The sequence below is a fragment of the Brachionichthys hirsutus genome, chromosome 6 (assembly GCF_040956055.1).
Source record: "Brachionichthys hirsutus isolate HB-005 chromosome 6, CSIRO-AGI_Bhir_v1, whole genome shotgun sequence".
NCBI lineage: Eukaryota > Metazoa > Chordata > Actinopteri > Lophiiformes > Brachionichthyidae > Brachionichthys > Brachionichthys hirsutus.
The window spans coordinates 3,155,131-3,278,483 of record NC_090902.1 but is presented as its reverse complement, the minus strand read 5'-3'; the positions used below and the strand labels follow the sequence as shown (position 1 = coordinate 3,278,483).

The window sequence follows — 123,353 nt, the reverse complement described above, 5'->3', positions numbered from 1 at the left end:
TTTACAGAATCTCGTCATTTGAAAATTGAACGTGGGTGCGTTTCATTCATACAGTTGCAGAAAAGGAGCTTTATTTTCCATTCATTTGTGCCGACTGATAAAATGCAGTCTTCCAAATGTAAGCATCATGTGGTGGTAGCGTGAAAATCTGGTGAAGAAAATACTCACTTGCTGAGGTTTCCAGATGAATGAAGGTTGCTGCAGCTGAGTAGAGCAACGGAGGGTTGGTGGTGAGAGAAGGGGAGGAGAGGAGAGCAATAGATGGTGGTTGGGAGTAATGAGTCCAAGGCTCTATGTCGTCTTCCAGCTATTTATGTCTTTCAGGAGGTCACCCCTCACTTTCCTCCCCTCCTTTTCTCTTTTTTGCCTTTCCCCCTTTCCTCTCTTATTCCACTCCCCTCTACATTTGTTTTGCATTTCTTTCAATATGCTGTACTGGCTTTACAGTGACATTCATGTCCCCTCCTTGGCCTTTGACGTTGGCTTTCGTTTCTCCACTATCCGCCTACATTTCCCCATTCTTTTTTTTTTAAGCTTATTAACTGGTAATGTGTTGAGCAGTTCTAGATGTACAGCCAGCAGTCCTGGTTAACTCACTGGCTAGAGTGTCATAGCACAGCATGATACCTTAGGGCTCTGCAAATGAGACCAATGAGGCTAATAAGGAATTTCTACAATTCTTCAAATGCCTTGGTCAGGTTTTTCAATCACAACTGATTTGTTAGATCCAATCCCATTACTGTTGAATTTATTTTTCATAAGTGGCACGGTGGCGTAGTGGTTAGCGCTGTCGCCTGACAGCAAGAAGGCACCGAGTTCTAATCCTATCTGCGTGGAGTTTGTTGGTTCTCCCCGTGTCTGTGTGGGTTTTCTCAAAAACGTGCAATTTCGGGTGAATTGGTCACTCAAAATTGTCTGTAGTTTGTGCGTGAGTGGTTGTCTGTCTTTGTGTGGCCCTGGGATGCGCTGGCGACGCGTCCGAGGTGTACCCCTCCTCTCGCCCAAAGCAAGCCGGGATAGGCCGGGATACTATTACTATTAGTACTAATGAACTTTTTTGTACAAGTAATTTCGTTTTGTGGATGTAAACTAAATACATTTTTAGATTTCTTTACTTTTCATATAAAAATAACATAAAAATAATAATAATTGTTTTCTGTAACCATTTTTGAGTTAACCAATACTTTAATTATGATTTCTCATTTACTCGGATTTGAACAGACATGTTTTGTAGCTCCGCCTTGTGATTGAGGATTTAGAACCACCAAAAAAACAAAACTTCTCTAAATATTTACATATAGATATTAAATCCTCGCTTGTATAACTGATGTGCTGTGATGGGAAAATTAATTTTCAGCACATAGTAAAGAATTATCCTCTTTTAATTTGTGATTTGTAGCACTACACAAGTAATTACAAGGAATACTGCAAACAAACTATTGCCACATGCTTGCCTGCTGTTTACTCGATGTTTTCTATCTATCTGTAGCGTGAACAGATGCTGCAGTGTCCCTCACTGTTTTACAGTGTGTTATGACTAACACACCTACAGCCAGCAATGATAGCTGCCTTCTATTGGCTCCTGTGTTGAGTGTCTTTAGTTCAACAGGTCATAGAGGGTATGCGTGTGTTTGTGGACTTCAAAATTGTGTTGACTTACTGAACCCGGAGGTGGCGGACAGCCCTCCAGCTACTTACGTGCAAACACAGAAATGTGCAAGAATGCTGAATCAGCCCAATTATAATGTTTCCCATATGGTCACGTAAAGTTTCTAAAACAAACTAACACATCTAAACACGCACACACACACACAGAACCACAAAAATTGCCCTCACTCTACCTCTCATTTTTCAGGATTTATGGCTTGGAATTTCGGTCTGTTTTCAGTCAGTGGCATCTGAAATAAGGAAAGTTAACTCATCACCATCGTAACTCTTGCAGACAACGCTGTAGTGTTTTCAGTTTTATCAAGGTGGAGAAGTGACGGGTGTTATGTTGGAAATTCCAAACAGATTGACAATATATTTGTGCAGGTGCGTGCAGTGCACCCAACCCAGGGGGCCACCATATGGCAACCTGATGGACTGTAATACCTCCAAACTACATAACCAAACTTTAAAAAAAATAAAATATTAACAGTGATAAGTGGTTCTGTATTTCAATACTTTGAACTTTCATTGTTTTGATATTTTGGTTGTATCCAAGGTAAAATGATCTTTAAGGTGAGCCTTGAAGATGGTCGATACAGAATTACACATTGTGACACACAAACCGAAACGGGCACTTTCACTCAGGTCTCCCTCACACATGCTCTTAACATTCAACCTTTTACACAATGTTCTCTCCGTTGACCTCCGCGCACCCGGCCATTGGGGGCTTGCTGGAGCAACAATCACCCCTGATTTCCGGGAATAATTTGCTCCGCTCTGTGGGAGTAATCTGTGTGCTTCTGCATTCATTTACACATCTCTGGATAAATTCTGTGTCTCCATTCCAACGGAAGCTCCAGGCTGCTGCCCAATGCTATTCTACTTTCACTGTAAATATATTGCTTCCATAATAAGGTTTAATATTGTGTTCTTAAACATTGGCTGCCTGTGATAACATTATCTGAGTCCTGCTGAAGGGTGCTGGCCTTTTAACAGACTTTGCTCAATGTTTGTGCCATCAATCTTCAAAACCCTCCACAGCCAGACAAGACTATATTAGATATCAAGACCTAATTTATGTCCAATAATTATGTATGAAAATCTGTGGTTCAGTGTATTAGGTGACCGCAGAGTAAAAAAACATGACTTCAGCAAAATCACAACTGCTGACTTTGCTTGTTCTCACTTCCTGTCTATGTCTGTCATTGTGATTTTCTGGGCACTTCACACCTGGTATTCATTGCTCAGGATTAGTATGGCTTTTAAAAAGCTGCGTAAAGCAGAGTTGCTCATGTGGCATTAAAGGCATCAGTGATTGAGCCAATACTGTTTGCCAGATTTCATGTGCCTGATTTCACCTTGGCACAGTGGCAAAATAGGCCGCTGGAGCAGAAAGGGTAATAGTTAGCCAATGTTTTCTTATGTTCTTTAAAGTTATTGGCGGATCATGTTAATCTTCTTCGAGAACTGGAGCTGGGACAAGCCCAATGCCAGTTCCCATGATGCTTTGTGCTGTGTAATTATAGCGCATAATTACCCTCGCCGAAGCAGAAGCGAGGGTATTGCAATTGGGTGTGTTTGTCTGTTTGTCCGAGCGCATAAGTCAAAAACTAGTAACCCAATCAACTTGAAAGTTTTACACAAGCAAGGTTATGTCCGTGGCTCGGTCCTACCCGAGAATGGAGTTGATCCGGATCTGGATCCAGATTCTAGAATTATTTTTACATCTGGAATTGTGCCTGTGCTGTAAACTGCCACTTTAAGAGGGAGGGACACGAATGGCATGATGGGAAAAAGAGTCCAGAAGGAGTCTTGTAGTACGTTCCGGAGCAGCAAGCTAGAGCAGGTTTGGCCCCTCTGAACCGGAAGCCCTGCTTACTGTCTCACAAGATCCAATAGTCTTTTGGAGGCGAGGGTCTGCAATCTCTGATTGCCGTTTTCTAGTTAAGACTGCAATCTGCATTTTCTTAGATATATTGTGATTTGTATTTCAGTAATGAAATTCAGGCGAGTCCATATTAAAAAAAAACAACAACAACCTCAAGTCCAATTCATAACCACAAGAAGAAATAAAACACAAAGGTCTGCTCCAGCTTTTCCCAGTGATCCGAATGAAAAAGACTCTGCCATACCATCAATTCCGAAGACACTCAATCTGAGAAATAACCACCAGATGATTCCACCGCCCGACACAGAAATAGTTATGTTTTACCATGAGCTGGCCACAGTGACGCTATTCAACATTGTTTCACACACATCCGACATCAAATGGTGTCTTTTCCCATTCAGGTTTATTTTTAGCATTTCATTTTTATTTTATTGCCATGATTTAAAAATTAGAACTTTTGATGCCTGGGATGAAACTCACAAACTATTTTCTTTTTTTCTTCACCAAACAGTCCACAAGAACAGCAAATAAAAGGGATGCTTTAAACATGTTTCTGTAACCTCCCGTCTTCGATGAAATTCAGCCTACTAATCTACATTAGTAGCATTGGACACAGTTCTTCACTGTTGTCTGACTTCCTTAGGATTGTGTGTTTTTACTGTAAAACCTGTTTTCTTTTGGGGTTTTTGACATACAAACCTTAGTTGAGGCCTTAAATAGGTCACCGTATGTGTTTTAATGTTTTCCTTAAAATCTCTCAGCTGGATTTAATGAGGCTTGGTCACAAGTTAAGAGACAACATTTACCTAAAGTCTGAGAATTCAAGTGACTTGATCTATAGTACAGGAGATTATTTTATTTAAACAGCTGGCTTTCTGTGAGGGAGATTGTATTTCTTTGTGGGAGATTTCTGAGTATCCCCAGCATCTGCAGCACAATTTAATCTGCCTTTGATCCTTTTCTTCGTAGTGAAAATCAAGCGTTTCAACGACTAGAAAACAGATATTTGCTCTGACAGTCTCTGGCGAAGACACTTGAGTCAGCATTTCTTGTCTGTATCTGTCCTCATTGACTTGGTATGAGGATGATGCGATTAGTGAAGAGCTCTACACGAGAACATTATCTTCATACCAAACCAATTAGAGGCAGAGCAGGGCAGACCATGGCAACTCCATAGTAGAATCCATAAAATAGCTTGACTGCTCACTGTGTCCTCTACTTTGTCTTTTGCTCTTTGTCTTTATGACTACCTTTCAATTCTTGACCTCTACGTCTTTCAGTCTGTCTAGTCCGGCACAGCCAAGTCCTAACCTCCTTCACAGCACCTCATTCATGTGTTTTCTCCCCCCTGCATCTCTCTCTCTCTCTCTCTGTGGCCGACTGAAGTGAGAGGCCATCATGTTTTTCCCATCATGCTCTTCTCCCACCCTGCAGTGAAGGTCTGAACCCCCGGCCGGAGGTATAAAGGACATGATTTACAGGACCTCTTTGCAACCCCCCCCAAAAAATAGAAAAAGAAAAACATTTCAATGAGAGATCAGTTTCCATCATAGTAGTTTTGCACTCTTCAAATCTTGACTTTTGATTATGGCATTTTGGCCACAAAATATCGTGGTCCAATTTAGCCAAAAGGTTTTTCCAACAGAAAAAATCTCTGACTTGTGTTCTGGATGAAGCAAAAGTAAGTTGATCCAGTCTAAGGAACGGTGACGAATTAAGGCCAAAGGTTGAACGGGACTTACAAATCTTACAAACACAGTTATTATCTCATTTCGGTTTGATTCTTAAACGTTGCACGAGACATTTGTCTTCATGGAGAGAAGGACCCCGTTGCACTCTTCACCCATTTCCTGTTTAGGAGATTCCGTATCTCTGTGACTGGAATTACAACGGAACTACTGTAATTTGGTTTCTAGACACCTGCAGCGACACAGCCCACCTCGAAGCTACCAATAGAATACTCTCAAGGTAATCTCAAGTACACCATACTGCAGCAAGCTCGAGGAGAAGAACCACACTGCAGTCACGCCCATGCCAGTTTACGCACGCCACCTCCCGCAGGTGCTTTCATTCCGACGCCAGAACGCTTAACAACACCCCACTGCTGTGCCGAGGACACCCAGCGCAACACCCCTCTCACTCATGGTGCCAACAGCACAACCATGTGAACCCCCATGGTGCATTGCGCCTCATATTCAAATTAGCGACCGGCCCTCACGATTGCTACATAGCCCCCACTCTTCTGCCGAACGCCAGAGTTCGCCTGGGCCTGGGGGGTGTAGTCGTGTACCACAAGCACAAGGTATGGAGGTTGGAGTGGCAGTCCCCTCATTGAGCCAGTCCGCTGTCGTTTCCCGCCCGTCCCTCGCTGAGGGACTTGGGCATGGCAAGGCGAACATGCTGGCGTAGTCTTTCCCTAACGGGCCGCAAAAGCGTTGTTTTTGACAAATGTGGCCAAAATAATGACATCACTCTTCATATTTACATACAAGTGTTATTTGTATTATATATCACTGTGGAGGACTGTTGCTGGTGGGATTTCCCTCTGGGATTAATAAAGTATTGTGATTCTGATATTTTACTGGGCTCTGTTCTCTTCAGTTACCAGACAGCTACAGCGCCCCCTGGAGGCTCGTGTTTTCTACACGGCTGCATGGGGAGAGCTTCACCAGGATGGTGGCCGGCCTGATGAAGCGGGGGCCCCACCCTGCTGCTCATCAAATGCACAAAGGGACATGTTTTGGGGGGCTTTCCCTCCCACACCTGGGACGTCAAACCTCAGTTCCACGGTGAGTGCTTGGACGAGTTTTGTCTAATCCAAGACCACCTCCATGTTGTATGACGTGTAGACATTTGAGCTAATGTGCTATTTGATGAAGGCTGCAGCAATTCTGCATTAATTCTAACATTTACTTACTTGAGTCAGTCAAGTGCAGCATACCTGTCAACCTCCAAGGCTCCATGGCCTTACAAACCGTTGAATCGTTGAATTTTTCCTTACAAAATAATCTTACACCATATATTTTTTTTCAAATGCGTTTATTTATGTACATAGTTGGACATTACTCATCTACATGGGTTACATCTCCCTACACTTGGTTGCACAGAATGTTGTCAAAGTGATTACAAAAAACTAAAATTGTTTTGAATAAATCAAAATGTGGGCTCTTACCACTGTTCTAGATGGTATCGCTCACCTTTGCATACTTCTGCTAGAGCCTCTTCTATCCTCTCAAATCTGGGGTTTGGCTCTACTTGCAGAACTGAAACCTGGGAAGGAAGTGAGTAATTGTTCCTGAACCCGATGAAATCCACACAATAGTCCAACAAGGAAATTCCGGCGGAGCAGAGACTGAGAGGGCTGAATGATGATGGGAATCAGTCTTAGGTGCGTCTAGGGCGGCCACAGCCAATCCGTAAGACGCAGGTCCTGAAGCAAAAGCCAGACAGGTGTGAGTTAAAAGGGACGAGGTACAACATGACCCTCACAGATGGGTCAAAACAGTCAGGGATAACTTTGGAACCCTGACTTCCGCTGTCTTCGGCTTCAGTATCTCAATAACCATCAAAAACCAACTCCTGACACGATCGATGGATTCAGCAAATAGAAATTGTAGGGAATTTCATTGCCAGATGGAATTCCACAACGTGATTACATGCCGACATCACACGAGGAAGACACTACATTTATATTGGTATTGCTATGACTGATTTCCATGAACGTCTCATTAGTGACGTCAGACAACACAGATTAACAGGGGTTTTTAAGATTGGCCGGGGCAAAGGGGATGGACTGAAATGATGACAAAGCACGAAGTCTTCGTTCCAGCGTGGGGCAGGCCCGAGAACCATGTTCGAATCTAAGCGCTGATATCCGAACCAACATACGGATCTGCTGTTTATATAAATATCTACATCTTAACCAACATTCTCCTCATAACAGAAATATTACCATTAAATGGACCCAAACATAATACACAATCACCAACCCGAGAGCACATGGCACAAACAAAGTCGGATTCTCAACGACCCTCTCTCTGACCGTGTTCTTACATCTTTTAAATATTTTTCCCATCCTAGAACGAAATGATTCCTCATCAAGCTTTTCAGTCAAGCACTCTGTGTCACAATTGTTTTCATTTCTAAAATAGTCAAAACATTTTGCCATCTGCTATCATACAGTTGTCAAACTGTAAAATTATAGTTTATGAATATATATATATATATATAGGATTTTCAGACATCAAAGCAATTGAAGATCAAGATGTGTAGTTTTTGCCACTGGAGAAAGAGAACTCATTTTTTAGGTGATGCCAGCATTTGTTTTTGTGTGTGGTGTGTGTGTGTGTGTGTGTGTGCGTGTTGGACAATGGACGGAAGACGTCCAGCAGTTTATAGAGTTGTGACACGAGGCCAGGTGAACTGAATCACCTTGCTACTCATCTTCATCAGTTCCTTGGCTCCCTCTGTTCAGGAATGCATTGTGCCTCTCTGATGAGCTGCTAATGCTGCTTTCCAGAAACCCTTGCAGCCACACACACCAGATGCATAAAGACAAATGTAACCCACATAAAAGATATGGTTTCCAAAACAATATACATAATTTAGAGATGTAGTTGCACCTCCTTGCCAGAAGGAGGCGCACGCGTCCCTCCGTGTTGCACTCAGAAAGTGCCGTTGCAGGCTCGCGCTCACTCAAATACTCACTCATTCTGCTAAGACAGCGAAAGAGAACCTTGGTAGGAAGCAAGACTTATAAATTAATAATTCATCATCACATTAATTGCTGTTATTAATAAGTACTTGCTTGTTAGGACCGAATGCCATTGAACTGAACAGAGGAGCCGCTATCATCCAGCGGGCCCTCTCAACTTGAGCTCCGGTAAGCAAGCAACAAAGGCTAAAATGCTGGCGCTAGTTGCTAACAAGGCCATGAACCGTTAAGTTGTTTTTGGGCAAATAACACCTAGTTCTGATGATTACTTTCTAAAATAAACCAATCGGAGATATGATACCATATATCTAGCAGTAAAATGGTATGTTATATCATTTAAATTGTAAAGAATGATTGGGAAAAAAAGACGCTAATAGCGCTAGCACAAAGCTAACAGCCAAGTTCAGTATCAAATTCAATGCGAATGCTAACAGCAGCTATCGACCGTTAGGCTAGCTATCATCTAGCTACTGCAGTGAAGCAGTGATGACGTAGTGCAGCATTAAAGCTGCGTCACACGTAATTCTGTTGACTGTTAAGTCATTTTATTGCGTAAATATGCCCTCATGCTGATGGCTATGACTTGGATTCAGTTCATTTAATTCTGAATGTTAAAATATGAAAGTTCCTGTTGAAGTACAATGATTATATGATACTCTCTGATTTAATTGCACTTTTATAATTATTTGAAATATGTCTGTTCAATTCATGATTGAATATGTGTGTGGATTTGAAATTGATTTCATATGGAAAATATAATTTCATTTATTGAAGTGATTTGAGATCACATGATAAGAAGGAAACAAGATAGTGATCTACATTCTGCACTATGCGTGTAGATTGGTTTTTCTTTTAGCGGATTAAGACCGAATACGGATTCTGAACCCTGGAGGGTTCAGTGGCGAGCCAGTTTCAAAGAGACTGTGGACGGGCCAGACGCACGGCGTGGCCAGCCGTGGGTTCTGTCCTCAGAGACGTCAGACCACCGATTCACTTGAATCACACATTCAGATAAGACACACGACCCACATGAACTCGCTCTCCTTTCCTCAAAGGAGAAACGGAAGAACTCGACTCTCGTGCTTGCAATTCAAAGAAAGACCATTTGATTGTACTTTTATTTATTTTATTTTATTATAAGAGGGATTTATTTTTGTACCTTTTTATTTCTATTATTTTGTATATTGTAAATATGTTGCCAGTTATTGTTATGAGGCAATAAATGTGTCACTGTTCAACGTGTAAACGTCTTCTCTTTTAAGTGGGTCAACACAACAAAGTAAGAATTGTCCAACTACCGAACCTAATGTGAGTGTTGGGTCATTAGCATCAATATTATATTTGAGTGAGTCTAAGGGCGCTACACAAAGAAAGCAGCACCTGCTGTTATGAAAACGGGCTGACCGCGTGAATTCAGGTGAAACTTGCGATCTGTCTTTCAGCTCATCCGATAAATCTCCCTTGGCTGTCGAGCACTTCAGATTGGAGTAGGATATTTGAGCATTGTGACTTTTCAAACAGCTACATGGATTCCGTCAATATGACGGTCACCAAAACTTCCACGGAGATTTTGTTTGGAACACTCAGCGTTGGGGTTGGATTACTGGATATCTGTCCTACCACCGATGTGTGGTAGGACAGTATGTTATCAATATGTCTACTATTGACCCCAAGCATGAGTTCACCTCTCAAAATGTACCTTTATATTGTGATGGCATCATCTCATTTTTAAATCAATGGTTTCTTCTTCTTCTTCTTCTGGCTCGTCCTGTCAGGGGTCGCCACAGCAAATCGACCTTCTCGTCGATTGCACGCTTAGTTCGGGCAAAGTTTTACGCTGGGTGCTGTTCCTGCTGCAACCCTCTGCATTTATCCGGGCTTGGGACCACCCGTGTTCCAATGTGAGATCCCAGGTTGTAGACTCACCAGATAGCACCGAATTACTCAAATAAAATACAAATCCGAATCACCTGGAACAAATGAAATGGGTATTTGTATAGCAGAGGACATTATTGTAATGTGTGATTAAGAACACTGTTTACAATGCCATTAGACACAGACTCCGGCCAACGTATGAGTTAGCTTTCAAACACTTTTAGCAAGTTTCCCTTCTCAGTTCTGGAATGCCATTAACAAATTGGGTCAATTTACTTTCCCGTTTTTAGTGGGTGCAGCTTTGCCAGAGTTTGTTCTGCCCAGTTTCTTTCGTAACCGTTTTATGTGTTATTGAGGAATATTATGTGTCAGCCAAAGGTATTAGCCTTCATTCTTGCTGACATTTCATAAAAGTGCGAAGGGAACGTGAAGTAACAGCTGAGCTGAACCCCTCGTGTTTTATCCTTCAGCATTCCTGATAGGAACACTGAATGGGCAGACCTCTGAAATTTAAGTTATTTTTTAGTGATGCACAAGTTTAAGAGATAAAGGTTGTTTGCTAAATCCAAATAACAGCAGTTTTCTTGTTTTAATATCATTTTGGCAAAAAAAAAAACCCTTTCTTTCTACTCATGCTTATCTATGGGCGCATTCTATAAAAAATAATTGTCAAACAGTCCCTTACCTTATACCACTATCAGAGATTATTTCAGATACACCGTAGATAGAGACCATGTTGTATTGTATGATAATGATCTCAAAATTCGGATGACATAATTTCATTCAAACAAAAGTCCAGGATACCTCCTTTATTTGCCGATCTGTTCTTTCCCTCCTTCATTATTACAGTGAGACGAGTTATACATTTTTAATGAGCTCACTTAACTCCATAATCCGTTTCCGGTGGTAGAGCCAGACTTTCTGACTTGCTGAAACCACCACAACTATTTAATGAGGCATGATGAGGCGTAAGGTCAGCGGAGCACCGCATGTTTGGCGTTACGGTCGACAACCCGAGTCCAAATAAAGTCTCTTGCAAATGCAAATCTTTTTGCTGGACCTTTGCGCTGCATCCCCAAATCCCAGGGAGTTTTGTCAAGCTGACTCCCAGCTGTTATCGACATTTTACAATGCCTTTTCAAGATATTGCTTGGCTTTAATATAACAAATACCGGTGACATTAAACAATACAACAGGCGGGTCAGAAGAGCATGCTTTTTAAATTTTTTGCTCTCGACCAACAGAATTATGGTGACCTGCAAAAGCAGCCACCGGAGCTGGCACCTTTCACACAGCAGCCAACATTTACAAGCGCGTGTCTGGTGTTTATTAACCGCCAGACATTTTCCTTGGCAGGGTGGAAAGGCCCTGTGAGACAGTGTGGACTCAGTGAATCCTGAACCCTGCATTTGGTGGAGAACTCAACTGAGCAGGGTGCCTGACGTTCAACCACAGTTCTGTGCATAATAAATGTTTGTTGGGTTTTATTTGGACCGTGCCCAGGTGAGGGGAGAAGAACCCCCAAAGAAGTGGGAGGGAATGTGAGGCGAGGAGGGCGGAGGGAGAGGAAAGAGAGATGCATGAGGAAGTGGGAAAATCCACCCATGTCTTTCATGCCCGTCCGTTGTCCACTCGTTTCGTCCATTAGCGTCTAGGCCCACCTCGAGCAAACACACGGTTGTCTTTGCCACTTCTTTCAACACTATGCAATTCTGACAACGCAGAGTTAAACTGTCGCACGTGACCGAAGTGTGTGGTTGAAGCTGCTTTTCACTTATTATATCCCAATATTACATTTTGTGTAATATTGATTCTGGGATCAGAGCAACAGAATAAATCAAGTGTAATTTCCCTTTAAGAAGGGAAATTGAAGTGACAAATATGACACAAATGAGTTATGCTGAAGGGAAACAAGACATTTCTTTTTACCATTCAGTACTTATTCCGCCCTTGGGCAACCTTTACGTTGTGGAACAGGCGTCTCTTGTGCTCTTTGCATTTTCAAGAGCCGGTTCATTTAAACATAGTTTCTTTTTTTTCTCCCCCAACTACATCTGGTTCTCATCCTGCTTCCTAAGGTTTAGATTAATCCATCTTGAGTTTCCAGTTTCCAGAGCGCCTGTCCCCCCGGCTGCAACCTTGATTGGATGAAACAGAGTGGGAGAGAGGAAAGCGGAAGGAGAAAATGAGGCGTGTAGGGAGTGAGAGACAGGTGTGAATGTACCCTTTGCTTTTCACTTTATCTATCACATTAGAGGCTGTTCTTCCCTTTTGGTCCTGATAAAATGAAACAAAAAACACAGACATGAAAACACAATGACAAATGATGTAGCCGAGGTCTGTACGTTTGGCAGAAGACATCTAGTTAGTTCAGATAGCAATGCGCTGCACATCACAAGCTGAGATACACTTGAAACCAAATTGTCTTGTGCACGGTACAAACTGCGATCAAAGGTTTTCTAAATGGAGTGAAGCCTGTGAGGTACTTCAAGCTGCGTGACGTACAAACATCCTCTCCATTTGGTTAAGGTGGAACAATTTCCAATATGCCCCTGCTGCGCCAGACTTGCGTTGATGTGACACAGGTGCACAGTCTTCTCTGAAGCGGGAGATTCACTGCAAGCCTTCCTTCAGTCAGGCGGTTGCAGCTGTACTAGCGACACCTGTTGGAATCGGCAGGGAAGCCTTTATCTAAAGCCGGTGCATTCAAACCTCAGGATTTATGCACATTTACACAGAAAACGACAAAGTCAATATCGGTGAGCATGCTAAATGCACGGTTATCAGTTAACCTGCTGGTTATCTTCATTGGTCGATTGAGTTTCATACAGTATCTGGAAATAGTTTCAAAGAACTTGTGGTTGGGAAACATCGAAGACCTTTTCCAAGAAACATCTTTTTTTTTAGATTGTCCTCGTGGGAATGACGGGGAGTCTTCACATTTTGTCCCGTTTGAAGGAAACAGTTTGTGTACTATTAAAGCAGTTTGCAATAATATAAATAGTATTACCAAGTTTAAAGACAAAAACACAATCACTTTTACACAGTTTATTGTGTCAGCGAGACGGCGTCCTCCGTGGAGCGGTTCCCCCTGTAGGCGAACTGCAGGCTGTCCAAACCAGCAGGGACGGTAATTAAATTTAAAAAGAGGAATATAGTCTTACCAATAAAAATAAATATTTAATAGTTACACAATATCTACTCACCATAAATTGTGGTCCCGATAATTACTTGTCCTTCATGCTCATGTTTTTTTGTTTCATAAATTCCATATTCTTGTTTTTTAATCCAGGGTTTTTGGACTCTGTGCCGAAGAAGTTTTGAACTTGTGGTTGGGAAACATCTTTTTTTTAGATTGTCCTCGTGGGAATAACGGGAGTCTTCACATTTTGTCCCGTTTGAAGGAAACGGTTTGTGTACTATTAAAGCAGTTTGCAATAATACAAATAGTATCAGCAAGTTTAAAGACAAAAACACAAGCATCACTTTTACACAGTTTATTTCTTTTTAAAATAATTCATACAAATGCATACAGTCACAAACATATCTTTGCCAGGTTGTCAGTTTTGACCAAAAATAATGATATTTACTGTAGAATATAGAATATGTATACTGTATATTGCTACGCCTACTACCTTACCACGAAGGAGACCAAGGTAGGCAACAGTGGACTGTCTGTTACTACCAGGGATGGAATTTCAAGGAGCAGCTCAACACTTCAAGGCTCATTGCTGCTGTTTTCTTGTGGCGCCCATCAGCTTGCTTGAGGAATGCGTTCATATTAGAACATCGGGAAGTGTTAATAGCGGAGATTTCCGGGCTCAAGTCACAAGATGAGAGAAATATCACCTCAGTACCCTCTATTCTAGACACATGGCCAGTCAAATGCTCACTGATAGCCAGAGAAATATCCATCCCTGATTGCTACCCTCACCGTGACGAAGACCAGGTAGGCAACAGCGAACTCATTACTCAGCTACCGTTAGAAGGGGATCCGAAAAGCACCGCCACTTAGCTGGCCTGCAACCGACACGACACCAGCAAGAAATATTCCAGATTGAAAAGGTTCTCCCGGATTATAAATTACCAGTGTACCACTTTCAGTTTAACAACTTGGCTTTGAAGTCCAATTTGAAGCGTTTCTAGTTTTGTGATCATGCTTATTTGTATATTTGGATGAGTCTTTACAATGATGCCGCGTGGAGAGTACGAGTAACCGCCCCCTCCTCCCAATGCTGTCTTTTTTTTAGACACAGATACAACCAAGTCACATTGACACAGGCAGGCAGAACACCATATGTACACGTAGACACAAAGGCCTCAGAGGCTGGCTAAACGGTACACTTACAGAGGACCCGTCATGAAAGGTCAACAGACTGGAGAAACGGAAATATTCTCACCTGAAACATCAAATAAAAAACATTGTTAACTGCTCTCCTAATCAGGTCGTACTTCTTTTAGCAAGTCGCTCAAACTCTGCAAGCCGTTTACATAAATACGAACTTTCTGAGTGGGCTTAACTTGTTTGTTGGAGGATTGTTGTGCTTTACCTGTAAACCTCTGACCTGTTGATACTTGACCTATACAATTAATACTTAGTGGAAGTACTGGATCACGAGACATGAAGAGAAAGGATCTGAAACTGCAAGCTGCTGCTGCTCACGTATCCAACATGCGCCGCCTGCTCCGTCCATTCAAGGCGTGACAAGAGACAGCCGTCCCAGCTAAGCATACCATCGCAGCCTCCTCCCGCAATTTGGGTCAAACATTTACAGAATTCCCAAGGGCAACATCACATGCCCCTTAAACGTAACAAAAGCAAACATTAGATTCACTTTAGCTCACGTTAAAGTTCTGTTTCTAATGCATCGGCACACAAACAAAAGGCAAGCAGGTTGAAAAACAAAAGCACTAAGTGGCATTAAAGAAAACCAACAAACCGGAAAATTAATATACCAACTGCGGAAACAGAATTTCCTGAGATGGTGTGCAAAATGCTGCCTCTTTTCTATTTTTATTTTATTTATTTTTAGGGGCGGGTAGGGCTTGTTAATTTAGGGACACAACTAAAAATGATAAACGGATATTGTATTCTCAAACCAGCTTGGCTACATAGCGATCACACAACCCTTAATGTCTTAAGACTGGAATACAAACATCAGTATGTTCTTGCTGCAAGTTTTAAAAACTGTACACCGACGGGTTACATTCATTTCATAACCTACTACTTTTGCTTGAACACCAAACTAAGGAAAGGACACAAACAGACATTAAATAGGCCCCTCTAACTTCGGACACACTACAGTCTAAGACAGCAGAAAGTGATTTGGCTTTTTTCTTTCTTCCCAAATCAACATGTAGTTGTTTTTTTTAACTTCTGACAGAGAGAAACTTTAAAACTGGACTACACTGATGTTCTTTGTGGATCTTTACAGTCCTTCTCAAGATTCAGTTTGAGCACAAAGGTCTGGTTCTTTGATTAGAGCTCTTGCCAGCTATACCCTCTTCATCATCTTCCCCTTCCTCGTTGGAGTGTGAGCCGGCTTATGGGAATTGCCAGAGACCGTATTGTTACCGGGACCTCAAGCTCCCAGACTGACGACAATCTGTCACATCTGAATTTGTCTCTGTAATCCCATTTGCCATGTTTATGTATGAGTGTGAGTGTGTGTGTGTGTGTGTGTGTACTGGTCTGTGTGAATGTCTGAGGCTACAGTTGGTCGTTCAGATGCTGCTCTCTGTCGCCCTCTGGTGGTTTGACTGTATTTTGTCCAGGAGACGGGGCATGGGGAGGGTGTGTGATGGCGGGGGGGAGGGTGTGTGTGATGGGCACAGCGCTGGGCACGATTCCTTCAACGGGTGGTGGAAGACCGCCAACAGGCAAACTCACGACACCTGGGGGATACCTGAAAGGAAAGGGGGGGGGGGTTAATAAACCATTAATGAAACAGCAGCGAGAATCTCATGATCACAATCATTATAACATTACCATAACGACAGCATATAAGTTTGAAGGAGCAGATTGTTTTAATTATATAAATCAAAGCAGCAGAGCGGAAGAAATGTAAATTCTTCTTCACCAGACTGATTTAAAATTCAACGCCCCGTCTCGATCACGGTATTTTCTCATATTTGAGGCAACTCTTTTTTAAGGCACGAATAACAGAGCTGGAAAAACGCATTTTGACGACATTAGGCCAAATCTGTCGCCATCGTTTGATATTTTCAGGTGAAGCAACACAGACGTCACGACAGGTTTAATTCTGAGAGCAGGTATTATTATTACCTATATATATTACCTATATGCCCCATTGAGCTCAGGGTGAACGGTAGTGGGGTCAACTCCTGCCCAGTGGTTGTTCTGGGTGAGGAATTCCTTATTCACGCAGTTCTTGAGACTATCTGGGATACGACCTGGAAAAAAAGCAGGAACGTTTATTTATTTAAATGAGCAGTCTTCCGTTCTTCTTCCAGTCACTCCGGGGATCTTGTTAGTGTCACTGCACTGCCTGTCAAAGCAGCAGAGAGTTTTTTCTCTCTTCTTGTTGCCCTACAATCCACTTTCGACCGCGATGTCAAAGACAGGAAAGATTAAACGGCACAAAAATAAAATCACAGGAGGGGGAATGAGCGATAAGATCAGAGGGAGGAAGTGGTTCGAGAAATACGCAGACAAGCAAAGGAAGAATGAATTCAATTGAAACGCCCGAGAGTATTTCAAAGCGTCTCCACGCTACAACGCGCTACCTGTGATGGCCCTTCGGATCTCCCTCGCCGCCTCCTCTCTCATCTCCAGCGACGCCTGTTCGCTGTACCAGGCAGCATGGGGGGTGCAGATCAGATTGGGGGCATCCTTCAGCGGGCCTTGGCTGAAACTGAGAGAGAAATCAGTTACAGCTAATCACTTAGCCTGGTTGTTGACAAGCTCGCTAAGAAAAGAGTGAACATTTCCAGATTGGAACGTCACGTCTCCGGATTGCTCCACGTCTGTGACAGAGACCCAGAGACGTTCAGTGTTAAATTATTCGAAACATATTTTCCCGCTCATCTTTTCTGCTTATTCTAGAATCATTCTTGTGTTTGAGTGTCGTCACTATTCAGGATTATCCATCCCAGCAGGTTCTACCTGAAAGGCTCCGTCTCGTGAACATCCAGGGCGGCTCCACGTATCCTCCCCTCCTTCAGGGCTTGAGCCAGGGCCTTCTCATCCACCAACCCCCCCCTGGCTGTGTTCACCAGGAACGCTCCCTGGCGCATCTTCAAACACACACGGTTTACTTTAATGAGGTTACGGAGGCGGCGGGTTTCCCTGGGTACCCGCTCCCTTGAATATTAATGTAGTTGTCATTGGCGCGTGTGTGTGTGTGTGTGTGTGTGTGTGTGCACGTGCCCGCCCTACCTGTTTGACGGTGAAGTCATTGATCAGGTGGTGGTTGTGTTCGTTGAGGCTGCAGTGCAGAGAAACACAGTCGGAGTGGAAGAGCAGGTCCTGGGAGGAAGTAGAGGAAACGATACCGAAGATAAATCAAACCCACCCAGATTACCTTTCAGATCAGGCCATAATTATAGATATAAATCTCTATAACAAACACTTGTTAAAGTATATATAGATTATTTATTACCGACATTATCTCAGATGTTGTTAATAAGAGCGCATTTCTCTGTTGTCACATAAAGAAGGAGCAGCAGGCAGATATTTGCCGGTGGAGAGAGCATCGCAGGAATGTTGTTCCTAAAAAGATTTCGTCCAAGACTGTCACTTCCACGCCGGCGCTGCGATCTTATTGGCTCAAATCCTGAACGGGAGTATAGTGGAAATGGTTCTTTGCTGACAGTCATGGGAGATGTGCTTTACTGATCCGTTACTCGCAGAGCAATTTAACTCTTTCAATGCCATTGACGTCCGTCTAGACCCAAACATTCACTGCCAACCCTGACGTTGAATTCTGCCTCTCTTCAACGGCAAATAACTCCAGAACGGAAAATGGTCGGAACACACTTTGTTTTACCAGATGAAAGAAGAGACTTTAGTCTTTCATTTGCTAGGTTCCGGGTTTGCGTAGTCGTAGTGAAAAATATTCTGTGGGGCTTGAAATAAAAGGGCAAAACGAGTGAAAACTGTGACACTCGGCATTTAGCTGGCACTGAACAAGCTAAAGTCCACAACATCCTTAAATATATGAGTGGAAGGAGACCCCGGACCCCTATCCCTGGTGGAAAAGCTGCGTAGTACTGAAGGGCTTATTAGTATCACAGAGTGTGTGTGTGTGTGCGCTACCTGTAGCGTGGTGACCCGTTGTAGACCCAGAGATCTCTCGACCCCGTCGGCCAAATAAGGGTCGTAGAAGATCACGTTGAAGCCGAAGACCTTGGCTCGCAGGGCGACGGCCTGACCCACGCGACCTAGACACACACGGGAGCAAACGCACTGCATAGGCAGGAACGCACACTCACTGCCTGCAGCCGTTCCTCTTCCTCCAGAGGCATCGGCACGTCGGTCGCCACTCACCTAGCCCTATAAGGCCCAGCGTCTCCCCCCTGATCCTTGCCGCCCCGGACGCCACCTCTCGGATCTGCTCCACGCTCTGAACCCGCGTCCCCTCCCGCAGAGCCTGGCGTGAACAACAACTACTGATTGGTCGTTTGTTTTGCTACATATGTGCAACCGAAGAGCAGTTGGGAACACAGCCGGAAGAGTGGAAACTAAAATCTTAGAGAGTTGCCCGTGCAGCTCTGATCAGCAGGCTAGTTAAAGAACGAGTTCATTCTTTAGATTATGTGCAGACTAGTTAAAGAACGAGTTCATTCTTTAGATTATGTGCAGACTAGTTAAAGAACGAGTTCATTCTATAGATTATGTGCAGACTAGTTAAAGAACGAGTTCATTCTATAGATTATGTGCAGACTAGTTAAAGACCGAGTTCATTCTATAGATTATGTGCAGACTAGTTAAAGAACGAGTTCATTCTATAGATTATGTGCAGACTAGTTAAAGACCGAGTTCATTCTATAGATTATGTGCAGACTAGTTAAAGAACGAGTTCATTCTATAGGTTATACGCAGACTAGTTAAAGAACGAGTTCATCTTCGCCCGTTAATCGACCTGGTGCAGCCACGTCGTGCGCCGGTACAAGGTGAGGATGTGACAGAGCGTGGAGTCGGCCGTCTCTTCCACCGAAGCCGCCGGCATGTTACATACAGCGATCCCTGTGGGGCCAGAGCAGATCAGGATTAGCATTGGGTGTGGGGGGGTTTGGGGGGGGGGGGGGGCAGACTCGAGGCATCCCTTCAGAAGTTTTCTATGCAAAAACACAACTGGCAACTTTGAAATGGCAAAACATCGTGGTGGGAGCAGATAAGGAGAAATCTTTTTTAATGCAAACGTTAGCGACGTCATGGTGTTTTGAGTTATTCACACATCAAACTAGTCAAGTTGGATTTTGAATGCAGGACTTTTACGCCGTATTGATCAGAGTATTTATTCCACCACCGCTCTGAAGTAATGAGGAAATGCAGCAGGACAGACGAGTGAGACACAAAGGCGGCTACAATATCTACGCCGCGCCTCCTCACCCAGCTCCCCGGCAGATTTGATGTCGATGTTGTCGTAGCCGCTGCCGATGCGGACGATGATGCGCAGGGCTTTGAACTTCTCCAGATCCTCTCTCATCAGAGTGATGGTGTGATACATCAGAGCTCCGACCGCTTCATTCAGCACCTGGACAGAAGCAGATAGAACATCTCAGCCTGTACAGCCTTACTTCATCTCTGCGATAAGACAGGCAATCGCACATGAAGACGAGATGTCTCTCGAGTGTGGAGCACCAATGTGTGTGTGTGTGTGCGTGTGTGTGTGTACGAGCACTAGTCAAGCACGGCATCGCAGACATCTGAAAGAGTCCCGTTTGTCTTTTTTTCTTTTTAAATATACCTCCCTGCACAGATTAACTTCTCTTCCTGATCATTGCCATGGAAACAAAGCTTTTAACGCCACGGGAACCAAGATAAGGCGTCTCTCCATTTAACAAAACTGCCTAACGCCAGTAGGAATCTAATGGGATCTGAAATGGGGCTCCTGTTGAAAAATGAATTTGAATTTCTGACTCGGTGTGAACACCAGTCGAGTTCACCTTCTACTTGGTTCTCCATTGATCCTGCATCTATTTCTGCCGTCGCCAGCCCTGCTCTGCTCTTCACGATGGAAATGACACGCGGCTCAATTCCAATGAAGCAGCCCTCTTAATGAATACAATGAAGTGGCTGCTTCCCAGAGAGCCAGAGAGAAAGGCTGAGGGAGAGCGGGCCAGATGGTTCTCCCACGCTGTGTGTGTTCTCGTACAGAGTGGCTGGCAGACACCCAAAACAAGACCCAACCCCGCCAGACATGCACATTTACAATCCGTGGCGGCGGCGGCGAGGTCGGAGCCTGACCCACATTTGATCTCTTTTTCCTGAAATGGCGTAATCGTTGAATTTCCTTAGAACTCTGCTCGTTCTATTTTGTTCTTTTGGATCTTTTGGAGGGAACTCGGAGCTTTATTGACGCGTTTGAACAACCGGAGGAGATAAAAACACTCTCGGGGTTGTGGCGTGATCCGCGTTACCTTCTCGTGGATCTCCTGTGTGGACTGAGCGTCGCAGAAAGCCACGGTCGCTACGTCTTTCAGGATGGGCATCTCGACGGTGCAGTCGCGCCCGTCCAACAGCGCCACCAGGGGGCGGGGGTGCATAGGCCCATTCATAATGGGTGGCCTGATGCCTGCATGCACAGAGGCAAAGAAGAACGAATTTTAAATGAGCAGAATCAAAGCGGGAATAAATAAGACATAGTAACTTCAGAATTTGTTCCTCGATATCTCGGTTGATTATTGATTTCTATCTCGCCACCAAATTTAATCCGGATCAGATTTTAAATGTTAACATTGAAAACCCCATGTTAAAAATACACATCAAGTTTGATTCACTTTTACTTTTCAGGGTTGGCGTATAAAGATACCAAGAACAATTCAGAACCCTTTGATGATGATCCAGATCACCGTGTGGAACTCCTACACAGCTGCACCCCCCCCCCCCCCGCCCCCCCCTCGGAGAAATTAGAACTCTCTGCTTTATTTTATTACTTCCACGGGTATGCATTCGTTTGCACCGTAATTTCCTCCACACTTCTTCATTTGTTGTCAGTTATGAAATCTAGACGTGAAGTTGCTTAATCTGCCCCCCCCCCAACTGTGACAATAAGTGTGGAGAAAAGGAAATAATTTCCCAAAGCAGCTTGCTGTGGCTATAGCGCGAGCTCCTGTTGTGAGAGGTCATGTTTCACAGCTGCACCCCCCCCCAAAAGATTTTAGTTTTTCCTATCGGCAAATGTATTTAAAATTCAGTTATAGCTAGCACTTGGAAAAAGGCTGCAAGGGGAGACGGACGAGGTACCGCAGGTTGGCCGAATGTTCTAAATGTAATTTAAGGAGTATTCTATTTTTTGCATTGAATTATTGTATTGCGGTATGTTGTATCATTTAGAAGTTACTTACAATGCGCATCGCAATACAGACAAATGAAGACATTTCCTGGTTTAAAACTATATATAATATAAATATAGAATACTATGATGTATTTATGATCATCCTTTCAACAATACCTGGACATTAAATGCATTCCTTGCAGCAGTGAGAAGCTGAAGAGAAGCAAAGACAACTTCACACAATCAGTTCCTCAATTTCTGCATCCTCAAATTACAGCATGAAACCTGAACCGACGACGCAGAGACCAATAAGACGAAATCAAAATCCAGCTCCCAGTGCGTCGTGTGAGCCGGGCTAAAACATTAGCCATCCCATAATAGGCTTTGCCTGGAGGCCATTGCGCATGAACATCAATACAGAAGCAATGGTGCGCAGCCGAGAAATTAGAATTCAACGACGGCAAAAAGGAAAAGCACTCCCAGGCTTCCCCGTATCCTTCAGTTTAACTCATACTATGTCATAATACTTATTACGTAGAAGTAGTATATAGTACAAGTACCGCACTCGTCTCTCGATGACGCACTCCGTTATAAGACCTCCTTCCAGCAGGAGGCCCTCCGGTACAAACGAGTGACTTGTGGATGACGAGCGTAATTAAATAGGACCGATGTTCGCGTTGCACAAAATAATGGACTCGTTTCCCTCCTTCAAGCTGAGCAGCAGAGATTCCAGACATTTCTCCACTCGGTCAGAGCGAGGGAGGAAACAGCTTTCATTCCAGCACCAAGTACGACCTCGGGAGGACCAGTACTACCGACTGCTGAGTAGTAGTACATGCTAAAAAACCCATTCATTCATTCACCGCCTGCTTCCCCCCCCCCCAAGCCTCCTTTATTGAACTTATTTCCTTCCTGCTTTAGTGACATTAAACACTAACTTCTTCATGATATTAAATAATTGCTGAAGATTCTCTCGTTTTCTGAACACAACTCTTCATCTCGACTCGCTCCCTCTCCCTCGTTGCATCAAACGGGGGCCGTTGGGAGCTCTCACAGTACAAACAGCCAATGGAGGGGGGGGGGGGGGGGGCACAGCTACAGCGCCACCCTCACCATTTATCCAAGGATTCTCTGCAGCTGCTGTGAGGTCAGATTTACATTGCAATAAAATGCATTGTGGTTCATGGAGGTTGTGAAGTTACCTGCATGACCTCTACCGCCCCTGGTGACCCCCCTCCCCCCCCTTTTTTGCGTGCTTGCTGTGTGTCATTCATTCCAGCCTTCCGTTTCGTTTCCCACACTGCTTGCTCGGAACAACTCGCCATTGTTCAACAAGTCTGAGGATAAACTGAAATATTGTGGCGGTTACATTTCATGCATGTGATGTAATTTACTCGCGAGCGTGTTTTATCACGCACGCCATGAATCCAACGCTACAGACCAGATTCACTGCTGGATGTGGAATTGGGGCAACCCAGCAGCAGCGTTTTTTTGCAGCCGTAAACAATGGAAATAAAGCAATTATAATTATTGGCTAAAACCAACCGTCTGACGCAGCAACTCTGCTTTTGCAATACGTGCTTAATAGTCTGGGACACTAAATTACATGGATATGAAAATGGCATCTCTGGGGAAATCTACAATCAGACCAAGATGGTGCTAAAAGCCATTTTGGGATGGAAAGGGCATCTGCCAGCGGCTGCTGGGACTGAGTCACAGGAGCCTGTGGGAAAGCCCTGCAGCCCGGCCTGCATCCAGCTGTCGGTGACCCGGCCCATAAGAACAGCTGGATGGTTCTCCCAGAGGAGGGAGGCGATGCTTTCAGAGACAAAGAGCAGCAATGTGTGTGCGTGTGTGTGTCTGCGTGTGTGTGTGTGTTTAAAGTGCAGGTTACTGGGACGTCTGCCAGCCTAGACAGAGGACGATCCGCCAAACAGGCTGCAGATCTACAGTTAGAACTCACAGGAACTACGACACACACACACACACACACACACACACACACACACCCTCGTGAACTCATCAGCCAATCACTGAACACCAGAACGCAGTTATTTTTAGTAATATCTCCATTTATTTGACAATCCACCCATTTGATCCAGCCCTCCTGCCTCGTGTTTGCAGCCTCTGAGCTTTCGTTTCCCCTCATTGTAAAGCTTTAAGCGTCTTTGGACGGTAGTTCAGCCAGAAGAAGACAAATGATAGTCGATTTGCAGCTCGAGCAACAATCCTGATTTTAATTTCCTTGTGAACCGACAGTGAACCCAGAGGGGATGGTACAGGATCCCAGGGAGGGGGGGGGGGGGGCAAGAGAAGCTGTCGGCACCTGAGCGGCGAGCTTTCTGCCTCCAACCGCTGAGCCACAGCAGGACTGATTTACAATGTAGGCTCCAGGCGTGCAGCAACAGGGCAGGGCTGTTTATCTCACCCCTCCATCTCTCAACTCATTTTCTGATCTCAATTTCTCATTTCAGTCTCGTCTCCCCAGACTCTTCATCTCCGTTGCCCTTTCCTTGCGACCCATCTGCCTTTAGAAGAACGACAAAACGTCACATTTTATACTGCCACTGTATTAGAGGGTTAAAAATACCAGAGTACACAGGTAAGAAATGTTCAAACAAAGGTTTGGAGTCCAATTTCTGCAGTCTCCTTCTCTTCTTTGAGCACACACACACACACACACAGGACATTTATGTCGACACTACAAGCTGTGCGAATCTGCACAATCAAGCCAGTTCAGGTTCGTCCAGTTTCTGTTCCCATTGTTGAGACGCCGGCAGCAACGCAAAAAAAAAAGGAAAAGACGACAGTCGGCCGTGAATCAGTCCAGTCAAACATCGTAAACTTGTTCTACTGGATTAGCCGTTCATACGGACAAAAAGAAAGTCACAATCACGATGAAGGTCCAGCCGGGTCGGGATCGATTATCTCTGGATTATTAGAGCTATGAACTCCAGATTACAGGCTCCCGGCGAAGCCTCCAGGAACCCAACGCCAGTTTAATGCCACGTTATTCCTGACCGCGCGTACACAGAGACACTCTCTGCATAGTGAACAGTACGCAGCGGTGATGGCCGCCCCACTTTATGCATCGGCGTGCGACTACCTGCAGCACGAATACAAGCCGAACATCCCCAGGTGACTCTGCCGGCACACAAAATGAACCAAACTAGCTAGCTTGGTGCTTCGGGACGCTTCGTGATCCGTGCATGACAACGACGCGACCGACTTGGCCATCCGTCCGGAATGCTTCGCAGGTCGTAGAATGACCTTTGGCTCAGCGGATGAGGTTTTCGTGGCACCTTTGGAGGCCCGTTATAATCCCGTTAGGCACGAGTCCCTCCATCAGAGGACCATCGCATCCCGAAACACGAATCGATGCGCTGATTTTACGCCGCAGCCTTAATGAGTGAGCCAGATCTAATAGTTTCTGAAAGGGGCAGTAAAGTAAACCTTGGACTCTCGAGCCTCCCCCCACCCTCCCCCCAAAGCGAGGAAGAGAAAGATCAGAGCAGCAACTGTAATCTTTGATGACATCGCAAATCCATAAAATCTGATTTGTTTGGGGAGAGACAAACTCTCAAACCCAGATTTACGACACCACAGATAGTGATTCAGCTTCAGGGCGGGTGATTTTATTCCTCACACCTCCCTCTGCTACCCCCCCCCCCCCCCCCCCCACACACACACCTTCTCATTCCTTAGTAACCCTACCGTCGTCCCATTTTCCAGAATAGTCTTTTCCATCCTCTATCTTATAGGTGCATCTGTCACCTGTGTGTCAGCCTGTCTATCCGGATGCACGAGTGTGAGCCGAGTTGGGTGTGTATGAAGGTGTGTGTGTGCGTGTGTGTGTTAAGTCTCCGTGCGGAAAAAAAAAAAGCACAATGAAAGGGAAATATGTGTCATGTCCTTGCTCGTCCTCGAAGGAGAGAGAGAGCGAGAGATCTATTTCTGTCTCCACAAATGAAGGTGTTCAAGCAGCATTCAAAAGGCAGAGATTTGCTCTACCCTTTCTCTCTCTCTCTCTCTCTCCCACACACAGGGGGAGAGAGAGAGAGAAATGGCTAAACGTTCTCGTGCGACGAGAGAGAGGCGGCGCGTTAATAAAACATAATGGAGTGAGGGACGATCTGGAAGAGACGAAGGACGAGGAGACGGAGGAAGAGAGAGAGAATGAGAGGGAGAGAAGGGGGAGGGGAGCAGGAAGGCGGAATAATGTGTACTGTAGTTCATAAACATTGACACACACACGCACACACACACACACACAGAAGAGAAGCGGCGTGGCAGACGTTTACCCAGAGGCATGCCTTTGTTGAGGAGGTGCGAGCTTCCCATGGCGAGTTCCCCGGCCCGGTTCCCCGGTCTTCACGCAGCAGACGTGAGCAGGAATCCAGTCAGCATATGGCGGCCGCGTCCAGCTAGCTCGCTTCCCCTCGTCCTTCTCCCAGCCCCTTGGTGACAAGCACACACATGTGCTCCCCCTCTTCTCCCTCTCTCTCTACCTCTCCGTCTCAACCCTCCCTCCCCGCCGTCTCCAGCTACCTCCCTACGCTAGCCGTCCCTTTCTCACTTTTTATTACAGCAAGCTCCTCTGTCTCTCCTTCTGCAACCCCCCCCCCCCCCCACAAAAAAAAGAAAAGAAACATGCACACACACACACCAAAATCAAATGCTGCTACATTTATGACAATGGGAGAGAAAGAAAGTATAAAAGAAACGACTGTAGGGTGCAAAGAAAGAGAGCATGGTGGAGAAAGTGTATGTTTGAGTGTACGAGAGGAGCAGGAATGGGGAGGAGCTAATGGCGGGAAAAATGCATCTTTTGTTTCCTGAACGACGGTAGGGAGGGGAAAATTAAAAAAAATAAAATAAAGAAAGGAGTTATGCATTTGCAAGGTGGAAAAACATGTTCCTTCCAATATCAGGAGAGCATTGAATGTCAGAAAATGAAATTGTAATCAATAACACGATGCGACCCATCAAGTGTGTGTTTTTATGTCGACTACAAACTCTGGGTTAAGTCCCCAACTTAGTTTTTCTCCCATTTATTTTATCGTGTTTATTTCTGCAGTTACAGAAATTCAAATTTGAGATTCAAACATGTTCAACCTTGAAAAACTCTACATTTTATACATTTACAGCCAATGACTAATCTGATATTCTACTCCAGCATGAAAGTAATGGAATCTTCTCATATTGTTGGAATGGAAGAGTCATAAAGATTTTATTTAATAAGATGTCACATCTTATAAAAGTACTAGCAGCTTCTAAGAAGGTCAAAGTAATCTTACAGCGCTTTTCTACATTTAACGGATCAGTATTTTTGCCTCCAGAGAACAAACAGAGAAAAAAGACTTTACATCAACGCCTCGTCTGCGATTCAACCAGTAATTGGCGCATAATTGACGTATAGATTGCGATAATTTGACAACGAACAAGAAATGAATCTTCAGTATTGTGCGTTTTGCTTTCTCACACTAACCACAATACTACATATAGTTTCCATTCATTCTTCTTCCTGAAGGTAAAAAAGCCTGCAATCGTCTCGTCTTCAGCCGCTTAGCCGTGACTCGCATCTTGACCGGAGCCGGCCAAGAAGCGGAGTACACCCTGGACAAGTCGTCAGCTCATCGCAGCACATGATTTCCACAAAAAAACGTTACTAGACCGCATGCTATTTCGGAGGCGGCGTGCCCGTCTGGTCTGCTGCTGCCTGATTATATCGCTGTATAATTGTCCCCGTCGTGTCCATGCGGGCAGCGTTCACCGCTGTAACCTATAGTCACTTTAATCTCTGTAAACACACATATACACACCAGATTAAGACCGTTCTATGTCTGCAGCAGTGATATTACATTTCCTCTCATATGCACTCAGCAAACCTCGGATATCCCCAAATCTCCAGGGCCGAGTTTAAGAGCAGCCAGAAGAGGCCACGGGAAACTCGTTGGAAAATCATCTCCCGTTTTCTTTCTTTCTTCTTTTTTAATGTGGCTGTGAATCAGTGAATCAGACTAGACACGCACACGCGCGCGCACACACACACACACACACACGCACGCACGCACGCACGCACGCACGCACGCACGCACGGGTACGGTGTTGTTTTGAGGTTCAAAGTAAGCATTTTGTGACTGCTGCAGGCGAATACCAGCGCCCGGTCGCTGCGACTCAAGGTGCTCCCCGCGATGTCCTCGCCAGATGGCGGGGGACGCGGCGGGAGACGAAATGACTCACTCAGCCTTAAAACGCCAAGTGATAGAAGCACGGAGATAAAGCACGAACAGGTGGTCCACAAATCCACACACATTTCTAAACAGCTGCCGGCGACACCGAAGCGTAGCCGCGAGACGTTCAGGCTGAATAACCTCATTTTGTTGAACTTAATCATAATTCTGTTTGGGTGAGGAGTGAACTGCTGACCGCGCGCACACACACACACACACACACACACACCTTTTTGTTCCATCCCGACAGTGAAAATGTCAGGATAATCCTGAAATCACGGCAGCGACTTCCTGGAGGATTTCAGAGCTCTGAAAGGAGATGATGAATTTTGCGCTGCATAACTTCCACTTGTTATTTGAAGGGAACATATTTGAGCCACTTCCTGTCATGACAATAACAGCCCTGAACACAACAAATGGTGGCAAATAAATGTAAAATGTATTGGCAAATGTCTCTGGGATACATGTTAACTCTTCCGGGACACACACGAGATCTTCTGCATTCCGAAACGCCGGTAGAAATCAAACATTTTTATTTCATGCTTCTGGAAATCACCAATAACTTCGTCAATGTTTCCTACTGGTGGGTTAAATTAAATCTTCCTGCGTCTGTTAATTTTCTTAGGAATCGCAATGAGAAAAAGGATTGGTTGGCATGCATGGACACTTAAAAATACAGTAAAGCCTGATATTATAGCAGTTCTGTTTGCATCATACACAGAAAAGTGTCAGTTTACTTTCCACATAATTCCCTGCAACACGACGAAATGCTTCGGGAAGCTACGGACACATCTGTCCAGCCAACTCTCGCCAACAATTGACAAATTATTCCCATTTTCAAAAGGAGGAGATGGAGACAAATGTAATGCTTCTAAATCATGAGGAAGAGGAGACGATATCCGGACTCCTCCGGCTCCGCGGTTAATAGGAGGAGGAGCAGATTCTCCACATTTAAAGAACACGCTGCTCGATTATTTATTGCTACTCATGAAAGAAACGGACTATTAGATGTTGGGAATGGATGGAAGGCCTCACTACCTTACAGTGTTTAATAATAATAACTACTACTACTAATTATTACAATGTTTCGCCAGTCTTTTCCCCAAATATATTCTGAGGGTGGACAGTACACCATTTCCTCTCCTTATCAGTCCTCACCCTCCCCTCTCCCCTTCCCCAGTCATCTCTCGTACCCCCTTGTTCTATAATCCATCCATCTAAATTTGTCTTTCAATCTCCCTCCCACTCCATCACTCCCGTTACTCGCTTACACTACAGCTCTAAGTGTAGATTCAAAGAAGCACATCGCGGCCAGATGCAGGTGCACCCACAGAAAGGAAAATAGATTCGCGGTTATGGAACGTGAGCAGCAGAACAACGTGGACGCCACCACAGAGAAACAGAACAGACACGGAGCTAACTAGAAGTCTAATCTACCCTCGGACAGATGGGCACCGCGTGAAGAAGCTAACCTTTGCGCAGAAAAGGAGGAGGACAAGAATAAAAAGGGGGCGGAATAGATACGGCGGAACAGAAACAATAGCAACGAATGGACGGACAACTCTGCAGAAAATATAAATGAAAGCAGCACAGAGCAAATTAGGAGGGTGGAAAGACTAGGATACATTTTTATATCTACTTTATGACAATTTATTATCATGCAATACCTCAGGACTGCATCTGGCAATTATATTATCGATTAATAAGATTATAATTTTCTTTATTAATGCCTCTGCCTTTTAATTGCCCAATAATGTCTTACTAACTGATTTTTAAATCTGTAAATGCGGTTTAAATGTTACAATTAAATCTTTTCTCCCGACAAAATGAAATCATCTGTTCCTGATAACATTCCCGACATTCCCTGTAAATGTCATCCGGCTTCGTCCAGAATGTTTTGAGTTATTTTGCTGACAGACTGATTCCATAAGCGCCGCCTCGCCTCAGGTGAGAAAAGTGAAAGTGAAAATATGTCGTAATATTTCCACGTCTGTGCATTTTGGTCTGCTTTAGAGCTCAATGTTAGCAGCTTGTTTCATAATTCCTAGATTATAAGGAGATATATTGTTATATATATAGAAATAAAGTCCGTTCTCTAACGCGAACTCATTTTCCACCTTTACAGCTCGGCGAAGCTCCCATAAACACCTGCGTACGTCAACACACTCTACACACCGGAAGCGCTTGATATTCGGTAAATACGTTACGAGCTCAGAACTCACCCCCTTCCTCTCGGTTCTTCCGTTGCTCCGCTCTGTTCCAAACCGGAGGAGGGGTGGGATAGACGCCCGGGAGCGGCCCAATTGTAAGGGGCTGAAGCTGGTGCCAACCAATCATCATAGCCGGACTCTGGGCAGCAGCCAATTGAAATGCGTTTGTTGCGTCTGGGGGGGCGGGTCCTCTCACTCCGGGAAACTGTATTGAATGGGTGGAAGGGGAACTGGTTTTAGCTCATTATGGACCGAAACCTGTATTTAGAATATCTTCAGATTCTACACAACCTGTAGTAATTGCTTCACTTTTTAATAATTTAATCGTGGAAACACTTAATCGAATATATTTTACACTTTCTCATACAAACTACCCCATAATGGATTTTAAAACAACTCGAATCCCCTTATAAATACTAATTTTATCACTCAGATGTTGGAAATCCGATCTCTGAATGATGCTAGTTATTTTTTTCGGAAATACAATAACTGTACTTGATATTTATTAATTCTGGTATGAAGAGATTAAACCCAAGTCAGATATAGCGTAATTATCTATACGGATCAAACGCACCTTCGCTTTAGATAAGTGCTTAGATGCAGCAACCCCCCAAAAACAGGAACATTTAATTATCGTTGTTTATCTTTACTGCAGTAACTGAACTCATTACAGACACTTCACATTCACTGTAACCGCTCAAGGAAACAATGTGTTTACTGAATTAATTTTATAATTATTTGAAGTCGTTGCTTGTACGTAGTCTTTTTTTTTTAATCTCGATCCAGACTTTTAAATCGAGTCTTGACAAAGCGCCTCACACGCAGTACCGACACCGTGTCAGCAGATGGCGATAGTGAGCACTAAGGCCAATCTGAGCTGATCACACAAACAACCACAAGAGAAAACCACAAAACCAAGATGGCGGTGCAAGAGACAGCATCTCAACTGTCCATGGCTCTTAAAGTTCAAGAATATCCCACCCTGAAGGTAAACAATAGCTGAAACCGGCACATTCTCAAAGTGTGAAGAGTCCCAATCCTCTAAAGTACGCGACGCGTTTGATGCCGTTTGGAAAAAGGATTCTTGGTTAATTCGACAGCGAGAATCGCGAACTTCCCGGGAATGCTAACGTTAGCTAGCCTAGCCTAGCCTAGCCTAGCCAGGGAGCAGCGTCCACTAACTAAACACAGCCTACATTTATTTCTTAAGACGTAGCCAAGATACACCATACGATGTAGAGCAATGAGCGACTAGCTAGCAGGCGACACACTGCCTTAGCGAGATGCTATTACCGACATATTTAGAGGGCCTGTGGGCTGGCGTCTTGAGTCCGAGCCTGTTTATATTATTCAAAATTATTTTATGCTAGCTGTGAAGCTTCGGTTAATCTATGCACTAAAGGTTAAAGCTAGCATTCATTTTACACGCGCTTATCTAGCGGAGCGCTAATGCATTTTTTGCATCAGCGAGTTGAATTGGAAAGCTAACCAGCACATTTAACCATTTGATAGTACAGAACATTTTTGTTTAAACGATGTCAACATTCATAAACTCTGGCATAATACGTAACAAAGGGGACGCTCGTCTCCTACAGCCGGACACGGGGATGAGGAACTGTCGTGTGTGTGGGGGGGGGGGGGACCCCCCCTCGCTAATTATGCAATCTGCCGCGATAAAAATCAATACTGTACATTTTTGTCGGCAACAAAAAGTTGGAAAAGCCTACCAAACGGGAAAACGTGGAGAATGCACAATTTGAGCTGGGCCGGTAGATGGATGGAGTCACTGAGGGCCTCGAACGCCGCGCGTAGAGGCAGACGGTCCGTCCTGTGAGTTAGCACAGTGTCATCAGACCGCTGCCGCCTCTCTGCGCCTCAAAATGGCCAGTGAGAGGAATCACTGTCCGCCGCGCACACGCACAGTCCCTCCATTCCACCGCCGCTAAAGGACGAGCCGAGCCGAGCCGAGCCGAACCGAGCCCGGGGCCGCTTCCTGCGGCAGCGCCGGCGTTTTAAACCCACGTTCGTGAGTAGCGACGCGTCGGCAGCTGCGGCGCGATAATTAACGTCGTGATGAAGACAAACGTGGAACTTCGTGTTGTTGAGACATTTGTGCGTTAATGAGGGATGAGGGGTTCGGCGTGGCGTTGCCTGAATGCTGCTCTGAGGGGAGGTGGGCACCATTTTAAGACGGGTGTGATGTTCTAGTGTTCGTTTCATGCAGAAATATCCGAATGATCTTTACTGTGACTCGACCGTTCTGGAATGAGAGCACCATTGTGTGAATGTAGATCTGAACTGTCACAATGCTGCTTTACTCGGATACTAAGGAACATATATTATGCATATGTGGATATTTTGGGAAATTGCACTCTAATAGTGCTTTTTTCCCAGGCATGGCAAAACCGAACCCTTTAGGTCATTAGTTATTTTTTTACAGCCTTTTTTAATGGGCTGTAGGATATCAGTTTTCTTTTCTGTAGTTTATATTACAATTTAAAAAAAAAAGATTTGAATGGGCTCTGAAAGAGTTTCAGACGATACATCGTTATTATTAGTAGTCAAATTTATAATGACTCATGAATGAATTAAAATAGAAGCTGGGTTTTGTGGTTCAAATGCTTTATACAGGAATCGTGAAACTATTATTCATGTGGAAGTAGGATTACAAAAGTCTTTCATAAATTGTGATAAGATGATAAAATGCTGTTTGAAACACATAATCAGTCCACCAGAGCAGTACTACCAGAACAATGTTTATTAAATGTAATAATCTCTAAACAGATTTTTTTAACCTTTATTTAACCATGTAAGATAAATAAAGGACCTGGACCTAAGTTGCATGTTTTTGGTGGTGGGAGGAAGCAGAGAAAAACGCAGAAAGGCCCAAGGCAGCAGTATAACAGCGTAACGATCTGATTCACAGGTAACTGAAGAGTATTGTAAAGTGGAGAACCTGGTAGCTGATGGTCTTTAGAACAGTTTTGTGTCATTTTATAGATGGATGCTCCCCTGAATGACAACGTGGTTTGCAAATATTATTTGTTGCTTTTCGAGCTCTGTTTTCATTGTACTTTATGCACCACAACCACCGAAGCAGATAGAATCTATTGATTTAAATAAATATTCTTACAATTATAGACTTGGAGAATATCATTTTTACAAGGTTATAGTCAGACTGAATTTCTATGTATTTGCTTCCCCTCTAGTTTTGCAAAATGGATCAGCAAGGTTATCTTTAGCTCATAATGTTTGTCAGATACTGTAACTAGCAGAGACGAGTGGTTTTAATATTTCATGATGTCAATAATAATAACTGGTGGAGCATGTATTTTAAAATGCAGTTGGACCATAGTTGCTGTTATGGTCTGTAGTTCAGGTTTGACCAAAATGGTTGTTTATTGTAGGATCCAGTCATCTGCTTGTTTCTGTTTAGAAATATGTTTATGTAGTATAAATATACATTTATTGTGTTATTTTACAGCGGAAAGGTCAATCGGCACTTTTTCATCCCTCGTTTGAATGCAATAGATTGCGTTAGCTTCTTTCTCCCTACAGTCCCTACAGGCCAGTGGGACTATGTTTTCATTTTGAGGAGTAACCCAATCACTCACAAAATAACACTGTTGTGGAGCAATCTGAACATCCTACTGCCTCTGGGGAAAATGAAATCATCTATCAGCTGGAATTTAACTACATGTGTGCTTGTTAAGCTGTTTGCTGTTAATAATAATAATAGTAATCGTTGTTTTTGCCATGGCTAAACCCGTACACCCGTCACAATGCGGTAAACGCCACCTGGTATTGTCGTTTTAGGTCCCTTATGAGACTCTGAACAAACGGTTCAGGGCAGCTCAGAAGAACATCGACCGAGAAGCGAGTCACGTGACGATGGTGGTTGCGGAGCTGGAGAAGACGCTGAGCAGCTTCCCTGTGGTGGATTCTGTGGTGTCACTGTTGGACGGCGTGGTGGAGAAACTCAGCGCCTTGAAGAGGAAGGTGAGGAATGCTGATGTGACGCCGCCCATAGCGGACGCCATCGGGATTAGCATCCCGATGCTTAAAGGGCACCTGGAATATAAATGCGCTGATGCAACAAGTACGGCTATTGAACGTACAGTATGTCGGTTTGAATCCACAATGCAGTTGTATGCGATGCATGTTCGGCTTCTGTGAGGGTCTAATTGTTCTTGTGCGTTTGTGTGACCTGCAGGCCGCCGAGTCCATCCAAGCAGAGGACGAGAGCGCCAAACTGTGCAAGCGGCGCATCGAGCATTTGAAGGAGCACAGCAGCGACCAGCCGGCGTCGGTCAACCTGTGGAAAAAGAAACGCATGGACCGCATGATGGTGGAGCACCTGCTGCGCTGCGGCTACTACAACACGGCAGTTAAACTCGCTAGGCAGAGCGGTATAGAGGTGCGTATCTGCGTCCCGCTGGAGTGAAGGGATCAAAGTGCAAAGTTCACGCAGATCATGGCCTACACGACGTCTCCGACCTGCGTTAGCGTTTCGTGTGATGTTGTGGATTTCTGCACTTTTCTCTTTAGCGACTTTTAGATTTGTATTTTTAATTTTTTCCATTTCACTGTCTGCATTTTGAATAATTGTTCAGTGATTGGGATTCATCCCCCCCCCCCCCCCCCCCTCCTCTTTATTGCTCTTCATTTTCCAATAATGCATCCCTTCTCTTGTCTCTTTAGGATCTGGTAAACATTGAGATGTTCCTCACAGCTAAGGAGGTGGAGGAGTCACTAGAGAGACAGGAGACGGCCACATGCCTCGCCTGGTGCCATGACAACAAGTCTCGCCTTCGCAAGATGAAGGTGGTTCATTTCAAGAGTCACATTTCACTTCATTAGTTGAACAGGTCAAAGTTAACGCCTGACAAATGCATGAAAGCCACGTCTAAAGAAAACGGCAATGTCATAAGCACCATTGAGAATTTTAGTGGGGGGTTGTGAACATTCTAATCTTTTGTCTGCGTTCTGGTCAGAGCTGTCTGGAGTTCAGCCTGAGAATCCAGGAGTTCATCGAGCTCATCAGGCAAAACAAACGCATGGACGCCGTCAGGTAACGGACAAAGAGCCACGTCTTTACGCCTCCGTGTGAGCGACGGTAAACATTCGTTTATCGTGTCTGTGCTGTGTCAGACATGCAAGGAAGCACTTCAGCCAAGCGGAAGGTGGTCAGCTGGATGAGGTTCGACAGGTGATGGGCATGCTGGCCTTCCCATCAGATACGCACATCTCCCCGTACAAGGTGAAAGGTCGTTCCTGGTGTAAACGCGTACGAGCGACATTTAATTCAGATCCGTTTCACACACTTGGTTACGTTTCACAGGAGGGATATTTAATACTCGTATAGGTTACATGTATGTATCTGAATCCTGACTTGTTTTGAAACTCCCCCTCCCTCTTTCCTTCTTCTTTCTTTCTCTCCTGTCAGGATCTTTTGGATCCGGCCCGCTGGAAGATGCTGATCCAGCAGTTCCGATATGACAACTACAGACTGCACCAGCTGGGGAACAACTCTGTTTTCACCATCACTTTACAAGCGGGTCTATCTGCCATCAAGACACCGTATCCAGACGTTGATTCCTCAGGATGTAAAGAGTGTTTGTTTCCTCTGAGGAGGCCATGTTTTAAGGAGATGTTGCTGTTTTGACGTGCGGCGTCTGGTCCTTAACCTCCACACCCATTCCAGTCAGTGCTACAAGGAAGACGGTACCTCTAAGAACCCGGACTGCCCCGTCTGCAGTAAATCCCTCAACAAATTGGCCCAGCCGCTGCCCATGGCCCACTGCGCCAACTCCAGACTAGTCTGTAAGATCTCCGGGGAGGTGATGAATGAAAACAACCCTCCCATGATGCTTCCTAATGGATATGTCTACGGCTACAATGTGAGTACAGCATCAGCAGCGTGAAGCCACTTTGAGCTTAAACTACTGCTTGACTACTGTAATAAAAACAAAGCTATACAATATATATGCGTTGAAACCGTAACTTGGTGCTCGTTGCATGCCTTCCAGTCTCTCCTGTCAATCCGCCAAGATGACAAAGTGGTCTGTCCCCGAACCAAAGAAGTCTTCAACTTCTCTCAGGCTGAGAAGGTCTACATCATGTGATCGAGCATTGACGTGATCAACAGTGGGCCCCACCCGGTACTCAGAGCGACCCGCGGAGCCGCAATCCAGTGCACCCCCCTCCCACCGGAGTCACACCCAAACATTTCACACAACCCACCCTCCTCCTAATACACAAGTGTGTCCAAACTCCCCCTCCCCAGGTCTCACAAAGGAAACTGGGCTGCTCTTCTTCCAGGCTCTGTTTTAGATGTTGCTAGATAAAGACTTTGTTTGATCTGATCCATTTAAGAACATGGACTATCAGTAATCTCATTATTTTACTGACCCTCTTTCTGAATATTAGAGAGAGGGCGAGCAACTGTTAGGTAGATATTTGATTTTACGACAACAAATAAAAGCCTGTTGAGGTTACTAGTGGTGTTCTTCTGTCTCTTGATTAACGACGCAGGAATATTTATGACTCCATTAACCTGAGCGTATAGTTACATAATGGCTTAATGGTTTACTTCGGAATGTGAGATTTTTCTATTTCACGTTTGTAAAAAGTACTACAAGACAGTGAACAAAGTATCGTTAAAGAGTTTCTGTTTTAATACCAGACTAGTTCTGAACATGATGAAAGCAGGTCTTATGTTCCACGGGGAAGTCTGTTTTTTTTTTATTGCGCTGAAGGTTTGTGGGGATATTGTTCTTTGGTGTAGCTGATTTAATAGTTTATATTTCCATATTAACTGCTCTGCACCAAATCATTCTCTTTTGAGGATGGGATCTTTCTCCATAATGATCCTATTCAATAGTCGGAGAGCATTTCATTAATTAACCCTGCTTTTTTTTTTTTTATCTTGGAGATTTCATATCACTGATATATACTGTTTTGTATGCAAAGAGTGGGTGAATTTGTAGTAAGGGCAAAGTTATATAATTATCCTTCACTTTTGACTTCTAATATTTATGACAAGAACAACTATGGAAAAATTAGATTTTTCAATTAAAATATAAATTATATTTCTTTTAATTTAAAATTCTATTTTAAAAATTTGATTAAGCTTAAAGACAAAGTTGACACGAAGCAAGTCTAAATAAACACGTGATACACAACATAAAGTTACATGGAATTGTGGCAGCAAGCTGGGAAAACATTCTCAGTTCATATAGGCTTAAATTTAAAAAGTGTTGGAGGTATACGGAGGTTTTATTTACTTTACATGTGTAAAAAAAATAAAATCAGCATACTTTGATGCCATGAGGCACAACAAAATGATTCAGTGGTGATGATGAATATATTTATTAGAATGTTAGAGTACAAGTACAGTCAAACATCCTGTCTAAGAGGAGCATTTCAAAAAAGCCCTTGCGGTCTTGTTTCCGTTGAAAGTCCTTAGTACATAAATCATTGACGTTTAACAATACAAATAAAACTAATGTTAAATTACTCAATTGATGCAAAATAACAATAAAATAAATATAAATTGCACCACAGGTGCAAAATAATAGATTAAAAAGGCACAGTCACACAAAAACGTTTATTTCAATGTATTCTCGTCGTCTTTTGTGCCACAAAGAGACAATGCTGAAGCGGAAGGGGCGTTCCCGGCTCTGACGTCATCCGCGTGTGGGTTATAAATACGATTCGCTATTCCTCCGCCGCCATTTTGGAGCGAATTGTTGGATTCATCTGACGAACTCGCAGCTGTTTAATCATGAGCGACCAGCTTTGCAAACTTTTCGTCGGTGGACTAAACGTGGACACCGACGACGATGGCCTGCGTAAGCATTTCGAGCAGTACGGGACGCTCACCGACTGCGTCGTCGTCGTGAACAAGGCGCTGCACCGATCCCGCTGCTTCGGTTTCGTTACGTACTCCACACCGGAGGAGGCCGACGCAGCAATGGCGGCTAGGCCTCACACCGTCGACAACAACTCGGTCGAAGTGAAGCGCGCCGTCGCCAGAGAAGACGCCAACAGGCCGGAAGCACTCGCTAAAGTGAAAAAGATATTCGTTGGAGGCCTGAAAGACGACATTGACGAAGAACAGCTGAGCGAATATTTCTTGCAGTATGGCGAAATTGAGAAGGCCGAAGTCATCTCGGAGAAGGACACCGGAAAGAAACGTGGCTTCGGCTTTGTTTACTTCAACGACCACGACGCTGCCGACAAGGCGGTCGTGGTGAAGTTTCACACCATCAATGGACACAAGGTTGAGGTGAAGAAAGCCCTGACCAGACAGGAGATGCAGGCGAGCAGCAGAGGCGGAATGGGCCTGAGGTTTAGGCCCAGCAGGGGCGTCGGTGGAAGGGGCACTCAAAATGGCTACCCCGGCCGGGACTACGGCGGAAGCTACAACTACGGAAGTAGCGGAGGCTACAACTGTGGCGGCTACGGAGGCTACAGCGGGCAGTACGGGGGTGGTTACGGAGACCAGGGCGGTGGCTACGGAGGTGGAAACGGCTACAATGATTTTGGCAGTAGCTACGGCCAGCACACTTCTGGCTACGGGCCCATGAAAGGCCTGCCTTTCCAGAGGAGCCCTGCGCCCTACACCAGAGGCGGAGGCGGCGGCGGCTACCAGCAGAGAGGGGGCTACAATACCTACTAAACGAGACTCCGCGACGGGATCTCGAACCCCCCCCCCCCTACACACCTGTCTTGTATTGCCTCAAGACGGAATTGAACCGCTCAACTCAAATTCAATAGGCGGCGTCTGCCGTGAAACCCAACAACGACCGAGATACCCCCTAATCTAAACGAGGACCTCCGAACCCCAAACAGGTAGGAAGGTCGCTTCCCAAAAAAGCCTGATAACCGAGTTACCAGGAGCGGCTGTAGCCGTTCCCCTAGGACACGTCAGCGATCCTCCTTGTGTATCCGCGCCGAAGGCGTGTAGTTGTCAATATAATTTTTTTTATTTGCGTTCACCCAGTTCGATGTAGGATTGTTTTGGTGACCAATTTCGATTATCCTAATTTTGCATTTTTTTCCAAGTCTAGTGTAATTTCAATGTATGAGGATGAGAAGGCATGTTTTTGTGGTTTCTGATCTGTATAAAAGCATTTACTCAGTAGAGGCGGATCCTTTCCTTCCCAGCATTGTGTTCAGACTCCCCTCACGCATAGCGATAGTGAATATTGTTGGTTTTCTTTTATTACCTGTAGCGAGATCTAATGTTTATTGTATACTTTAATGTCTGGAGATCAAAACACGCTGTTCAAACACCTTGGTATGCTTATGTATGTCCATTTTAAATAAAACGTTATACCACTTAGCTTAGTTATTTTACTCATTTAACCAGGCTTCCTCAAGTTCATTCACAGGTTTAAGTGTCGTCGATCTTTAGTTGCGTGGAAACTTGCCCACTGTTTATTCCACTTACACTCAGGTGGGTGAAGTTAACCCACAGCCAATGCATGTAGGCATGTAGGGTTTGACCTTGTATTGCAATTATGTGGTTTTTAGATATTGTTAATGCCTTTCTTCCTTATTTGAATACCTTCTGTGGACATGAGGGCTCTGATATTCATCTTTGATTATTCCTATATTTAGGTGCTCTTACTCGTATTCCTGTAGGCTATCCCAGCCAAACTAGCCGTAGCAGTTTGTTTTAGGCTACATCAGGACCCTGTTCATTACCTGGGGTCGATTGTCATAGGAGTCTGAAATATCTCTTTAGGATATCCACATCCAGCAAACTAGGTATGTAAATCACCCTGTCTTCACTCTGTGTTGGTTAACCATGTATGGGATAGATGACGGCGCACACGTGCGCCATTATTTAAGTTTAAACAAGTGGAACTTAAATCATAGCTCACTGCGACTAGCTAATCTAATTATAAAGGGGGCTTTTATGAAGTTGGTGGAAGGGGCCAACGTTGTGATCCACCATTTAAAAAAGAAAATGAAGTAACATGGATAACGTGTGCATTGATGTTTCATCCGGAAAACCATGCTCTGCTCAAATACTCATTGTGTGTTTTCTTCCGTCTCCCCCAGGATGCTACGGTTACCTGCGTAACGTCACCCCGAGAACGACGGCGTGAAAATCCATGCCGCTGGGGGGGACCGGAGAGCAGTTGTGCGTTTCCCTCAGGTGAAATCCGCTTTCACGAAGGAGTTCCAGTGTTCTCAAATGTGGGTTTTAATCTTAATGATTTCCTTAAATATTTGGTGGGTTTTATATTCGAGACCTCTGATGACACTGCACCTATAAATATATTGTCTCTAGCAAAACAGATCTTGAGTTTCTCTGATCATTCTACGTTACAAATATCAACTTACAGGTAAGGAAATGCATGATAAATTGGCTTTAAAAAATTGTCAGCTTGACCCTTGACAGGGTTTCAACATAGAATAAAGTTCTGATTCTAGTGTCGTCTTATTCCTATATTTCTCGATGCGACTTCTGTTGGGTTCTTACTTTTGTCTGAAATATGTGGCCCACTGATCAAAAATGTTTGTCTTGAAAATTTGTGTTTTTAATAGATGATACACAAATATTAAGTTTGCTATATCAAGTTTGCTTTATTTCAAAAGAGGACATATTCTCTCATCTGCAAACAGTAATTTTGTTTTGTGGGATTCATACAGTTTGAGTGTACATTTTCTTGTTTTGATAGGATAATGACGCAGGACGGTTTGACCAGAGGAAAGGAAAGCTTCATGCTTTTCTATCTACCCGCAATAAATCTATTTTTATACACCAAGAGACTCGTTTATGTTACTTATTTTTCACTCATGGGAAACGGTTTTGTTGCATATCTGTGTGGTCATCATGGGCCAGAAATAAGGTGGATAGATTGTGTCCGTGGTTCCCGAAATGATTTGCAGAAGAATAATTCAAAGCAACGTTTGAAACATGAACAAATATTTTGAGATGTGCTGTAAAATCCGATATCATTCTCAATCCGCGTTGATGAATCAGTGTCTGTTTCAGCAGTCTGGGAGAAGGAAGCCTGTTAAAGCAGGGATGCCCGTAAGGCAACGATTAGGTCAGAAACTCTGGCGTTCAGTGTGTCCTGTGTCCTTATGTTCTTTGAAATTGGAGTTTACATGCCTCCCTGGACTTCAGATGTTGAACACAACTGAGTAAAAACGTATAATTTCCTCGTGAATAATGGAAAAAATGGCTGTTCAAGTGAACTGAACAATTAGCATAATTTGTTTTGGCGCGAGTGTTTATTTCTCTACTGGTTCATGCCCAATGCGATTATCTTTGGTGTGAACGCACTGTGCGCAAGTATTAATGTGATTCGGATTATTGTTGTGGACTAATGCCTCTCTATTAAATCAGTTTTGGCTCATGATTCTCTTTAAAAAAATCGCGATGCAATAAAATGCCGATTCCTGGTAAAACCCGCTGTAATTTAGTGTTTAGAGTGTGATGTTTAAGTTGAATAATGACGTGCACGTGTGATGGATACTGACGATAAAGGCTAAATTGATCAGGGCTTTTTCCCTTTTTCGAATCGATTACACTAAAACGAAACAAAGGTTGACGTCCACGCGGTTTTCCTTTCCTTCCATTTTGCATTGAACCTGCGGATTCCGACGGTACGTAAAGGCAGCACCAACGTAACCGCCGGCCAGCCAATAGGTGATAATGGCTTATTTAAATTGACCAATCACCGATGAAAACGTCTTACGACGGCGCGTGAGCGAGAAGGCCCGCCCTGACGTCGTCCATTGAAGAAGAAAGACGGTCTCGCCACATCGTGCTCAGAAGAAATCCGATCATGTCGACTACACTGACGAAGCTGTTTGTCGGAGGCCTCAACGTGGAGACGACGAAAGAAGGCCTCGGGACGTATTTCGAGCAGTACGGGACGCTCAGCGACTGCGTCGTGGTCATGAACCAGCCGCTCGGGCGGTCCCGTTGTTTCGGCTTTATCACCTACTCCGCGCCGGAGGAGGCCGACGCAGCAATGGCGGCTAAACCACACTTCGTCGAAGGCCAGGAGGTGGAATTGAAAAGGGCCATATCACGGGAGGAGGCCAACAACCCGGACATCATCGCCAACGTGAAGAAGATCTTCGTCGGCGGCGTGAAAGACCACATCGAGGCGGAAAACCTCACCGAGTATTTCTCTCAGTTCGGCGTGGTCGAGAAAGCCGAGATCATCTCGGACAAGCAGACGGGAAAGAAGCGAGGCTTCGGCTTTGTCTTCTTCGAGGACACGGACTCCGCCACCAAAGCGGTGCTCACCAGATATCACGTCATCAGCGGCAACAAGGTGGAGGTGAAGAAGGCCATGACCAAGCAGGAAATGTCCTCCGGCGGCCGGGGAGGCAGAGGTCGAGGACGGGGGATGCAGAGCTATGGCGGCGGAAGAGGAGGAGGTTACAGCTACGGAGGCGGCTACGGCGGCAATTACGGTGGCGGCGGCGGCGGCGGCTACGGCTACGGTGGCTACAATGGCGGCGGAGAAGGAGGATATGGGTACGGGGGATACAACGAATACGAAAACCAAATGGGGGCCGGCTACAGTAACGGGGACTTCGGGGACGGTTACGGACAGCAGCAGTCTAATTACGGTTCGGTGAAGGGCGGCAGCTACTCGTACCGGAGCGGGGCTCCGTACAACAGAGGCGGCCCGGCCGGAGGCGGCGGCGGCGGATACGGCAGGGGCGGCGGCGGCGGCGGATACGGCGGCTACTAGCCGCTAGCTGCTAGCTCCTGGTGGCTCCAGGTGTTACGGGGGACTATTCTGATTACAACGAACCTGACTTTCTACACATACTACAAGCCCATTTGGGATGAGAGGGATCGGCGGCGGTGCCGACGTCACCCACGGAGAATGAGTGACTGTCCTCTGGACCCTGCCCCCCGCGCAAGCTCCACCTGTTCTCTTATTCCACGCGTTAATGTACTATTAAAAATGATGTATTATTGTACTTTTTGTTACGTTGGGAAAATGTCAGTCACAGCTTCTCAACTCGGAATTGAGCTCGTCTTGCAAAACCAGCCTGATGTGTCTGTTATTTTGGCATCATGAACTCAGGGTTCTAAGTAAATTTTGGCGGCAGTTTTCTGGCGGCGTGGGGGCTCGCGATCTGAAACCCACGTGGCTTTTTTTTTTTTTTTTTGAGGCATGTCACGGATTCTTTTTGTAAATTCTGCTATTCTTTCACCTTTGCCGTCCCATCATTTCTTTTTGTTTTGTTAATTCAAACTGTGCTTAATACGTGTCTTCAGTTCGCCCCTTTGCTCACTCTGGTTTTATTAAAGTTTTTAATGTTTTGAAATTCCATCTAATCTCGTAGTCTTTGATTTAGATGGTGTCGGTTACACGCTTCTGTTTTCCCTCTATTTTATATTAAGTTCATAACGCCACCACCAGGGGGCAGTAGGGTCTATAAATCCGTGCGTTCTCTATCCCGACCGCCATTTTGTTCCGTCACAGATTTAGCGGAAGGAGCGGACTAATTCTGGAGCATGCTCTGCCGTCATGGCACCAATTTTACAATGTAAAAAGTAAAGTGTGTAAATGTTCACCATTGGTGCAAAGTGACTTTTTTTTTTTTGCCGTTAATTTCGTCCCAAAACACTGAAACCTGAGATCGTAAACGCGTGCAGTCGGCCGTAACGGGATCAATGTCCGGTTTCCTTGGATACACCTCTGGACCCGTCCGGTGGGAGGAGCCTGGTTTTAACAAGGCTCGTTTCTGCGGAGGACAGAAGGATGTGTAAAAACAAAAAAATAAGAGAGCTCTCACTCTGATACTTTTTCGATTCATCTGCCGTTAGTGTTCCAACCTTCAGTTAAAATTTATATTAAACTTGTAAGCAGTAGATGTGTATTTCATGTGTTGCATATTATTCATCTTGATGCGAATCTGAGAGGCGCAAAGACGAATTCTGAATAGTTTCGGACTGGTAAGTGGTTATTTTAAGGATACTGATCCAATTTGTAGCAATTAGACCACACTATTGATTTACATATGAATGCATATATTTGATTGGGATTTAAGTCCATAATGATTGGTAATGGGTTAGTTAATCCTTACAGCATGTATACTGAGCCACGTTAACGAGCACAGAACATTCTCTGCTGAGAAATATTTAATTACATTTGGTAAATGAACCCCTCAAATGTTTATTGGTTCATGATTTTTGATTGTTTAAATATTAACATCTGGTTTTGTATTTTAGGACATTTAACTTTTCAAATATTTTTCGGAATGAAAATTGTATTTAGGAAATTATAACTGATTGATTGGTACCCAGAAGACAAGACACACAGTCATTATATTGGAGGATAAATTAATATTTCAGCTAAACGTGTTGCTAGAAATGTCGTTTTTCCATTCACGGTCTGGTTACAGAACATATTTCATAATGCGTGATTTCGTTCGGTACTGTAAATTTTTTTGTGTGTGTTTCTATACAACTTAATTCCATGAAAAATAAAAATTCATACCTTCTTTTCAACGACTTAGTGACTCATCTTCTTCCTACACGATCTTCGTGCGGACGCTCGGCGCTCATGCCTGCTGTGCTTTCTGTCTCCGTGAGGATGGACGGGGTGTCGCTGGGGTGAGTTCAATGAGCCGCGAGGACTATTTCGGGGGAAACTGTGACTCACTATTTATTGAATAACATTTTGAACTCCCATCATATCGCTCCAAATCCCCGCACAGCTCCAAGGAGCGCAACGCTCACACTAGCCTTGTTGCTAGGCTAGCTCGGGTAAGTTAGCTAGCTGATGCGTTTGCGTCGCTAACTAAAATCAGAGTTAGCATTTAGGAGCCGACGTCGTGTTGGTGTAACAACGTTGTGTTCCCAGGAAGGTGACGTCATCTCTCAATAAGCTAATGTAAACATGCTTCGCCATGCTAACAGCTAACCAGCTCACCAACTTGACGCTGGTTAAAACTACAAAACAACATTTGCAAATAAATCTTCGTGCTGTTCGGACAAAGTTGGCTTCTCGTTGGACGCTGATGCGTTCAGGGACTTCAGCTGTCGTGTTTTTAATGCCTCGTAAATACATGAAGGGGAAACTTTAGACTTTTCAGCGACAGAATGAGAGTCGATGAAGGACAGAACTCTTCCACCCGTTTAAGCAGTCATCATTTAACTTTCTGGTAAAAGAGAAACGTCGGGAATCACTTCAAACGTTCCGTTCCAGAGGCGCAGTGAGGCACAACTCTGTCGGGGGGGCCCAGCCCCCCCCCCCTCACTGGAACAATGTAACAACGTCCTGCTTTCTTAAATGAAATGTGCTACATTTAATTCACTGCTGGGCTAAAAATCAAATAAAAGCATCCATAACTATTAATGTCATTGACTAACGTTGGGTCCTCCTCCGATCGTCCAGACGCTGCCTCTCCTGTCTGAGCGCTCCGGCGGCCGCGCCGCGCCCGAACTGGCCCACGGATCCGGATCCGGAGGAGGACCCGGCGAGCGGCGAGACGCACGCCAGGAAGGCCTTCCTGCAGATGAACGAGCTGAGGAGGTGCGTCGCTCCTTCGTCCTTCCACCTGAGAAGCTGCCGAACGGCGCGGCGAGAGCGGCGCTCTTCCTCACGCCCTTCCTCACGCCCTTCCTCACGCTCTTCCTCACGCTCTTCCTCGCGCTCTTCCTCGTTCCTCCCGCTGCAGTAAGAAGCTGCTGTGTGACGTCCGGCTCGTGGCGGGGAACCTCGAGGTCCCGGCCCACCGGGTGATCCTGGCGTCCTGCAGCCCCTACTTCTGTGCCATGTTCACAGGTTCAGACACGCCGCTGCGTTGTCATGTCTCGGTGTGTGTGTGTGTGCTGGCATGTCCTGAACTGTGTGCGTGTGTGTGTGCGTGTGCGTGTGTGTGTGTGCGTGCGTGTAGCTGATATGAGCGAAAGCAAAGCCCATCAGGTGGAGATCAGGGAGGTGGACGGTCAGACTCTGAACAAACTGGTGGACTACATCTACACGGCGGAGATAGAGGTGACGGAAGACAACGTCCAGGTGAGCGGGGGGGGGGGGGGGGGGGGCACGCCCCTTACCTGCTGTCCAGCACCGCGTCGGGCGTTAACATCCTGCACCAGAGAAGTCGGCCCTCGTTCTGCTGGAACCCCGGAGGCCTCATTAATCCTCGGAAGCTCCGCCTCCTCGAGGCCGCGCCATCGAGCCGACATTTCCTCCCATTATTAGCACAGGAAGTGTACATGGAGAGCAGCAGGAAACACCCCCCCCCCCCCCCCCTGTCCGCTGTGCGTTCTTCCTGCCCTGAAGAGACGGGCCTGATGTTCTCCCGTTTAACGGACGCCAGGCTTTGGGCTGCTGCGCACACGTTCAGACGATGACGGACTATAAGCCCCTCCCCCCCCCCCCCACGCTTTGAACCCGGCAGCTTTTACAACGATGCGGCTAATTACATGGATCATTACAGGCTAACTGATTTAGCCCTCAAAGAAGGAAACGGCTAATCCTGGCGTCAACGAATCGGTGGCGAGATGTTGGAGGCGGCGGCGGCGGCGGCGGCGTGGAGAGAAGCTGAGAACTTGTGTGAAGAATTCATCTCTGAGGCCGACGCTGAAGAAGACGACGTTATTGGGTTCAGAACGCAGGAGGAAGATGAAGCTAGCGATGCAATGACTTCTGGGAGACGTGGACGGCTGCAGCTGTGGGCGGGGCTTGTAGCCCGCTGCGCTCGCTAGTGTGTTAAACCGCTGATCTCGTCTTGCAGGTTCTGCTTCCGGCCGCCAGCCTCCTCCAGCTGATGGACGTCCGCCGCGTCTGCTGCGACTTCCTGCAGTCGCAGCTTCACCCGACGAACTGTTTGGGCATCCGGGCCTTCGCCGACCTGCACACCTGCACGCAGCTGCTCCGCCAGAGCCACGCCTTCGCCGGTGAGCTCCGCGCCGAGCCGCGCGCCGCCGGCGCCGCTGGGCGCGAGTAACCCTTTCCCGTCTGCGTCTCTCAGAGCAGCATTTCGCCGAGGTGGTGCAGGGGGAGGAGTTCCTGGGCCTCTCGCTGCAGCAGGTGTGCAGCCTGATCTCCAGCGACAAGCTCACAGTGTCCACGGAGGAGAAGGTCAGAGAGCGGCGGGGGGGGGGGGGGGGGCTTCACGGTCGCCGCGTCTCGTTTAAACGGCCACTTCCTGTCTCAGGTGTTCGAGGCCATGATAGGCTGGATCAAGCACGACAAGCCGGCCCGTCTGGAGTTCATGTCCAAGCTGATGGAGCACGTCAGGCTCCCGCTGCTGTCCCGGGATTACCTGGTGCAGGTAAGAGGAAGCCATCTTGTTGCTCTCAGAGATGCAGAAACAGAAACAAAATGGCGCCTGGTTTTCAGACTGTGGAGGAGGAAGCTCTGATCAAGAACAACAGCACCTGCAAGGACTTCCTCATAGAAGCCATGAAGTATCACCTGCTGCCGGCCGACCAGCGGCACCTCATCAAGACGGACCGGACCCGCCCTCGGACGCCGATCAGCATCCCGAAGGTCGGCGCTCGCCTCGGCGGTCGTTCGTTCCGACCGGGATTCAGTCACATGACCGAGTGAATGTCCAGGTGATGATCGTGGTGGGCGGTCAGGCTCCCAAGGCCATCCGGAGCGTGGAATGTTACGACTTCCAGGAGGACCGCTGGTACCAGGTGGCGGACCTCCCTTCCAGGCGCTGCCGGGCAGGTCAGCCGGCGCCGGCGCCGCTTCTTCTTCCTCAGGAGTCCGAAACGTGACTTTTCCTCCCGCGAGGCGTTCAAACGTTGACCTTCTTTGTCTCCAGGCGTGGTCTCCGTGGCGGGCCGCGTGTTCGCCGTCGGGGGGTTCGACAGCTCGCAGCGGGAGCGAACGGTGGACGTGTACGACGGGGGGCGGGACCGGTGGACGGCGGCGGCCGGCATGCAGGAGAGGCGGAGCACGCTGGGAGCGGCCGTGTTGGCCGATCTGCTCTACGCCATCGGGGGTTTTAACGGGAGCGTCGGTACGCGAGCACAAACGCACGCTGGTGCTGTCGTTGTTTACCGCCACGCCCACTTCCTGTTTGTGTATCAGGACTGTCTACAGTAGAAGTCTACAATCACAAAGCCAACAAGTGGACGTACGTCGCCTCCATGAACACGCGGCGCAGCAGCGTGGGAGTGGGCGTGGTCGACGGTGAGACGTGCGTGTGCGTGTGTGTGTGTGTGTGTGTGTGTGCGTGCGTGCGCGCACGTGTTTTATCACCGCTTCATCTGCCCGTAGGTAAGTTGTACGCGGTCGGAGGCTACGACGGTGCATCCCGCCAGTGTCTCAGTACCGTGGAAGAATACGACCCCGTCACCGACCAGTGGAGCTACGTAGCCGGCATGAGCACACGGCGAAGTGGAGCAGGTACACGCGCACGCGCACACACGCACGCACACACACACACACACACGCGCACACACGCACACACGCACGCACACACGCACGCACGCACACACGCACGCACACACACACACACACGCACGCACACACCGCGCCCCTCGCCCATAGCAAGCTGGGATCAGCTCCAGCAACTCCCGGGATGGATGGACGGGACCCTCACACTCCAAATATTAGCAACAGCTTCCCCTGGTGGACGCCATCTGCAACGACACGAGCAAAAACAGTCGGAACGAGAACCAATAAAAAACATTCAGCTCTAATAATTAATACTACTATTAACATGTACGAGAATATTTAAGGGTGGTACAGCGGTTAGCGCAGTACCGGATGGAATATTTGACATGCCGCGGTGCAGTTTGAATGACCCCCCCCCCCCCCCACGTGCATCTCTCTAACGTTGTGTAGGGGTGGGCGTGCTGGCCGGGCAGATGTTTGCAGCTGGAGGCCACGACGGCCCCCTGGTGAGGAAGAGCGTGGAGGTGTACGACCCGCGGACCAACGCCTGGCGGCTCGTCTGTGACATGAACATGTGCCGGCGGAACGCAGGTCAGACCCAAACGCCTCTGCGGCGCCGCCTTTCCCGTTGTGAGAACGCAGCGCGCCGCTGGCCGCTAACGCGTTGTTGCCTCCGGTGAAGGCGTGTGCGCCATCAACGGGCTGCTGTACGTGATCGGGGGGGACGACGGCTCCTGTAACCTCTCCTCCGTGGAGTTCTACAACCCGACCACGGACAAGTGGAGCCTCATCCCCACCAACATGAGCAACGGGCGCAGCTACGCCGGTCAGTCCGGCGGCAGGGCCGGGTCGCGGGGGGGCGGGGCGGCGTTCCGTTTCTCACCCGCGTTCTCGCTCCCACAGGAGTCGCCGTGATCGACAAGCCGTTGTGACCCGGGGCCCCTCCTCCGGCGCCGCAGCGGAGAAACCGCACTGACGTCTGAAGCTCGGCGGGCCAACGGAACCGGAGGCGACTCCTCCGGCGCCCGGCCGACCTCCTCATCGGGGACGCAGCCGGAGGAGTTTGTTTTTGCGCTGAACCGCGGGGTGATTTAGTCGAGGACGGCGCCGCACAGAACGCCACGATGGGGAGGATTCCGTATCCCGAGAACAAGACGATGGGAAGGATCGGCCGAACGCAAGACCAGGAGGAGGAGCGGGAAGCGTCGGTGGGACCTGGAACGACTCGGGAAAACCCCGAGTCAGTATTGATCCGCCTCTCATGCACTCTGCTTGGTCTCAAGATGTGAATCAGGTTTGTGTGTGTGTGTGTGTGTGCGTGTGTGTGTGTGTGTGTGCGTGCGTGTGCGTGTGCGTGTGTGTGTGTGTGTGTGTACTTTGAGAGCCGCAAGAAGACTTATAGAATGTAGAAAACATCTTCTGGGTAAACCAGATTTGCTATATTTGAGTTTAGTTTTTTTTAGCACTGCTGTGGTCTCAGCTCGACACGCTGCTCACGCACTGAGCGAGCCGCCGATCAGGAAGGTTGATCCGCCGTCAGACACACGTCTGATACTGATCATCACTCCACTTCAAAGCCAATCGTTTTATTTGAAACTATTCAAATAGTGCCAGTCTCGATCAGAATGAAGCTGGGGGTCACATGTTTTGTTATTGTTTTTTTTTTATATCTCTGACAAACTGAAAAAGACTTGTTTCCATGACAACAGAGATTGTTTAGGATTTGTTATTTATTGTTTTTGGACGAGAGATGCATTTATTGAACGCTTGTCTCCGCCTCGTGTTCGGTGCCACCGCTTTGAGGACTGGAGATCAATAGTGTGATCGGCTATCGGCTCCTTAAAGACGTGATTGATTTTCCACGTCTGTTTCACGATTCTCAGCACCACCAGGGCTGCTAAAAGCCAAACTCTGAATCTCAAGGAGAGACTTTTCTGTCTGGACTTTCTGTTCTGATATTTTAAAATGGTTAATGTTCTTAATACGTGCAGATGTTCTATTTTTAATATCATAAAATGTGGATCTTTGTAAACTAAATCGATATTGTGAAATGAATTGATGATTGTAAAGGTTTGAAGTTTGGAACTTGTGCACTGTACTTTCTGAGGATTTGTAAACTTGAAATACTGAATACAGATAAGCAGGCCTGAAAACATCTGCTGCTCTGTCTAAATGTGCATTTATAATTTTTATATGAAATTAAATGCCTTCTGTCGCACGAACGTCGTCAGTGGCGTCTGATTTGAGTTTCAGGACGTGTTGCGTAAAGTTGAAAACATGAAAAAAAAAATGTAAACCAATTATATAAGATTCTTCTAAACTTTAGTAATTGTATTAATCGTTCTCGTAAAGTGCGTTATTTACTTACTTTATGCTTCGCACAGCTGCAATTTGCCATTTCCGCCAGGTGGCGGCAGTGCTCCTAAAAGCTGGTTGCAAGCTACCTACAAACCCGAAGAAGAAGAAAAGGCCGATTTTTGTCGGAGTAGCACCAAGAAACATCGTCTTTGACAGGATTTATCAAATGGAAAATATCCGCGCTCGATATTTTTTTTTAAATAAAGTTAAACAAGTTAAATCTACAGTTAATTCAGTGTCTTAATATGTCTCGTTCTCCGAAGCTCCTAACAGGAAATGCATTAAAGCTGCGTTGCTTCTAATAACCAGTAGAGGGCGCCGCCACAAGTCCGAGCTGAAGGCACAAATGCTTAAAATTAGATTCAAGAAGTAACAGAAGAAACGAGGCAAGCTGGTAACATTTTATTTTCGCTTTAAATGTCAGTTACTGATTGTATTCTCTCATCCTTTTTGTTAATGAATAACCAACAAACAAGAAGCATTCACATTGTAAGAAAAACATTTACAGATACACACATACAATATATTAACGTGGTAAAACACTCACATGTAGGTCACCTGGAGGAAGCGAGAAACATCGGGGCTCAGGGAACTTTGGAGCAGAATCAAGCATCAGAGACGTCGGTGTCTGAAACCTTAAAGGTCAAAAGACGCTCGATCTGCGACTTCTGCGTGAAACAACCGCCGAATGGAGTGGAAGATGAAATGTACTGCATCCACGGATATCGGCTGTGTACACTTACGTTTTACACGGTATAAATCACTCGACACTTGTACCAATCAATGAAACTTGTGAGAAACTAAATCAGATTTAAAATGGAGATGCTGCAAAGACTGACGATGTTTCCGCTTTCTTTGTGATGTCATATCAGACACCGGCTTCTCATCGTCACTGCCGGTCCTCCAGGTTCAATTTTGGTTTTTCAGCAGCGCCAAAGTGAATATTATGCAAACAGTGGTGAAAGAAGACGATCGGCGAGTCAAAGATCCGTGAAAAACACGACCACCAACAAAATATTCACAAACAAATTCCATCAGATACTGCAAAAACCCTCCATGTGAACTTCTATTATTGCTGCTTCTTCATGGCACCCCCCCCCCCCCCCAGAGACAATACACCATGTTATTCATACTATTATGTTCTCTTCTGCCATGCAAGCGTACTAGAGTACTGCAAACATACTAGCTTATAGTACACAGAGCGACGAAAGGAATCAGAGAAGCAGGTTCGTGTTTGATCAGTGCCAGACTAGCTTTACACTTTGAGTAGATAGAAAATGATTACTGCTGTCATTATCACACAAAGTAATGGTTATGATAGCGATAGCAACATTTAGAATCATAAAAAAAGAAAAAGGAAAACATTCTCAGGGCATCACACACATAGTGAACCGAAGGGGCAATAATTTAAAGATTTCTGACATTCAGGTGTTTGTTTTAATGTACAGTATATATTTATATTTGTATAGAAGTAGTGCTTCATTTTTAGAAATACAAATGACAAAACACAAAAGAAAGGGCTGCATTCCGTGAATGCTGTGCAAATAATCGTTTTTTCCGTGTGTGTGTGTGTCTGTCTTAAACATCAAGCATCCAAAACGTTTACAGTCCTGGCAAACAAACGGCATCCTCCCTTAAATTCTCCACAAAAGACGTTCAACTCGACTCACTCGGGTTTCAGAGGCCATCTTGGACCGCAGTCGCTTTTCGTTCTACATCGACTTCATCGCTTCGAGACCTGAACCCTGAACCCTGACCCCGACGGGGGGGGGGCTGCACGTCTTTATCCTCCTATCTGATACAGGACAGCGTGTCCTCTCCGAAGAAGAAGAAGAAGAAGAACGAAGAGGACGAGCCCGTTGGCATCTTAGCCGCCCTCATTTAACCCGCCAGCAGGAAATGAAGATCCCTCGACTGCAGATTCAGCAAAGAGAACCCCAGCAGGGATCGTTTTTTTTACAAATAATCAGAACTGCAGTGCCGAGCCGTCGCCGTGGAAACGCATGGGGGACCCACAGACGGAGACGCGACGCAGGCCGTCGTCGGTACCATCGATCGGTTCCCCTCGGCGATAATCATTCATTCAGTAACGGTCGCATCGGCTGCACAGCAGCCCGGCGACCGCGCGGCGATACCAGAAACGTATTCGTCCGCTTCCAGAAAAGCAGCAGCACCAGATACTGGCTTCCTCTCCTCGGCATTTATTACCCACAATCCTTCAGAAACGACACCAATCCGTGCGGGAAAAACCAAAACGAGCGAGGAGACGAATGGGGGAAAAAGACGAAGGATAAAACCGACAAGACGGCCAAAGTCCAGAAATGTCCTGAACCGGGTCGGACCGATCTCCGTCCCGCTTTTACAACGTCTTTACGCGAAGAGCTCCTCTGGAAACTTTAACTTATGCCTGACAAATATTGCCTAAATAGTTAAAAAGAATAGAAAGAAATGTAAATTAATTCAGAAACATTCAGCGCCGAGGTCTCACGGGGAGTTAATGGTTATTATCTTTATCGACCGTTGGAAGAGGACATTTGTTTTTCATCCAAGACAAAACGAGAAAAGCAGTGCGTCACCGACACGTTATGTACACATCGTACAAGTACACACGCACACACACACACACACACACACGTTTGAGAGAACTCAAAATCAGTCAGGAGGCCGAGCTTTAGGAAGTTTACTAGCAGAAGAAAGTCATCGATCACCTCACGCCAAGGAAACCGGGATTCCCTGAGGGGAGGAGAACGAGGAGCTTTCAACACGTCAGGAGGAATGAGGAGGCGAGAGTCGCGTTGGTGGGACGGCGATTCCATTCAAACAAACAACAAACACACGACCTGCAGTGAGAAAGGCAGCGGAGATCGTCCGTGGCTTCAGGAGTGATTTTAGTCATGTAGAAACACGTCGTCCATCTTATGAAGGCGGGTAAAGAAAATCAATTCAGATGAGATCACCGATCGCTGATCGATATTCAGATGAGATCGGCGATCGCTGATCGATATTCAGATGAGATCACCGATCGCCGATCAAATAAGGAAAGACTTCGACCAATTAGAGTGATTTGGATTGGATTAGCGTCGGCGCTAGTCGCTCTAATTCAGATTCGTCCCTGACATGCAGGGGGGGGGGGGGGGGGGGTCATGTGACGTGCTGGCTGCCGTGTTAAACGCGTGAGGAGACGGGGGCGGGTCTAGATGGATTTGGAGGAATCCTGCTTGCTGATGAGAACTTCCAGGAGGCGGAGCTTCGCCTTGATCCTCTTGTACTCCCTGTACTCCTCCAGCATCGGCACGCGGTCCTCCTTCTGGACATTCCTGGGGCAGCAGAGGACACCGGGTTAGCCGATCTCAAGCTAATGCTAATGCTAATGCTGCTGCTAACTATCCTGGATGGGTGAACTTTCACCTACCTTCCATTATGCTGATAAAAATCTTCCTCAAACTCTCGGATGGTCTTCCTCAGCTTCTTCTTCTCTGCTCTGGCTTTCCACAGCTGTTCCAGCAGCTCCGGCCTGGAGCATGATGGGATACGAGAAAACGCAGACGTCCTCGCCGTAAAGACAACAATCACCTTCCATCTCGTGTTTTCATATCGTGTGTGTGTGTCTGTGTGTGTGTACGTGTGCGTGTGTGTACGTGTGCGTGTCTGTGTGTGTGTACGTGTGCGTGTGTGTGTGTGTGTGTGTGTGCGTGCGTGTGTGCCTGTGTGTGTGTGTGTGCGTGTGTGCACGTGTGCGTGCCTGTGTGTGTGTGTACGTGTGCGTGTCTGTGTGTGTGTACGTGTGCGTGTGTGTGTGTGTGTACGCGTGTGTCCCTACATGGACGAGGCGTTGGAGCTGGACAGCCGCAGGTCCAACGCCAGCCTCCCCGACCCCTCCTCCAGGTTGGCTGTCATTGGACAGTCGCTCACGCTGTCAGCCTGGTTCTGGCTCCTCATTGGTCCATCAGACGGGGTCACGACATCGACAGCCATGATGACCTCAGAGCTCTGCATCTCCCCACCGCTGCTCTCTCCCTCCTCTTCTTCCTCCTCCTCCTCCTCGTCATCTTCTTCCTCCTCCTCTTCCTCCCTTTCCTCCTCGCGCCCGACTTCTTCTCCTCCTTCCTTTTCGTTACGCTCGTCCTCCTCGTCGTCTTTGACCTCCTCCCAGAAATGAGAAGTTTCACCCTCGATGATTGGTTGGAGGGTTTGACTCCGCCTCTTGCTGGAGGGAGACACCTGGTGGAAACAGAGATGGTGATTGTGGCGCGTCTGCGGGCTCGCTGCTCGCGCCGCCTCCAGGTGGCGTTGGCGTGCACGTACTGCGACGGGCGTGATGCTGACTCGGGCGAGCATCTGCTTGACCAATCTGTAGCGATCGTAGAGCGGCTTCACCACCAGACGCTCCTCTCTGGTCACCTGGGAGGGGAAGGAGGAGGAGGATTAAACGGGGGCTTTGGCTCTGGGGGGCGGGCGGGGCGGGCGGGCGTCCTTTGGGCCGGCGGCGGCGTACCGGCCGGCCGTGCAGACCCTCGTAGTGCAGCAGGTTCTTCTGGAGGACCGTCTTCTCGCAGGAAAGCTGCTCCTTGGTCATCTTCTACAGAGGAACGGTCAAAACGCGTTGCTGTGATCCATCACGCCCCGCGAGAAGACAGGACCATCGCCACGGTAACGGGAACAGGTCTTCCTCTACCGGTTAGACCCGTTCTCGTCACCATGACGATGGTTACAGCGCGTGCTTGATAAACATCTCCCGGCTTATTTTACTTGTTTACAGGATTGCATCACGTCAACGCCTGACAGGATCGCGACCTCCAAACACCGACCTTGACGTCGTCCGGCCAGCCGTCTTCCTGCCGCTGCCCTTTGACCTTGCGCTGTATCAGATCCAGTGTCTCCTCTCTTGTGGGAATCGGACCTTTGACCTCCGCTGCGTCGCGGGGGCCTTGGTCCAGCGTGGAGCCGAAGCTCTTTGGTAAGGTGTTGCTGCGTGGACGAGTCTGGGGGCCGAGCTCGATCTCCGCACGTTGTTTGGCATCTGGGGGGGGTGAAGGAGGAGGGACGCGTTGTTTAGAAAACGGACGGAGGAGAAGAGGAGGTACGGACAGAGGAAGGTATGGAAGGAGGAACCGGGACAAGAACGGTGCGGAGAGAACGAGAAGACGGAGAAAAACTTCACAGTCGTTCACAGCAGAGGTGAAACGGGAAGCCAGTCACAATACGAGGGACGGGGGACGAGGGACAGTCACAATACGAGGGACGGGGGACGAGGGACAGTCACAGTACGAGGGACGGGGGACGAGGGACAGTCACAGTACGAGGGACGGGGGAAAGCATGCCGAGACGAGACACACGGAGCACAAACGTTTTCCTGAACGGCACTGAGAGGGAAACACTCCGCGCTGCTGCTGCCTGCTGGACGCCTCGATCCGATCCATTTAGTGTGTTTAAACGAAGACGCGATCCCGCCTCGCATAAACTGGACCGGTGCCGGACGGGACACGCGCAGTTATCGTCCGGTTCTATTACCCCCCCGCCAAGGAGGTTCCGTTTTTGCTGTCTGTCAGCAACATAGCTCAAAAAGTCACAAACGGATCCCGGGGAAATGTTGGGAACGTTACCAGGAACAGACGACGGCATTTTGGTGGTGATCCAGAAGAGATCCTGGATTCTGGATCACCTTGAAATCTAGAGCTTCAAAATGTGTTCCTCAATACCTCAAGGCTTTTTCTAAAACAATATATCTTGTAAGATATTCATTCACTTTGTCATAAATCAATCGTAAAGAGGTCCGATATGCAAAATGTCTCCTGGATCTGATCCAGAATGAGGTCAGGAAAAATATGAGATGTTAACATTAAAACCTAAACTCCGATCCACTTTCACTTTTCATGGTTGGTGTATAAAAGATACCAAGAACCCTTTAGAACCTTTTTCATGATGATCCAGATCACCATGACGACGGTGCAAATCTAACGACGAGAGGAATGAGCTGCTTGGCGGAGGTCTGCGCTCTGAGTGCTTTTTTCTAGTGGACATGTTAAAAGCTTAAAAATAAATGTTGGGATGACGTTGGACTAACACAGAAGTACGTAAAAACGGACTTTTCAAGTAATCCAGCAAATAATCAGCGCACGAACAGAAAAGGTATTTACTGAGCAAAAACACGACAAAACAAATTCACCCCCAAAAAAAGAGAAGCTTTGGTCACATGAACAGACGTAGGAAACATGGAGCCTCAACAGGAAACACGCCGAGGCAGAACGGCGGGACGCCCCCACAATGCCGCCTCGCCGTGGCCGTTACACAGCAGCGTTCGTGTCGTCTACTTACTGAGGGGTTGGTACTTACTGAGGTGACACGCTCTAGAGCTCAGGCCTGAGTAGGGGTGGAGCGGGGGGGTGAGTGTGTGATGGGGAGGTGAACAGATAGAGGAGCAGGAGAAGGAGCAAGAGGAGGAGGGAGCATGGTGGCGTCTGTATGAGTGCAGCAAAGCCTGGTGCCTCGGCGCGCTTCTGGGTAAAAGGTGGTGCTGGCGTCCTGGTTGGCCGATCAGTCGATTGGTCGTCGGCCGGTGGGAGGGAGGAAAGCGGAGAGCGGGCGCTCGGGTTATTGTTGCCTTCAGTTTTGATTGGAAACAGAGAGAGAAATGTTCCGGCCGCCGCGCTCTGCGGCGAGGAGAGCCGTCGCCTCGCGGAGGAAGGAGGCGAGCCGTTGGGAACGGCGAAACAACGCGGGCGTTCGGCCTCGTTCGCCGGCACGGAGCGGCGTTTATCAAAAAAGACGAGAGCGTCCGATTCCTAATTTAAAATCATTGAAATGTTCTTTTCTATCTTCCTTTCGTTTCCCGGCCGTTTTGCAACGAGCTTCGCCCGATCCGCCGTTTCACCCGAACGAATGTGGGTTTCACGAGGACGCGGCGGCGCGCTCTGGAGGGCGGGGGCCACTTTAACGCCTAGCATTTGCATGTGTGTCTGTGTGTGTGCGTACATGCAATGTTATTACAAAAGGTCAAAGGCTCGGAACAGGGGGGGGGGGTCCAAGCTGTCCAGAACGGAACAGGATGCTACACAGGCACTGTGACCCCGAGTCGCACACACAAACGAGCATTCGGGGGGGGGGGGGGGGGGGGGCTACCTTTGATCTGCCGGCGGATCTTGGTGAGGTCCGTCATCCACTTGAGGACTTTGGGGTTAGCTGCCTTGTCTCCGTGCGACGGCTGCAGAGGGAACGGGAGCGCAGAGACTTGAGAAATGATTCGATCACACGAACTTCATTTATATTTCGGAGGAGGAAACTTTATAACTTTATTGATGGATTCGATTAGTTATTGATTTTCACTTATAGTTCCTGTCTTTCTCAAATTGCTCTTCGAACTGTTTGATCTTCTTCTTCAGGTGCTGGAGCTTCTTGGTGAGTTGGTGGGTCACTGAATCTCCTCCTCTCATCGCCTCTTTGGAGCCAAACGATGCTCGCCGTGGCCTGAAGGGACAGGGGACGAGAGAGAACGAGCGCCATGACTACCCGGCAGAATGCCTCAAAGGTGCGACTCCAAGTCGCCCTCCGAGTCATCTCGTGTCAGCCCTCCCCTCATCCTACCTCAGTGCTTTGGTGGGTGAGGTGGCATCCGGCTCCTGCTGGAGAAACCTCTGGGCACTGTGCGCTCCGAAGTCCAGAAAGCGGCGTGCCAGGACATGAGGGTGGGAGCGGGAAGAGGAGGGGGAGGCCTCTTCCTCTCTTTCCTCCTCATCCTCTTCGCCGCCTTCTTCCAGGAGCAGCGGGGGGAGAGGGACCATGCGACTGGCGAGAGGGGAGAGCTGCGCCTCTCCGCTCTCGCCGTCGTTCTGCCAGGATTTGAAAGCCGGGACGGGATCTGGGAAGAAATGAAGAGACGGAGGGCAGGAAAGGGGGAGAGAAAGGAGTAAGTGAATGCCTGACCAACAAGACGTTCCACAAGTAAGGCAACCGGAAGCCGGGAGGGGGCTGGCGGCCTGTTCTGGTTACGGATGTCTTTATGTCAGCGCTACGCTAACGAGCAGAGAAAAGGGGAAGGAGGGAGAGAGAAAGGGCCAGAAAGACAACATGACGGGAGAAAAGAGAATAAACACGTTCAATCCGTCCAGCAGGAGGGAAGAGGAGGATGACGCCGTCACGCGTGATGAAGGAAGAGTGTCACACATGCCAGTGTTTTAATAAACGGTGGCCGTGATGCGTTCAAACTAGCAAACAACCACAGAACGTAAGACAAATAGATGGGGGGGGGCAGACATCAACTGCTTACCTTGGCCTTCTTTTTGGAGATGCATACATGAGAAGTCTATGGGAGGGAGGTGGAGATGGGGGGAGGGGGGCGACGCTGTTTGGATGGAAGGAGGAGGAAGAGCGGGGGAAAGAGGGGAAGTAGATGGTAGAGAAGAGGAGCATCGCGGTGAATCAACCGGAACCGGCGTTCATTCGGCTTTTAAGAACAAAAACTTCCCAAAAGTCATTCCGTAGAATCTGAAACTGAATATGAGGACGTGAAAGAGAACGGCAGCCTTAAATGTGGACTCTGCGTGTTATTGTTCCGTCAGCCGGGTACCGACCTTCCCATTGGCTGTCGGAGAAGAGCCGGAGGCGGGGCCGGTGGCCGGCGACCGGCTGGCATGGCGACAGGCGGTTCCTGTCAATCTCATTGGTGTTGGCGTTCTGATCGCATTTGCACGAGCCCAAATCCTGACGAGAGACAGAGAGACGAAGAAATAAGCCACGGACGGAAAAGAGTGAAGGCGAGCGGCTGGAAAGCGATGAAGCTGCCCCCCTCGGGGGGGGGGGTACTTACACAGCTGATGGTGTCACGGGGGTGATTGTCCTGCCTGGAAATACACAAAACAAAGGAACGACAGCAATGAAACGGGACTCGAGGGCTCTGAAGCACGTTACGCTTCACTGCAGCTCACTTGATGGTGTTGAGGTTGTTCTCAGCATCCAGGTCCATCCCTGAGCTCTCCTCCAGGGCGGCGCCGGAGTCCAGTGGGTCCTGTAACAGCAAGAGAGGAAACAAGAACAGAACCCGGGTCTTACATGGACACCTTTCATTGTAATACTGTTCCCACACTATCCAAACAGCAGCGGAGGTTAAAAACATTCGTGTCCTCAGCGAAGGCCAACGCCGCGATGGGAAAGTCGTAAATCTTGGCTTTCATCTGACTCCACGGAACAAACGCGTCGCCTGGATGCTAAAATGGGTGCCGAGAGGAGAGTCACTGAGGTTTATGGGGCGCAGCAGGATTTGGGGGGGGATTGGATTTTCATTGTTACTAAAACGGCCAATGGATTCCACTCATCCCTGGAAAACAGCGGGAGTGAATAATCTATGATACGTTTGACTCCCTCGGGTCTAACCTCAGACAGAACGCCCCCCCCGTGTGCAGGTTTGTTAATAAATCGGTTTGCTTCCTGCAGCCATGTAGCCAGAAATGGGCCGAGCTCATAGAATCTCTCGTTAGCGACGAGCTCATAGAATCTCTCGTTAGCGATGAGAAAACGTGTTTGAGGGCGGAGACCGCTTTCGTTTTGCTATTATTGCCTTCTTATTGCGCGACAGGAAGACGGATTCTGGGATGGATATAAAACATTCTTACGGCGTGTGTTTGAGCAGGTGTGTGTGTGTGTGTGTGTGTGCGCGTACGACCGACCTGTGTGTCGTTCTGGCTTTGTTGTAAATGCCGATCGGCCCCCCCCTCTGTGTTGCAGGAACTTTCCTCAAGGTCGCGTTGCTGTTCTTCATTTCCGTGACAACCCTGATGCGCAGGCTCACCGGGACTCACCCTGGAAAACAGAAACCGGTTAATCAAACAACCAAACTTTAAAATGTCGCTCATACAATTTGCCAGGTTGAATTGGAACGCCTCAATTCCGCGTGCCTTCGTGGCAGCAGCGCACGCGCCGATAATATGACGCGGTGCAACAATGTATATTTCTATGTGTGTGTGTGTGCGTGCGTGTGTGTGAGCACTCTCACCCCTGGCTGTCGTAGTTGCTGAGGTCGTGCTTGGTGGAAGTTTTCATCTCATAGAAGTGCTGTTCCACTGCAGCCCTGATGGTTCGCTGAATTATCCTTGGAAAAGCACAAAAACAATTCTCTGTCCATATATGACGCAAAGCCGCATCGTTGTGACATTGTTTCCCATCATTTCGGTGTATTTTATCGTATTTTGCATCTCGGCTTCTGTCTGAACGAACAGAGAGGCCTTTGAGGTCTCAGCGACGGGTTAAACTTTTCTTTTGAACTCGGCATCGTGGGCATCTAACCGTGAAAGCGAGAGTTTCACACGCTCTTCAAAAACGTTCATTTCTTTTAGATTGTCCCACTTTAAACCTCGACAAGGCGGTTAGTTCGACCGCAGCCCGTTTAAAACCGAGCCAAACACAACGCGTCCAGTGTTTCCTCATGAGAGACTTCAGTTCAGCCGCAATGAGATTAAAACTAAACAGTTTTACCCGCAGAGCATCCAAACCAAATGTTAGCCTGGGACTGGTTTAATGAAGATCTTTGTGCACAGATTAAAGTCTGATAATGACGTGCAAGTCAAAACATTACATTTCCGGAATAGTCCTTATAGGCAGTAAACCTGAAGCTTCAAACGACACACAAAACAACCAAACTGAAGGACCTTACCTGCAACCGGTTCACTAATATGCTCTTTTCCATTCTGGTTTATTGAACAAGTCCTTTTTAAGGAACGGGTTCAGTTCAGAAAAGATGAATAATTCTTAAACCAGAGCCAGGGAAGGAGGGGGGGGGGGAGGGGAGGGGACGACATCACTGCCTATAAAAGGTAACAGCGGCAGTCCGGCGCTGACCTCTTCCATGCGGACAAGCGATGGTTGATCCACGGGCTCTACCGACACTTTATTTAACTCCCGTGACCACATGGGTGTGATCAGAAAGTACTTCTCCCTCGTTTACTCTGGCTCATTGCAAGCCTACCGGCCAAACCAAAAGTTTCCACTTCTACTAAGATCCTACTCTGAGAGTTCGGTTTAAGCGACGCATTTACACCAACAAATTTACATGGATTTAAAAAAGGGAGGAGGAACCATTTGAGATTCAGATTCATGGCTATTTACGGTGACGCTCGCGTTTACAGAAACGATTTTGTTTTCATCTAAATCTATCGCTGCCTCCCAACAGAGGAGAAGGTTTTTGGATCACATCCTGAGACCCAGGGGAAAATGAAGAGATCAAAAAACCTCCGGCCAATAAAACACAAGTGGTTTTATTTCCCTCCTCTAGACACCAAGATCAGTATCAAGTTGTCTTGTTCATAATTTAATTTAGCGAATTAAAAAAGAATCAACGTGGCTAAAAATGTTTTTTTTTCTTTAATATGCCAAATAAATGAACTGAGATGCGTAGATTAAAATCCTTTGGAAAGCAGGTGCAACGTTTCCCTGAATTCTGTCCGGTGGTTTTAGACGTTGTCGATTTGTCATCTCTTCTCATGCAGGCATGAGAACATCGTTTATTCTTTGAGGCCTGACACATCTCATGTTTTTTTTTTGCTCTTAAGCCACTAAACTCACATTAATACAATCTGAAAATGGTTTTGTTCTGTAGTGCAGTGACCCGTTGAGTCATGTGACCGCTGGGCTCTTGCCCTTTGGGCTCTAAAAGCGCGGAGTCATGCTAAATGTTTGCGTCGAGTTTCCGAGGCCGCAGCCTTCGCTCCTACTCATCATCATCATCTCCTCTGAGCTTCCTCTTTTTGATCCTTGTTATTTTCTCTGCTTCTTCATCGCACAGCCTTTTACCCCACTTCATTAGCGATGCAGACTTATTATAAGCGATGAACGGCTACAGGTAGCCGCTGTGCATGCCTGTATAAATGCGTGTATATCATTGCGGGTGCATAACGTCGGGTGTACTTACTGAGCAGAGTCAGCAGGCAGCATGGATATGGGGGAGAGGTGGGAGCTGCAGAACGAGAGAACAGAAAAGGACAGCATGGTCAGAACATCACGTTCTCCTTCGTTCCCTTCCCTACCGACCTCGGGGGGGGGGGGGGGGTCAGGCTGTGAAAGTCAAAATACATACGTCAAAAACAACATCTGAAGCATGTCTCCAGAGACAAATACGTTAGCGCTTTGGAAATAAATGACATCAGCTGTCCGGTAATCTATGATCCACAATGCCACATAGACACACAAGGTTCCAGCCGCTGGCGCCATTCGGGGGGGGGGGGCTGTTATTTAGGCTGCACCGGGGTACGCCATATTTGTTATTTGATGCTCCTTTACAAGCAAGGAAGTGTGTGTGTGTGTGGAATGAAACAAGGATGTGGCTGGTTTGTGTCCCTCGATTCAGCAACCAATCGCTGGACTCTCTCTCTCACTCTCTCTCTCTCACACACACACACACACACACACACAGACACACACATTCCATGGCTTCACATTTATGTAACGGGTCTACATTATGTCCAGAAGCATGCATGAGTCTCTTTATAAACTACGCCCGAGTCAATCATTAGAAAAACAGCAGCTTATGTCACACACACACACACACGCACGTCCAGAGGCAGATCAATGCAGACTGAATTATTAATGAAAGCTGGAACAAGATATTGCTCTCCAAATTTAATACTGGTTCCATCTTTTGGCCGAATCTTCTAAAAGTTCCCCCTCGCTTTTTTTTCTGATGACTACCTATTCTCCCCCCTCTCTCTTCCAATTCACCACGTCCTGCATGTTTCATTCAAAAATGACACAAGAAGGTTGGAAGAGACGGAGGAGTAAAGAGTCACAGGAAGAGACGTAGAAACAAAAACCGCTGGATCATGTCGAATTCGTTTGACATGAAGTCAGCATCTACTTCGTGCCTTTCTTTCCGATGCCTGACATTTACTTTTGAATCCTGAATTATCTGGACTGAGTTCGCACCGGCTCGTTTGTCGGTTCAAACTTTCCCCTTCTCCTTAAGTCACCAAAGAGACCTGCCCTTTAAAGTAATCCTGCAGATGCCCTTCAGCGGCAGCAACGACAATAATATCCCTGTTGGGGGTCCTCCAGGATGTTACATAATGCTCACGTGCCCCAAGGAGCAGAGATGAGAGCTAACCTTAAACCACTTTGAGCCCCGAGGACTTGAGCTGAGATTGCTGCGGCAGCCCTCGGGGGTGTTTCTGTTGGCCAAGATCACCAAGCAGAAGAGACAACACAGCCCCGAAGGACCACATGTAATACAGGGCTCTTCTAGACACCATGGGGGGGGGGGGGGGGGGTGTCTGATGTGGTAGACATTATCTTTGAAGAGGATTTGTTTATATCTCAGGTTTCTAGCAGTTTTAATACTAAATAAGACGCCATACATCAAGAGGACAGGAGGAAATGTGCATTTTTAAGAGCAATTTATGTTTAGGAAAAGGAACTATTCTTCTGTCAATCGTGGAAGTGCAGCAAAAAGCACCAGCTAGCTGCTAGCATGTCTTTCAAAAGTAATCCAAGAAGGTCCAATCAGATTAGATTAAATCCCTGCAGTCTTTGCCAACGACAGAGAGAACGCCTCGATAGCATCCCATTACCCCTTTAAACCTCTTCAATGTTCTACATTTAGTGGAAACAACTGAAGCCGACTATCTCTGGCCTCCCACCTTCAGCTTTGATGATGATGATGTTTACAAAATTATCTCTTATTACCAGGTCCGTACTTCACTGGCTTTCCAAATTATGGAGGTTCCAAAACCTCTTCTGTAATTTAAGGCCGACCTTTTCCCAAATAAATGAAAACAGAAAACAACTTGACAAAACAAGAGTCGCCTGGAGAGAACAAACGACACATCGAGATCTCAGAGGCCACAACAAGTTAACAGAAAATAGAGACGACACATTTCAAACAAACATTTTGCGTGTGTTCGGTTAGTTCAAGACGAGCTGTGACTCCACAGCGGCGCGGCTGTTAGGAAATCTGACTCTGCTGTGTTCAGTCTGTGCGGTCCAACAGACAACTTATGAATCCACGCACACACACACACACGCACACACACACACACACACACACACACACACACACACAGGAGCACCAGTTACAACGTCAACACGTGTCGTCCTTCACGTCAAAGCAGACGGATGTTTGGACTCAAACACTCGGCAGCACCGAGGACCTCGGTTCCGTTTTGTCTTCTGTACGAACACCACCCATTCGTTTATTTCTTCCAGTCGCTTTGCACTCGTGATCGGTGCGGCTCTCCTTCATTTGTTCCGCCTTAGTCGCCCCACGGTTTCAGGCCGACGTTGGATGAAGGGACCATTTCCATTTTAGTTAACTCAACAACTCTTCCACGGCCCGTCTTGTCTTCCCACACACACACACACACGGTAAAACTGAAGCATAAAGAGGCTGCTTTTGGTCTCTGCACTGATTTTTGGGTCCACAGTGAGGCCCAACCAATCACTGCCAGGTCGCAGCAGGATCCAGGTGTGCCTGCAGTGCACTTGTTCCTGCATGAAAGTGGAAGCGGTGCTGCTCAGGAACTCCGTCTCCTCCATCTTTTAGAATTTGGACACCACTTTTATGTAATAATGAAAAACGCCGACTGAGTTCCTGAGCTATGAGAGCACCTGTTTGCCAACGGCGAATGTCCCAGATATTACTACACAACCTCAGAAATATTTGAATTACAAAAATGGCAAATCAGATTTTCCTGCCAACTATGCTGAAAATTGCTGAGACAACCTCGACCAAGCCCCCCCCCACTTCCTGTTTACTTAGATTACACAACACAATATTAACTGTTAAGCAACGCCAAGACCCGTTCATCTTTGTCTCGTTTTCTATTCCTTGAAAAGAGAAGACTCGTCTTTTTTGTTTTCTGTCATCGCCTTCTGCTGCTAAACTAAAAGTCAAGTCAATTATTAGTAAACATTCATAAGTTGAATTCTTTTGTGCAAGTTGTCACCTTTAAGGTAAAGAAAAATCCATTTAATCCATGAATTTTCTTTAAGCATCTCCATTCACTCCTTCACATTCCTGCTTTCCACCGTCCATTCATTCAGTAATCCATCCACGTAAGCCCGTTTTTACCTCTGCAGCAGAATGTCACAGGCCATTCTCATTTTTCCAGCTGTGTTTTCTTTCACTGTTGTCCGTCCTTTTAGTTTTGGGTGTTTTCTGCCAGTGGATTCAGCCTGCAGCCGTTTCACTGTGTCTGATTGGCCGGTTCTGTCAGCCTCACTGCTGTGTCTTCTTCCTCTGCCCGGTGCTGTTGCAAAGGTTATTCATGACCCATCTGTTTTATTATTTTCCAAATCCTGCAAAGAAGTCAGCCCTGCTTTTAAACAAACTCAGCACGATTGCCGTCTTGTTAAACACATCTGCAGAAGGAGCATCCGGCTGTTCAGCTCGTCTTATCTGAACTCTCGGCCCCTCCTCAGTTCAGGGTTCTTCTCTTTCGGTATCGTGCGGGTCTATCCGGTGAGAAGGTTATCCCAGCTGAGCACATCGAGGAGGCGGCGTCAGTGTGAGCAGGTCTCACGGCAGAGCCAGAGCAGCGTCTCCGCTGCACTCTGTTCAGGAAAGTGCTGCAGTAAACATCCAGAGCGCTGCTGAAATACACGAGCTTCTGATGTAACCAGGCAACAACTCCGTGAGGACCAATAGAGGAAGAGGGACTGAAGTTGGGAGCCAATTGCCAAGCGGGAATGACTTTTTGTGGGCCAATCATAAGGCAGAAAGTGGAAGGTGTGACTAGAACTCAGCAGTTTTTACAGCCAGTCCACTGGGCAGTGTAATGCCGCTGTTGCACTTACACACACACATAAAACATTAATGCAATAACATTCGATTGATGATTTAAAGGCGAGTTGTGCTAATCTAAAACCCCAAAAACCTTTAAACTCTGTCCCAACGGCTGTTTCAAGAGCAGCTGCAGGATTTCGCTCTGATCAGAAGATTAGATTTATCCAATAACATCCCAGCAAGAAGCCCACAAGGAATTCTGGATATTACTGGAGCTAATTTTTATCTACTTCTTCTCCCTGGAAGCTTTTATTTTTTGCCTTAACAGGAGAAAGACGTAATCCGCTGCTGTTCTCTTTGCCTTAAAATAATCAAACCATGAAGTTACAGAAGAATCGACTGTCTGTACTGTTATGATGTTGAAATAATTTCTCTTCAGAGGAAAAAAGCTCCCAGGTGGTTCTGGTCACTGATATAAAGGCACGAGTAAAAGGCAGTGTGAGATTACTTATTACTGAGAGTAACTAATTTGTAAAAACACACAGTAAAGAAAAACATGAATCATTAACTCGATTTTAATGAATTTCAGCGTCGACCCCGTTTGACCCTCCTGGCTCTCGGTTTGGCCAAACATTGATCTTTCCCAAACGAACGTTATCCTCCACAGTCGGCACAAAGGCTGAAACGGAAGCTTCGGCAGCAGAGCGGGGGTTGGCATTCCCCATTTCGACTATCACAGTGACTAAAGAACGTGATCACTACTTGGGGGGGGAAGAAATGAAACGGTTGTTCCAGAACTGTGCGTGAGAACCGGTAGAAGCGCTGTGACAAATGCCATCTGGGTCAGAAAGTGTCGTATCTGGGTCGGACAGTACATCACAGGTCACACTGTGCCCCATCGTAACGCCCAGGCCTCCACACAATCGCAGAGTGACGAGTGACGGGTGACGGGTGAGAAAAGATCTTCTTTAGTAGGACATTTTGAAGAGTAGAGAGGAAGAACTTCTTTCAACGCAAACAAGTAATTAGAACGGCAAAGAGGGAGTGAGCATTGATAGCTAATATTTCTGTTCTATACGATTTGTCGTGTATCTCTCCACTCGGTCCAACTTGTAATGCTTTTAAAATCAACATTCAAATTACAACATGGCAACTCTAAGAGTACGTTCTGATGAATCCCTCCCTGCGTGTCTGAAACTTTAGACATTAGAGAGTAGAATTTGAACAAATAAAGGGGACCTAAAAGATAATTGGGAAAGTTCGTATAATAACAGTCTCGCCACAAACACAAAAAATATGGGTCACAGCATCACACTGATACGAGTCCAGTACTGACCTATATACTGCATGTATATTTATATACAAATCGCTGTTGGGCAGGGCACAGGGTGGTCTGAGCTGTACTCCCAAATGCAAGCTAAAACATCAAAAGGAATAAAGGAGGCCTTTAAGATTTCATCTCTGACCATTATTACAAAAAAAACACAAAAAAAACAAAATGACGTAAAACTCTCGCGTAAAAGACTCGGTTTTTCTGCTGAAAAAACATCCACGACAAGTTCTTAGAATTAATTTATGTGTTTGTGTTGGAAATAGAACTGCTACCTCTCACCTTAAAAATGTTTCCCTGGAAATGAAAAAACAATAAAATTGTAGAAAATGTGAAATCTCTACAGGTGTAACTACTTATCTTGTCTAAAAGACGTAATGAATAAAGGTCAGCGAAGCAAGTATGACGTCTGGTTTGACCTCGCATTTCACTCAAAATCAATCAATTGTTCATAATCAGCGACACTTGCCAATTCCCTCCACCTTCTCCTTGCTCCCCGGTGGCTTTCTACGCACTCTGACTCTCCGTTCTGTCCATTACCGCCTCCCTCCATATCCTGCTCTGCTCCTTCTCACTGGAGCCTGGAGTTCGACCCAAGAACCCTCTTTCTCAGCCTGCCAGGATGAATTCAGTCGCCTCAAGAAAAACCCTGAGATTAGGATGCAAGGACAGCAGAGAAGGAGGGAAGCAGTGATGGGGAAGGGATTATATATAGATTTGAAATAAGCAGAGGCCCTTAGCATGTAAGAGGTGTGTGTGTGCGTGTGTGTGTGTGTGTGTGTGTCGGGTTGTCAAAGTCTATTTAGGGAGCATTGCAACAGAGGACAGGCTTCCTTGTCTGTCAAACTCAACCAGAGCTAATGCTAAGTGACGCAGCGTGAAGTCTCTCTTCCAGGGCTGTCACAACTATTTTTGTGTCAAATCTGTCAGTAACCGAACTGTAATGTAAATACATGAAAAAATAAAGCAGTGCCAGAGGTCATCATCCATTTTCAAAACCTTCCTGTAGGTGTACATTTATTATTCTGACACTCAGAGACAATATAAGTGCAAAACACTACGTTCTGTGGTGACAATAAACTAAAGAGAACCAACGCAGCGCTAAAGCAACAAAACACTGCCCCAACAGACTTTCATAGTTAACCCTCACACTGTCGCTTTGGAAAATGATTGCGTGCATTACTTTAATTCCTCTGTGTTGCAGGCTGTTGATCAAAGGGTCTGCAAATACAGCATTAATCCATCTGACCAGACACTGGGGTCAGACAAAGTCACAGGGGATGACGACAATTAACACCGACTGAAACAGCCGCAGCCGTAATTTAATATGAATAAACTTCTATCAACAGTGATTAGAGCTCGAAGTGCCAACAGCTGAACGCTGAAGCCATGCTCTTGACGCGCGGGCACAAATACCAACCACGCAGGAAACGTTCAAACAACAAACAAAAACTGTATCTGCTAAACCAGTTTGAAACAGAAGACGCCGCTGGAGAGAGGGCACACAGGGATGAAGGTCACCATGAAACCTCTGCAGCAGATTACTTTTCTATAAAGCATTAAAAGCTTAGCGGTTTTGTATTTGAAAGAGACACTGGCATTGAAATAAACACCCACGAGTGCTATCTCTTAATGGAGATAAAAAGCAGGTTAAAAGTCAAGAATGGAAATACCTTTTGGTCTGTGTTACACAGAGTGACAGAGATGTAGTGTGTGAAACAAGATTCGATGAGTGAGCATCGGCTGCAGCAAATAAATCGCGCTGCCAACAACTCTTCTTCGAGAAAAAAAAAAACCTAACCCGTAAACGATAATTAAACCAATATTTACTCACCACAACACAAACATTTGTTGAAGTTGTGAATCTCAATAATTGCTTCTTTCCTTCATGTTTTTCTTTCCTTTCAAAAGATTCCCAGGGCTCGTCCTTTCATCCAGGGTGTTTGAACTGCATGTGCCGAAGCAGTTTTGAAGGCTTCGTTGCCTCATTGGCCAGCTCATTGGTGCCGAGTCGACTTGGTGCATGAGTCACCAGTTGATAAACCCGTGTTTAAAATTTGACTCCCGGTATTGTCTGTTAAAAGAAGCTTTCTTTTCTTGAAGGTCGAAGGCTCCTCTTCTGGCACTTTCCCCTTTGCGAAGAAGCTCGCCAAAGACGTTTGTTTTTTTACTCGTGTTCGCTAGTTTACGGGTTTAGTTTTAAGCATCTTGACGTGTGACGATTCACAGGCGAATGCTGCCTGTTTTTAAAAATAAAGCACCCGTCATAATAATCAATACAGCAGAAATTACATAAATTACTTATTCTCTCTGTGCGGCCCGGTAACAAATGCCGCAAGGACCCGAGTGATTGGGGACCCCTGCGCTAACACGCGGTACAGAATAACTTTTTAAAAATGGACGCACAAAGGCATCCATTATGAAGTTGCTGCCTTTTACTGCAGCAATATAACAGAATAAAATAAACATAGAGGCAACTATCCAATGCCAGTTTATATATATCCCCCAGCCTTCATTATACTTTAAACCAGTAGATCTTTACTTCCTTTCTCACCACTGCTGCGTTCTGTTCCGACTTTATCAGGACAGGACAACCCTGATGAAGGATTAGTCGCAACAGTACGGCCTCAGTGAAACGAAGACACAATAAAACAAGAGTCTGATTCAATCAGGACAAGCTGAACAAACTGTCTAGAGCTGTGCTTTGTGTCGCACGTCTGATTCTGTTCCATCCCGAATCTACTGATGCTGGCCGCCTCCTCTCTGGTCCCGTAAGATCTCTGGGTGTTGCACCGAGCGACTGACTCAAAGCAGATCAGAAGAAGCCGAATAGGTCTCCACGTTCCCCGACGGGGAATGAACTCTGTTCCCTCAGATCCCGCATGTGTGCGTTACACTGAGGCCTTTCTGTTGGTCAACAGATTGATGATCATAATCTCAATAATCTGGACACGAAACACCTTGCCGACGACTCGGCTGTGAGAACCACTCTATGTTCATTAGTGGAAACCGATACAATCGATAGAGGGTTATAGAGGCTGTGAGTTAGCGCCAAGTTACTCCAGTCTTTGTTCCTAAATCCAGCCCAGTATGGGACCTTTGTCGTACAATGGCTCCTTCCAAAAGCCTTTCTGATGGTGGTGCTTCAGCAATAAGAAATGAAACTCCCTGTGTCTCACCTGGCTGAGGGGCTGTCATCCGTCCGCGTGCGTTGGCTCGAGTCGGACGAGGTCGGACCCTCGTCCCCGTCCCGAGGGAGGTCTTCACATTCTGCTTCACACCTGTCATCATCCAACAGCTCTGTGATCTGAGGAACGACATTTGCAGGATAGAGACTTCACCATCTAAAAATGATCCGTTCACCGGGATGAGAAAGCCTCAAAGATAAAGCCGCAATGATTTCAACACTCCTCAGGGGGAAAATAATAACTTCCGTCATATATGTGCATGCTGCTACGGTGTAAATGGGAGTATCGACAGTAGGAGGATGATGAAAGGAACAAGAATTGTTCATTCTCTTTGCAGCTGGATTGATGGAAGTTAAAACACAAATAAAGTACAGATAAAAACTCGAACGTTTCTTCAGCTCATCCTCGATGCAAAGGAAAAGAACAGACAGATCAATAAAGAATAAAGAAGAATGGTAGCATAAAGACAACTCCTTGGCTTCATTTTAAAGATGAGAGGGAGAAAAAGAGGAGGGAGGTAGGAGGAGGGGAGAGGAAAGGCGGGTCCCGAATATGTAGACAGAAATAAGTCTTCATACTAGAGACGGCTGCCAGCATGTGAACAAATAGAATCTTCGGCAAGATTTCACCCCTGAGAAATAGCTGCTCTCTAAGCTATGCTGACTTCTCAAAATAAAATCGTAAACACGGAAGCTTCACCGTGTAGCATTTGATGCAAATGAACTGGAAGGAGCATCGGCTAAAAGATCAGGACCAACATTTCTCATCATGAAAGTTTTCCCCTTCATTTTGTTCCGTTTCTATACTCATTGATTTTTTTTCTCCCTCAACAACAACAACAACAACAACAACCCCCATCTGCTGCTGTCGCCGTGTCGTTGCTACGGCAACAACTCTTTTGCAAGAGCTCTGATTGGCTGTTAGGGGATTCTTGCATCGTCACAAGTGCAGAAAAGGGAGGATGACTCATGCACGCTCTGCTCGTGTGCATGAGTGTGCGAGTCTTTGCATATGCCCTGCAGAAGTAATCCTGCTGCTTTCAGATGTTCATCAGCAAGAATCATCAGACAATTGCAGAGATTTTTAATGCTATCATTATCCAGATCTGAGTCTGTGTCACAATGCTGGTGCCATAAACATAACCTTGGATTAGACACCATCTACCAAGACCACAGTCATGCATCAAGATAAAAAAAAAAAAAGTGACTGGATATTTCTGTAAACATGAAAGGCCCCTTACGTAAACGAGATAAAACGCGGCCGACAGAAGGAGCGATTAAATGTGAATGTACGACTTGGCCCTGGATGCCGATAAGGAAGGTTCTGCCGAGTACGGTTTCAGAAAGCCTTTCTAAAGTGACATAATAACAGACCTTGACTTGTTAAATCCCCTCTCAGGATGACCTGTCATTCCATGAGCGGAAAATATTATCCCTTTGTTTAACACTGGAAAATATTAATCATGTTAGCTCACAACTCAAGAGTTTAAAATAGAATTAAACCATTAACTTGACTGCAGTTTCCAGATCATGTATGTAGCACAGACTTAGAAGGAATACACTTAAAAGGTAACCTGCAGGTCTGGGTGAAATGGAATTCATCACTACACTGACGTTGATAAAGCCTCCTCTCTGGGAGGAAACCACTCAGATTCAGTATCAGCCCAAATGTGAAATATGGTGGCCACCTCTTCTGTTCCCGTACCACAGCGTCATTAAAGAGCATTTACAGGCATGGCATTGTGATGCCACTGACAAAGTTTACCTTATTCCTCATTCCCATTAGTCATTTGTGTGAAAATGTGTCACAATCAGCGAATGAAATCTTTATTCATGGTGAAAAATGAGTTTTGTGAGGGCAGTGATTTTCACCTTTGCCCGACAGGTTCATCAATAAGTCCAAGATATGCACTGAAATTCCACTGAGGCATTCCTAAGGTATTGCATTTACAAGAACGGGGTGTATGGATGGAAATACAACGCCCCAAAGCTTTTGATAAACAAGCACATCTTTGTTTAGGACGCTTGTGTGGGTGGACACGAGTGGGTGAAATTGCGAAGCGAATGCCTCCCAGGAACAAAAAGGTCACAAACTTGACCCTGGTGGAGCAGTAGCACCCAAGGATTTCAGAGTGGAAGACACAAAAAGCTCCACTGATCTCACAAGTTGAACTATTAGAGAGTCAAGACAGCGATTCATGACAGCTGACTGGAACAACAAGTCTTAGACTGTGGCCTAAATCTGTGCTTTTTCACGGCATTTATTTTCTGTGATGTGGTTTAAGATTATGGCACAAATTCATCATCTTCAGACGCATCTCCGGAGGTCAGGGATAAGATAAATTCAGACTGAAAGAGCACTGTTCATTGAAGGGTGCCACATTTTAAGACCCGAAAGGGATTTATTTACAATGCATGCTCATTGTGCTTTGGCATTCAGATTTGTCCCATTTAGAAAATATATTTTTGAGTTTATTAATAATTACAGTAGTTAGATCAAAAAGACTGTTAACATTAAGCAATTCATTGCATCGAACCGTTCGGACTCAGCGGGAGTGGAGGGGTCGGGTTACTGCATCTCTGTTGGGTCCGGGTGAATGCACCTGGTCTAATCTCTTTAGTTTCTACATTCAGTGTGCCGAGCAGGAATGAGCCGAGCGACTGTACCACTTATTTCCAGCAGTATCGCAGGAGATGAGCCCTCTGGCCTAATGTTCCTGCAGCGAGTGGGCTGTGAAATCCATCTCGAGTTCTTACCAGCGGAGAAGCGATTTTGTAGACATTGACATTCTCTTAAAAATGTATTAAACTAAATAAATCAAAAATCTGCCTGTGAATTGTTTTAAATGTGGAAATAAAGCAACAAAGACACTTGCAGAGATTTTATACATCTCCCTTAGTGACAAAGTAGGCCACTATTATGTCACTGAAACACTCGTACTTATGGAGAGGTATCTGAAACACGGCTCGGCTCCAGAAGCCCTTGACCAAGTTGGCAGATAAATCTGGGGAGTCCGTTAGCTTCTCAGGCCCACTGGTACCGCTCTGTTGGTGTATTTCTACGACACCCACTGGTTCCATCTGAGATGCAACAAGCCTCGGCCACAGCTGCTCTCCTAAATAAATGAAACAAGTCCCATTTTGTCCCAATCTTAAATCCATCCTGTGTGTTTAAATGTTACAATCATGATACAACAACCGTCGTCCTCTTTTGCATTCCCATTGGCTGTTATCTTTGTTGCATATTGGAATCTTCTAACTAACCTCCAGCGGGATATTTCCACCTGGACGACGTAAGGCTTATGTGCTTCCTGTCTTGAAGCAAGTGTGTGTGGGAGACGATCTCCTCCATCAGGTTTTGTTCACACGGAGACGATCCCAAGTGCAGCGCAGGGGCTGGAGGTGTGAGCTGCACGGCGACATCATCACCAGATTCCGTTTTTATCTTTGCCCTCCCTCACTTCATTAATTCTTCATCTGCTCTCTCACCATCTCTTTGCTCCACCTCTTTAAACGACACCCCCCCCCCCCCCTCTCGCTTACATAAAAGTGCACCGATGACCTGACAAGTGCTCGATGTTATTTTTTTAACTTTCCTTATTTGTGAAATGCAATTATGAAATAATCTATTTACTTGGCTTAATAGAAAATAATAAGTTTGTGGTCCAGAAACAAAAGTAAGAACAAATCAATGGAACACGTAATTGGGCAAATTATGCGTGTCTGTTTCAGTTATCTCCGTCTTTGCACACACATTTGTGCGTCTTGAAGACACGACTTCACCATTTGGTCGCTGTTTGTTTGTTTGTTACTTTCATTTAGAAGTTAACCTTCTTTTATGACTAAGAGACTGGCATACGGTTGATGTTACTCTGCACAGACTTGCGAGCTCAAAGTCTGAGCCTGCTAGTTGGATATAATATTATTAGTCTAAATACTCCACGCATGCATGAATATCCAATACGTTGAATATATATACCGTTCCAAACTCATGCTGCTGTGGAACAAATATAATTATTAATATAATTGAATACCACCAATCCAAATACTCCTAAGCATATCGTGCCTGAGAATGTCAATCTATTCTAATAATTAGTCACTGCCATTACACTGAATTACTCAAAATGAACGGTGACTAAATTGTTGTAATTTGACTCCAACTTAAGTCCACAAACTTTGAAATTGAAGTAGCTGAAAAGAAAAACTTGAGTCATGCACTAAACTACATCATCCGTGCAACAGATGTGCAAGCCTCCTAGCAGTTCCAAAAGTTCCAAAAAATAGAACGAAAACAAAATGTGCATCTGAAAGAAGGCATGGACGTCCTCTGGAGTAAAATCTGTTATCGTGGCCTTGTTGTTGTTGTTTTGCTTAAAGTAAGTGTAAGTTGGCTGTGTCTTCGTAACACTTTGAAACCCATCTTTAATTTCCAATGAAGGATTTGTCTGTTTCCTCACTACGTCAACTGAGAAAGAATTTCACCCACGTTTCTGGCAGACAAAAATGCCACATTCTCTCCGTGTGCCATCAAAATGATAAAAAAAAAAAGAAAAAAAAAAGAAAGGCGAAGACAAGGGGCCTTTGATAGTTTTAAGAACTAGAAATCTATCCAAGTATGTAACTGTTTATTCTGAGAATGACCTTAAACTATTTAGCATCACAAGGTGCACATAAATAGCACATTTACATATTGATTTATGTTTGAGGATAAAAAGAAATGAGAAAAGGCCACTTATTTGACCAGATATACAAATGGGCAACAGGAGAGATAGAGGAGGTGTTGTTAGAAACATAGGCAATGGACGGTACCTGTTCATTGATGGAGCTGTAGTCGTTGGTGGTGGAGACGTCCTCGTCCTCAGAGTCAAACAGGCCCTCCTGGTTGTCCAACAGCTCTGTGAGGACTCGGCTGACAGACTCCTGGTCTCGGAGGTCCTCCCCTTCCATTGACAGACTGAACACAGAAGGCATGAGGACGTTGGGTTGCGTTCAGAATTATTTTTGTCAATTACTAAGGTTCGCTGAATAATTTCATGTGCAAATACACTAGGGGGGCTTAGAGAGTGTACAATTAAAAAATAATAAAAGCACAACCTTGGTTGCCTCAAGCTCACCTTATCCGACATGTTACAGCAAAGGCAAAATAATCATCAATGAAATTCTTTTTATTAGATAGGCAAGTATCTCACTGGAAAATGTCCGGTCCGAAGACGGCGGCCAGCATCCTGATGTTCCAGCTATCCTGCTGAAGTGATGCCACGCTGGCCAAGAAGCGGCAGAGGAAGCGCAGCAGGCCATAGTTCAGCTGGGGAAGCTGCTGCAGGAAGTACTTCAAGTTTCTACATAGTTCCTCTTCACTGCTATAATCTGAAGGTTTCAAATAGAGGTTATGATTACATGTGACATTTCATTATATCTGTGTGTGTGTGTATATATATCTATATACACACACACACACACACACAAGAAGCAAGACAGAGGACGGTGTCACACACCTTGGTGTAGCTGCAGTATATGCCCTTGTATCTCTGTTGGGATAACTGGCTCAGGAAGCTCCTGCAGGAAGAGTCGAAGCAAACTGACCGCTGATGCCAGGTCCGCCTCTTTCTCTAGCTCCACCTCCTCACCGCTGTCATAACGCTGGCGCAGCCAATCCACGCGCTCTGCGTTGCCATTAACCAGGAAGAGCCCCTCCAGATCCAAATGACCTGAGGACACATGTTTTAAAAGTTCATGTCTATAATATTTGGGCTACTGCCTTCTTTTTTGGCTTAAAAAAGTCAAATGAAGAAAGAAAAATGAAGAAAAAACATTATCTTGTCTCTTGTATCATCATACCTGATTAAGAACGCAGATAATCATGGACAATAACACACAGTTACCTACATACCAGTCCTATTTGACTGAACTTCTAGCATGTCCACTGGTCTGTAACTACTTCCAAGTAACAATAGAGATCTTTACAGAGTGAGGCCAAACAGCGGCTGTCAAATAAGAATGCTGATGGGCCTGTTTGGGTATATTTTTAGTTTGTGCTAGCAGAGAAGGTTTTAGCTGCGTGGGAGCATTTTAAAATGAACAATGTTAAGATGAGCACAGTACCAATTATGAAAACTGGTCTGGCCATTATGGTACGGCAACAACGAAGATTCGCTGTAAGAAATGGGCCATTGTAGCAAACTGCTGCCCAGTTGCCATGACGAAGCAGCTTGTTCCTCTTTTTTGAGCGTTTGAAATAAAATCTGAAGAGAAATGTTAGGCTGAGTTCCCTCCAAAGCTCAAAATGTTCACTGTTGATTATTAACACAACTATGAGGCTCACAAATGCAATTCAGGCCAGTGTTAATAAACACCCCCCCCCCCCCCCCCCCAAACACGGCTTTTATACTTTGCATTATCAATCTCTCACATCTCTTCACTTTTAAATATCATATTTTGCAGACATTCTGCTGCTAGTAAAACCTCAGGCATCACAAAATTCCAGAGACATTGAGGCCTTTTCACTGGCTGGGCAACTTCTGGACTGGCAGAACCACTTTAATTAATGCACCAGCAAGGCCGGGGAGGATTAAAGACTTATTACATAACCTCATATGGTCAAGCAGCACCAAGGTCACAGAACACCTGCTTCACTGGTTATCTGAGGCAACCTTGGGTGAAGTCCAATGTAAAAAACAAAAAAAAGATATCAGGGGGTTTTGTACTTTGAGCTTAATGGAGGCGCTTTATTTTTACATGTTGATATAAAACCACATGCAAACCCAAAAACATTCTCTTTAATTTAATATGATTTAATATGATTAACAGGTTTTTGTTGCAGCAAGTCTTCTTTAGGGAATTAAAGCATCCAATTTAATTTAATAAATTATTAAATCTATGTATGTTATGGCACGCTACGCTCACTCACAGATCAGATATGAATCCTTCCAATAGTTTGAATTTTCACTCCGAATGTGTTTGACACCGTTTCTTGATGCACTGATTAGGTTGTGACGGAAGGCTGAATCAGGGTTCGTTTAGATGCTATTAAATAATACAAGCATTGTCTTCCAGAATACACGCAATCCAATACGCTTAAGGTCCCGGTGGACTTTAAATCTGAACATTTGAGATCAACAAATCCACTTCTAGCTGAATTTAATGACAAAAAGTCGCTTGATTTTGGAATCGATGCTGCTACTGTTTGTGTGTTTCTATCACTCACCATGCTCTTCAATATATTCCACAATGCGTTTCACCAATGCAGGAACCTCATGGCCGCTGATTGTATGCGCGTGTGTCAATTCCTCTAAAGGAACGCCAAAAACACGCGTGGTGCTGGCCGACCTTCCGCCCTCATTGCCTGGCAATGGAGACACGCTCTTCCTCATGGCCGCCTCCACCTCCTCAACACAAAACCGCCAAGACCTCTCGTCTTCAGAAAAATAAAAGGGAAAGCAAAGAAAAGGAGATCAGTCAGCATCACTAACAGAAAAAACAACTTGGCTTAGAAAGGTCAAACTGTGCTTGACACTTGTTGACACACGTGCGATTGAATTTTGGTCAAAGATAGCGTACTCGAGTAGGAAGCACCACTCGCTCTCGCTTTTTGTTTTTGCTCTTTAAGTAGACCGACAGAGATGAACTACTCTAGTCGATTGCACAGCGGGTCAATGAGGACAGCTGGAGGATTCTGAATGGCAATTCATTTAAGAACAACAACAACAATAAAATCATCACAACCACCAGACTTCCATGGTGCCTGAAAGACTGTCTCAGAGTAAAAGGACTGGACCGCTTGTGCTCACCGTGAAGCAGTGAAAGTGTGCCCTATCCTCGCCTTCCCTGTTCAGCGCACCACTGAACCATCTATGGCTGCTTCAGGTTGTGGCAGAAGATGAGCCGGTAGTTCCTCATTGACAGACTGATAATCCTTCTTGCAGGATTCCTTTCTTGTTTCACTGATGAGGAGAAAAGAAAAACCAGAACGGTTAGAGGGAAGAGCAGAGACACTAATCCAGTGCGTTTAGTAACATTATCTGGTGTAAACATTTCATGTAACACTTTCTAGTGTGAGCGGAAAGGTAGTGCACACAATAGGTTTGTGATTATAGTGGCAACTGGATTTCCTGTGCGTACTGTACATGGTGATGATTCTGCTTTAATAGATCTAATCCTGATCTGGTACCGATTGTAATTATTGATATTATATCAGCGTCAAATAAATACAAACTATTCAATCCACAAACTTGTACAATTTCTTCCACTTTGTGCCAGATTGGAAATCCGCACTTCTGAAACATCCATCCTTTACCTTCTTATTCCAACATAATGGAGTCGATTTAGTGGAAAAGAATGCATCTGCCCAGCTGGGAGGACAGGGCTGCTTTCTAACAAAGTAAATCCTGGTTGAGGAAACCTTAGTGCTATTTAATATGAAGGTTCCATTGTTCCCTCTCCATTTTCAATGGAGTAAGCTCTTTGTTTTCCTTTTTCTACCTTTCTCGTCTCCATTTACTCCTTGCTAATTTCTTCAGTTCACGAGCGCACAGGTTGTCAGAGTCTAGGATGAGGGGACCGAACACAATGATTAAAACTGACATTGATTGGGCTAGAAAACTGTTTGTTCAGTAAGTCTGCTTACGCCCACGTGATGTAGAATTTAAGAAAGAAAAACTGTCACTGGGAATGTTTGTGTTTGGTGTGTGCCTGTTAATTAATTCCACAACAGTGTGTTTGCGTAGATATATGCAATATACCTAAGGCTCTTACACATGTCTTTGTGTCTGTATATACTTATTGGCGCTGTCAAGTGTGTCCTTTACACTGCATTAAATGAAAGGTTGTTTGTGTGTGAGCGTCCTTGCAGGCACAATAAGAGAATCTTCTCCCTGGAGACTGAGCTGGTCTAACATGCTAATATGAGCATGTAGTAAATTATTAAGCATGCGTTTCTTTTGAGATAATTATAATCATCATGCAAAACAACGGTGGAAGTGATTATGTACATTATTTAGATTTCAACAATACAAAAAGAACAGGGATTTACACGATGATGAAAGCTGAATAAGTTAAAGATAGAACGTCAAGTATGAACAAAGAACACGTGTTTCATAATCAATAACAGATAAATATGGAGCCACATCAAACTTTGAATCAATTTATTTAACAAAAAGATAGAATGATTCATAAAATGAAGAACTGTTGTTTTAAAACAAATGAATTATTTCACCCACGTGACAATATCTTCCCAGTGAGAAAAGGAAGAATAAAGAATTTGGGAATTTTCAACTAAACACACACTCTCAAATAAATAAATAAACAAATAGCTTTGAATAGGTTTTGGAAAGCTTAGTAGTTACAAAAAAAGGCTCAACAAAGTAAATTACTGAATATAATGAGTCTACCATCTAGAGCGCTCAATAGTAGACCACACTAGACAGGCGGCCCCGTTACCGCCAGACCGAAGAAGACCGTGATACGCTTGACATTAGCCCAATGTTCCCAAACCAGTGCCCTGTCTGTCATGAAAACTGACCCTAAAAGGCATCCTTAGAGGGGATTTGGGCAGCGCTGTGACAGTCTTGAATGTTTCTGTGCAAGTTTTATTCTTTGTGCGCTTCTTAATCCTCGATATCATGCTTGATAACCCCTCGCTCAACAATGAGAGACATTGTTAGAAGGAAAACAGAAGAGTGGAGGCAGTGCTGGAACGGAGAGGAAGCAGACTATGTGGTAGAAAGAAACGGACCGATGGAAGTAAAATAACAACCTGGAGGAAAGAGGAAACGCAACTAATGAGCATGACTGCATACACAATATTATATTATAGCATATAAGAAAGTATACTAAGGCAAATCCGAAGGGCAAGGGTGTGCAATATAATTCACGACTCTTCAGATCTGTGAAATACCACAGATCTGCATTACCATGCAGTCTGTAAACCATAGGGTCCTACATTTAGATATCAAGTCAAGATCAGAGGCATGGATGCATATGGATGATGGAAAATGTAGAAAAAAAGGAGAAAATGCATCATCAATAATTGAAGAGCATAGGAAAAAAAGGCAGAGGATGGTAAGAGAAGAGAAAGCAGTAAGGGGAAAGTAGCAGGAAAGAAAAGAAGACATGGAGAGAGTAAGTCAGTGTCTGCCATGAATCATTACGTTGTCCTGCGGTTCATTACCCGAGCCTCGTCCTGCTTCTCTGTCAATGCCTGCAGATGAAGGATTAATATGTCAGATTAGCTATTTTTGGCCTTGGTATCTTGAATAGTGAGAATGCTCCCTTCACTTTTCTTGAACACATAGCAAAGGTCGAAGAAACTATGATGCCATTAACGATTCCAAAGACCAACTTTTATCCCAGTAATTGGCAGTGTCGACGGAATAGTTCTCATTGTTTTAAATAATTGATTATTATTTGTACTTAGTCGGAGCCGATATTTGTTGCCCTGGGGTCTCAGAAGAAGGTTGGCCATCTGTGCAGTACATTTACACATTACTGCAGCAGTGTACAGAGGAGCTAGCAGGTTCCGCTACTGGGGTCATCGACTCCCCCCAACAGAATTTACTGAAGATGAAGTGAGTTTCTATGAACTGCTGATCTTCCAGTCTCAAGTTGGGATGCACGGCTAATTGCATCCCAGTTGCTCAATATCTTGAATATTCATTTTACTCTCCATATTGAGGCTGTCATTAAAGTGACATACGAGTATAATTTGCTCCTGGACCGAGCTCGTAACTCAAAGCACTCCTATGTCGAGGTATTACTGTATAGATCTATGCTAACCTAAGGGGACGTAACACGCAAACAGCGAGAACACGTGCAGCTCTGTATTTGGAGTGGAACATTTTGTTTGAGGCATTTGCATTCGGTTTGACTCCTCACTGACATTGCAACCAAGCAAAGCGGTTATTATTATTTACGGATGCATCAGTGGTCTACCGATACGAGGTTCTGAAAGGGTGACATCACGATAATAATTTTGTGCTACAAAAAGTCGGCAACATTGATCGGCCAGTGTCCCACGATCCTCCACCCTTGGAAACACAAAGAAAAAAGAAACGCTGTCGGAGGCAGAGGGAAAATGCGCCCGTGAATTTTTGGCTCATAAACTATTTAGATGACAGAGTCAACATAGCAAGTTCAGGGAGAGGGGAGCTGAAAAAAAGGCAAGGTGAGATGTAAAATGACAGTCAGCTGGAGTTACTCCAGTTCACAGAGCAGGTGTTGTGAAGCTTCACGGTTCATCTGTGGCAGTTATTCTTCTTTATAAAAGCCGTATGCAAAAAATATTCACAAGGCCGGACTTCAATTCACAGGCATCTGATCCAACCTTAGCATGGCTAACTAGAGTTAAAGCGCCCGGCCTTGTCTGTGACAGTGACATTGAGCTTCATTGATTTATAGCGATCTAAAGAACCTCTCCGGCTCATCGCTAAAACACCAGCTAGCGTGCATCTATCTTTGCTGCATTAACAAAACGAAACAAAAAAACATCCGTCGCCATCTGCCGTCTTTCTGTTTGTTGAAAGCTGGAATCTCGAAGGCAGCAGTGGAAGTGCGAACAGCCAAAGGCTGAGACTACATCGAATCGATGGTGAAACCCCAACCCACCCAGTTTTCCCATGAAGCCGACTAAAATGATGAATAATCCATTAATACAATACATTACGTTACATTACAATAAGTACTCTTCCTGACCATAATCTCTTTTCCTCCAAATGTTTCGGAGTAATCCTTGAAAACACAAATATCAATACACATAATATTGTAAAACTAGTCTTTGATTTCAAACTTTACATTCCACAGACCTCATGCGCAGAACAAGGTGAAGGAGGCTCATGCTTTCCTGCGACCTTACATTTCTAGTAAAAACCACTGAACGTGTACGATTCAAGTAAATAAGGAGTGCCTTCCTCATGCAGAAAAATCTTGACGCGCAGTTCATCAAAGAACACCGACACGCTCAAACACAAACGTCACATTTGGCATCTGAACGCTTGTTATAGAGCACGCATTGAACGGTCACCGTGATCCTGACCAATAGAATCTCATTTCGTCCTTCTTGGGTCCAGGAGGATGTTAGTTTCACATTTAAAGAAATCCCCTCAATCGGTTCCTGAAAAGTCACGGTCACAAGAACAAAACAATCTGAGATCACCCTGCTACCGCCATGACAGTTTGTTGCGTTGCGTTTACAGTCAAGTGACTTTCACCACTGTGCAGTCGCCCTCCTAGCACTCAGCACATGCTCTACCGTCAGTAGTGCCTTAATACCAAGAGAAGACATGCTGTTACTGTAAGACCTCAGGCTAACCAGCCATCCAGCCAACCAGCTCAGGATTCATCCACCTGCCTTCGTCTTAACACTCGGGCCGGGACGGACGCCAAATTCCAAGTTGCCAGGAAAAAGGAAAGTCTGGCTCACCGATTTGCGAAAATTGACTGTAATAACCAGCGATGGCATTCAATCCGGTGCATTTCTGGCAGTGTCGGTCCAGCTTTGGAGAGATCTGGACCACATCGGGTTTAGCTTGGCTCGTGTCCACAAACAACCACTCACCGACCTGGCGACAACAATCCCACACTGCATGCAGTCGTGTGGTTGTGGCACTGCTGTGTGCGTGCTTGTGTCTTCCATCCATAGAAAAGCTTTGGGTCATTTTACACGCACCGTCTCATCTCACACGGCAGGAGGTCGGAGAGTTTTGATACTGTCGGTATGCGAATACGTGACACTCTTCACATTTACTGCTTTGGGTTCAGCTGAGGTACACTTTAGTGTAATTACACACTAAAAACTCTACACCCCTCTCTCTCCCACCATATAAAAATACAGCATAATGCCTGACACAGAGTTTTAAGCAAACAGTGACCCAGGCGACTTTGACAGTGTGACACTGATCAGTGTAGTAAATTGTAAACATGACCCCTGTGAAGGTCGAGATTCGCTGACATGTAACAGGGAATGTGTAAACGGTGATTCCCGCCATGCATTGTTTACAAAGACGCACACTGCAGCCGAGCTAAACGTCCTCGCTTTGTTCAGAGTAAAGAAACAAGGACAGTGTGAGGAAGGGGTTTTGTTCCTGCACTATTGTGCAGCCTTTGAATAAAAAGGGCTTCCACAACGTGGATCGAATTCCTGCATAAAACTGAAAACCGACTGTACACTATCATAATCTTCAGACTCAAACAGACAAGTACAACTATGCATGTAATAAATAGTTTGTGAATAAATCCCAGGATAAATAAACATTTAAGCATGACCCCCGTGCGCCTTGGGAATAAACTGCAAATATTTTGAGATAAAAATGATAATTATCACAATGGATCAGACTTCCAGGCACAAACTTTCTTGTTCATAATGCGAGCATTCAGAATAAAATAAGAATATTCCCAGTACATACATACTATGTACTAGTATTGAAGTAATACACAATATTGCCTCTGGTAAGCCATATGGACAGACCAATCCGCTTTAATCAGGGCAATGGACGGGTGTGATTATGTAACGTGCAAAGCATTTCATATTCCTCGGAAACGAAACCGGCTGAATGCGTACCGAGAGGAATCATTGGACATAAATACCCATCCACCGGAAACAGGCAAAGGACCGTATCACAAAACGCCAGAACATTCCGGCGCGGAGAGATTATTGCAACCGAGCTGGAGCATCTGAGCCGCCGATGCTTCCCAGAGAAGAAAACTCACCAGCACAATTTCATGCGGACGTGAATTTGAGATTTAAAAAAAAAAAAAAAGTGGTTACAAGGAAGTTGAGCATAAAAACATGTAATTTATCTCAGTGCGTCGCACAATGTTGATGCACAACAAATGTTCCTGACTGCAGACGAAACACAATAGCTTATCCACAAAACCCAAAGCCAGAATTAGTTTTTAGTTCTGTTAATGTAATAAAAAAAAAAAACTCAAACATTGACTCGTTTCTGACTCTCTGTCTGTCTGTTAGCTTAGCGAGCCTGCGGAGGAGCCACAGATGTGATGGACCTGCTTCTGCTGCCAGCCGTTAGCAGTTAGCCCCCAATGGACAGAAATTAAAAGGCATTAACAATTTAATTAAATGCTGCGCATGGCAATGATAGCATTAAAACGGCGATACGACTGCGGCATATATATCCACAAACTACACGCGAGCTGTAACTAATTTGACAGCGCGTAAGCGTTAAAAACAGCGTTAGCTTGACTGGCTTAGCATTAGCTTACCAGGATGTCGAGCGAACCAATAGAATCGCTGCTAGCGAAGCTAAGCTAATCAGTAGCTACGGGGTAGCTTACCAGGTCAACACGAGCAGCGGCGCGAAGCAAGACGCAGTAATTCCTTGCTTTGCTTTTTGTAACCGACGTCTGAGGAAGCAGCAACTTCGACAAGCTCAGAGCAGACGATGGAAAAATATCGCCGAGATCCTTTCAAAGAGACTCGAACAGCTTTGCCTTTCCGGTTCTTGTGGACTGACTCCGATGCCCGTCTTGCAGGTCGATGCTGCTTAGCGAGTCTCTCTCTCTCTCTCTCTCCCTCTCACACACCCTCAAGGGACGAACCTGCCAAATGCTGACCCCGCCTCTTTCGTTCAGATCAGCGGGAGACTGCCAAATACTGACCCCGCCTCTTTCGTTCAGGTCAGCTGGAGACTGCCAAATACTGACCCCGCCTCTTTCGTTCAGGTCAGCTGGAGACTGCCAAATACTGACCCCCCGCATTAGAAGATATCAAATTTCAAACGATTTACGTTTTGCACTGTTGTTATTAATATTACTTACAGTATGGGGAGTAACTAAATCCTCAAAATATGCAAGCATGATAAATTTTAACTGTACATATATAAATGTTGAATTTTAAATTATAATATTATGCAGTACGTTGGCAGTTTTATTGCAGGATATTAAGCCTGAGACACCGTAAGGTTAATGCTAAATAATAATGCGTAAAAGATTTGTTACAGGACTTTTAAGCTCCGCTGATCTTTTTGTGAGTCTTTAATTTATCTTTCACCGTCTTTATCAGCAGACAGGATTTGCTAATTTGCCGAAATTACACATTACAGGTGATACAGGTTTTCTGTTTATGTGTTTATACGCAATAATTCAAAAGCGAATCCAAAATTACGGATATTTTTGAAATCGAACTGTCCCTGTAATAAAAATCAGTTGGGATATAGCGCCATCTGGTGGCTATTTATCTCACAGCGCTGTCATTGTTTGTTATTTACCGTTTATATCGGCTATCCACGTTAATGAAATGAGTCCAACAGTGTTCTAGAGACACTTTATTGCTGTGTTTATTATTTTTCTGTGTTTGGTTCACCCTCCAAATATTTGTTACCGAAATGAGATTTAAAAAAACAACAACAACAACAGCTATAATGCAGTAATACAATATACATGATGCTAAAAAGTCCTATAGGTGAAGCAATTCTCACTAACATATAACTATATGGTCAATTTACAAAATGCTATTATATATATATATATATAAGATATAAAACAAGAGTAAAACACATTCTTCAAAAAGTAAAGAAAATATGACGTTCGTGTATTTTTGCAGATTCATTTATGAGTGAATTATTTTGTTGATTTGTTGAGTTGTACAAAAGCAGCCAGCAGTCGGGTGTTGCAAATTTTATCCACAGCATACAAAATAATAACGTGATGACATGATGGCGTGACAGCATAGTTCAGGAGAGAATAGAGTAGATCATACAAGGACACCATCATACATGTTGGAGACAGTGAAATAAACACAATTTGAATAAATGTACTGTCGTATCTAAATATGTGCCGTAACAGGCGTTTTATTTTCCGTCACGCTGTCCACTTTTCATGCTGAAACTAAGTTGAATCATTTTATTGCTTGATTATTACAGAATTACATATTTCAAAATGTATTTCCAAGAATAAATGTATTTTTCTTTGCCGTCAGCATACGCCTTGAAAAAAAAAAGTATTCTAAAAATCATCAGTCTATCCGAGGCCTAATTCCGAATTCCCTTGTTGTCAAAACTCTGGCATCATTGAGTTTCAGTGTTGCACAGTAAATACTGAGTGCAGCATGGATTACATCAATCTGCAGCTAATAATCCCAAACAGCTGCACCATTTACTGCTGGTGAATGACATAAAAAAACAAACACAACACAAAGCCCCATTATTGTATTATAATGGAACACACACACACACACACCATGTTTCATAAGAGGTTTGTCTGACACCTTCTAATTCAGCCTTCACCTCGGAAGGATCCTAAATGTCAAAGCGAAAGAGAAAGACCCTTTAAGTAAGTAATAACCGAACACATCTGCGGCTGTCTGAACAAACGCTGGTTCTTCATCCATGAGCCAAAGAGTATTACCACAGGTGTGAAGACTGGAGTTGAGAGCGATTAAAGGCAGATCGATCGTGGTTTTAGGCTTCATACACCCTGAGGAAGAAACAAAAATAAGTTTTGATTCTGTGGTGATTTGGTCTCCACCAATCTCTGCTAAAACAAATATGTGGCTGTTTGTATTGATAACTGGTTAAATATAAAGAGGCAAACAGGACCGTCATCAGCAGACGTACAGGGTCTATAAAATCACAGTTACTAAGGGAATCATGAGGGAATCACAAGGTCCATTACCTGTGCTTGTCCTTCCAGATGCGGAACCATTTGACCAGATTCTTAGTGCTCTGAAGTTTGGGATGAAGACAATACTCCTGCCCTTTGAAGCGTGCCACGTTTTCCATTGTCACACTGGGAGGGGAAGCAAAGCGGAAAGGACAAAAAGAAGAGGGGTTTTAGAAAGCAAGAGAATCTAAATGTATTAATGATATCCTGAACTTGTTATTTTACAGCTCCAAAGGCCGGGCTGAGTCTGAAACGAGAATGGAGGAATCGTTTTTTTTTTTGCCCCAAATGTCTGCTGCTATTCTGCAGCACCTTCAATAACATGTCCACAGTCAAATACCCCCTGAAGTCAAGGACAACCTGCACAGGACGCCCACTTTCTTGCCAATGGAGTAATATTATGGAGCTGTCAAGAAAGAAATGTGACATCCAGACTCATTGAATCATTTGTTATATGTTTGTCTGTCACCCGTGCCTAAATGCCTGCCCCTGCATGTGGTATTTTCAGGACAAAACAAGTAATGTGGGAAGAAGCCCCCCCCCCCCCCTTGGGAGCCTCTCCATCCACTGACACACTCAAAGCCTCCTCAACCATGAATGCTCAATGAGTAGATTACGAGTGAATAGAGGTGGCTCTCTGTAAAAGTGGCGCATTCAGTCGCTCTAAAGATTCCATTTAAGGGTTCTGCTGCTCTTTCACTGCTAATTCAGTTCTCGCTTTGTTTGGCTGTTTGGGCTAAATGGGCTTTGTTATGGAGGAACTGATCTTTGTTTGCATGTTGGATAGAGAGAAGAGTGTGTTTGTATGTGTGCATGCAGTGGAGTCGTGTCCCCAAGGCTTGTCCCTGCCAGAGGTTCATTTTGGCTTTATTCACTAGGGGGGGGGTTCTCCAAAGACAAGACAGGGCAAAAATACTATATGAAAAAATCCAGTTAATGTGCCATTTTCAAAATAGCTTTTTCTGTAGCGTTATTGCTATTATTCATCCCACTGTCAAAATATACCCATAAGTATATTAACAAAACAAAAAAAAAAACAGAATCCAATTCAGTATATAACCACAGAAATGAGACACAGGAGCTTTATAAATCTTCCTTTATCAAACATCTTATCATGAATAAATGACCCAAACTCTAACCTCAGCCTTAAACCAGACCACTGCGGGTAATTTATTGGATTTTAATCTCTGAAACCTGTGATGTCACAGTGACACTATGGAAACATATTTGTCCATATGGCATTCCTTCACATCCCTCATTCTTTTCTCAGTGGTCACTGCTGTGCCCTCTGTGTGTTTCTGGGATTTACCAGCAGGTGGCAGCAGAGGTCGCATCTTAAAATAGAACAGAGTCCATGGAGTGTGACGTAACAGCCCCATCTGTTGTCCCTTCATGGGGCTTTGACGTGAAACTTCTCATGTATTTTGCATAAAAATCACAGCTCACATTTCCACTGGCACATAAAAGATCATCCTCAAGTGCTTCCCCAATACGAAAGATGACCCTGCATATAAATGTAATGTAATCATCAAGCAATTAAAGATACTGCTTGATGGATTAAAGGGGTCCCATGTAAAAGGTCAAACAATTAGTTTATAATATATAAACTAAGGTAAAATGGTAAATTATTCTGCAGGTTGGTCAAATAATAGAAGTCAACACCTGGAAAGATTAGGAAATGTTTGAAAATGTAAAATTAAATATGAAAAAATGAATTAAAGATGTACATTAATGTACTGAATGGCTTTCACACAGGGTCATGTAACAGGGTCTAAACTGTATGGCAATAGAACAATAATCCTGCTGGATGTAATTAAACCATCGGTTTGTTATCACACTTTAAATCCCTCTATGTGCTTTAACAGTCTGCCCAGATGCCAAATATTTTATGGCATTTTGATACCCAGTCATGACACTGTTGCTGCAGAGTCTGTGTTTGTCAAACATTTACCAGACTGCTGTGATACTATGACTTTTAGAACATTGAGGTACAGAGAGAAAGATAAACTATAGAGACAGGTGGAGGGAAAAAGTCAACATCAAGGAAACAGGAAACAGGGAGAGAAAGAAGGTGAAGCAGAAAGCCAGGAAAGAAACGACAGACAGGAAAAGATCAAGCAGTATAAAAAGAGATTGAGGTAAACGAGAGAGTGAAAGAGAATAAAAGTCTGGCTCACAAGATCATCTTCTCTTGGCAGAACGGGTGTTTGGGTTTGATCTCCAGCTTCTGCACGTCCTTGTATCTGATCTTCGGTCCTTTTCGGGTGCATCTGCATTTGTAAGCTGTTTGAGAAATTCAACAGCGGAAGAATCAGACAGAAACATAATGGAAACTGCAAACTTAATCCCTTCCAGCTATGAGAGCGAGACAAAGTGAATTGTTTGAGATTCAGCAGCAAATGTCTCTTTAACAGTGTGCAGTTCGTCTTTAAAGTGCACAACGACAAGAGGAGATTACTGGTGGAAAGGTCCTGTGATTCCTGTGACACAGGCAGCTCCTTAATTCACATACTTACACAGAGCAAGTGTTTTAATCAAAGATGAAGTCACATGCATGAAAGTCGGGTTACTCCTTTCCAGGCTGCACATTCTTTTGGTTCATGTTAACAAAAATGAACTGCTCTGATGTTTTGCCCAAATGAAGATGCATGATTTCAACACTGAATAAATTCAACTTATGCAGGGAGGGCTTTTTTTAAATCACTCTTTTATTTTGTCGATGAATGTATTCATTCAGGTCCTGCCTCTTTTTGAAGTCCAGGTTTTCCAGTAGTTGTGATTCATGCTGCTAAATGGAGGCAAAGGAAATGTGTTTTGCTGGGTTGTACCTTTGTGATGGGAGGTGACGACCTAGATAGTCCAAGGTTTTCCTCACCCATCACCCGCTATCTGTCCTTACCGCCGACTACTAAATCTCTCACAAGCTCTCGGTGCAACAAACCCACGGACACACAAGATGAATATATCTGGGTACAGTACGCCGTATAAAACGGCCTTACAATGGGGAAAGGCTTCAACACTTCAATCTAAGGGAGGGGGCCTGACGTCATGAATATTCTTTTATCAAGGTGTTGCAAAATAAAAAATATTTAATACATTTTAAAAGCTTGATGTAAGTTCTGCCCCCCCGAATAAGACATGAAGTAATTTGTGTTACATGGGAGATTTGCAGATTGTTATTTTTAAAGCTCAGCATTTTTTACACATCAATTCTGTTACTCACCCAAAAAATAAAGGTATTAATTCTTTATTTTTTTCACAGCAACCACAGATTGCTTTATTTCAAACAATCTCTGGGTTAAAAAGTCTATTTTTGCACTTAAAAACCCTGATTCCTCCTGTAAGGCGCGCGTAACAGAGGAAAACATACCATTCAGACTAATGTTTATTATTAAAACGCATCGTTACAGCTAAATGCAAACAGTTGGTTAAAAAAAAAATCATGAATTTAAGATTACAATGATCACAAACAAAAAGCTCGGAGGTTTACCTTCTGCGCTCAGGACGTATAAAGCCACCACGAACAGAAGCAGCGCGGCTGTGCGCCGGTTCATGTTTTCAGCTCCACTCGGTCTCCGCACTAAACAGACGCACACGAGGCGCAAATAGAATCCACTTGCTGCTTTCTGCTTCTTCTCGGAGTCCCTTTGGAAAGCTGATTGTGCGTCCCTGGCGCACCGCTCTCCCTCTCTCTCTCGTCCACTGTGGAGACGCAGACGACAGCCCTCTTAAAAGGCAGCCCGCCGTCCCGTCCTCATTAACATGCGCGGCCAGAGAGCGAATCAAACACTTTCCAGCGTCCTGACAAGTGGACGTGAACACGAGAAGGGACGGAAAAGGCAGAAATCCGCGCGCTGTCCACCAGAAAATGAGGCCGCTGATGTCCCGACGGCCTCTGCCGTGATTAATACTGGAATGGAAACCAACCAAAAACGCCACAAGGAGCGGGAAGAACGATTATGAACGTAAACAGTTACGTTACAATATTTTAATAGCAGGAAAATGGATGTGCGTCACGGCGCGGCGCAGCGCGGTGGATATTGTCTTTATTATAAGAGATTTATATCAAACAATGGAACGCACACGTCACAAGAAACTTTTCTTGTTTGACCCTTTCACGCTGCAATCCGATGACGTAATGCTTAAAGGCTTCTGACACGCTGATCAGTTGGTCTCTGGTGTCAAAAATCAATATGTGCAGGACACATGCATGAACAATTCGTGTTGGCTTAGGTATGCTAGTTCTTAAAAAATGCAGTTATTGAGAACATTTGTGCAGCAGATATTATTATAGGAGCGTATACTTAATTAATTTATGTTAGTTAGTTAGTTTGTTTGTTGTTTTGTTTAAAAATGAATGTATTTACATTTCTACAAGGTCACGACTCCAAGACAGTGTACTATTTTTTACAGTTCTATTCTATTCTATTCTATTCTATTCTGTGGATATGAATACATGCTTTGTATCTCCTGATGTTATCAGGCTGAACCGTTGGCCTGTAAGAGATAGCCCTGAGAAGAGGTTGACCCCTCCCAGCAGGAATGGATATTAACAGAATTCATCACCATCCACCAGGAGGGGTTTGTGTGTGTGTGTATGTGTGTGTGTCCCTCTGACCTCTGTCTATGTGTGTCTTTTCCTCTCTGCCCTGTCCTGTTATCATTCATAGCAGTGGCCACGAAACGCCTGACTGCACCCTGGACATGTGTGTGTGTGTGTGTGTGTTCTGTTTTGTGCACACCTGTATATCCCCAGTTGTGAGTGACTGTGCGGCTACATCAATGCTTTTTTTTTAAATCAAAATGTTGGTAATCCTGATTTTAGTCCTGCACTTTTATGATAAATATACCACATGACAACTGGTAGGATTTACGGAAATACAACAGATGAAATTGTGCATGCCCCCCTATAGAACTCTGATGGTAATCTCTCTCTCGTCTTTTTTTCTCAGAATAGAAGACATCAGGGAGTTGCCTTCAGCTGAAGTGACTGATAATCAGTCAGACATGGGCTGTCTTCATCCATTAGATCACTTCATCTTCACTGAGTAAAGAAAGATTGATAGCAGTAATGGGAGTTGAAAAGTACGGTTGAAAAATGACAATTGAACTGAAGCCGGACAGGACTGGGAATATCTCAACATTGGTATTTATTAATACGTCAAAGAGAATAAAAAATATTCATCACAACAAAAGCATTCCACTGATTTAACATTGGTGGAATATAAGACTAGCCATGTAAAACAGGAAGTTGTATTGTGACATAAATACTAACTGAGATACACTAAATGGGGAAAGGAAGCAGTTGAGGATTATTATTGAATTTAACAGACGACAAGGCAAATCAATATATATTAAATACTAATATTGTGTGTGTGTTTTAGCAGAAGGAGTAGCAGAAGGAGAAATACCAGCGTTCCTTTCTGAGTAAGTAGTAAAACAACTGCTTTGTGAAAGTGACCGTCTGAACACTTAGCAACCTCGCCAGCCCCTCTGTCCACATTTCCAACACGATCTTATTCAACACAAACAGAGGGAACATATTTACTTAAACCTGGACCTCAACTGGTTTGTAAACTCCATTCGTCTCTGCGATCTAACCTGCACTGTGTCCAATGGCTTTTAGTGGACTTGGCAGCGGTGTGAGTGCAGAACTAATTCATAGGGAAATAGTACAGTTTACCCTGAAGGCAAACACAGCAGAGGGTGTGTTAAGTCTGTCGGGGCTGTTTGGTTTGAAAGCAGGGACGGCAACAGGAGCCGAGAGGAGACAGAGAAGAAGTGATATTGAAATACCTGCATGTATTACAGCTGTATGAACTTTATAAAATATTCTTTCATTGCATTTATCTTTGTCTTCTTACCACTATCATTTTAAAAAAACATTTTTTTTTGTGAAGATGGAGTTATTTCTGCAACGAGAGGTGAATTGCTACCGCCGGGAGAAGAGTTCAAAGGTCAAATGTCTGGGGGATGAATCATAAATCACGCTCGCACGTAAAGCATAGAAATATTCATGAATATTGATTGTAAAATAATGAGGGTTGGAATTTGAATAAAGTTTTAAACATCAAAACAATTTTTGATATATTGTCATCATAAAGCAGAAGAGTTCTGTCAATTTTCGCATGAAGCAAAAGCTTGGCTCTGCTGACATTTTCCTGGAATTAAGCACAAATACCCTGAACTCCATACTGGGAAATGTGTGTGTGTGTGTAGGTGTGTGTGTGAGTGTATGTCAGAGAGAGAGAGAGTGTATCCAATGGCACAAACACAAATGACATCTAAGCAACTGCTATTGACCAACGGGAGAAACTATTTAAAAGTGAGACACTGAATTCTAACACACACACACACACACACACAAACAGCAGACACAAGCTGTGGTATGGAAATAACAGCCTGCTCTTAAACCTGTGCTCATAGAAAAACACTGAGTGAAACACACACTGCATCCAAATGGCTGGTTTATGCAGGCATAATGTTGTAAGTGCACACACACACACACACACACACACATAGACCCTTGTCCTGAGGCAGCCCTCTCAGTATGGAATGGAACAGTTTAGGCCTGTCTATAAAGGCTGCTTTGTGTCCTGACTATCTGCTAAACACACACAACCACACCTAATGACTGCTTTATGGCCACATTTTAAGACACACTCACACATCAACACAAATACCAGCTGCTTTGTACCCTTGTTATATAGCTGTTGGGTCCCGGGTACTTGGGATTGCAAACACGGGGGCAAGCAGATGGCCACTGGCCTTATAGTGCTGACGGCAGTCGCACACAGACACACATAAGCACATTTTCAGAAGGATGTGTGTGAAGACACACACTCGCGTTCCTCATTTTAGGGAAATTCATGTGTATCTTCTCATCAGAGGGAGTGCTGCCATTGACTTTGTGTCTCACAGCCTCGTGCTGGTGTCCCATGTAAGATCGGGATATCACTAAGCTCAGTAAAGTTTAATCATCAGAAAATACAATTGTTCCATCTATTTGTATTTATATTTTAATATTATAAATATTTATTTATTACATTGTGACTTCTTTAATCTGTAATTCACCTGAAGAAAGGAAATAACGAACGGAAGAAAGTCTCTGAGGTCTTTTGTACAGGAATAATGGTGCTGCGCTAGCTGCCTACCTTATTGTTTGCAAGGTTACTAGGATTAATTAATGAATTAGTTAATTAATTAATTCATTTATTGATCCCGTCTCTTTCTTTTGCTCTACTGATCTTTATGTGTGTGATGAAACCTGATTTCACAGGTAGGATTTTTAAAATGCCTGCAGGGCCCATCTGAAAGATGTGAAATGAAGTGCAAATCAGTCTTGTCCACATTAAAAGTCCACTGTTTCCATAGCTGCCTGAGGCGTCACAGGGGAAACCACATTGGGTCCCATCTGGCTCCAGCAGCAGTCAGTGGTGACCCTTTACAGCCCAGGATGGATGGAGTTGTCTGGTGACTCCATTCACCCCGTCTCATCTTCCCACAGGCAATTAAGGCTTCGGTGGAATTAGGTCGCGATGCATGAAGTGCGCCTTCTGTTCAGATTCATGCTGCTGTGGCTGAAATCAAAGCGTTGAGGAAGGTGTTGCTTGCACTCTGATGTGCTAATCCAGTAGAGGTATGTGTGATGTGCGGCCGAATGAGAGGAATCACATCACTTTCTTTGTGGCTGGACTTGAATAGAGGAGAAAACTCCACTTTCAATGACCTTTCCAAACATAAAAAGTGTGTCCTGAAAAACTATTCATGCTGAGTGGGCGCTGGCCGCCCGTGAAGTGCGTCTGTCATTTGTCGGAAGGGAAATAACGGACGCTTTGTTTAGCTGTAAAATAGTTTTCTGTCCGGGGAGAAGTCCGATGAAAGTGACTCAGCTTCAACAATCACGCATTCAGAGCACTTAGTCAACACGGACGGTAAATCGCACGCATTTCACGTCATTGTTCCTCATCGCCCGTTTGTGACTCGCATACAAACACGTTGGTGACCATCAGCAGGGCCTAAATGCACAGCTTTGATCTTGACGCTCTTGATGTTTCCTCCAGTGATGTCCACCATCCTGTAACAGCAACACAGAAAAAGCAGCATAAAATAAAATAAAATAAAATAAAATAAAACCATTAATATATCTTGGTTAACAGAAAATCTATTTCAAGACTGTCATGTCAGATTCACCAAGAGAAAAGCCAGCAGTCATGGTTGATCTGTTCTGTGATCTACACATGTAGTTAGTCACGACTGTGGTGACTACTTAAATACGTCAATATGGACAAATGGATCCATTTAAGGGGAACGCAGAAAACCTATTACAGCACTGCCTTTGGCTGTCGTGTCCAATTTGGATGACTAATATTCCCATCGATGCCGCTCGCCTGTTAGAGTAAAGGATACTGTACGTGAACCGAAGACTGTATTGATTCAGTCATTCTGGTTTTTCCAGTTTCTCCAGAACAAACCATCTTAGAATCAAGCTGTCCTTGCTCAGAGCAGCTGGACCCTGAATACTTTAGGGGTGCTCTGTGTAGGTGTTCATCTCTATTAGATCCATATCGATCCAATGTTCAAATTAGATCCCTCCGGGTCCAATTAGAACATCTCAGACTGTCAGTCACTTTGTCTCTGTCTCGGAGGAAACTGGCGTCTCTCAAGCCCAGTGAAATGTTGTGGTGCCTCAGTTGATACTTTAAACCACATCTCATGGCTCATTGATGGTCAGAAGTGGCTCAGGTGACGAATGATCACTCGAAACATGATGGACAGAAATCAGTTTTTGTTTTTCCGAAAGGAGGATTACATTCCATCATATGCTGGTACAAGTTATTTACAGCCTCGAGCTGCTACAGCTCATACGAGGTTACCCCAAACTGTTTCAGAATGAATGAAAAGCAGCTGCGACAAGCAAGAGGCGGAAGGAGGAGAGGTACTTGTAATGGAGCCAGATGCTAGAACTGATATTCATCATTCCTAATTGTGGTGGGGGTGTGGGTGTGTGTGTGTGTGTGTGTGTGGGGGGGGGGGGGGGGGGGGGGGGGGTATTGATCTTTCTCCCAGTAGTTTGTTGGAACTGAGAGGGGATATTGTGGCATTTTGAATTTTTGCCCACAGACGGAGCATCCATCAACTGTGACCCAGAAATACAGCCTTGTTTTCTCTGGGCCACGCTGGATGCTTCATGGCCCAGCCTAACAAACTAAAAATAACACACGCACACGCACACGCACGCACACACACACACACACACACACCGACTTTTATCTGGGCTATGGCCACACAGATTTTAGATTAGGTCTGTTTTGTGGTTATAGAAATGCTAATGAGAAATACACATTGAAGACAGAGCCGGTGATAAAGACAAGAGCACAAGCCCTGAAAAAGAGAAGAAAAACTGTAAATGAGGAGAGAGAATAAAAAAAAATCCCTGCGTTATCTGAAATGTTCCCGAACGGGGAAAAACTGGGCCGATGAACTTCATTCCATTATGATGATTCCAAGCAGTGTGGACTCAAAGGCATTTAAAGTGACATTAGAGAAGATGGATGTCCTACAACATTATATGAATGCATAAATGCAAGCCTTTGCATCGATGTGTGATGGGGAGGCAGGGCCGGATGGCAGTGTCCTGGGGGGGGGGCATGAATGTCAGCTTCCTGCTGGTAGCCCACGCTATTGCTCATCAACTCTCATCTGCATTCCCTTCAGCTGACATGTAAAAGCATTTGGATTTTATAACATTATACTTGACAGCATCATCAGCTTCCAGCCCATGTCAAAAAAATAAAATTCACAGTCAATCACCAATGATTTAAATACAAAATAAGGAACACCACCTTGACTTGGCTGAGAAAACTCTTTTGGATTCCATAAACAGGGCAGATTGTGTTTGGTTACATCCGTGACGGTTTGCCGCACCTCAAAATTCAAGTTTTAACCTGATAGAGATAATCGTTTTATTTTAACGCACAAGTGATGACTGACAATGGGACATTCAGACATTCAGACGTGTGAATATTCCTGTCTCCAACAAACTCCCTTGATCTTGGCTATGTCTATAGGGACAACAAATACGACGTGAATGCCCCTGTCTATGGTTAATTTAACACTTTGACTCATTTTAATTATTATTTAATGTTTCCTAACTTCAGGAGAGAAACAAACTTTGAACCTTACAGAGTGAAGCATCATCTTAGCTTTCCCCTGGAAAGAAAACAGGAAGTCCATCTGTTCCCAGCGAGACGAATCAGGACAGAGAATTGGCTGTGGTGTCACGGTTGCCCCAAGTAACCGAGGTCGACAGATGACAGCAGCTAATTGGAGAACTAATGAGATCCAGAAAACCAGCCTGGACTCCGGCGTGTGTGATTGTCCATGTGTGTGTGAGGACAGAAAAAGAAGTGAAGTCCAAAAATGGACGAAGAGGACGAGAGGTCAGCTTTGTCTAGAGAAGTTGTTCATAAGAGAGTGAGAGGAAAACTTCCATCGTTTGAGTAGTTCAGTCAGGATCCGGGCGCAAAACAGGCCTGCTTCATCCCGGGGATTATAATTAACATATACCCAACAGGTCAAGGTCAAAAGCAGAAATCCAAATGGGATGAGGCAAAAAATAGAGCCCAGAAATACAGACAACCCAGGTTCACTACAGCGGAAAATCCAAGAAGTCCCAAGACAGCAAATCCAAATCCGAAAGAAAGGCTAAAAAAAAAAGGAAAGGAAAGTCAGAAAAACAGATAATTGAACAAAGAAGCTCCAATAGGACAGAAGAAACCAACAACAATTTATCAAGGGAAAGTAAAATGAAAAGATCAAAAAGGAAAATACACTTTCAAATTAAAACAGAAAACAGTAATCAAAGCCTGAAGCCATAAATATAACAGATTACATGTATATTTATTTATCACTGTAAAACGCTGGACTGCTTCATGCAGGATTCCCTTCATGCACACATGTGAAGGATGAGTCATGAAAGGGCACTAAGAGGAAAGTCGCTCGTTTGTTTCTTTACAGCGGAGATTAAACCAACCCCAGAAAGAGGATTACAGCTAATATGAGAACTCCTGAAACACAAAGACAGCACGGAAGATGGAAAGTGAAATGAAAGGGACAGTGTGCAGGAAGTAGAGAATAGATGTGACGGAGGGAAAAGGGAAGATGGGAAAGATGAGAGGTGGGAAGGAAAAGCCGTCCCATGCACGAGAGAGACGGAGGGAAGGGAGAACGACACACAGGCCAGCGAGGGCTTAGATGATATTAATAGTCATTATTATGGATTACAATAGAGATGGGGGGGAGGCTGTGAGAAAAAAGGAGACGGCGAATCAAAAGACCCATCGTGCAAAAACACATTTAAACACAGCATGTGTGGAACCTTCAGTCACATGCAGGCTTTCATTCCAACATGTGACGCTCACTCCACGTCTGTTACCAACGCCGGGACCTCAATAAACTCGAAAAGTCAGAATTATAATGAGCGCCTCTTCAGTCTGCTTAGAAATGAGTCTGCTGAGTCACCCTTTTCTCTCTGGCCCATCTTCACACCTGCATTTTTTTCTGAATCACAAAATCAAGACCGACGAATTAGCATATAAAATGAATTGTCCCGTGACAGTTGGTTTCACGGGACTCAATCTCAGAAGGGCTTTAAATATGCTGCAGACCATCTACTTATTTAACCTCTGCACATATCACGAGACGCATTAAGCCTCTGATTAAACTGCACTCATTCATTACCCTCCATTATTTCCTCTCTGTTGGGCATTCAGCCTCAATTAAATCCTGCTCCAGGAGATCAACGTGTTGAATTGGATTTTCTACCTCAGCCCTGGCAAACATGTAACTTAGGCCCGCTGCGCTGAACGATAAGACACTCTGAGATAATTGATTGCTTGCATCCCATATATAAGTGTGCTGGTACAAACCTACTCCCGTTGGTTGATCCTATGTTCTGCTTTGCTTGCATTTGGCTTGTTTTCCCCTGCTCACCTGTCTCTGTCTTCTATAACTCTGCACCTCCATTCTCCCCGTTTTTCCAATTCTCGCCTGCTGCAGATCGTTAAGTAATTTCCTTGGCTCTGCATTTTTGTCACATTTTTGGTTTCCTCTTCTAGCCTGTCATCGCCTAGTCTTTGTTGCCCCCCCCCCCCCCCCCTTGGATTACTATTGCTGCAATTATAATTTGTTCAGCTGTGATTTTTTTGTTGTTGTTTGGAAGCGAGCCAGTCCTGTAACTTTCTTAAGTTGTTTGCATTTTTGCCTTATGAAAGTAGAGACTCCCGCTCCCCACCTTCTTATTCCTGCCTGAGTCTCTGCATTCTGGGGTCTACTTGCTAGAGTACGCCCTGACAACGGCATACCAAGGTCATGGTTCTATATTGATAAATACAGAACCATTAAAAATATAGATGACTATTAGTTTTTGGGCCCTACCTCTCACCAATCATCAATTCTCTTGCCTTAACCTACCAAACCAAATGAAGAAGAATTATATCCAATCAAAGACAGGTCACTTTTGACCCAGTTGTGGGAGGCTGTAGGACCAGGATCAGAGTTTAAGTCTTTCTGTCCAAATCTTATCTGGAGAGCAAATATAATTAACGAGATAAAATCATCATCATAAAAAAAAAAGCACATTCAGAAGTAAATCGACTCGCGTGTGGGATTCCGCCCAGCTAATCAATCACGTGTGTCACACTTCTGCAGCCTTTTGTCATGATCAACAGGGGTTACCATGCATACAAAAAACACACTTCAAAACATTCCATAGCCATTGAACGACAACGAGTGTGTTTGAGCTTATGTCTAATACTTTTCCTGTTAAAGGGTGTGTGTGTGTGTGTGTGTGTGTGTGTGTGTGCTAAGCCCTGGGTTCATGCAGAGTGTCATGCAGAGCGTGGGACTGTCTTCAATATGACAATAACTTCAAAACCACTCAGGCTTCCTCTTTGATTTCACACTCACCCACCCACACACGCACAGACATACATCAACACGCTCACACACTCCTCCTCCTCCTCCTCTCCGTTTCCCCTCACTCTATTCTTTTCATCAGGGTTGACTTGCATGTGTGTCTGTCAAAGCCTTCCTCTGTACTTTAATCTGCAACAAGGACTGGTTTGGTGAATGATGAATGAGGCCCAGCCTCTTTTTGTGTGTGTCTGCGCTGTGTTGGTGTAACAAAGCAAAACAAAGCATAGAACATTTTGTTCGGAACTCTGACTCTGATCTGCTCCTCTATTTTTGATCAAACCATATTGGCTGTACAAGTTGTAAAAGCTCGTGTTGGAAAGGTGAAGCTACTTCCTCCCTGTAAGCAGAGTCGGAGGTTGCTGGGGATTGTCACCAACGTTTATGGCTTGACTTTGTTGATTTCTGTTTGCAGTGTTCCAACGGTTAATAAATCAAATATTTCACAAATGAACGTGTGAAATAAATCTTGTTAATCTCAGGAGGAAGTTGTTTAACTTTGATAAGGGAATGAACAGCAGGAGAACGCCTGTCAGAGCAAGCATAAAATAGTTTTGAAAGTTCAGAATGATAAAGATTGTGGGAACGGCCGAAGAAAGACATTCGAACTATGCATCAAACTATGAGCAGATGTTATTGGGTTCATTCGGGCGCGTCCCAAAGATGACATTACTTCCCAAGCCCATCAGAACATTTATTAAGCTACTTAAAATCATGCAACAAGATCATGTTTGCTTGCAGTAGCTAATCTGTCATGCTTTTAATAGCACAATTTCCATCCATCCATCATCTATAACCACTTATCCTTTGCTGGTTTGGGTTAGTGTCTGACATGCAGAGACGAAACGGCCACCCACACACGCATTCCCACCGACAAATGGCTTAGAGACACCCAATTCACCTGAGCTGCATGCCTCGACCTGGATGATGGAGGAAAAGCTTGGCGACATTCAAAGAGCATGCAAATAAAATACAAAAGCTCGAGGTGACACAAAAAAAGGTGCGCCCTCGCCTCAAGAAAAACAGGAAGGGATTATAATGGACCGATTTATTTATGATTTTGCCTGTCCTGGTAGCATGGCAGAAAAATTCCATCAATATCGGACACCCGTCCATCATTATTAAGAGTGCAAAACCCACAAAACTTTTTACCATTCCAGATTCTGCCATTTTGAGATCTGCCATCTGAAATTATCCAAAGAAGCTCTGGGATATTTTCCACTTTAATTTTTTGTTTTGAAGGTGGCAGTAGCGACTCTATTAGTTAAGTGCCAGTGATTACGACCTCTCAGTCTGTTGGCCGACGCCTGCATGGTGTTTGCCTGTACGAGTGAGAAATGGAGGCAGCGTCATTGATTTTGTCCCAAGCCTGAGGGGCCGCCAAGACAGCTTGACTAGTGGGAACAGATGGCGGCTCACTGTGAGAGTGTCTCTTTGTGCTGCAAAGTCTTTCTCCGTGTGAGGGGGGGTACGTGTCGACGTGCCTATACTATACACTACTGCATATGTACTCTCTTTGACTTTAACATTCTCGACTTTAAAAATAAAATCTTGTTCATAGCACGGATCCTCACAGTGTATAAAGAATCCGTCCTGATGGCATCTAATATTAATAGCAATAAATGCTAAGTGTACTTTATCTGTTTATTCTAACGTGACCTCACAGGTCTGTCGTGCCCCTTCCCTGCTCCTCTCTTTCTTGCTGGTTCTCCTTCTCTGAGTCTGTTATTCCATTCTGACCCGGGACGTTTGGCCAAATCAATTGCCACACTTCTCGAGCCAAAGCCCAAAGGCTGATCCGTGGCTGCGTATCCTCTCACAGACCAGAACCACAGAGCAGCATTTATGCACTGGTCCGATAGGAGCAGTTTAGAGTTACTTACCAGCATTAATATATTTTACTGGGAGACATTTCAAAATGAATCCGAAATGTTGAACTGTTGCATTTTTTTTCTCTTCAAGACAAAAGAGATTTAAACTGGATCTGAACAACTGAAACACCAAATTGTGGGAAATTACATAAGCTGCATTGAGAATGTGTGTGTGTGTGTGTGTGTGTGTATTTGATGCCAGAAGTAAATAGACAGACGGCAGATTGTTGTCTTTAAAGTTGAATTATTTTCTATTGGTCTGATGTTTCTCATTGAAACTCAAATGCCAGAGAAGACTGTGCCAAAATGAACAGACGAGTAGTATAGTATAGTAGCATAGAAACATGTTAGTGTTAATGTGTGTGTGTGAGAGTGAGAGAGAGAGAGAGAGCTGTCCAGGCACCATTTGGACACCATCTGCCCCTCTTGGTTCTCATGGAAACCGTCACCAGCTGTGTGGTGGGAAATGTTCTTCACACGCTGCCTGTCATGCTCTCCCATCCATCGATTCACTTCAAGCCTCATTAGTACGGCTTCCGAGCCAGTTTGTGATTCACCTGCTAAAAACTTTTAAGGTTGAGTTCCTGAGTCCAAGCAGTTTTTCTGAGCTCTGCATTTTCAGGCCCCCGAAAAACATGGAAATGTGTTAACATATGGCCAATTTCAAAGTGTTTGGGTGAAACCGTTGCCATGTAAACGGCCTCTCATTTCCCCTACCTACTGCCACGGTTGTAGCTGGAAAATAAGAACTTACATGTCGGACAACTAAAGATCCTCCTGGGGCCCTTACATGTGGACTTTGCACGCTCTTCCTGTGTTTGGTTTCCCTCTGGCTTCATCCCACAGCCCGGAAACAGAAAATGTAGGTGACCTGATTCCATACTGGCCATCGATGTGAGGCGTGTTGGTCGAGTGATGCACGTTTTCCCGCTGCACCGCACCTCTCTCCCACTGTCAGCTGGGACAGGATCCAGCCCCCCCCCCCCCCCCTGACAGGATAAGCTGTTGTAGAAAATGAATGAATGGATGGAGCCAAAATAAGAATCACTTCACCTTACTGCACTCATATTGTGAAATTAATAATAAGCATGATCCCCCCCCCCCCCTTCATTATTCAGAGCAGTGGTTCTCAAACCTTGCCCATCACTCATTCATTAATTTACTTGATATTCTTTTTCTCTTTGTAGCCGTAGGACTTGAATAAAAGACAAAGAACTGAAAACCTTGCTTATAAATCGATGCTGATATACATTTTAGAAACCATTATGCCACTGCTGCTGGTGAAGCTGGAGTCTGCCATTTGACCACCAGAGGGAGCCAAACATCACCTGAAAGCAATTTAATTAGGATAAATATCCTCCAGCGACCTCTGGAGGATGGACTTTGCACATGCACTGAATAAACTGAATTGCTCACAGGCTCACATACATTGAATAAATTAACTTAATTAACTGAATGTATGAGTTACAGAATTGAACGGCCACCAGTAACTTGTTACATAAATCTTCAGAATGCAAATGGAGGTTAGGAAACGGGAGCTTGGAACATGACTAATAATAGCACAAGGATGCTGTCAGGAAGTTCAAGAGGAATATAACAAGAAGTCAAATGAAGTGGCAGAGGGGCTACGTCTAAAGATCGACCGTCTCACTGTTGATGGAGGAGCCGTGAAATGTGGTGTGAAGAGGAAAAACAAATTCTTCTTCCAGCGGAATATGAAGCCATCTTTCTTCTGCCGCAGTCGAGGTATTAATGGCTCGCATGGAAACGAAAGAAGAGAAAATGATCTACGATAAAACCCAATTTCTTTTAGGAGGAATTGAAAGTTTTGAAATTGCTTTGTCGTCCACACTTAAATCACTCTGGAATGTGCCGGAGTTCTGAGACTGGAATTTCATGCCTGCTGAGCTGAAGAAGTTAAGTTCGATATGAAGAGTTGGGTCAAAATTAATCCATTCTGGTATTCCAGCTTAGTGCATCAATGTCTTTATTTTGCTTCTCTATATTAATAGTGAAAGGGAAAATTCAGTTGACTTTACTAATTTACCTGGAACCACCGGGTTTTTTTTTTACATTTGTCACTGTTCAATTTCTAATATTGTGCTTCTCAAAAAAGTGCAAAGAAGTCGATAACATGATTGTAAATTCTCCTCGATATCCTTTGGGCTGTATGACACACCAGGGAAGAGATTAACAATCTTAGATGAAAGAAAATGAAGTCATCGTCCAGACAGCGGAACACTCTGTGATCATCGGTTGCATCTGCTTTGTTCCTTTTCTCTCACCAAACTGAAAATAAGAGCCATTTGAAAAGGTCTGTATCTTCTGCTGTGCTGCTGAGACCCTCACATCTCTGGGCAAAATGATGCATCCTCCTGACCACATGATAGCTAATGTGCTGGCTGTGCATTTCTATCCCCATAACGAGAGGCTAGATTTAAGATGACACGTAGACGGTGTTTAAAGTTGCTGCTGAAGGTCAGCTCGTGTTATCTTTACAGACAGAGAGGCTAAGATGAGACGAGGAGCAAGCTAAAATTAAAAAGGGTGCAAAACGAGATGAACCTTTAGGACACGTGAGAATTAAATTGTGTTAACGAGGAAAATTTAAAGAACCAAGCCAGATGATTATTCTGAATCAGGCGGTTCTATAATGTAGTCGCTGACCTTGAAATCCCTCTACATACGCTGTGGATAAATCACACCGGTCTGGTTTGTGTTGGAGCGAAAGCAGTGGAGGAAACATTCTGAATGCTGAGCCTTTAGAAGAAGAAAAAAAATAAGCGCCCCCACGTGAACTCATCACTGAGGATTCTGCTCTCTCTTTATGTTAAAGGGTACGGAGGGAGAATTTGTCAGCCTGCGCCTCTCGCTGTCTGTCATAATTCTTAATATTTGTCGCTAAGGTTTTCCTCACCCCGACAGATGGCGTTGAACTCACCACAGGAGGCTTTGTGCATACGTTCCTGCACTGTGCTGCTGTCTTCTTCGCCTGTCACTTCTGTCTAGCGACGGCGGCGTTGGGCGAGGACGCAGAGTGTGTTTACCTGCATCTCAAGGTGGTAGTCGAGGGAAGAGACTTGTTGGGTACAGCAAGCCTAAAGCGCCGGTGCCGCTCTGAGGGAAGCAGCACATTTACGACACAGAATTCACACAGAAGATCTTAAGCTTGTCAGCTCGTCGTGGAGACAGACATGAGAAACTTCTGCTAGAATTACACTCTGTGCTTTGTGCTCTGTCGTGAATGTACAACGCTACATGCACCGTACCACAAAGGCATGCAATGCATTATTTTAATCTTGCACATATTTCTGCACTGCATGTAGGGTTTCCAAAAAAAAAAGAAAGACACCAATGGTGGGATCCTCTGGTATAATGTTATGCATGGATGGACACAGAACAGACATATTATGCTTTAAATAAGGTATTACTGTATGTACATATATACAGTAATACCTTGACATATGAGACACACGGTAGCGCTAACGGCGGTAAGCAGTGCGCTGGAGGAGGGGGGTTGGACGGTACGTAGACACTTTATTCCATAATTGTAACTTATCATATATATATATATAAAGTACAGTATTAATCCAATATCTGGATCTAATCTACATTAACAAGAAGTCATGAGTATAAAGTGGGATGCACTCACGACAAGAGCTCCAATCAAATCAATTACTGCAGGCCGTGAAACAGCCGACTGCAGGGGAGGAAACTGTGATGACTTTATACTGTCAGCGAGGTGCCAAACATAAGAGGGGAAAAAAACCAGGCAGCAAGCAAAGGCATTCTCATTAAAGTCAACACCCCCCCCCCCCCCCCCCCCCCAAAAAAAGGCCCAGCTGTGTGAAAATAGGAACAAAGTCAATATAGAGGAATGGAAAATGAGTTACCTTGATGAACTCAGGGCTTAAAAACTCTTCAGGCAAATGAGGGAACTAGAGAGGCTGATGAAAGCTGAGGAAGGCTTCTGAGCAACATACAGTAGAGGAGATGGAGCGAAGGGCTGATTTAAAAAATGAGAGAGGGATGAGACGGAAAGGGAGCAAGTGAGGAGGATCTGTGGATGAGAGACAAGAGATGAGGAATGAAAAACCAGACAGATGAAGGATCGCAAAGACAGTTGGAGATCTGTCAATATCGGCTGGACTACAAACAAACAAACACAAATATAGTAGACAGGAGAGGAGTTAATAATATAACACAAGCGAAACGCTTACCATATTTAACAAGATCAATAGTTGTTAATAAAAAAAATGTATTCAGCGTCCAGACATTTGTGTTCTTTTTTAGGATTGCATGTTTGACACTGAGGTTTAAACATCAAGAAGAAATTATTAGGTATGCCTCAGGGCAAAAAGAAGTGGAAATAAATTGATGTTTTTAAGAACGATTTATGTTCATTTTGCAATGTGCAATTGTGGCGTATTTACTGACCTTTATCTGAATGTAAGTGTTTATCTGAATGCTGTCGGGAGGAACAGTGCTCTTAATTGGATGGAAAAAAACGTTACATTTCTTGAAGTCAGCGATATTGTTGATTTATTTTAGTTTCATGATCAAAAATATTGAGCCTGCTTAATGCAAGTCTGAAATAATACTGAAATGGTTACAACCATAAAATCCTCTGTTTAAATTGAATTCATAGTTATTTTTGGAGTGTAATGCATCTGCTTTTGTAACTCAGGAACTATTTCATACTACAGACTTAATGAAATTCCCTTTAGCATTTCCCTACAGGCATCATTTGGTCTGAAGCTGGTTTAACATCATCCATCCAACCTGCACCCATCATAAACCTGTGTTCTGATTACCACCGCTAGAGGGCAGCAGTGTGTCAGAGTAGTACATGCATGGTATGCTGCATATACAATGACAGTACATTCTTGACTCCTAAGGCTTCTTGAAAGGTTGAACAGAAAACAGGAGAAATTAACTTTTGCTCTCAATGCATTAATTGATTGGCTATCGGCTTGTTTGATCAATGGATCTTCCATTTCCTGTCACGCAGAGGACAGGATGGGAGGTTATTCTATGGCACAAACACTGACCCCTCCCGCTGAGCTGGAACAGATTGAATTAGAAACTCCATCAGTCGGCGGCTCAACCACTTCCCAAACTCCACGCTGTGAAATGGATTGGATCTCCCGCACAGAAAAAGCATCTTGCAAAGTCTGTATTAACGCCTCCTTGTCCCCCCTCCCTGCCCAGTAAGACAGACCTGCACCACTTATCTCTTGCCAGGGCTACAGCTGGCACAGACAGCAGCAGGTACCGTTAAATGTGAGCCCGGGCCACATTTCTCCCAAGATGGCCTCCTGATGAATCAAGCCTGAGGACACGAGGCCAAATCGCTGACAGATACTAAGTGCAGGTGACACATCGAGGGAAAAAGTTCTCCGTCTTTCCCCCGGGTGACTTATTCTGCACTGACGAATAGAGCGGGAAATCCTCTGGAAGTCCATCTCCAAGAGCTACGCTGACCAGATGCACAACAGTTGAACGGCGCCACCCTGCAAGGGAGGAGTCCCGCTTGTGATCGATATCCTGTCCAGAACTGCCGCACCTTGTTGAGGATTCAATTTGAATTCAATTTGTCTGGAAGCTTATTCCTATTGGCAGATCATCATCTGTGCACTTAAATATCAGCTCATTCCACGTCAGTGAGAGATGGAATAGGTCTGCTTGCGCCGCAGTCAATCTTAATCTGTCGTCTGCAAACCTGCTGCTTCGTTCGGTTAACAAGCTTTTTTTTTTTTTTTTTTGCCTCTTTGTCTTTAAGCTGGCAATGTTTCATGCCATCGCGGGAGGCTTGCAGCTAATCACAACAACTGTGCGAGAGGTAATTACTGTAAACACGTGCTTTACAGACGCACACGTCTTCGTTTTCCTCATGTGAATTTAAGCATGCTGCACGCACAGAGAAACATCCACAGAGGGCTTGTTCATTGTGTGCAAATAAAGACGCCAGCTAGCACAGGAACAATATGCAGACAGTTCGGCAGCGCTCCCCTCCCTGGAGACCGAGAGCTTCTCTGCAGAGCTGCATAAATGATCTCCAACTACCGTCTGCCGTAGATATGCCCATGTTTATGGCATTTTAACAACAACGAGAATGCAAGATGAAGTGTGGACGAGTGCATATACTTGTGGGCGTCTGTCAGTCTTGTGCGGATTCCGTGCCGGCGTTTGCAGCCTGTGCCTGGATATCATGAGAATACATCGGTCTCTGTAGCTCAGGCTGCTCAAGCAGCTGAACCAGTCACAATTCATTACACTTATCTCACTCTTCCGAGAGCACAGGAAGCTGGAGAGAGCAGAGAGGGAACCCAGAGGAAGAGGAGGGGGGGTGGAAGGGGGGTGGAAGGGGGGGGGAAGTCAGACAGAGCAGGAAGAGGCGATGTGTGTGTGTGGTTAATGAGTTACAGCTAAAATAGGGGTTATCTTCGTGCAGAAAAGATAAGGTGAATATTTCCCGGCGTCGCCAACACAATAGGACTTTTGCTGCGCCGGACCGTCGCCTTTTGGCGTACATGCTCGCCTGTCGATAAGTTTATGCAAATCTATGATTGTTTGGCTAAATCTACGTTTATTTTTGTATCGGTGACGCCACGGTCTATCCCCCCCCCGTCTGTGCAGCTACTTGCTATTTTTTAATTATTCTAATTCATTTAAGAGCAATAGCTTGGCAGCAGAAAACTATTCTCTCCGTGGTCTTCATTATACGTGGGGATTTTCATCAGAAAAACACGGAGGAAGCAAAAGTGCAGGCGAGGCAGACGGGGCTTCAAGAACACACATGAAGATCACAGCGTTTGCAGTTTTCTCTAGCCTATCTATAAACCCGATAAGGTTTATCTTTTCACATTTAAAATTCTGCCTCATCAATTTGCTCTGTAATTGTTCCTCTTACGCGGCACCCGATACTTACAGCGATCGCAATTTGCAGTGTTTGACAAGAGCTCGGCACAATAAAGCTTTCTCTAAGAAGATTAAAATGATGTTGGAGAAATCCTGCTCGCATTAGCGCCAGTGACAATCCACGTCTGCTAATGAAGCAAGGGCAAAACAGGTTTCATTATCAGATGAGGAACTCGTGGATCAGGATCCGTTGGGACCCCACGAGAGTTACGCTAACAGGCCCTCCGAGTCGCAAAGGATGGCCCATAAATTATTTAAATTTGTAAAATCTAGTTAAGGAAGAGGCATTCCAGGTCTCCCACTGGTGCAGTGATTGATGAACACCTGAGTACTTGCAGCAGTACACGAATGAAGGCAGGGGAGAAAAGCCTTTTACTAACACTGAATGGGAACAGGAAGCTTGAAGATGCTGAGGTTCTCCTTGGGAGTGAGGAGGTTAGGCAGGATTAGAACACACAAAATCATACATGCAACTGTTAATCTGTTTCTCATGACCTATTGACATGACAAGTGCAGCTCTTCAATTATATGTTGCATATCATAACGCTCTGCCACGAATCATGCACAAAGGGATTCCTCCAAAGGAGAACTTTCACTCCCATTTAATGGCATTATGCTTATCAGAATTTCAATACTCCCAGTAGGAGTTTCTCTGATAGAAGGGGAAAAAGAAGGCCAGAGATTGCTTTCATTTGCGTCGCAACTCTACGCAGTTGAGTATTTTTGCTGAAATGTCGAGAACATTTAAGCATTCAGAGGGTATGGCCTCGGCTCGGAAGCAGGAAGGAATGCGCAGCAGCTTTTCTGGCTATTCTGCAAAATTACCTTCCGCTTACTGATCTATTTTCTCTTCTAACACTCCTCTGTGGACTCATACAACTTCAAGCACAACAAGATATCTGCAGTAATACCCCCCCCTTCCCACGCACACACACACTCCTAAGACTTAAACAGTGTGTACAAGTTCCTTTACACCTCTGAAAACAAGTGGCGCAAGCCGGAAAACACAATAATTACAACCATGTGGGTTGGTGCTGTAAATATGGCAAAGTGATTTTACTCAATACAATACAAAAATATCAAGAATTCAGATCACCATCATCAAAAATGTAATGTAATTCTCCTGAGAGCAATCATAACACACATCCAAGATATAAACAAGATGCCATTCCGCGCTAGCAGCCATCGTGCTACAGACAGCTGCTATAGTCTTTTCGAGCCTCCAACTGGATGAGATCTCTGATCTGATGAGCTTGTTTAAATATGGCACTGATTTAAAAGAAAAAGAAAAAAAAGCACACAATAACTGGGAGGAACCGCAGCTGCGTGCAACTGGAATAAAAATTTGGTCATAACTTATTTGGTGAGCCGTGCCGTCAGCATTGCAGATCTCTGCAAAGTGCAAATATCTACAGGGAGAAACCTGAAGCACTCGAAGGGGGAGAAATGACATCAATTGTCTGTGAAGAAAGGCTGTGGGGATACAGTATGTGAAATGACACTTAGGATAGGAAGAATGTCATTGTAGATATCGGAGTTGTTCTGACTAGAAAGACGTGAATTATATGAATTATATATCCAGCTTCGCTACAAAATGTTCAAGGGGCCTGCTGTAGGAACATTATTCAGAACTCTAGCTTTAGTGGTTTTTATTACAGCTTATATCTTGCCTGAGGCGTTCTCTTGACTGGGGAGTCGAGAGAATAGCTGGTGGGACAGCGTAGCCCTGAATGTCTGGAATTCACTATAAATAGCAATACAGGAAGTGAGACCTAAACGATTATTATTATCATCTCGCTAAATTATGATGACGTAACGGCCTTCTAATTTCCAGCAGCAGATGGATGCAGTGTGTTTCCACAGAAAGATAAAGCACTATATTTTATTTTTGTTGGATAGAGACGAGAATCGTACTGAAAAGAGCGGCTTTTAAAAAATAACAAGGACCATTAGTGTCAATCAATAACTGTGTGTGTGTTTTTTTGTTGCTCTATATTACACATAAAAACCTGCTGGAGATGGATGAAACTGTCAAAAGCTTATTCTTACCTTCAAATTTGAAAACATGATTAAACCAGTGATTATTAATTAACTGTATAATCGCCATTGGGCCTTTGCACGGTGATAGAATTATTCCAGGCACTTTTTTAACAATAATTTACTTTAGTATCTCTCTATTTGATCTGTGGGATTAAAAATAATCCCAAAACCAAATGACCCGGTCATCATAGCTCTCTCATGATGCCTTATTTCCTTCAATTTATTTCCAGAGGATCTCCTGGATAATTGGAATCATAGCATCGCTGACAATCTGGGGCAAACGATAAAATCCTACCATCCACAGTATTTCCATCTGTCATAAAGGGCTTTCATTGTGATGCGGGTTTCAATGGCCAAACGCAATGATACTTTCCTGGCTTGATTATGAATACATTTGCTTTGCTTTACTTTGGTGCAAAAGCACTCGACAGATGGCTTGATGTCATATCGTCTTTACACTGCCTACGCCTGCAGAATCTCACCTTGGCTGCTTCTTCAAGCATCTCTTCATTTAGGAGGTGGAAAAGATTTGAAAATACAATTTCTGTCTTTTGAACCTTGTGATCACAGACGTTTACGGATCTTTGTTTTTGGGGGATCACTGTCAGAGAGGATTAGGGATGCCTGAGTTACAGTATAAAAGCACAAACTGGGAGAGAAAGAGAGAGACTGATTTGAGTGAAATCCTCAATTATGACAACAGCTGGAGCCATGGAGAAACTGTCGAAGCAGACAAACGGGAGTGTTTCTCTCTCTTTTCCCTTCGATGTCGACTTTAACTGTTGTTGAGCGAAACCGAGGCCGAGGTAAACAGGGCTTCTCATATTTTTTACACTCTTATTTTGAAGACAAGTAAAATAAGCGACACAATACAGTCGGCATCGTTGATGGGAAAAGGAGCAGAAAAGGGCAAACCTTGATGGATGTGGCCGTCCCGGGGGCCGATAACAGGAGGAAGAAGGAGCATGAGAAGATTCAGGAGTGCTGGAGGGGCTGAAGGAACAGTTGGCACAGATGTGGGAGGTGAAAGCCAACGTGGTATCAGTGGTGATGGGAGCACCAGGGGGCTGTGACCAAACGCAACATCTGAGGTCTCCGTCCTGCAGGGTACCGCGAGACAGTGAGGAGACACTGTGCAAATGCTAATTGACTCAAACATTGACATTTATAGGAGTGCAGGATGTTCCCGGCTGCATCTGGAATGGCACAAGCGTCTCATTGATCTTATTTGAGTGGAAGCCTCATCTCAACAACACGGATTTTCCTGTTACTTCCACGCTACGTGATCCCAGACTCTGCAGTACACCGAGTAATGAAGGCACTGCCAGGTGCGAATTCATTCATTCATCATCTGGTGATTTTATTAATGCACGGAGACTTCCCGGGTAGACCCACGCCGCAGTCCCCCCCCCCGAGGAGAGCATGATTAATGGTGCCCCCCCACCCCCAACTGAATCAGTTAGCCGCTGCTATCTGGTATTTGTCTTTACAAGATCGCATCGACTTCTGGGAGATCATGCAGAAAATGAACTGTCATGTGTGCAGGAGCTTGTTGCACGGAGGGTGGAAAGACCCTCGTTCCGCAGGCGAGCAGAAACAAGCCTCCGCGTGGAAACGGCTGTGTCGACGATGGTGCACGGACACCTCCCCGTGCCCCCTTTCTTAGAAGAGAACTCTTGTTCTGCCTTTAATAAGTGTAGCACTCTCCTTCTATAATGGAAATGGGTTTTAACAGAGGTCTCAGTGAGGATATTACAACACATCAAACTGGTTCGCTGTTTGGTTGCACCACATAATGGCATCATTATTTCTTCTTTTGCATGCAGAAAGAACATTTACCACCGAACACTGACAGCAGGCTTTGTCTTTGTTCTCTGTAAATGGCTACTTACAGTCAGATTAATATCTAAGAGCAAACTTCTAACACCCTTTGATTTCAGAGCTTCTTCCTCTCCCCTTCTTGGCGGGCGGGTACACATTCCCTCAGACAGCAGCACATCACAAGATTCACCCTCCATAATGACATGTTTGTTGTTTATATGCACTTCCAACACAGTCCTCCCACTGCTGCCACATTTTGTATTTTTTTTGTATTCATTTTGTTGAAACTTTGCTCCATTAAAAGCTAACGGCTTTGCACACTTCTCTACTGTCCTCTCTCGTAATTCAAACTCAAATCTGAAAATCTAGCGACGAGTCACCGTCAGATCCCACTACTCATTTGGAGCTGTCCATAAGAAAGGGATTGTATCAACCAGGCTGATAATGCAAATTAAGTCTGGGGGCAAATGGCGGAGGGAGTGATAGAGGACGGCGGCCCTCTTATTGAGGCAATTCACATCCACCCGACTGAGGCCGGAATGACTGCTATGGAAAGATAAGTGTCTGGAGAAAATCCAGCAACAGGAGCCCAAGGAATTTTATCTCCAAGCCTCCTTCCTTTTCACTGATAGGGTGGGATATGAAAACTGGCAATGTGCAGGTGGGAAGGCAGGGATTGCCATTACCAGGTGGGGGGTCACTGCACACACGATAACCCCACTCGCCCTTTTATTCATTTCGTTTTTGTTTACGCGCTGCACTCGGTTGCCTGCCTGATGAGGTAAACACATCGGTCCCCTGGCTTTTGAAATCAATTTGACTCCGGATTTCTCTGCACAGACACCTGATGGACCCCGTTGTACGGCTCCGTTAGGGGGCAGAGAGGAATGCCCCTGTTGCCCCTTCTTCCTCTGAAAAAGGGAGTTGCTGATTAAACCATGACACAGCTGCTCTCGCCCGAGAACTCACAGGAGACACAAATACAGCTGCTGCCAAAGGCCTCGCCTCGCCGTGCCACGCTGCGGCCCCGGGTAAAGGCCAGCGTGAGCCGCTTTTGTTGGACGGGGTTCATTCCCGTGAGAGACTTTAAAGTTGGTTGAGCCATACCCACAAGTCGCTTCCTAAACTCATGAACACAATGGCAGGCAATAACTGCGGTGCAGCCAAATGTTGCCAGAAGCAACCTTCATCCGCCTCACATAGAACCAGAGCGCCACTTTACCGCGCAGGGCTTACATAACCATTAGGGTTATTGTAATAGCAGAGTAATTTATATTACGTTTGATAAATGGTACAAACTCTCATCTAATCACGCTCTGAAGAATACATGTGGATCACTTCATAATAAGTTATTGATATATGCAGTACATGCCAACGGGTAGTATGTACGTATGTATAGATGCACTGTGGGGGTTATACATGCTTCCCTTTTTGTCCCTCACATGTTTCTGTCCTAATTACAGTGCTCTGGCTGGAGGATTCCGGACACACCTGTCGCTCGATGCAACCATCAGCAGCACTCCTCCTCGTCCCTGTCAAATGAAGCCATGCTTCTCGGAATGAGCTCCCTATTCCGAACTGTTCCGGCCCGTTTTCTCCGTGTCTCGTTACTCCGGCCAATACGTCTGTGCCCGGTCATCTTATTGCACGGCAATCTCAGGCAACACAAACGTGTTCTGAGCAACATCAAATGGCTGCCTACGCAACGGACAGCCTGTGAAATGGTAAAAAGCAACAACATGCTGTCTTATTTCCATTTTCCTAAATGCCAATTAGGTTTTATTTTGGCTCTCTTACATGCCAAGATGAGCAGCGGAGGTTTTAAACACACTTTATGTCTCGCTTATTTCCTAGTGTGTTCCCGGGCTCCGTCCCAGGGTTGCCATGCGAACACAGACACACACAAAACGGCTACACTAATGTCTTCGTAAGCTGCACTCAAAAACTGTTTACACACAATACAGAAACATGTTTTGGTGCTCCATGAGAGTCCACAGCAATAATTGGCCTCCAAGCTCGTGCCGTTTCTTTCGATGTTACACTCGCTTTGGATTGAGATCACTTCAGCCGGATATTCAGTTCTTAGTTTATCAGCGTTTTAAAATTATAATCCCGATTGCTGCCGACTGAAGTGTTCATCACAATCTGCATAAACGGTGACTCAGCGCAAAATTCAACAAGAAAGAACTGAACATTTGGCAAGATCGCATTTGTTTAATTATATCAGGGAGGGGGGGGTGACAGCACCGCCTTCAGGCAGGGAGGGAGGACAGCACACAAAACACAAAAACAGAAAAACCATGACTATGATGGTAATTACATGAGACTATTTATTGATTATAGTGCAATATATATACGATATATATATATGAGCAATTGACATACATACAGGATTAACAAGATTTTCATTCTAATTTCACAAAATACATTTTCAAACTCTGCACTGACTCATTGTTTGCATTCAAAAATACATGACATTTTATTTGGACTTCTGTTTTTCTGTTTCCACAGACGGCTCCTTTGAGCATCTGAATTAGCCTGATGACTACAAACACTGAAATTAAGACCGGAAAAGTCAAACAGCGAGCCGCAGAGCAGCAGTTTTTCTTACTGCATGTCGAATAACTCACGGTGAGATCAATAAAAGAGGCTCTTTCTACATGAGATAAGTCTCCAGTGAGTTACCTCTAAAAAGCCACTATTTACTGCTCCCTCACGCTGCGACAAATGAACTCAGCGTGGGCCCATTAATGTCTAATTAGAGAAAAGAGCGAGACAAATATTTAACAACACAAGTGCATCTCATTAGATCGGCTCCAAGGGCGGATATTTTAACGACTTCCAGGTTGAGATTGCGACGATGAGCTCAGAGTTCAGGAGAGTGTGATTTATCGCCGCTGCTTGTTGACGTGAGTTAGATACAAACGTTGTTTTTTTTAATTGCTTTACAATAGCGTGCATTTTAAGACTCAGTACTTTTATCTCTAATAATGATAAATTAGATCCAGCTCAAGAGCTGGAGATCACTCTTCTGCACAACTGTTTTTTCCCCCTCTATTTAAAATAGAACATTTGCAGCATGAAAAAACATTGAAATCAACAATGACATATGAGTTTATATGAAAAACAATTGCTAGCACACTGTTGTTTCATATTTACACTTTACTTGACAGCTACGTTTTTTTTTTACTTTTTCTTTTTGACCCCATCTTTATTCACAATACGGACAATTTGGAGTAATCAATTCACCTGAATTGCATGTTTTTTGAGGTGGGAGGAAACCGAAGAACCCGGAGAAAACCCACGCCGACACGGGGAAGCACATACAGATAGGATTCAAACCAGATTCTTTATTTGCTGTCAGGCGACAGCGCTAACCGCTGCACCATCGTGCTGCCACAAGTACCGATTAGGCATTGCCAAAAAATGGGGAGGTAATGACATTTACAACTGAATATTTAATTATACTGGAAACAGAAATTTAGCTGGATGGCGAAATGACAAGGATTTATAAAACCGTTATGACAAGTTTTACAGCAAGGTTAGAAAGATCATTCATTCATTCATTCATCTACTTAACTGCTTTGTCTGTGACAGTGTCACAACAATTACATTCATTCTTTCTCTTATTAAATAAACAATTTTAAACAGCAAAAAAGAATCGATTTGAACCAGTTAATTAAAAAAAACCCTGAGTTAAGCTGAATCCATATAGTCGGACATCCTTATTGCTGTAAACACAGATGGAAAAGCTTATTCCCAATGAACTACTGTTCGATGTGAAAGGAGAAAACTTTGTTTCACAGGGACTACATTAAAGAAGATGATATCTGGCACACTCCAGTCAGAACTGTGTGAATTAGGCACAGACTGCAGGGACTGGCTGGCTGGGAAAAGTACTCCCCCGACCCTTAGCTCGCTCGTGTGGGTCTGATTAAAATTAATGCAGTAGTCTGGTTGGTTTGGCTGTGGTGAATCTTTCCCATGCCTTCAAATGGTTCATTCATACGCCGGTTGCATTTGTAAAAAGAAAAAATCCTCAGTAGTATGTTGGTTTTTTTTCATTTTCACCTGTCCATGCGCTGCTCAGTTAAAGTTGTTCATGCTCCACAACATCCCCCATAATCCCTTGCTCGGTTTCCATTTGATGTCATCTTCTCCCGGGGATTAACACTGGTGCCCTGAGGGCTCGCGATAAGCACGTCTTCTTAGAACAGCCCAGTCAATGAAAGGATGCTTAAAAGTTTCACACACACACACACACACACACACACACACACACACACACTGCCTAAGTAAATTACTTTCCTGGTAACTTATCCAAATCAACTTGGCCAACTAGTAAATAAAATTAGCCCCACTTAACTGATCTTGAGTGTCAATGTGACACACACACACACACACACACTTACTGAATAAATATTGAAAAACCCATTGAGAAATAGATGTACCGGTACTGCCCTGTGATGAACTGGCGGCTTGTCCAGGGTGTACCCCACCACTCACCTGTAGACTGCTGGGATAAGCTCCAGCACGACCCGCGACCCGGTTATGGATAGAGCGGTTGGAAAATGAATGAATGAATGCTTGATGTGGGCTTTTGCTGAGATATCGTTGGAACATGGGTTCAACATTTAGCAAGCTGTCCTGAAAATGTACTTATTAGAGAAGCTGACATTACCGTGGCATTTTGGTACTGGAATACTATTTTCCCCCACCCTTAAATGTGTATTAGTCTCTTAAACCTCAGATTAAAAAAAGATAATCAAATACCACTGCTAGATTTATCTATTCACAAGCCAGAAAAGGAAGAAGAAGCTTAAACACATGTTTGCACAAGTGAGACAGATTAAAAGAATCAGGCTTTCAGAAGTTCTGTTTGTCAACGAGCTGCTGAAAGTGAAGTAAACTGATCGATGAGGTTCTCAGGTGGGTTGGAAAACATCTCATTCATTCTCAGACAAAGCTAATTGCTTGAAAGACATTTTCACAGCTACGAAATCTAAGTTTTATTCAGTGTTTTCAATTGTGTGTCACTGCCGGCTCATCCCCGGCTTAGGAGAGGACGGGATCGACCATTAATCAGGAGACGTTATTAGCGCAGCAGCCTCACGTTTTCCCACAATCAGATTTGTCACATTGATCTTCAATCAATATCCACAGAGCAATACTTAGAGCTACATTTTCATGCTGCCGCGCTTATATTGTTTTTACACCTATAGTTGAGTAACTGACCTCAAGATGGGAAAAATAAAGCAAAAGTAGACACTTATTCACAAACACATAAACAAAGGGACCGAGACTTTTATGCGTGCCGGGAGCCGATGTCGAGCCGCCATGAAATGTTCCCGGCATTCATTTATTGCCCCCCTCGCTCATTCTTTTGCCACTTTTGTGCTGGGAAACAGGATCATTTGCCTCTCTCCGTGAGGGACATCCCTGCTTGTGTGGAAAGCTACCCTCCTCACGTTGGTCTGATTACCCCCCCCCCCCCCAAAAAAAAAAAACAGTTTCTCATTGTGTTGCTAATCATTTTGTCGATATACTTCGTCTGTGAGAGAGAGAGAGAGAGAGAAAAAGAAGATGACGGACACAGAGAACGGTTAATGAGGTTTTTCCTGTACGACACCTCGAGAGGCAGAAGTCGGCTCAGAGGAAATGTCATTAAGCAGGAATTAGACTGAGACCGTTGCTTTGCTGTGCTATCGATTTACATGCGGTAATCGCACCGGACTGCTCTGCCAGAACAAGGCGCGCCCGTGCATGTGTGTGTGTCTGTGTGTGTGTGGGCAGTTTTATTTTCTATCAGCAAACACAAGCTGTCCTGCTGCTTCCCTTTCCTTGCCTGCTTCAAGATGCGCACAAAGAAGCACTGTTCTTCTTCTTCTTCCTCCTCTTCCGGCTTGTCCCGTCAGGGGTCGCCACAGCAGATCAATCGTCGATTGCACGCTTGTGCCTCTCTGTGCACTGCTGTCTCGTACTGCAGGTGTATTTGTTGCAAACGTTTAAACTAGAGCAGACTCAGAACTCAGAGAATCACTGAACCCCCTTAAGCAACCCGGGACTATGTCCTAATGGTATTTTAAAGCAACCGCACTTGGCAATCCGTCATAGAGATAGCAATCGCAGTCTGTCCCCTCGTACTGGACCAGACAAACACAGATATTTCAGCTCCGCCTGGGAAGGAACAGCATGAATTCGACAGAATGATGTGAAATATATTCAATTGTGATTTGATTACTCGTAGCATTAACGTTTATCGATGGGGTTTCATCAGTTCGCTGTGAAATTGGGAGGAAATCAGTGCCCTGCAGACCAGGTTGGACAGAGTCGTCTCTGTTCGAGATAATCTCTTTCCAAAGGGAAGCTGCCCGATTCCTTTCATGCCCAGCTCGTGTCCCCCCCAAAGCCAAAAGTGGGATGTAATGGGCTGCAGCTTCCCAGGTAAATGCCGTGCCTGCTGTACGATTGACATATATTTTAGGACGATGACAACCAGGCTGAATAACAGCAAGTATTTGTACGTCAGATCAATAGAACAGAGTTATTGGAGGTGCAGGAAGTAAATCAAAAGTGAAATTCAATCCAATACAAGGTTGACTTATCCGGGAGGCATGCTTTCCGCTGTGTCATCGACAAATTGATCATTGGAAATCGGCCCATTAGACTTTCATATTGTCATATTTAATATATGATGAGACTATATCCAGTTTGTCAAAAATAATCTCGTCACACATGCAGTGCTTGCTGATCTGAAGGGAATTATTTTGAGTTGAGACGTGTTTCTGGTGGAACACAGACAGCTCCCTGAGTCACCATGTTATTCCTGCATCTCCATTTTTGATACACGTGCATCATTTATTCAATCGATGATGTTTAAACAGGCGCTATTATGTCAATTTGCATGATGGAGGACAGAGAAGGTTTCACACAGTCGTCCTCAGCCCCTCGCAGCTGAACCTGAGACATCAGGATGGGTGGCACTGATGTCAGTATGCCAGGTGCATGCTAAAAATAGCGCTCTCTCATTGGACCCTCTCCTCGGGATGCCATTTTGCCATGCATTATGCATATATGCAAATACCGGACAAGGAAATAGATTACTTGAAAGGGCGCCTGTGGTTTCTAGCTCAAAGATATACGCAACAGGGGAAATGAAGCGAATGCAGCTACCGTTTAGCCGACACGCAGCTGTACGGAGAGGAGAAACACTCTCAGACGTTTCCGTAATTCAAAAGAGGGTGATGGGCTGATAAAAAGAGGTGAAATCTCGAACATACTCCAGGATAGATGTCGGCATGTGAAGGGCACTCACATATTTCTCTGGGTCTGTGTATAAGATGATTCGCGCTGAACGCTAGATCCTCACCTCTCATTACTTTCTGAACAACTTATCAAATTGCATTTCTTCAGGAAAACATATGAAGAGAAAGGAAATGACTCCCAACAGGAGAGACAAGAATGGCTATTTAATGCCGAACATTTTTTTTTTACAATCATAACAGAATTGTAGGATTTTTGAAATAATTTCAGCTGCATGGATTCCAAAATGATTTTTCTTTTGAAGCTGTCCTCAGCGTCCCACCGGAGGAACACACCTCTGGGATAATGGAAGAACACAGGTTGAGATCATGCCAGCAGTTTCAAGTCACGCACTTCCATTCTAAACAACAATGGCCATGATTAGTAGTCACTGTTACCATGGAGATAGTGTTCATCAGATGCACCTGTAGCAGATCCCAATCTTTGTTACTTGTCAATGTCAATTTGTTTTAGAACAGATCTTCAAAAGGCTGAATGACAAACTTTGGACTTCCAACCCGAACTGCTGACCGAAATTGAAGAATTGTGTCATTTAATGTCTATTTCATGCCCTGCTGTACACCTTTCACTCCTTTTAAGGACTTTTTTAATCTCAGGAAGCCCCCCCCCCCCATCAACCCACAGACTTCTTCATTTCTAACAGACCAAAAGAGGTGGTTTTTCACTTTTGGGTCATCATTTTCTTCATTATGCTCTTGAGTCAAAGTGTAAATGGATTCATTCCTCTCACAAAGAGACACCCGTCACTCTGTCTGCAAATTGTTGTTGTGAAATGAGTGTCTGTTATTCTTGGGATGCAGGCGGACTGCTGAGTCTCCCGTGTCCCGTCTCCGACTTGCGCTGGTGGAATGGAGTCTCCTATATAGGTCACTGCACTTCCTCTGCAACGTCTCTCAGCTCGCGTTTGCGTGTTTTATCCTCTGGCTGAACCGGCTGTTGTCTGATGCTGCTACTGGGTTTGGAAGTGCACCAGGGTGTTGTTCTGAGAGAACATCCTTCTTAGTTTGTGAGATAATCCAGCCTCATTGTCCTTGTTCTCCTCTATGTCGTTCGTGGAGCTGTTCATACAAGGAGTCTTTTATGATTCGATGAAGGCCACGGGTTTTCAGAGCGCTCCTAACATGTCTGTTCTCCTTTGCAGGGACATTGTCTCCTCGGTGGTGTAGGGTTCTAGTGGCTCTATCCACCAGCAGGTGTAGAGTTATATAAGTAGCGACAACACAGCCACTCCCCTAACAACTACATCATGCTCTGTAGGTGCTGTGCTGCATTTGTGTTCATATCTGACAATGCCGCTTATTCAGCTGTGAATCCATGCAAATTTAAATATGCTTCCTTCTTGTGCTCCTGAGTCAAGCTCACCTGTTGGAAGCACACCATCGGGTTTGCCAAATGGGTCCAGCGTGGGCGGGGGGGGGGGGGACTTTCTTTGGAAACTGAAGCAAACATTTCTCGTCCTATTCTCACCAAAAGTCTGAAGGAGTGCACCTGAGGATGGACTCGTCACCTCTTGGTGCTCCAGCTGCAATAACAGTCATCAGAGCCTCGCAGTGGATAGCAGGAGAGGTGAGAAGATCATTGGAGACTCACTACCCTCTGCTCCATACCTCTAACAGAGAGATGCATTCACATGACCCCCCCCCCCCCCCTCATTCTCGCTCTCTCTACCAGCTCTTCATTCCAAACCTTCAGGATAAAATCCTCTGAGGATGGATTTAGTTAAAACATCATACATCATGGCTTGTTGATTTTATGTAAGTCCCCTATAAATAACAGATCCCACTGCAATGAATAGATTTAAAATGACTAATTAATCCAATATAATTTAAAAAATATATACATTTCTAGTGCAGCGTCTTGGTATTTGGAGGTTTTGAACAGCCAGTGGCGGATGAATGAAGTCCCGCCCCCTGCTGTGAAGTAATCCCTCGCCTGCCTGACGAGAATTCATCCCATACAAAGCAAACTGAAGCATGCTGTCTTTTATCCTTTCACATGGGCATGACGCAGCCACACACGACTCCCCATGGAGCATCAAAAGCAGCATTACTTCCAAACAACGGTGACAGCTTCCTGTCATCCACTCATCGGAGGTGAAATGGGGGTCTCAATCTTGACTCGGGATGGGATTCTCATGAGTGACACTCGTATTTGAAAAGCCTGAAAGGCAGCTTCACGTGTGAAGCATAAAAAAGGGAAATAGGAAGTAAAGGAATGAGGGTAATATCCTGAGTCACAAGTCCCCGCATGTGGCGATATGTGAATTTCATGCTCCGATGGAATGAATAAGACCCAAGAGCGCTGCTTCCATGTTCTGCGTCTTTGTGCTCAAGGACGTGTAAGCTGTTTAATGTATTAGCATTAGCTCGCAAGCAAGCGTTTAGCCCATTCTTCTGTCTCATCAGTGCAGACATCAGAGACTAATTTCCTCCGGCATATCATGCATATGTGATGCAGAGTGCACTTACACAGTATGGCATGTTTGTTTGTGCCTAACAAAGTGAACATCAATTAGTTGCTCCATGAGGAGACACTATTCTGCTGTCAATGACAAACAACGAGTTTTTTTTTACTTAAGACAAGACAGATGATCAATATCTGATCATTTATTAAAGCATGTTGAACAGCGCTAAAGAGTTCATTTCAGATGAGAAAAAAAAAGATCAAAAGTGAGCCACAGTTTTAAATCACCACTAACTTATTGTCTGAAATGATGCACTAGATTTTCTTCACATTTTCTTTACATTTTTTAGTGTTTAGGTTAGAATTTAGGGTCATAGATAAGCGTAATAGCCAATAATTGTTTGGTACTTGCTGCTAATCTG

General features: G+C 44.8%; 7 protein-coding genes and 2 long non-coding RNA genes across 18 annotated transcripts; 6 read left to right on the top strand and 3 right to left on the bottom strand.

The window, feature by feature from the left end:
* Positions 1–8,203: 8,203 nt before the first annotated feature.
* On the top strand, positions 8,204–9,489 carry LOC137895360 (uncharacterized). Its single transcript, XR_011105538.1, has 3 exons — positions 8,204–8,277; positions 8,353–8,420; positions 9,092–9,489. It is a non-coding gene; the product is annotated as an uncharacterized lncRNA (long non-coding RNA).
* Positions 9,490–15,837: 6,348 nt separating this feature from the next.
* On the bottom strand, positions 15,838–30,162 carry LOC137894621 (C-terminal-binding protein 1). 2 transcript variants are annotated; one of them, XM_068740063.1, is made up of 12 exons: positions 26,021–26,067; positions 25,891–25,961; positions 20,733–20,887; positions 19,702–19,846; positions 19,232–19,335; positions 18,637–18,739; positions 18,406–18,530; positions 17,527–17,616; positions 17,254–17,384; positions 16,875–17,002; positions 16,427–16,541; positions 15,838–16,033 (listed from the first exon to the last, which is right to left on the bottom strand). In XM_068740063.1, exons 1-12 carry the CDS (start codon positions 26,065–26,067, stop codon positions 15,838–15,840), a joined length of 1,410 nt encoding a protein of 469 aa, XP_068596164.1. The 2 variants fall into 2 exon arrangements, with proteins under 2 accessions (XP_068596164.1, XP_068596163.1); XM_068740062.1 differs by lacking the exons at positions 25,891–25,961; positions 26,021–26,067 and adding an exon at positions 30,045–30,162.
* On the top strand, positions 29,178–40,816 carry LOC137894622 (heterogeneous nuclear ribonucleoprotein A0-like). Of its 6 annotated transcripts, none has more exons than XM_068740069.1 (3): positions 37,784–38,888; positions 40,107–40,203; positions 40,730–40,816. In XM_068740069.1, the coding sequence occupies exon 1, from the start codon at positions 37,819–37,821 to the stop codon at positions 38,713–38,715; it is 897 nt and encodes a 298-aa protein (XP_068596170.1). In that variant the 5' UTR covers positions 37,784–37,818; the 3' UTR covers positions 38,716–38,888; positions 40,107–40,203; positions 40,730–40,816. The 6 variants fall into 6 exon arrangements, with proteins under 6 accessions (XP_068596171.1, XP_068596170.1, XP_068596169.1 ...); XM_068740068.1 differs by having other exon boundaries at positions 37,784–39,809; XM_068740070.1 differs by adding an exon at positions 29,178–29,191 and having other exon boundaries at positions 37,824–40,816.
* On the top strand, positions 30,937–36,505 carry maea (macrophage erythroblast attacher, E3 ubiquitin ligase). The gene is made up of 9 exons (XM_068740351.1): positions 30,937–31,020; positions 33,849–34,031; positions 34,246–34,449; positions 34,734–34,856; positions 35,027–35,103; positions 35,184–35,292; positions 35,479–35,612; positions 35,737–35,932; positions 36,062–36,505. Exons 1-9 carry the CDS (start codon positions 30,952–30,954, stop codon positions 36,155–36,157), a joined length of 1,191 nt encoding a protein of 396 aa, XP_068596452.1. The 5' UTR covers positions 30,937–30,951; the 3' UTR covers positions 36,158–36,505.
* A 985-nt stretch (positions 40,817–41,801) lies between the features above and the next one.
* LOC137894578 (heterogeneous nuclear ribonucleoprotein A0-like) lies at positions 41,802–43,358 on the top strand. Its single transcript, XM_068740012.1, has one exon. The coding sequence runs from the start codon at positions 41,846–41,848 to the stop codon at positions 42,767–42,769; it is 924 nt and encodes a 307-aa protein (XP_068596113.1). The 5' UTR covers positions 41,802–41,845; the 3' UTR covers positions 42,770–43,358.
* A 1,238-nt stretch (positions 43,359–44,596) lies between these two features.
* klhl3 (kelch-like family member 3) lies at positions 44,597–50,610 on the top strand. Its single transcript, XM_068739989.1, has 15 exons — positions 44,597–44,646; positions 45,431–45,568; positions 45,714–45,820; positions 45,933–46,054; positions 46,776–46,938; positions 47,013–47,122; positions 47,199–47,315; positions 47,384–47,533; positions 47,602–47,719; positions 47,817–48,014; positions 48,086–48,187; positions 48,275–48,403; positions 48,845–48,985; positions 49,077–49,220; positions 49,298–50,610. Exons 1-15 carry the CDS (start codon positions 44,597–44,599, stop codon positions 49,324–49,326), a joined length of 1,818 nt encoding a protein of 605 aa, XP_068596090.1. The 3' UTR covers positions 49,327–50,610.
* A 528-nt stretch (positions 50,611–51,138) lies between these two features.
* On the bottom strand, positions 51,139–78,848 carry fam13b (family with sequence similarity 13 member B). 2 transcript variants are annotated; one of them, XM_068740207.1, is made up of 26 exons: positions 78,757–78,848; positions 78,174–78,383; positions 76,465–76,677; positions 76,159–76,336; positions 75,779–75,923; positions 70,962–71,089; positions 62,649–62,693; positions 60,738–60,833; positions 60,412–60,544; positions 59,674–59,753; positions 59,556–59,589; positions 59,320–59,449; positions 59,016–59,090; positions 58,514–58,607; positions 58,334–58,471; positions 58,077–58,216; positions 57,872–57,955; positions 57,095–57,274; positions 55,561–55,772; positions 55,248–55,331; positions 55,058–55,153; positions 54,871–54,973; positions 54,722–54,774; positions 54,573–54,679; positions 54,165–54,266; positions 51,139–54,069 (listed from the first exon to the last, which is right to left on the bottom strand). In XM_068740207.1, exons 2-26 carry the CDS (start codon positions 78,337–78,339, stop codon positions 53,946–53,948), a joined length of 2,940 nt encoding a protein of 979 aa, XP_068596308.1. In that variant the 5' UTR covers positions 78,340–78,383; positions 78,757–78,848; the 3' UTR covers positions 51,139–53,945. The 2 variants fall into 2 exon arrangements, with proteins under 2 accessions (XP_068596308.1, XP_068596307.1); XM_068740206.1 differs by lacking the exons at positions 70,962–71,089; positions 75,779–75,923; positions 76,159–76,336; ... (1 more) ...; positions 78,174–78,383; positions 78,757–78,848 and adding an exon at positions 65,799–66,269 and having other exon boundaries at positions 54,573–54,973; positions 57,086–57,274; positions 58,334–58,607.
* A 7,730-nt stretch (positions 78,849–86,578) lies between these two features.
* cxcl14 (chemokine (C-X-C motif) ligand 14) lies at positions 86,579–91,268 on the bottom strand. Its single transcript, XM_068740398.1, has 4 exons — positions 91,068–91,268; positions 89,755–89,860; positions 87,590–87,703; positions 86,579–87,391 (listed from the first exon to the last, which is right to left on the bottom strand). The coding sequence occupies exons 1-4, from the start codon at positions 91,129–91,131 to the stop codon at positions 87,376–87,378; spliced, it is 300 nt and encodes a 99-aa protein (XP_068596499.1). The 5' UTR covers positions 91,132–91,268; the 3' UTR covers positions 86,579–87,375.
* A 132-nt stretch (positions 91,269–91,400) lies between these two features.
* On the top strand, positions 91,401–93,617 carry LOC137895366 (uncharacterized). 3 transcript variants are annotated; one of them, XR_011105540.1, is made up of 5 exons: positions 91,401–91,542; positions 92,061–92,158; positions 92,530–92,625; positions 92,962–93,004; positions 93,478–93,617. It is a non-coding gene; the product is annotated as an uncharacterized lncRNA (long non-coding RNA). The 3 variants fall into 3 exon arrangements; XR_011105541.1 differs by having other exon boundaries at positions 91,401–91,549; positions 92,535–92,625; XR_011105539.1 differs by having other exon boundaries at positions 91,401–91,549.
* Positions 93,618–123,353: the final 29,736 nt, after the last annotated feature.

Bases quoted from the DNA above. Each gene is read 5' to 3' on its own strand.
- LOC137894621 (XM_068740062.1), bottom strand. From the start codon at position 30,162: ATGATGATTGGTTGGCACCAGCTTCAGCCCCTTACAATTGGGCCGCTC. The intron at 19,847-20,732 runs GTAACGCGGATC...GCTTCTGTCCAG, and splicing joins CACAGGAGATCCACGAGAAG to GTGCTGAATGAAGCGGTCGG. The intron at 17,003-17,253 runs GTAGAACCTGCT...TTTCTCTCTCAG, and splicing joins CACGAGACGGAGCCTTTCAG to TTTCAGCCAAGGCCCGCTGA.
- maea (XM_068740351.1), top strand. From the start codon at position 30,952: ATGGCGGTGCAAGAGACAGCATCTCAACTGTCCATGGCTCTTAAAGTT. The intron at 34,450-34,733 runs GTGCGTATCTGC...TTGTCTCTTTAG, and splicing joins CTAGGCAGAGCGGTATAGAG to GATCTGGTAAACATTGAGAT. The intron at 35,613-35,736 runs GTATCCAGACGT...CACCCATTCCAG, and splicing joins CTATCTGCCATCAAGACACC to TCAGTGCTACAAGGAAGACG.
- LOC137894578 (XM_068740012.1), top strand. From the start codon at position 41,846: ATGTCGACTACACTGACGAAGCTGTTTGTCGGAGGCCTCAACGTGGAG.
- klhl3 (XM_068739989.1), top strand. From the start codon at position 44,597: ATGCCTGCTGTGCTTTCTGTCTCCGTGAGGATGGACGGGGTGTCGCTG. The intron at 46,055-46,775 runs GTGAGCGGGGGG...CTCGTCTTGCAG, and splicing joins TGACGGAAGACAACGTCCAG to GTTCTGCTTCCGGCCGCCAG. The intron at 47,720-47,816 runs GTCAGCCGGCGC...CTTTGTCTCCAG, and splicing joins TTCCAGGCGCTGCCGGGCAG to GCGTGGTCTCCGTGGCGGGC.
- fam13b (XM_068740207.1), bottom strand. From the start codon at position 78,339: ATGAGGAAGAGCGTGTCTCCATTGCCAGGCAATGAGGGCGGAAGGTCG. The intron at 76,678-78,173 runs GTGAGTGATAGA...ATGTGTCCTCAG, and splicing joins GGAATATATTGAAGAGCATG to GTCATTTGGATCTGGAGGGG. The intron at 55,154-55,247 runs GTACGCCGCCGC...TTCCCCTCCCAG, and splicing joins AGGGTCTGCACGGCCGGCCG to GTGACCAGAGAGGAGCGTCT.
- cxcl14 (XM_068740398.1), bottom strand. From the start codon at position 91,131: ATGAACCGGCGCACAGCCGCGCTGCTTCTGTTCGTGGTGGCTTTATAC. The intron at 89,861-91,067 runs GTAAACCTCCGA...TTTCTCAAACAG, and splicing joins ATACGTCCTGAGCGCAGAAG to CTTACAAATGCAGATGCACC. The intron at 87,704-89,754 runs GTGAGCCAGACT...TTCCCCTCCCAG, and splicing joins TGCCAAGAGAAGATGATCTT to TGTGACAATGGAAAACGTGG.